The sequence below is a fragment of the Sminthopsis crassicaudata genome, chromosome 3 (genome assembly GCF_048593235.1).
Source record: "Sminthopsis crassicaudata isolate SCR6 chromosome 3, ASM4859323v1, whole genome shotgun sequence".
NCBI classification, from domain to species: Eukaryota; Metazoa; Chordata; class Mammalia; order Dasyuromorphia; family Dasyuridae; genus Sminthopsis; species Sminthopsis crassicaudata.
Genome location: NC_133619.1, coordinates 162,118,588 through 162,262,766, shown reverse-complemented (window position 1 = coordinate 162,262,766; position 144,179 = coordinate 162,118,588). Strand labels below are relative to the sequence as shown.

General features: G+C 34.7%; 1 protein-coding gene and 1 pseudogene across 1 annotated transcript; one reads left to right on the top strand and one right to left on the bottom strand.

Annotated features, from left to right (window-relative positions):
- Window positions 1–22,961: 22,961 nt before the first annotated feature.
- Window positions 22,962–108,455, bottom strand: LOC141561942 (biogenesis of lysosome-related organelles complex 1 subunit 2-like; annotated as a pseudogene).
- ARGLU1 (arginine and glutamate rich 1) lies at window positions 108,410–137,381 on the top strand. The gene is made up of 4 exons (XM_074299500.1): window positions 108,410–109,044; window positions 120,633–120,858; window positions 123,149–123,232; window positions 136,413–137,381. Exons 1-4 carry the CDS (start codon window positions 108,698–108,700, stop codon window positions 136,578–136,580), a joined length of 825 nt encoding a protein of 274 aa, XP_074155601.1. The 5' UTR covers window positions 108,410–108,697; the 3' UTR covers window positions 136,581–137,381.
- The last annotated feature ends 6,798 nt before the right edge of the window (window positions 137,382–144,179 follow it).

Genomic DNA, 144,179 nt, shown 5'->3' with positions numbered 1-144,179 from the left:
TAAACATGAAACAAAATGAAATATGCAAAAAAAAAAAGTTTTTTAAGCTCCTCCCAAAGAAAATAAGCTTCTTGAGGACAGGTTCTGTTTTTTTTTTTTTTTTTCTTTTCTTTCCTTTTTTTTTTTTTTCTTTCTTTCCTTTTTTTGACACTATATCTTTAGTACAAAGGCACACATAGTATGCAAGAGTGTAGAACAAGTTTGCTGGCACGTGTGAGAGAAATATTTCCCAGTATGTGCCAGCACAATTCCTTAAGCAGAAAGAGAAGAACTATTAGTAATATTCTCCCCAACTATGACAGCATATAAAACCACAGCCTCAACAGGGCTGCCCTCCTCTCCTCCCAGGCACACCATTATCTCAAACATAGTAAGTGCTCCCAACCTCCCTCTCTGTCTATGTCTCTGTCTCTGTCTCTCACCCCCCCCACCCCCCCACCCCCTCACCCCCCGCACACACACACTCATAGACCCTTATCATTTGGAATAATGTCACAGATGACAACTTAGCCATATGGGGAGGCTATTTTCTTCCATATATGTACATGCAAGTATAGTATTAGAAAGAAAATTGGACTCAATATATTTATTTTCAAGTTCATCAAATTGCAGAGAGAGATAAAGAGAAAGAGAATCTTTTTGTTCAAAAGCATATCTACATTTTTTCAATGTCTAAATACTTGTGTTTTTTAAAGAATTTCTAAGCAATGACTTTTGAGCAAAATGACTTTTCTTCCATCTTAAGGCATTTCTTTGATCAATAACTAATGATTAAAAAAAAGAAAAAGGTTTTACTTAAATTCTAGCATTAACTCTTGCTCTTGGCACAGAATCAGTATAAGTGCGTCCCCCTCCCCCAATAAAATAAAATTAGCACCTTTTCTTCTCTCTCTCCCTTCCCCCCCCCCACATCTCTGTCTCTCATATACAGAGGAATATGCAAGAGATTGATGGAAAGTTCAAACCTTTTTAGTGCATACATTATCATTAAGATGAAATATTCAGGAGAACTGTATTCTGATCAAATTTTGACAATAAGCTTCACATCTCAAAGGAGACAAGTGTTGGAGATTTTCTGTTAAGAATTAAATAAAAATTTTACAGTTTCAGACATAGAATACAGAACTTATTAATTTTTATTAGAATGGCCTTGATTAAATCAAATCCTCTATTTTATTTAAGGTTCTGAACAAATTTCATGAGGTTTTGAAATGTAATTCCTTTGATATTTTTACAATAGCTACACAAAACTTGAAGACTATTTAATAGTACTCACCTCACTCCCTATGAATCAATTTTAACTAATTGTCTTGAGGATAATAGCAATTTTGAACTTATGCATAATGTCCTTCAGAAATAGGTTGGCTATTAATTATTGGTAGTACTTGCACTCTATAGAGTACAAGAGGAACTCCTATTTACAAAAGAATTTAAAAGTGGCCTATTTTTATCCAAATCTCAGCAGTCCTGAATATCTGTTTATTATTATTTAAAGAAAAAGAGAAACAAATTTAAAACATTTCTGACTCTCAGTCTTCCCTGCCCCTTTCCATCAGATGATAGCAATTTTTATGAATATTGTCAGCAACCAAAGAAATTATTTTTTAAAAAGATTTAAAAGATTTAATAGTGGCTAGAAGCTGGAAGATGAATGGATGTCCATCAATTGGAGAATGGTTGGGTAAACTATGGTATATGAATGTTATGGAATATTACTGTTCTATAAGAAATGACCAACAGGAGAAATACAGAGAGGCTTGGAGAGACTTACATCAACTGATGCTGAGTGAAACGAGCAGAACCAGAAGATCATTATACACTTCAACAATGATACTGTACGAGGATGTATGCTGATGGAAGTGGATTTCTTCAACATAGAGAAGAGCTAATCCAATTCCAATTGATTAATGATGGACAGAACCAGCTACATCCAGAAAAGGAACACTGGGAAATGAATGTAAACTGTTATTTTTACCTTCTGAATCCAATTCTTCCTGTGCAACAAAAAATTCGGTTCTACACACATATATTGTATCTAAATTATACTGTAATATATTCAACATATATAAGACTGCTTGCCATCAGGGGGAGGGGGTTGGGGGAGGAAGGGAAAAAATCTGAATAGAAGTAAGTGCAAGGGATAATGTTGTAAAAAATTACCCATGCATATGTACTGTCAAAAAATGTTATAATTATAAAATAAAATAAAAAATTAAAAAAAAAAAAAAAAAAAAAAAAAAAGATTTAAAAGATTTAAAAAAAAATGGTAATGATGAGATATGACAAAGTTTCTGGGGTGCATTTTTCTAAAACATACATTAACATAATCTTTTTAAAAAACTGAATTTCCATTTTTAAAAATTGAACGCCAACAATTAAGGAAACCTAAAATAAGCACAGAATAGATGATATTTAAAATGAGAGGAGAAATAGAAAAACTGGAAACCAAAAAAGTTCATAGAAATATTAACAAAACTGATAATCTGACCTGATTAAAACACACACACACACACACACACACAGAAAACCAAATTACCAAAAGAAAAAAAGGAACAAGATGAAATCACAACCAAAAAAACTGTAGAAATTAAGTGAATTACCAGACTCTATCCTGTCTAACTATTTGTCAACAAAACTGAGAGTATTAAAAACAAACAAACAAACAAACAACAAACAGGAAAATCTCCAAAAAGGTAAAATATTCAAACTAACATTATACAAAACACTGATCAAGAATAATCCAATTCTGGCACAAAAGAAATGGAACTGGGTTAAAGGAACTAACAACAACAATAAAAATTAAAAAATAAAAAAAACCCTCCTAACCTAGATGGATTTATAAACTTTTGAAGGATAATTATTATTATTTAAAGAAATTTAAAAAAGAAAGAATTCAATCAAATAATTTTATAAGACAATTGTAACTCTAATACCTAAACCAGGAAAAGATAAAGCATGAGGAGAAAATATATAAATTCAAAAAATTTTAATTAAATACTTGTCAAGCAATAATTTATCCAACAGATCATTCAATATGATTAAGGTATATTTATATAAGGGATGGAAAGATCATTCAACAATAAGAAAACAATCAATATAATTAATCATATTAAAAATAAAAATATCAAAAACCACATAATTATGGGAGAAAAAAAAAGAGTTTTTTGGACAATCTAATAGTGCTCATTTATTTAAAAAGAAAAAACAAAAAACCTCTGATTAAAATATAGGCTTTCTATTTTGATATTAAAAAAATCCATCTAAAACCAAAAGTAAATGTCATATGCAATGGGAACATATAAAAAACTTTAACAATAAATGTAGGAATAAAACAAGGATGTGCCCTTTCTTTGCTATTATTTGATATAGTTCTAGAAAGAAGAATAAGATGAGGAAATTCAAGGCATAATAATAACAGCTAACATTTATATAATACTTGAAGGTTTTCAAAGCCCTGCATGTGTTATCACATTATCCTCACAAAAACCCAATGAGATTATTATTATCCTCATTTTAGTGATAAGAAAACTAAGGTACATAGAATTTAAGTGACTTGCCCAAAATCACACAACTGGTAAGTGTTTGAGGCAAGATCTGAACTCAAGGGGCAGCTAGGTGGATAGAGTACCAACCTTGAATTCAGGAGGACCCGAGTTCAAATCTGGTCTCAGACACTTAACACTTCTTAGCTGTGTGACCCTGGGCAAGTCACTTAACTCCAGCCTCAGGGGGAGAAAAAAAAAAAAAGATCTGAACTCAAGTCTAATCTGATTCCACATCTAATACTCTTACTTAAGTGGCTGCCTCTATAAAATAGGTTAACAAGAGATAAGAACTATCAACATTTGCTAATGACAAAAAGGATTGACTTTTAAAATTATAACATTAAAAATTATAACAATATAAATATAAAATATTAATATTAATACTAAAATATAAATATAAAATTATAGCATTAAAAATTATAACAACAAAATGAAATAACTAGTCAATACAGTAAAGTTTCAGTCTACAAAAAAAGAAATTCAATAGCATTTCTGTGGCAAAAACAAACCCAGGAGGAAATAGTAAAAAGGGAACTTTCATTCAAAATAACCACAAAATACATAAAATATTTGAGAATCCATCATACAATACTTGTAAAGATTGATTTAAAAAATGCTCCTCAGAGAAATGAATGACAGTCTAAATCCCTGGAAAAAATATTTAGTGTTCATGGATGGACCTTGCCAATATCATAAAAATAGCAACACTATCAAAGTAAATCCACAGACTTATGAGTATACCAAACAAACTACCAAAAAGTTTCTTTATAGAGCTAGACAAAAAACATTCCCCATTACTTAACTGATCAAAGGATATGAATGCTCAATTCTTAAAAGAAAGATTGCAAAGTATTAGCTATTATGTGAAAGCTTTTTCATCTACTCATTCAAAATTCTATACTAAGATTACGACTACAAAGATGAAAAACCAAACAATTCTTGTTCTCCCGGAAGTTACAGTCTGACAGGGGACTAGGCACTAACATGTATAACTGTAATACATGAAAGAATGAAACATAAGGGCAAACCAGAGGTCCAGTAAAATGTTATGAGAATCTTGAAAAGGAAAAGATTATTGTCACTTGGAATGGGGGAGGAGAAGGATGAAAGCAGTGAGGAAGCAAAGGATTCTTAGAGGTGGTAGCACTTAAGCTGAGCTTTGAGAGAAGAAAAATATTTAAAAAGAAATGGTGAGACAGAAAGGGATCCCATTTGAGCATTGCCTTAGTTAGGTCCAAGAACAGGAGAAGAAAACATTTTCAGAGCCAGTCCCAACTTTCAATGGTGGAAGAATCTAAATGAACTCAATTCACAATTTAGAAATTTGCTATAAAAATACTTATAACTCTCGAGGAAAATTACAAGATTAAGAGAGTTCAATTTTAAGTAAAAGAAAAAAAAAAGAAAAGAAAATTAGAAGGGTGATACTATAACAATAAGTTATAAAAGAAGGCCACTCTCTGATTTATTTTAAAAACTTTCTGATAAAAAAGATCAAAATTCTCAATTATAATTCCCATTTCTTAAAGAAAAAACAATTTATGAACAACAAACACAATTTTACTTTTAACAGGGAAAATCCAACATCCAAGTCATACTGTTCTTGGTGGAGGGGGGGGGGGCAATTTTGAATATGATCAAAAAATAAAAAACAAATCATCAAAACATGATTATTCTTGAATTACTCTTGATTTTTTTAAATTTGAGAATCTTTAAGATTCTCTTGTAGGTCACTTTTTTACCTTCAACTCTTAGTCTAACGTCTTCTCCTACTGCTTTCTTTTTCCAATTTTAATGTTCTTTTAATTTATTCAATAAGAACCAAAATGGTTTGTAATTATTTCTTATATTAAATTCTAACCTCATTATCTATCCATCATTAAACCTCTCCACCTCCACCAAATAGCCCTCCTCTCCCATTCTAGTCTTGACATTATTCTCTATGCTTTAAAAAACAACAACAACAATAACAAACCTGCTGATCATCCTCTAAACTCCCTTGCTTTTGATTGAATCTTTGCCATTTCCCTGGTTGGTAACCTTTGACCTTTTCTTTGCCAAACAAAATGCCTTCATTCTAATCCATTCTAATCTGCTCCAAATTCACCTTTTTCAGAAAGTCTTCAATTTATCACATGCAAGCTGCTGAAGCACCCCTGCCACATATAAACAGATACAACCATCACAGGCTTTCATATATATTATGTCATGTTTCTATATGTTTATTTTTCTCAGTCTTCAGTACCTAGCACAGTTCTGGGTATCTAATGGGTACCTAATAAGAGCCTGTCATTCAGTGTGTCCTTATTCCTGTTTGATAGGGCAGAAATTATTTGAGGCTGGATTTCAGTCCAATACCTAATAAGTGACAGGACCAGAATTCAAATCTATGCTTTATGACTCTTATCCCTTTGTTCTTTCTATTATATCTTGGTTCCTAGATGTGCTGGTCAAGTTCTTGTTTATTTATTAAAGATTAACATTATGTATTTCCCTCTCCATTTCTATTTATACATTCCATCTTTTTTCCATGTGGCACTAAGAATCTCAATCACAAGGAACCATTTAAGCATTTGTTCTTGCATCATGTATAGTAATTAGACCAGAGAGCTAAATAGTAGATACTTAATAAATGTTAACCAACTAATAATGAAATCCAAAAACTCAAAATTCCTTGCCTGGATTCTACTAATAAATGACAGTAATTGTTTTTGACCATTCACTTCTAACAAAGCAAAAACTCAAATGGAATTTTAAAATTTTATCGTCTTTTCTAATGTTCTTTTCTATTACTCACATAAGGGTTAAGATACTATATAAAAGGGTGAGCAGACAACCTTGATTTGGTATGATTTGGAACATTTTTTAACTTAGTTCATATGGACTTCATTACCATAAGAGCTCAGTTTCATGAACATTAAAACCAGGAAATGGCTGCTATAGTTTACATACTATGTTATATTTCCAAAGATCAGCCCCTGTTAGGCCTTCCACTTTCGGGTAGTATGATCACTGCTTTTCTGGTCCATATGTCGGTCTTTACCCAGGAAGAGTTCCTGTTGTCCTGCACCCACTAGAACTAATGTTGTTCTTGGCTCTGTAATGTGACCAGTGACCCTGCAATCTTGTCACTGATCACAAGAGTTCCTCTCCATCCTAGAAATGCAATCCAGAATGGCTGGTTTATAGGCAATAGAGTTGCGAAACAGCACCAGCTATTTCTTTCTAATCACTTGTCTGACCCTTTTAATATTTCTGGAGTCAAAAGCTCCCAAAGCTACTGCTTCTACTATTTATGGCTGTCACCTAAGACCCGCAGCTGGTACTACTCCCTGGTGTTACAGATCTTTTCAGTAGACTTCCTAAATTGTCCTATGTCTCTTTTTGATCTCTTGTCTGCTCTGCCATTTCAAAATTTGATTTAAGGAGTTATTTTAAAGGTGTTTGTAAGTGAATGTTGGGAGAGTACAGCTGGGTCCCAGACTGTATTCTATCATCCTGGTTCTACAAGCTAATTCCATTTAGAAACAACTCTAATTGTTAAAAAAAAAAAAAAAAAAAAAAAAGTTTATTTGGATCGATCTAAAACCTTCTTCAGTGTGTAACTTCCCTAGTGAAGATCCAGAAAAGAAAAATTTTACTATCACAATTTTTGGTAGTTTCAGATGATATGTCATCAAAAATGGATATGGTTTCCATGAGGGTTGGGAAATGAGAAAGGAAGTCTTAAAGGAACCTCAACCCCCATCAGTTTTATCAGTAGAAATAACATTAAAGAAAATACATTTTCTGCCTTAGGTTGTACTCTAAGAATGATAGGACTTCCCATCTAATTTGCAAATAAAACATCATATATGTGCTATTTCCCTCATTAAAATGTGAACTCCTTAAAAAACTGTCTTGTTTTCTATTTATATCCCCAGTGTTTAAATGCTTTGAATCCCTTTCTTGTTTCTAGGCACTCCCCTGTGGGATTAAACAGGACAAGTAAGTGGTTTGGATGTGCCCGCACAGCCAACACAGGGAGTAGTTATCAGTGGTCCTTGTATTCAAGGGAAGGAGAAATTCAAAGGTAACATTCTGGCAGGATAGGACAGTCCACCTGTCCTTCCAGATAGTGTTGATGATGATGATGAAGAAGACAACAGACACAGACTGACAATAGATAGATTAGAGAGAGAAAATAGAAAGCTAAGATAGGTAGATAAACTTAGATAAATATGGAAGTATTTTTTCTTCAAATTTCTTTGCTTTCAGCAGTTCTGTGAACTTCAGGAAGCAGAATCAGAGGGCCTCTGCTTTGATCACAGATCATAGATCTGAAGCTGAAAGGATCTTAGAGACCAGTTAGTCTAATTCTCTCATTTTATAGATGAAGAAATTAAAGCCCAGAGAACTAAAGTCACTTGCCATGGAGCTTCAATAAGAGGTTTAACAAGGTTGCTATTATTGATAATAATAAAAGATTTGAACCTAAATCCCCAGATTCTAGATCCAATATACTTTCCACAATGAAAGAAAATATCTGGAAGTGAAAATGATGGGGATATTGAACAGGGCAAGATTGGGGAAAAAAAAAAAAAAAAAAAAAAAAAAGAACTATTGGATAGAGCTGTAACCATGTCTGTTCACAATATAGTATATCAAGTGGGGAAGTGGGGTGGGATTGCTAGGTAGAGGTCTCTTTGCCTGGTAGAAGGGAAGGAAACAAGCCTGTATGCTAGGCACTGTGCTAAATGCTCTACAAATATAATTTTATTTAATCCTTATGACAACCCTTGGAGGTAGGTGCTACTATTATCTCCATTTTTAGGGTTGAGAAAACTGATGCAAACAGATGTTAAATAACTTGTCCAGAGTCACATAGCAAGGAATTGTTTGAAGATGGACTTGAACATTTGAATTTGGGTCTTTTTTTCTACAGGCTTGGCAATTTATCTGTTATATCTCCTTTCCCCCACCCCATATTTCTCTCTCCCTCCTTTCCTCTTTTCCTCCCTCTCCTCCTTTTTTCTCTCCCCTTTCTCTCTTTCTGTCCCTTTCTCTTTCTTTGCCTTTTCCCCTTCTCCCCTTTTCTTAGATGTCATGGATGCTAAGAGACACCTGGTCTAGACCACTAAGACTATAATCCATAATTAAAATACAGTTACTATATGAAAGGACAAACATCTCCAAGGATGCAGCTGATGTTGGTTTTGCTCCCTTTAAGAAAGTAGTCCTTTCAAATTGATTTATTCCTTTCTGATTCCCAGCCCCTCCTAGCTGATACATTACCAATTCAAGAAGCTAAGACCTTTGATTCACAAATCCTGGTCAAAAGCACCCTTTTGAATTCCAATAAAAGATCCAGCCTGTCCCAGCCCCCCACCGGATCTGAGCCAACTTGGGCAGTCTCAGCCCCCATTCTAATGATCTGCTCAGATTTCCCAACCCCCACCAAGCAAATTCTAGCCCTCACTGAAACCCAGTGAAAAGCTAAGTTGGGACAACACCCACGGGTCCCTTTAGCTAAATCTCTCATTATAAAAGAGCGAAGCTGGAGCTCTCTCTTTGAAGAGGTTCCTAACATGGCAGCCTTACGCCTGGCATGTCAAGGATCTCTGCCCACTGGAATACTGTTTCCGGTGCCCTCATCTCTTTACTTAATACCCTTTACTAAGTAGACTTTAACTTTACTTCCAACCCCATAATAAACCTTTTTTTATCAATCTAGGTTTTCGGGTCTGTAAATTCCTTTATAGGGGACTCTTGCGCCGCCTCTAGACCTCATTTAATTCTGTATCTTTGAACTGAATCCAAAGGTGTTTAACTCCCTGTGCCCCGAACCTGCCATTAGACCTCAATTAAATCCTAATTTCATTTAGGCACCCCAATTCTAGACTTCATCACAGCTATTCCTGAGAAAGAGCTCAAATCACAGAATTACTCTTTCCAAGGGAACAAAAGCTCTCAAAAGCACTTGGCCAAATGTAACTATTCCTTCCTCCAATAGCAATCAAAAATAATGGAATAGGAATGGTTTCATCCTATAGGTTAAGTGGCTATACCACTTCGACTTTCGTAAATGCAGCCATTGATTCCTGAATCAGATGAGCTCTGGAGCTCAAAGAGTACCAGCATGTTCCCTTTGGTCAAACTCAACATCTTCTGGTACTGTTACCATAGAGGTCAGCTATAGCTATAGTCAGTCTCTCTTGTATCTCTGGAATCTCAAGTAACCAAAATTTCTGACTTATATGCACCTGAAAAAAAAGAAAGAGGGGTAGGGAATTCTCCACTAGGTAAAGTGACCATGAGTGATCTCTATCTTCTGGTTTGCTAGTGGTGATCCAGTTCTAAATGAACCCTGCCAAGTAGTTCAGGCTTAAGAATCCTATTTATGTGATAATTCACAACATTCCATCATTTTCAATTCTTGGCACTTTCAACTTTCTGTCTCTACTTCTCAGAGTGTACAATTCTGGAGAGAAAATGGATAAGTGAGGAAGATCCATCCTAGGATATATTTGTAAATGTTTGACACTTGGCTTTTTTTTTGGGGGGGGGAACAGGAGGGGAGGGAATATACATACAACATATATTTAAGTTTAATCTGTATTGTAAATGTTTTCTCCATCACTTTCTTATCTAGCCAGTTAACTAAACAATAAACCCAATTCTGATTTATAGGTTTGACAATTTCTGTTGTATAAATGATGACACTAAAAATTTAAGACCTGGCTCTTGCCAGCCAATATAAGTTAACTCTGGATCCACCCCTATAAGCAGATGTTACAGATAGATACAACTATGTGATATCAAAAGAGTGTTGATCTGAATAAATATGTGTCCATAATGCATAAGGTGATATCTTTAATAACACCATATTCATCATGTAACAAGGGTGAGTAATAATATATGGACAGTCAGAGTGATCCATCAGTACCCTAAAAAATGTCCTCTAACCAATCAGGTGGTTGGTTCTCAACCTCTGAATTGAATTTATGGGAAAGTATGTCCAAGAGTGACATAGGTTTAAAAAACCCAGATGGGTCCAAATCAGATGATTAGAGAAAATTCCCAAATTGTGATGTGATAAGTTTATTTCATTATTGAGCAGTGACTATGTTCTGGTCTTTAAGGGAGACCTCTTAAATTTGCTACTTCCTACTTGTGTTTGTGAACAGATATGATAGAAGGGATAAAAGCTAGCCTCCTCCGATTAGCTATTCTACTTGAATTCCTTTCTTCTCCTGTCCTTGACCTTTTTAATCACTCCTGACCTTCTAACATGCAGGACCATAGAAGATTAATTAATTAGTGATTATGTTCCTGAGATTTCTTATTTATCTATAAAACAAAATGGAATTATTGAACATCATTTGGGAGAAATGAGCAAATAATTCCAACAAAAACAACCTGAAATGAAAAATTATATAATTATACATCGTTTTATTATTTTAGAAAGCCAATTTGTATGATTCAAGCGGTGTTCCCCTTTCTTTTTCCTTAATGTTGTGTCCTTTTTTTCCTAGAATTATCTTCATATCACTTTGATAAAATAGAAACAGAACAATTGTAAGAAGGTGTTAAATTCTCTCTGGATAAACATCAACATTTGTTCCCCTAGCATAGATCCAGCTGTTACTTTAGGATATAATAACAAAAAAACAAAAAACATAAAAAGACTTTGATACTTAATGTGTGACTTTGGGCAAGTTACTTAGCCTGTTTACTTAACTATAAAATTGAGGTAATAATAGTATCTACCTTGATCAGTTGTTGTAAGGATCAAATAAGATAACATTTATAAAGGTCCTTGCAGTGTCTAGCACATGATAAGCCTATATAATGTTCCAGAATGATACCTTGACTCTCCTTACCCACCCCACTTAATATCTTTCCCCAGGCAATCACCTTGGGGCAATCCCTTCTTTCTTCCACCATTGCTTAGTGTTTGTCCCTTCTTTTCCCCCTCACTCCTTGTCCCTCACTTGAAATGTCATAGTCTGGAAATGACAATAAAATGAAATTTACAATTCTCTCATGCCTATGGACTCATTCCACACACTTCTTCTCTTGATCTTTAATGCCCAAGCATCTTATAAATATCCTTTTATTAATAACACAGTTTAATTCCTTTGCAAGGAAAAAAAAAAAAAAAAGTAACCATGATCCAGCTCCTTCTCAATCTATAAAATAGCTCCTTCTCATGTCTTATTTTTCCTTTTGTTCCCCTTTTATCACAGCTCTTCTATCATGTTATTTCAATAATACATGTTCATGATAAGACCTTGTTCACATGATACAATGTTTTATTGTCCAAGAGCTACCTACTTACATCACACTCACCAGAAAAAAAAAAAAAAGAAAAATAGGAGGAAAAGGGAAAAGAAAAGAAGGATGAAAAAGAGAAGGAGGAAGAAAAGGAAGAGAAGAACAAGAAACAAAAAGAAGAACAAGAACAAGAACAAAGAAAAACAAGAACGAGAACTAGAGAGATTGCACACTTGGTCACACAAAAAATAAATCTGTTCACTGATTGCCCACTTTAATCACTTAGTTAAGTAGTGTGCAATGAGTGACAATACGTTTTTTTTTTTTTTTTTTTTTTTTTTTACCCTCACTAGGGACAGAGCTGTGTTTAATTAGGCATTTAAAAGTGACTGTTAACTTATACAGATCTCATCACAAACAGTTTTTCAACCAACTCAGTGATCTGAAACACCAATTAGTTTCAATTCACACTTATTATCTGTCCCTCATTAAAGTATTTAGTCCAAATCCCTTGCTGTTCAAGAAAGTGTTAATGTTTTCCTTTGGCTTGGAAAAGGTTCTGCCATACTTGTGTTATTTTTTTGCACTTAGAATCACTCAGAACTATTTCTCCTGAAAATGCTCTTAGTTGGAGTCCATATTCTCTTTCTGGAATTCTTTTTGTTTTCTTCCTCATTTTTTCCTTTTTTGGTCTAATTTTTCTTGTGCAGCATAATTGTGAAATGTGTATAGAAGAATTGCACATATTTAACCTATATTGGATTACTTGCTGTCTTGGAAAGAAGGGATGAGGAGAGAGGGAGAAAAATTTGGAGCACAAGGTTTTGCAAGGGTGAATGTTGCATATATTTTGAAAATAAAAAGCTATTATTTAGAAAGTAAGAAAATAGACTCCATGTATATAAAATATAGTTCACTCTTCTAGCAGTATCAGAATAACTAGTTGTAAGCTTGTATATAGTTGTCACTGTTATTCTGGTCATTTAAAAAAGTAAATAACGAGGAAAGAAAAAAGAGAAAGAAAGACTTGCATGAGCTGATGCAGAGTGAAGTGAGGGGAGAACATTATACTATATTTCATGATGATCCACTGTGAAAGATTTAACTATTCTCAGCAATATAATGATCCAAGACAATTCCAAAGGACTCAGAATGAAAAATGCTATTCACCTCCAGAGAAAAAATTGGAGTCTGAATGAAATCAAAACATACTGGTTTTCACTTTTTTGTTGTCTTTCATGTTTTTCTTTTGTCTTTTTTTTTAATAATATGACTAATATGGAAATATGCTTTGCATGATTACACATGTATAATTTTTATTAAATTGCTTAATGTTCTAGGGAAGGAAGAGGGGAGATGGAGAAAAAAGTATTTGGAACTCAAAAATTTGAAAAGCAAATGTTAAAATTATTTTTACATGCAATTGAGAAAAAATAAAATACTATTAAAAAAAAAAAACTACTGTTTTTACAATCTTATATTCCTTAAAGTAAGGTTCTCCTTTTAAGGATTAAGGGTCTAATTTAATCACACTCTTTTGACTGTCTCAAAGTGTTCAATCTTGTATAATTCTGGTAACTTTCTATCTAGTATGGGGAATATGAGAAAGCAGAATTTAAAAGACATATCTACAAGCGCCACTAAAATCCTATTCCAAAGATCTTGTCCAAGTTAGGAAGTGACCTAGGGCTCTCATAAACTATGCCAGCAAAGCATTTTGAAGGAAATAATCTATATGAACCAAATGACAAATCCTTAAAGTATGATATGTAATCCTGTGGAAAGAGTACTGAATTTTTAGTCAGAAGACCTGTATTCAGAACAACCCTAGTACTTACTACTACTGTTTGAGTCTCAGTTTTTTTTATCAGCAAAATCTGGATGTTGAACTAGATAAACTTTAAAGACCTTTCCATCACTAAATCTCTGATCCTAACAAGTCTATAGCCACAAATTTTAAGTAGGAAACACACACACACACACACACACACACACACACACACACACACACACACACACACGGAAAAATGAGAAAATAACCACTGGGGGTTGCAAAAATATAACATTAAAAAGGGAAAAAAAGGCAACTGGTAAATGCTTGTTGATACTGAATATTAATGAGTACATAAAATTTTTGTCAGAAGGAATTACAAGTGGAGGGAGGGAAGGAGAAGGAAGGAAGGGAGGGAGAGAGGGAGGAAAGAAGGAAGAGAGAAAAGGAAGGAGGGAGGAAGGAAGACAAGAACAAAGGAACAAAGGAAGGAAATGAGAGGAAGGAAAGGAGGGCAGGGGGAGAGAGGGGAAAAGGAAAGAAGATAATGGAAGAGGAGGGGGAAGAAGAAAAGGGGAGGGAAAGAGAGATGGAAGGGAGAAGGAAAGGACCTCTCCTTGAAACAAGGAAGGGAGGAAGGAAGGGAAGAAGAGGTAAAGAAGGGTGGGAGTGAGAGAGAAAGGGAGAAAAAGAAGGGAAAGGGAGGAAAGAAGAGAGGGAGGAAGGGTCAGAAAGAATATTCCTAAAATATGAATTGCACCATAAAATCCATTTATCAAAAACCTTCAATTACTTTTCTCTAGCAACTCAGCCATGCATTTAAAATCTTCCACAATCTGGTTCTCACTTACCTTTCCATTCTCATTTCATATTGCACTCCTACACAAACTCTGTATTCCTAACTGGCCTCAGAGCTATTCCCTCTACCAAAATAATAATAATTATAATACATCTCCAGCTTCTGCACAAATGGTCCCTCTTATCTGGAATGCCCTCCCTGCTTACTTTCACCCTATAGAACTCCTAGTTTCTTTGAAAGGGAAGCTTAGGTGGCACTTTATAAAATGAGGCTGGACTTTGCTTACAGCAAAGGGAAACGAGAAGAAGTGAGTTATTTTCTATGGGAAATGACTCTGCAAAAGAGAGAAGGGCATGTGAGAGAGATGTGAGGGTAAAATGAATTCAAGGATGAAACAGCAAAATGCTGCTCAAATAAAGACTTAGAAGTTTCTTCCATTGACAGGATACTTGAGACCTGGGAAAAGCACTAACCTTCAGAAATTCTAATTTTCACCACAAAGTTTTATACCTCAAGATGTAAGTCACCTGAATTCAGTATTCCTAAATGTTTCACCTAGTGCATGACTAATGAATACATGTGTAAAACAGCTACAAACTATGCTGCATTGTCTATTCTCTTTTGAGAAGAGATATCTTAGGGGACCAAGGTAGAATTCAATATGCAGATTGCATACTATCTGGAAATTGTCAGGGTCTATTGGAGGCTTAAAAGGCTCAGCCTACCATATATTTCATTATGCATTGTTTTATTGTTTTTTATTGATTTTATGCCAAAAGTACTGCATAGTTTCTAAACATTACTGTCCATCACTATAGATAGAGAACTCCATTATGTCAAGGTCACATGTTTAAAATATATAGGTCACTATAATTAAAAGATAACAAAGGTAAAGGTAGAGTTTACCAGAAATAATTTCTCAAGAGCTGACTCTAGTTGGATAAATCTATAATAATCCAAACTTTTGTTGTACAATAGAAAGATCCCTGACTTTGGAACTAGAGGTCCTGGGTTCAAAATTCTGCCTCTGAAGAAATTATTTTAAGAACGAATTCAAACTGAAAAGGAGACTAAATATTATGATCCCCAGGAATATATGGATTGAAACCAGTTTATCAACACAATTCACTTGTAATCTTGAGGTGAGTTTTCACAATCAAAATAGAGTCCTGGTTTATGGGGGGAAGGAGAGAGTCATCAGGGGCAAAAGGAAATGGATAAGTAGTGAAACGTTTGCTGATTCCCATTAACTCCTTTATTTAATATTATCTTGTTCTGATTTATTTTGCTTATTTCTTCTCTTTGGCTATTATTCCTTCTTCAAAATTGGACATCTTTCTTCCTGTTTTTTAGGATAAAATGGAAAAGTTGGGCTTCAGATTTTTGCTTTGCCACCAGGCCTAGAAATGCTCATCTCACTTTTTTTTTTTTTCATTTCCCTCTCCTATTTCTAGAATCTCCCCCTTCCATATTTCTACTTGGAATTCAACCAATTCTTCAAGGCCCATGTCAGCTGCTATTTTCTCTTAATGTTTGGGTCACTAGTCTTCTCTTCTTCTGAAATCTGTCACAGCATTTTGTTCACTCTACAATTCTATTTTAGATGATAGTTACATCTCTCCAACTAGACAATAAATGTCTCAAAGGAAAACATGCCATCATATTAGCAAATTAGCTAATTAGAGAATATGCCAATGGACAAAGACTTAGACCTATAGTCAGGAAGACAAGTTCAAATATGACCTTGGATACTTAACGAGCTGTGTGACCTTAAGCAAATCATCTAACCTGTCTGCCTCAGTTTCCTCATCTGGAAAATGGGATTAATAGCAGGATTATTGCAGATAAAAATGTGATGATATTTGTAAAGAGCCAAAGATTGCTTATTGTTAGTGAGTCATTTTTTTACTCTCCCTGACCCTATTTGGGGTTTCCTTGGCAAAGACACTGAAGGGATTTGTCATTTCTTTTTCCAGCCCATTTTACAGATGAGGAAACTGAGGCAAACAGAATTAAATGACTTGTCCAGGGTCATATAGCTATTAAGTATCTGAGACTGTATTTAAACTCATATATCCTCCTGACTTGAGGACTAATGCTTTCTCCACTGTACTACCTAGCTGCCCATATAAAAAATAATTATCATTTTTAAAATGCCTTTGAAAGGCAAGGCAATTTATTGGAGAAAGTGCTGATAGAAAATCATTTAACTTCTCTTGACCTCAGTTTCCTCATCTATAAAACAGGGATAATATTATTTCATGGGGTTGTTGTCAAGAAAATGCTTTGTAAACTTAAAGTACTATATAATTATGAGCTAATATTATTTGTTTTACTCAGAAACTAGCATAGTGAAAATGTCATTGCTTAATAAACATTTGTTGAGTTAAATTGGATTAATAGGCTCCAGTAAATCACTTTGTGGGGTCATTGTTGAAAGTGGTCCCTTCAGATTTGTTCTAGGGACCTTACAGGACTACTTGCCAGAGCAGATCCCTAGAGTGACTTCTCTGGTTAAATAGTTATTGATGTTCAAGCAAAGGCTAAATGATCATCTGCAGGGGGTAGTGGTAATGGGGCTTAATCTTGCTAGTTACATACTAGTCCAGCAGGAGTTGATTTGTTTCCCAAAATATTAAGATCAAACAATTTTACAGTACCGTCTATGAAGGCAGGAAACTACTAGCACATAGACAGTTCTATCAGCAACATTATTCACTGGCCTTTGAAAATATTACTCTTTCCCCGACTGTTCCCAAACTATCTTCTTTTTGGGTACTCTGCATGATGGTACCAAAATACACTATTTTTGAGCAAAATATTTGGTTCAAAGACTTCACATAAATAATTTTAAAAAGACAGAATCTGAACCAAGTCGATTTTAAAACTAGTTTGCAACTCATATCAAAACATTAGTGTAGAAAAACCTGAAATTCCTGGCTAAGATTATTGCTGTTGTTGAGTAATTTCAATTATGTCTGACTCTTCATGACCTGAAATGGGATTTTCTTGGCAAAGATTCCGCAGTGGTTTATAATTTCCTTCTGCAGCTCATGTTAAAGATGAGGAAACTGAGGCAAACAATGTGAAGTGACTTGCCCAGGTCAGATTTGAATTAACATTCTTTTGACTTTAGAGTGAGTGCTCTATACACTATACCACCTAACAGATCTGGCTAGAATTAGGATTGAGAATTACCTTTTCTTTTCTTAATGCCATTTTAATCAGCAACTGCCATGGGTAATCAAGAGTTTGTTATCATGCTTCTATTGGGCAACTAAACCAAAATTACTACTTATTTGCATTAAGATATGTCATTGTACCACTATTGCTTCCTACTAGTTTCTCCTATATAGACATTCATTTTATAAATGTTTATATATAAAATTCAATAGTTAAATACTTCTAATACTAGTGCTCATATTACTGACATTGTAAATTATAATAATTCTTTTGTTTTGCTTTTTAACTTTAGAGGTAGCAAAGTAAAATAGTGGATAGGGTACTGGACTTGAAATTAAGAGAATTTGAGTTCACATTCTGCCCCAGACATTTCAAATTGTGCAAGTCGCTTAATCTCTCTTCACCTCAGTTTTCTTGTCCACAAAACAGGTATTATAATAATAGTACTGAATTAATAGAGTTGTTGTGAGGAGCAAATGAAATTATACATATATATATATATATATATACATAGAGAGAGAGAGAGAGACAAAGAGAGAAAGAGAAAGAGAGAGAGAGAGAGAGAAAGAGAGTAAGAGAGAGTGCTCTGCAAACTTTAAAGAATGCTAACATATTAGCCATTATTGGTAATAGTTTGCTTTTATGCAAAAGTAGTTGTATTATTGTGTGTTTTTCAGAATCAATAAATAACAAACTTTCTTCCACTTTTAACTAAATGGAAATTCAAGATAATCTTTTATAGTGCAAAAAGAAATGTTTTTTTTTAAAAAAAAAAAAAAAAAGGGACCAACACATAAAGTTATCTCAAGTGAGAAGTCAAAAGCATATAAGCTACTTTTCAACAATGAGGTGTTTCAAGGCAATTCCAATAAACTTGTGATGGAAAGTACCATCCACATTTAGAAAGAGAGCTATGGAGAGTGAATTTCAATCAAAGCAGAGTATTTTCACCCTTTTTATTGCTGCTTGTTGCTTGTTTTTTTTTTCTTTCTTTTGTTTTTTTCTCTTTTGATCTGATTTTTCTTGGATAGCACGATGAATATAAAAATATGTTTAGTAGAAAAATTGCACATATTTAACCTATATCCGATTGCTTTTTGACTTGGAAAAGAGGAAGGAGAGAAATTTGAAACACAAGGTTTTGAAAAGGTGAATGTTAAAATGCATGCATTTGGGAAAATAAAGCACTATTAAAAAAACAAAAATTATATATGAGCTAGTAGAAAGAATTGAACAGTGTCAGGATTACCGGATAATAGTAACACCATTCATTGCATTGCAAAGGAGCAGAGTGATCATGCCTGGTTTTCCTTAAGTATAAAAGTTGGGAATTATCTGTGATTTTCTGTGACTTTATAACTTCTGGAACATTGTCTGTTGATGATTGAAAACTAAAGTTGTTCTTTGGTTCTTTTTGGACACCAGATATGTTGATACACATGTATTTATGTGATAAATATATTATTCATGAATACAAGTATTATATATGAATGCATGTAATCTATAGCATATTATGGTCTTTTTCTGACACTAAAATGTGAAATAATTATTTCTCCATAACCAGGAATGGTAAAGACACTCTGTACTCTCTTCACTCAAACTAGGTTCGTAAGAATTAATCAGTTCAACTCAATTAATATATATATATATAATATATTAATATATTATTAGTTAATATATATGTAATATAATTATAATTATAATATAAATATAATTAGAGCCTAGAAAGAAGGAAAAGTAGTTGAACAGGTAGGAAGATAAAGGGGAAAAAAAGAAAAGAAAAGAAAGATTTCAGAGAAAAGATAAGTTTTGTTTTAGACATATGAAATTCATAATTACAAAACTGAGGTGTCAGCAGAATAACCTGTTGAAGATCTGCAAATAACTTCTGTATGATAATTTCTCTACTGACATTAAGGAATAATTTGGGGAAGTCTTAACTTCTTTTGCTCATCTTCACCTAGATGGTTTGGGAATTTTAATATCTGGCATTTCCCTACAATAGTCATCGGTTACATCTTTATCAGAACACAGGCTCACAAAATTCAAAACTGAAAGTCCTATCTACAATTTAATGAAAATAAATTAAATTTGCGTCTTAGCACATGAAAATATAATATTTCTCTCCCCTTCAGTTAATACTTCTCATTCCCTAACCTGTCCCCCCAACAGATCTGTACAATCCCTGTGACATGTAAAAGAAAACAAAAGAAAAGAGACAAGAAAAGAGACAAACTCTAGTTAAAGGGAAATCAAAATATGCTTGACTGAATTGGTGAGCCACACCATAAAGTATCTCTAGCAGTACTCTTGTTATTTGCCACTTTCAGCAGACATTGTTGACTGCTTCTCTTCTGCAATACTTCCAATTACTGTCCTCCATTACTATTTCACTGCTCTTTCCCTCCACTTCAATCAGATAGGATAATGGGATAGTGAGAAGGAAAGTACAGTATCTCTCTTTCTTACACTACTCAGTCAAATTCTATCTCCAATCCTTAAAAGACTTATGGTAAATCAATGTCATTTGTTTTATATTCTCTCTCCCTCAGTGCCAGGAAGGTATGTCAAATTAGCCTCCCCAACTCAGTTTCAGAGATAGGAGGAACATCCTTGCTGTTTGCCCAATTGTTCCCTTTTAATCCATTTTCCCCAAAGGCAACTGAGCATCATTATCCATATTACCCAGTATACTACTAGAAATTGCTCTGAGGGAATGTTAAAATAATTCATCAGCTGAAAAGAAAGAGGAATTTAGATTATAAGTCGTTCTTAATAAAGATCTATAATTTAAGTGGAATTTAGTGGAAAAAGCTAGAGGTATAAATTGAAGACTCAAGAGCGAAAATGATTGATTGACTGAGGGTTGATTGATTAATTCAATAAATATGTATTTATTAAGTACCTGCTGTGTGCAGAACATCAAAGGAAATGTAAAATGGGATAAGACCTCAGAGTCTGGAAGGCCTATGTTCAAGTCCTGCCTCTGACACATACTGGCTATTCAACCCTGTACAAGCCACTGAATTAGCTCTGTGACACAAGCAACTTTCTTAAGACTATCAGTTGCAGAGAAATTGCTTACCTACATTGTTTTTTTGTTTGTTTGTTTTGTTAAGGCAATTGGGGTTAAGTGACTTGCCCAGGGTAACACAGTTAGGAAATGTTAAGTATCTAAGGTCAGATTTGAACTCAAGTCCTCCTTAATTCAGGACCAGCACTCTATCCACCGTGCCATCAACTGCCCCTTACCTACATTGTTAAAAGGGGTTTCCTCACTGAGAGTTATTTACACCAACGAAACCATAAGGCTGTTATAGACATAATTTCTGCCCTAATGGAGGTAATATTTTAATAGAAGGATAGCACAAATAGAGATAATTATAATAAAATAAAGTAGTGAATGCATTAAACAGTTACAAACCAAAGCATTAGGTGATCTTGATGGGTAGAGAGTCATAACTAAGGAAGGCTTCATAGAGAATATAATATTTAGGCTGGATTTTAAAGGACTAACTTTATTTTAGCAGTGAGAAGGGAATCAATAAAGTGATTCAAGTATGTGGAACAGTACAAACAAAAGCAAGGAAATAGGAAAGCATGGGATCACATGTAAGAGATCATGAGTCCATTTTGATATAGCAAGGAATATGTGAAAGACTATTGTAAAACTGGCAAAGATAAGTTGGCACTGGATTAAGGATAACTCTAAATGTCAAGTTGGAACTTTATTCACTGGGCAATAGGGACTCATTAAAGGGATTTGGTTAGAGAAGCAGCAATTCACATTAAGGAAAGTCAATAAGCATTTATTAATCACTTACTATGTGCCAGACACTGTGCTAAGTGGTAGGGATACCAAGGAAAAATGGTCTAGAGATGAAATTGAGATGGTCTAGGAACAGAAAGAAGCCCTGCATTGCTGGTTTGTAGAATAAGCAAATGAAAGTAAAGTTTAAGAAGACTAGAAAGATAGGAAGAAGCCCAGGTTGTAAAGAGTTTTCAAAACAACCAGAGGGTTTTATATTTGATCCTAGAAGTTACAGGAGATCATTGGAGCTTATTGAAAAGGGGTAGCTTGGTCAAGCTTTAGAGAGACTGATTTGACAGACAACTGAGTGGAGGATTGAAGTGGAGAAAGACTTGTGGCAGGTAGAACAGCCTGGAGCCTGCTGACTAGTCTGGAAATGTGGTGATAAGGCACTGCATTAGGGGAGCAGCTTGTCAGAGGAGACACACATAAGAAAAGTTACAAAGGATTTGACAATAGATTGAGAATGTCAGTAGGAGAAAGTGAGGAATGGAGGATAACAATTAGTTTGTGAGCTTTGGTGCCAGGTGAGGTGCTCTATATATAATAATAGGGGTCAGTAAGGTAGGCACTATAGTCAGGAGGATCTGAGTTCAAATACTTCCTCAGACATTTATTAAGTATGTAACCCTAGGCAAGTCACTTAATCCTTTTTCCTCAGTTCCTTGTCTATTAGATGACCCAGAGAAGAAAATAGCAAACAGCTCCAGAGTCCTTGCCACAAAACCTCAAATGGAGAGGTGGGCATAACTAAAATGACTAAGCAACAACAAATGACGATAATAGGGAAACTTGGAAGAAGGGAAGATTTAGGAAGAAATATGAGTTCAGTTTTGTACTTGATGAATTTCAGATGAGACATCCAGATCAAAAGGTCTCCAATTTGAGATGCAGTTGATTTTGGGAGACTGGAGGTCAGATCAATAAAACTGAGAATCATCTGTAATAGAGATGATAATGAAGCTATGAGCTGATGAGTTCATTAAGTAATTTAATGTACAGGGAAAATAAAAGAAAGTCCATGATAGACCCTTGTGGAACATTCACATTTAGCAGGCAATTAGATGAAGATCTAAGAAGAAAAATGAAGAAAAAATGGTCAGATAGGAAGTAGAGGCAGGAGAACAGGAGAGAGTAGTAGTGTGATGAAAACCTGGAGTATATAGAAGTGGCTGATCAACATTGACAAAGTCTGTGAAAAAAAAAAAAAGGATGAAAATTGAGAAAAGTCATTAGATTTAGCAATTAAGAAGTGATTGATAACTTTGGAGAGGGCAATTTCTATTCACATGACCAAATCTAGTAATAAATAAGTTTAATTTGACAGGAAAGTCACTTAGTTCCAGTCTACCACAGATCCATAAAACAGATTTGAACTAGAAAGCTAGTTCTAACTGGAGAACTTCCAATATACTCTCATTGTAATTGGTTGTCTCTTCATTTAGCTATGGGTAGAGCTATGATTCTCCTTGGATTTTTCTGCAACACTGCCTTTTATGGAACAGAAACATAGGCTTTGATAAGTTCCATCTCACTCATTTCCGCTCTTATGAAACATTCTTGGAGTTAAAATCTCTATGCTAAAGAATACTTTCATCACCTCTCTAACTTCTTGTACTTTGCTTTGAGTTTCTTTGAATAGGAATCCAACTTACAGGCTGCCAACTCAAGAACTGCTATTTGCTCCTTAATTAAAGTGATCTGATCCAGATAAGGCTGAAATGCTGCCTTTAAGTTTCTATTTATGTTTACCTCTATATCTTTCTTTTCTAGTTACTTCAAGCTGGTCAGTTTGTTCATGTTTTCCAGAAGTTTAAAGTCTTCACTGGTGGCTGGCAGCTCTATAGTCAATCATGTGGAGAACACATCCTGGCGTAGCCCACAATGTCCGCCTCAGCTGACTCCATGTCTCTACCACTTCATTATCTAGCTGAGGAAGGGAAGGAGAGTGGATGGAGGGAATGATGGAGATGGGAAAGAGGAGAGAAAGTGGGAAGTGAGGGGAAAAGGAAGGGAAGGGGAGGGAAAAAGCAAAGGGAGAAGACAGAGCAGAAGGAAAGTAGACCTTGGCTTTTTCAACCTAAGATTTTTAACAGATCTCAGTTTGACTGAGGTCCACACACATTCAGTGATTATGGCTAGGAAGCAATTGCAATGATGACCAAAAATGGTTCCCCTTGTCCTTTTAGATCTCAATTTTCCTCCTGTAAAAATAACTTGAGAATATGACATTTTAACTTAGGAATCTAGCATTTCTACTAACTGTTTTGGCTCAGCTAGTTTTTATTGCCTAATGCCATTTTGAGTTTTCTGAGTAACCAACTCCTGATGCATAAAAGGCAGCATCATTGTTAGAGACTTCATTCCCATGAAGTAACCAGGACCCAGGGTGTTATTATTGGCAAAAGGTGGTGTCTATCAAGACCAGGACATCCTGAAGGAAGAAAGAGGGAACATGTTATGTGGAAGATAAGAAAGACAGAACTTCAGAGAGGCATGGGATTTAGAGCCAGAAAAAACCTGAGAATCTAAGTCATTTTATAGATGTAAGGGAATACATACAAAGGAATTGTATATGTTTTGTTCCTGCCACCCTCCATCAACTTCAAAAAATCATGAACTCCATGAGAGCAGGGACCATGTTTTATTTTTGTATCTCCTTTAATGATCCCAAGTTTCCCATAGAAACAAAGACCCATCTTTTTTTTTTAATATCAACATGTTAATAATGTTGCTATATAGCAATAAAATATGAATTAGTCATCATTTTTATAATATGCATGCAAATAGCATTATAATACACTAATTACTATGCACAAAACTTTTACATTTAAATTTAATACACCTAAAAATTCTTATTTCTTTTGTTTTCTTTCCCTTTTATAATCAAAACAAGACGGTACTTGTTATATAATGAAACAATGTAAATTCTAATAAGTGTTTATCGAGTATGTTGAAGTGGGAATTTTTTTTCAGGAAATAATTGGACTAAATGGTCATTGAGATCATTTAAAAAACTAAATTCTCTGATGGTACACTGAAGACTATTACCAATTATTGAATAGAGATTTCTAATGAATATGCTTTCTTAAAAAAAAAATGAAAATTTAGAAATCTTAACACTACATATCTTTGTTAGAAACAAATTGAATTAACACCTTGTAAAGTATGTATATTAAACTAAGAGCCATGGACTAAACCCAAAGCAGTGAATGATTTACGTTTCTTCAGTAACAAGACATCTGTAATTGTTCTCAACTGTAAGATTTTTTTTTTTTTTTTTTTTTTTTTTGGCATTCAAAATTTCAAGTAAGGCTCCAAAAGGAGCATTACACAATGCTGAGATTATAACTGCTTAATGACTCTCATATCCCCTGTGAAACTTTAGAACAAGAGAAATTATTATTCTTTCCAGTTTGTACTCATTTGGAAACATTCATTTAGTGACCTTAAAACACTTCAAAAACATTCATTAAAGCCCATGATCCTTTTGTGATATGGGCTAATGTCGTCATTTTTATTCATTCCTCGAGAACATAAGGGACACTGAGGTGAATGACTTGTTTACAGCATGGCATCTAGTTCATCTTTGGCAGACTGAGAAATAGAATGAATTACGGAAGTCTTGCCTTCCTGTCACTTTTTCAACTGATACCATCTACTCTCTATTATATGTGTTAATGAGTAAACAAGATAGCATAAATAATTTAAATCCACAGACAATTTTAAAATGTCCTTTTAGATGACAGTGTCAACCTCCTTTCTCCACCAAATCTTTTTTACTAGAATTACTGATAAGTAGCAAAATTAACAATTGGAGCCCTATTTGTTTTTCTTTCCCTTAGCTTTTTGACAGAAGAAAATCGTGAAATAGGAAGAGCCACCAAGCTCTTTTCTGTGCTCCCCTAACCCTTCCTTGAAACTCTATTTTAGGCACTCAGTGCCAACTCTACCTCTTTCCTCCAAATTAAAGTGACTCTGATATCAGGCAAATATTTATTTTTATATCTACACATGTTATCTCTCCTAGTAAGTAACCTCTCCCTGAAGGTATTTGTATTTTAATTTTTCTCTCTAAGAATAGAATGAAAGACTTTGTCCTTCATGATACCATTGATATTATATTATCTAGATAGATGCGTACTTCACCTATAGGGAAGAGTGACCTCTGTATGGGCTTGCTAGTGAACAATACGATAATCAAGCTAGCAAATTGAGGAGGGTAAGAAGAAAAGAATATTAATAATAAACACATCAATCTTTTGAACTTACTTATTTTTGTTTAATACCACTCATATTCTCCCAAATTTCAGGAATCTTTTTCACTTCCATCTTTTGACCCCTATATCCAGTGCAAATCCACTGTCAACAAAATATGTTTCACATTTGTCTCCTCCCATCTGTCCCCTCTGTCATCATTATAAATTTAGATCTATATTACCTGTCATCAAGATTATTTTTAAATTTTATTTTATTTTTAATTTATGGAATAAAACAAGCATTTCTATCACATAGTATATATATATATATATATATATATATATATATATATATATATAAATGATTGCACATGAAACTGCAAATCTATTATGTACAACTTGCTGTTCCTTTTTTAAGATATTACAGAGTTTTGTTATTGTCCAAGATTCCTTATCTAGTCATCTTGCTTTCAGGCTCAACCCTACACTACTCTAGACTATTTGTTCATATGGACTATTTGTGTTCGGCATGTAAGCCAAATCAGACACACTATATTTTGGCCACAATATAGTGATATCATTTTGTCCTCTTTGAACATGAAGATGAAAAACCAATCAATCACCTACTGCCATATTACTTTCCCTAAGCACAATTCTTAGAAAAATATTTCTATTTAAAAATATCTATATTTTGGAATCACAAGACCTGCATTTGAATTACAGTTCTCCTAGTTATTAACATCAACATGATTTTGGTTGTCACTTTAAGGACCCCAGGTTGCTCATCTGTAAAATGACAAAATATATCCCTTTTGGTTTTCAATTTAATCATCAAAGGCTCTCTGTTGCCTTCTCAAAAAAAAAAAAAAAAAATCAGCTTCCATAACCTGGTATTAAAAATCCTCCTGAAAATATAGTTTGGAATCAGTTCTGTGTTCCAGCCAAATTCAGTTCTTACCATTCACTGAATGTATCCTGTTTTCCTACATCCATGCTTATTCCTCCCCCCTCTCCCTCCTTGATCCCAAATCTGGAATGCATTTTCCTTAGCACAAACATCTCTGCTGCTGAAAAATCTTTCCCCTCCTTCAAGACCAGCATAAATATTAGCTGCTCCATGAAATTTTTTCCTATTCCCTCACCAGATAAAAGTAAGCTATTCTTCTTCAAAGCCTTAATCATTTTATACCTTTATTATGACACTTACCTCTTTCTATCTTGTGTTATAGCCATTTGTAATACCTGTCTTATTTCTTCTCCTAGATTATAAACTCTGAAACGAAGGTCTATATTTTATTCATCTTTATAGCTCCAACACATAGTTAAATACTGGCACATTGTAAGTTATAATTGCTTGCAGAATTATAAGGATAATTCATAAAGAAGAAGATGAGCTTGTCAACAATAGATTTAGTCATTGTCTTTACTACAAAAAGACAACTGATTATTCAATTGTCTGCTCTATTCAACACATCTCCTCCCACTACTACACACGCATGGAAAACAAGAAAACAAATTGGATATCACAGGACAAAACGTTAAGTTTGGAATCAGAGAGCCTGAGTTTGAATCCCAATCACTCCACCTTTCTGGGTCCCCGTTAAATGTAGAAATTGGCTTAGATGATCTTAAAAATTCCTCCAACCTCAAATCAGAGGTATCGAACAGCAACCCATAGGCCCAATGCACCCAACAACACTCTCCAAGTGTAGCCCAAATCAGATTAAAATGTAATTGGGAAATTACATTTACAAATTGGGAAATATTTAACAAAATATTTATGGATGTAGGAAAATGTTTTTATTTAAAAATACAATAGAACTCAGATAATATATAGTTTTCTAAGTCAACAGGTGGCCTTATACAAATCCTTATATAGAGTTTAGCTTCCCAGTTTTTATTTGAGTTTGACATCACTGCTCTAAGTATATGATCCTATATATGAAGTGGTTTGTATAGTTTGCCTAGTCATCATGGGCCAAATTCTTCACTTAGGCAGTGAAGTCCTGCCTTAAGTACCACACTTCCACAATAATAGGCTATTTTGTTACTTTCTTATTAGAAATTTTTAGACTTTAGTTTTAGAAAGATTAGACATATACACTTAATATATAACCACTAACCCACCTCCAGACTCCAAATCTCCTGTAGTGTCATTCCTCAAATGATATTAAACTCTCCTTCAGTTTTCTCTTTGAATTTTGCCTAGACCTTTAATTGCTTCTTTTAAATTTTCCCCTTTATCTCAGAAATACTGAATTTGAGAGTTGGGATGAAAGGAAAAAAGAAAGAAAGGAAGGAAGGAAGAAAAAAAAGAAGGAAGGAAAGGAAATAAAGTTATTCTGTGGCATGATCTGTTTTTGATGAAGCCATGCTAGAGATTTGCAACCCTGTTCTTTAATGATTGATTCTCTAGTTTTCTCAGTAATGGAAGTCAAGCTTACTGGTCTGTAGTTTGCAGATGCTTTTCTTTTTTAAGTTTGGAACAGTATTTGCCCTTCTCCAATCTTATGGAACCTGTCAGGTTTTTCATGATATTACTGAAATATCTGCAATTACAACTCATCATTGGGCTTCTTCAGGGCTAAAAGATCTATTTCATCAAGGACAATTAAGTGATCTTTTATTATCACTTTAATTGTCTTGGATATTATTTTCTGTTGAATATTTTTGTTCTCTCGTTTCCAATAAAGGAATAATTCCCTTTGCTAGAGGACAATGAAACATAACAGTATACATTTTGATTGTTTTTGTATTAGTTCCCAGCCACCAAATAAGATTTATGGCAAACCTCTTTGTAAACCTAGTGCCTAAACCAGTGTCTTATATAGAGCTGGTGCTTAATAATTGTTTGCTGAAAAACAATGGAAACTGAATGCTTGTGAATTGTAATGACCAAATTTGGACCAAAGGAGCATATGAATATATATCTTCTTTTTATTTCTTTGTAGAAGCAGGATACTATGAGTATGGAGATCTGTATGTAAGTCACACTTTTAATTACATGGTTTAATTTTGCTGAACTATTTTTTTATTCCCTCTTTGTTACTCTTTAGGAATTGATAGAAAGAAAAATAGATGTGGGAAATATAAGTGATTAAGTGATTATCAACAAAAATAATAATTATTTTTAAAAGTTAAATCTTTAATTCCTTGCTGTAAAATTGAACTCTGTTGATTCCCTATGTTTGAAAAGAGATGATGCAAGAGATAAAGCACCAGCCCTGTAGTCAGGAGGACCTGAATTCAAATCCTGCCTCAGATACTTAGTATATATATGACCCTGGGCAAGTCACTTAACAGCAATTGCCTCTCAAAAAAAAGAAGAATAAAAACAGAAAAGAGATACCATGGTATAGCAGAAAGAATATTAGGCAAAGAGTTAGGAAAGCACTGAATTTGAATACTGGTTTTGACAATCCTTGGGTCACTTTAGCATCTCTAAACTTCAGTTTCCTCATCTTCAGAATAGAGGACCTACTTCTTGCAGTTTTAGGGAAATTATTCTACCGATTTTAAAAAGCTATATAATGAGTTATTATTATTAATCTAAGAAGTGGAAAGGTCTGCAGAGCTGTATCTGACCCAGAATCTTTACAACATCACCCCATTCCCACTTACCTTTGTATTACCAGCACATGCCACAATACTTTGGATGAAGAAGATAACTAAAATATTTCCTGATTCATTTGTGATTGAATTTGACTCTACTCTCATGGCTATCTGTTCAGTATCCATTGTATCCCCCAATAGGTTTTCCACACTCACACATAGGACATCTATTCCCACTCTCCTCTGAATAGCAATACTTTCCTCCACATTCCTTTGCACTGGTCATATGACTTCATTCTTTTCCAAGATTGATTGGATCAGGTTAATTTTTCCCATTATTATAAATTTTATGTTCATCTTCATCCTCAGAAATTACTCTTCCCTCCTTCATAACTTGACTGGAAATAAATTGTCTGGAAATAAACAGGTGGACTTCACCCTTTAGAACAAATGAGTTTATCAGATCCGTTAAGTAATACCAGGGACTCTAAAGAATTAGATACTGGATAGATGTGTTTCATTGTTGGAGAAGATCATGGCAACAAAAAGGCCAGGTAAATTGGCTGTAGGCTGTAAAAGGGAGATCTAGAAGATGCTGAAAAGGAGGTGAATTTCTGGAAAAGGGAAGGTGAGATGAGGAGAATTTCATATATGATTCACTTATTTCTGAATTTTCTCTAAGGCCAATCCACTGACTCATGAATTGTGAAATAGATATATTAATATCTTAGAATCCCTAGTTTCCTTCAAAACTTAGTTCAACTATTACTACATAAGCTTTTTTTTTCCTTTTAAGTCCCACTTTCTGCTCTCAAAAAATTTTTTTTAATTTAAATATCTATTTTGTTTATTTTTTTGCATTTTGTTGTTATCAAATTATTTTCAGCTATGTCTGACTCTTTGAGACACCATATAGAATTTTCTTGGCAAAGATACTGAAATAATTTGCCATTTCCTTTTCTAGTTCGTTTTACATACAAGGAAAGTAAGGCAAACAGCTCTAAGTGATTTTCCTAGGGTCACATAGTTAGTAAATACCTGATGTCAGATTTGAACTCAAGAAGATGAGTCTTCCTGAATTCTGGTCCAAAACTCTATCTACTGCTCTACCTAGATGCCTTATTTTACATTTACTTATAAATATGCATAGTTATCCCTTCTACATGAAGTTTTTCTCCATCATATATCACCAGTCAGCATAAGAAATTAAATGGGAATTTTTTTGGGGGGATATTTTGAAGAAGAAAAAGATGAGTCATGGAAGACCAGCAGACAACACAGAAAAAGTTTATTTACAGAACATATGTATAGTATTTATATAATATCAACATATTTTATCTTTTAATACAAGAGTCATTCATATTTCTTCTCTATATAAAGGGAGATACAAAAAATTTTATTTAGATTTTCCAAATACATATGAAGGGATAATTGTATGTTATCTTCCTCTATATAGTATAAAATCCTAAAAAGTTGGTACTGTTTCATTTTTTGTCTTTGCAATAAAACATCTAGCAAAATGCCTGGAACATAATGCTTAATATCTGATTAATTGATCATGACTCCCTGAAATCTTAATCTCTTCCTATTCTTCCAGTCTAGCATTCCTCTTTCAGCTTCATAAGTTCATAGAATTTAAAACTGGATAAGATTTAAAGATCATCTAGTACAAATCCCTCAAATGCAGACAAAGAAATTGAGATGAAGCAATTTGCTTAAGATCATACCACCAGTAAATGACAAAAATAAGATTCAAACCCAGCTCTTCTAACTTCAAATCATGTTCTCAACCTACAACTCTTTTGACCCAGAATGATCAACCATTTAAACAATGAACTTTCCTCTTACAAAATCTCTTGTTCCCTTACATTTGATTCATCCTACCATGCTAATCCCCATATCTAAGTACCCCCACCTTCAACCTTTCTGTTGTTTTTGCCCAAGATTTGTAGAACAGAGCATGAAATCATATCGACTATGTCCACTACAAATTCATTTCACCTCAATTTCTAGTAGATCTCTATTGTTTCATGGTAATTATATTTTCATCCTTTATTGATTATCAGTAACACTCCCCCCAGCACCAGTTTTATACTTACTCTTTTCCTCAAGTCTCCAAATCCCATTTACCTTCTGTCAGCAGATAACCTCAGCTTATATTTCCCTGAGAAAATTGATAGTCATTATTATGAGTTACTTTCATCAGTCAGAGAGGTTAGAAGAGACACAGAAAGATGTAATGTCACAGAAACCAAGGAAATCAATATATCCAGAAGTTCCAACTGTGTCAAATGTTACAAGAAAGTCAAGAAGGATGAACACTGAAAAAAGAACATCACTTTTGGCATTTGGGATGTTACACATGACCTTTGATTAAATAGTTTCAGTAAGGTGGTGAGGATAGAAGCTAGTTTGCAATAAATTGAGCAGTCAGTGCATGTTGAAGAAGTAGAGAGGAACAGGGAAAAGAGGTTATGTTTTGTAGAAGTTTGGCAGTGAATAGAAAGGAAAGAGATGAAATGATAGATTTGGGAAATATTAGAGCTTAAAGAGGATTTTTCAGATTATAAAAAATCTGAACATATTTCTCAAAAAAGAAAAAAAGGCAATTGAGGACATATTAAAGATATTAAAAATGTGAAAGGATAATTGATGGGGGAAAATGGAAAAGGATAGGGTGGAACAGGGTTCATCTTGAAGACAAGTAAAGATACCTATTTCTCTGAAGCAGGAAGAAATAAAAAAAGAAATAAGGAAATAAGAGAGAGGTTAAAGTGGGCTGTCATCAAGATTATGTAAACTCAAGGGGAATGCCATTGCATAAGGTATAGTGGAAAGAATGCTGTATTTTGGAATGGATGAACTGGATTTGAATTCCACTCATCACAGACACAATCTTTAGGTCTCGGTTTCATATCTTTACAATAAGAAAGTTGAACTAGATTTCTAATGTCCCTTCTAAATCTAAATCCTATGAAATCATAGAGGGATCATAGACTCAGAGATAAGGAAAATTTTAAAGCCCTGGGGGTCATATGAATGTGGAAATGTCAAGTGCTTTCAATGGGTAAAACTCTAAATCCATGAACTGATGGTCTTCCTAAAGTAATAGAGGAGATCATTTGCCAAGATTTAAAGTCCAAAGCAGATCTAAGAATTTGAGTTTTGAGAAATATGACAGGAAGTCAGCAAGAGAATAGTTCTGTATTTTTTTCTCTCCAACTCTTTCAACATGATTTGGTGCCAATGGCAATGCAATCTATGCCAATCTTAGTCTGGCCAGAATTTTCATGGGAAAGGAATTTTAAATACACACACACACATACACACACTCCCTGCACTAGAACTGTTTATGAGATAAACAAGCCATTTGCTACTTCCCACATATTAGGGAAACAGTTGGATTACACATCAGTGTCTAGATGCTTCAAACAATACTACCAGGAAGTTAATGGAACTGGAACAAGGAAATTACTGACTCTGAACTCCATAAAAAAGACCAATTTTTCATTGGAAAAACAATGGGAGCTCTGCTGGTAAATTAACAAAAGAAGATTTAAAAGCTATGTGGCTGTAATAAGGGTAGAGCAGTTTTGCATGTAAGATTAATAGTGTTCATAAGCATGTAGCCAATCTAAAATTAGTGAGGAGACATGTAATTTTGTAGCACATTTTTTTACTGTATCACAATCAATAAGTGTAGGTGTTAGAATTGAGAATTAAAGAAGCATATGTTGTCACTTTTAGAAAAACCATATTAAGAATTTCCAGGTAGCTATCTTGAGTATAAATGAATGCAATCTAAAGAAGTTAAATTTAATAGACCTTACCTATAAATTTAGTTTTCAATTTTGAAATTGTGTAAAATAAGCTCTATTCCTAACAAATGACCAAGAATTCAGAAACTCCAATTTCTCACTTCAAGGTGACTCACTCATATCAATATGGAACCATGAGTATCTTTCTGTACCAAAAACATAGTTTTACACAAGAGTTGAAAGACTAACTCCCAGGGAGAAAAACCAGAAGAAACTTTTTGGATTCCCTTTTTGTTCCCTTTTGTATACTTCTAATGTCTTTTCACCCTTCAAATACCTCATTCCCCAGTACCATTATATTCTTCCTTACTGCCTCACCCTCACTACCAAAACATGTTTTTGATCCTTAAATCATACTAATATGTAAAAAGTGTCATTATAAAATAATTATATTGGATTTTAAACAGAAAGATTTTTATCAATTCAAATGCATGTCATTTCCTCCAGAAGATTTAATTTAAGTCCTTTTATTCAACTTATTTCAGGATTGCTCTATTGAGCTACATGTGTTAGAAGTTGCCTTCAGAAAATATCACATCTCCTTTTATATCCACAAAGATATTATAGCTTCATAATTGGGGATAGATTCGATTTTCAGAAACAACCAAAAGTCATTCACAGCTAAATCAAGTTAAGATGAATGATCCAACTGCATAATTTTTCTTTTTATTTAAAAAAACTTTGCGGATAAAATGTGTTTTACTGAGCAATACCACTACCAGAGAACATCTAAACTCACTCATGCCTTATAAATTCTGTGTAGTTCTTATTGGAGTCTTCCGACAAACCCTCTACATAGACTATAATCAATGTGCAAAGCACAATTTCTTATATTTTATTTGCCTCCATTAAAATGTGAGCTCTATAAGAACAAGGACTGTTTATTTTTCTATTTTTATCTTCACTGTTTAGCACAGTGCTTTGAATACAGTAAATACTAAATAAATATTTTGTTCATGCATTCATTCATTCACTGGATGCCTTCCTCTAATATTTTGTGAAAATTAGGACATCACAGAATACATACATCATTCACTGTAACTATTCAAGCTTTAGTCCTCTTCAGTTCTTTACTGCCTTATCCTTGCCTCGCCAAGCCTCAGTATTGGATTATACTCATCATCCACTGCTCTTGGTCCTACATACACAAGTGAAGCTGAAGAAAATTATGAAAATGTTCTGACTGGGACTACTACAAATTAATGTTACACAATTTCAATTGGAAAGGCAATCCTTTTATAACTAACTAGTTGATTCACTGTCATACTGCAATGACTTTTCCAAACTGTTATCCTTTCTCAAACTTCCTGTCACTCCCCCTTTTTTCACTCCCTTAGCTGTGAAATATGTTTCCTATGTCATTAAGAAACTGAGACCATTCACCAAGAGCTCCTTCTACCCCTGTCTTTATTTGCTCGAACTCTGATGCATTCTTCTACTATCTCCTACTTAATCTCCTACTTCTAGGAAAAAGGAAAAAATGTTCCTTCCTTTTGCCAAGTAAAAACTGCTCTATATATCGAATGATCCCATTCTGCTCTCTCTTCCCCCTCTATTGTATCTACTCTCACAATAATCTTTCATCTCCCCTGGTTAGTTGGCTGTGTCCTCACCAATACAAATTTTTTGGTCATTATAACATTTTAAAAGCACAGAAGAGACTAAGAAATCTAGAAGGAGACAGATAAGCCAACCAACTTTAAAATGTAGAATTATATTATTTAAAAATGCATACACACATATATTGTATCTAGGTTATACTGTAACGCATTTAATATGTATGGAATTACCTGAGATCTAGGGGAGGGAGTAGAGGAAGGGAGGGGAAAATTTGGAAAAATGAATACAAGGGATAATGTCATAAAAAAAAAATTACTCATGCATATGTACTGTCAAAAAAATTATAATTATAAAATTAATTTAAAATGCAAGCTAAATGGAGTAGCAATTCATACTTCATGTATGATCCTCTTATTCTGTGTTTTTTTTTTTTGGAGGGGGGGTTTGCAGTTCTTTCATGGTTGTTGATCTTCAAGTTCAGAATAACAAAAAAATTATTAATTAAAATTGGAAAGGGTATGTACATTTACTTAGCGATCATCCCAGGTGACATTTGAAATGCTAATGTATCAATAGATACAACAAAAAAATTATTTTATTTAATCCTCCCCCCACATACAGAGAGGAGTGATAGGCAGACCGACAGAAAGAGAGATAGACAGACAGACAGAGACAGAGACAGAGAAAGACAATTATACTCTTTTGCCACTATGATTGACTCTAAAGAATTGGGAGGGGGGCAGAACAAAGAAAAACCTCAATAATCTCCCAGCCCAATCTCACTAACTGCTTAGATTTCAAAGCAGCTCCATCTGATCTCTTCTAGAAAAATGGTCTCACATGAAGTGATGGTCTGTCTGGGGGACACAATGTTTCATCTATTCTCCACTCAAGATCCCCACCTTAGTGAATACGGTTCTCCAGATCATGTTCCAAGTTCTACCTTGGTTCTGTGGTAGTATCAGGAGCCAAAAGTAGCAAGCAGTTGTGAGTAGCCCACCTTACCTAGAACCACAGGATCCTCTCTGTCCCCAACCATGTTGAAGGAATATCTTGGAGCATTAGACAGAAAGAAATCTCTTGAAGGACAAGTGGAAAAGCAAGCCTAGGAATTTTCAGTCTACATTTCTGTGTGCCTTTATATAATTTATCTTTTAGTCCCTAGTGTCTCACTTTTTTCCAAATGAGAACTTTCTGAGGGAAAGAACCACCTGTTATACATCTTTTAAGGAAGCTTATATGATTTTAACATGTGAATAGGAGACACTTAATTGAAACTGAAATTGAAATTAAAAATGCCTTCAAGATGGCATTTTCCAAAAATCACATAATATTTACATAAAGGAATTTTGTATTTTCTACATCTTCCATTCAATTCTTCAATTGTAAAAATGTGGTTATAGAATATCATTTGTAAAAGTATGACTAATCTCTTCTCACACTGTCATTAAGGATGTCCTTACCTGATATTTTAGATTATTCTCATAAAAATTTTGTAGTAATAGCTAAGGAGACATGGGTATTGTTTATTTGCTGAGATTTTCTCAGTTGTGGTTTTTTTTCAATGTTAATAAGGTCCATGAATTGTTCCAAGTTTTTATTATGAATTCTCTTCCACATAACTTTAGAATCAGTATCTCAAGCCCTCAGAATTATCATGCTTTGAGGAAAGAGGTCTCCCCACAGGCCTCATGAGCTGGCAGTTTCACTACTCCAGAAAAATAATTGCAGAACCAGAGTAGTCTGACTCAATCTCAGTGGCCAATTTATCTTGGTTTTTTTCCCCTTGTTTTTCCTTATGGGAAAATAAAAATACTTAACTACTTTAATTCATTTTCATGATGGCTACTCTTTGATTCTTTTTAAAAAGTCAAACCCATGTCAACTTTCTACTCTTCTGGCTTTCCAGGTGGGACTCACTGGAGATGCAAGACTGACATTTCTCTCCCTTCTCTTTACCCCAATTGGAGTAGAGTATGGAAGACAAATTATTGTTTTATGAAATGAAATTGCTTATAATTTTTCATTCTCATCCTCCTCTGCAAGATTTTTTTTTTAAATTTGTATTTTGAATCCATTTTGCCATTGGCTTCCAAAGCTGACAAGGCTATTGTTCATTTAAATAACTAGCAAGCAATAAAAAATGAAAGATGCTGCATTTTCTTACCTGTCAGCTAATTTTATATGTGTAAAGATATGATCTGTTTAGAAAAAGTAACAAAAAAATGTGAATGCTGTACAGTTGTAATAGAATAGTTTTATATGTAAAAATAATACTATTCACAACTACTATATAGGTCATCTAAAATTAGTGAGGAAAATATAGCATAAAAGGACAAAAGCCTGCAAAATTCCATATTGCAGAAGGCACACTTTGAGACTAGGGTTTTGTCATTTCAAAAAATCTAAATGGAGGGCTATATTGCATTGTTTCAGATGCTTTAAAATGATTAGTCTGACGGACTGCGTAATCACACAGGATGAATTTTATGGGAACAATGACATTGATATCAAAGACTCAAATCAACCTTCTTTGCCTGTGATTTTGACTTGTGATTTCTGCTTATGCTATCTAAGGTTTGGGAAATGTGGAAGTTTTCCACTGCATATTTTAGTATTTTGTTTCTAAGTCATATTGGAAACACCGCATTTTATCACGTTACCATTTTCATCAAGAGCACATTGTTTTGTTCAACTTCTCTTGAAAAAGCAGAACAAATATTTGCTGTTTCTGTTCATCACAAAAGATTTAAGTCACAACCTTCAAAGAAACTTCTATCAAGGTTTGCTTTTTTCTTTTCCTGCTCAGAATCAGTCTTTCTTTACACTTTTAACTCCTCAGTTGGGATTCACTCAGTTGGGATAGTGAATCATCTATTTGAAGAAAGCAAAGCTGTGACCTTATCAGATGACTAATATTAGCTTTCAAGGAATCACAATTTAAGGTGCTGAATAAATAGTTATTGAATTCAATTTAATTGAAATAAACTAATACCATTCCCAGTGGTATCTGCATTTAACAAGCAACAAAGCTTTAAATTAAAGAAATGAAATGCTGAGAGTAAAAATTTGAGTTGTAGTTATCTAGTGAGGTAAGATTTGGAAGACAGAATGACTTCCCTGTTACCCCTAAAATTATACCAGAGCCTGTGTTTTTGCTTAGGCATCTGGGAAGGTTCAAATGAAATAATGGATGAAAATCACTTTGTAGACTTTAAAGTGCTATATTGTAATATTCTTTCTAAAATGTACTGTTCTCTGTTGAGGTTTTCTTGGGGTCTCTGGGAGCAGCCTTTGTTTCAGTTCAGTAATCACCACAGGAGTAGCCAGGGGTTAAAGTCCAAATCCTTTATTAACTTCTTCAGTCTTGTCTCCTTTCCTGCGCCCGGTTAGCTTTCTTAGAGACCTATCTTTCTCCTTGGTTCTGAGAGCTCATGCCTCCTTTTCTGCCCTCTGAATCTCTCAGAATTGAATCCTGGCTGAGGTTCCCAGTTTATATCCTCTACATTAAGTATACACCAATCATTATATCACTAGGAAACCATTATTTGTTGCAGGATTAAATCAATACTAAACTAGATTTAACCATTGTTTCCTCAATTCCACTTAGTACCTTGTTTCAAGTTCTGTCCCATAATACTATATAAATGCCAGTTATTATGATTTTTATTATACTAATAATGTGTTACATTATGATATTATAGAATAAAAATTGTTATTGTTATTATTAGCCCACAGTTACAAGATCTAATCTGGTGATGATTTTTCACATTACATTAATCTGAGTTCAGACAATGTTTATAGAGCAGTACAGAGGTGTGCTAGTAAATGTTTAACAACTAGGCTATCTAGGAAAACAAAAAATGTATTCATATTCACTTCAAAATTTAAGCTGCACTGTTAACATTTTCATAAGGCAATCAATGAAACAATAAATCAAGCCCTGATTTGTAGCAACTGCATTTTTGAGGCATAAATGTTCACACTGAAAATTAAAATATCAATTTGTAATAGAAGCTGGCTCCAAATTACCCTAGTTTTTGCCAGAGAAGGGGACAGGCCCCATAGAAGTGGAACTCTGTACTCCAAATTCCACCTGTTGCTGCTGCTGCTATAATATGCTATATTCAAAGTTCCTGAGTTAGAAGACCAGAGTTCTAATCCTACTTTTGCCACTTACTACCTGAGTCACTTTAGGCAAATCCTTTAATTTCTCCATCCTTAAATTTACTCAGAGACAAAATAAAAGGATGAGATTAGATGACTTCCAAGGTCCCTTCCAACTATAAATCTATGGTCCTTTGATCTTATGATCCTTAGTGATTTAAGGAAGCTAAGTGAATAGCATCAGGAAATGAATTATCTCCTTGTGATAGCTACAGGTATGACCTAAGAAGAATAAGGAGGCTTAGCAGGAAGGTAGGGATGGAGCTGAGTTCCCCCCCCCCCCTAGAAAACTGGTGCCTTGTGTTCTTGAATGTAAATAGCTTCCAAGAGCTCAGGGTAAAGGAAAATACAATATGTATTTTAAAGTTATGATAATATGAAAACTTCAATACAAACTACTAACTGCAATGAAATGCTACTTTAGAGACATTTTACTTCTTAAAATGCTGAATTCAGATCAAAAACCAATTCCTTAAACTCATCTGACCTACTGTATATAGAATAAAGAAAAAGGGACCAAGGAGAGGAGTTACATACTCTACTGAACCTATATGAAAAATAATATCATAATAACAAAATTAACAATAAATTAACCTATATTAAAACAAAGCTCAGATTCTTTAAAATGTCCAATAACATCATGGTCACAAAATGTCTGTCATTTAAGATGTAGAGCTGAAAGCATAACTGGGTTTCAATCCTTCCATTATAAGAGAATGCACAAAATGTTTTTTGAAACCTGCCTCCTGTTCACTTATAGCAAATATTGATTATAATTTTTCATTGTTGAAAACAAATAGTAGCTAAAATACTATAGAAACCATGATAATCTGGTGATAAGGATATGCAGAAAATTCTCCTACCTATGAAAAATGTGATAAAATTCTATTTCATTTCATACTTCATAGAATTTATATGTTGATTGAATAGTGAATAAAATCACATATTATAGGACTCTTAAGAGATCTTCAAACTATGGCATTTTACTATAAAAGGTTTGTGACTTGAAAGGTTAGTATAATCAAATCAGTCATGAAGGAAATAGTTGAGTTATGTAAGCATTGGTCTTACAAAAGTATATTCCTCAGAGTCAAAGATTCTCAACCCTTAATTCTTCTTCAATGCATAATTGGATAGTTTGTAGTTAACTGAAAAGGAATTTTGAAGGAAACAAAAACTGAGGTTCTGTTAGATCTCCACAAACAGCAAAAGCCAAGCTTTCAAAATCTAGCCACACACTATTATAAACTCATTACTATGAGTTTTTGGTATATTGTTTAGTTGCAAATACTATATCCTTGATATTGCATGTGGTCCTAGAAATTCAAAATTATAACCTGAGACTCTAGCTTTGGTAAAACTGGAGGCAGACTGTGACTAACACATAGCATGTGAAAAACTTGTGTTATATAATTTTTCTAATAATAAGGTAGAGCTATGTGGGACTTGATCAAAGCCTATACACTGGAAAGTTCATGAAAGTTGGCATGGGTCCCAGAGTAGTATGTCCCACCAAGTGGATGGAATAAGAAGTCTAAGAGAATATGGTAATTATCCAATTACTAGAGTCAAAATATATATGCAGTTAAGATTGCTACCCTTTTGTGGAATTATGGAACCCTAGAACAACTTCTGCCCTATAAACTATACTATACATTGAGAATATATTCTATTCCATATCACTATTAGTCAGTGCTGAAATTATTCTCAGATCTAGTAACATTATCCTTCAATAGTGTATACAACAACTTTTTTTTAAAGTAAAAACCTTAATTGTACAAATCTCTAGCCTCTATACTTTCTCTTGTGATGAGTTCTCTCCCTATACCACCAACTCATCCTTTCTATATCTACCATCTATATCAATTGTTAGATGTAGTTAATCAATACTTTCTTGTCTTCTGTCCTCATTTTATCACTCTTCCTTTTAACCTTTTTTATTTCTTTTTCCCATTTGTTTTCCATCATCTCTGCTTCCTTCAAGTACCAACTACAAACCTTTACAGGTAACCTTTTCAGAACCCTTTTAATTACAGTGCCTTTCCTCTGTTGGTTACAACCCATTTATCTTGTGTAAGGAGTCCTGAACATATTGTCTTCTCCATTAGATTGAAAGCTCCTGTAGATCAGGCCTGCTTTTGATTTTTCTTTGTATTCTCAGGGCTCAGAACCGTACTTACCTGGTAATTAAGTACCTAATAAATGCTAGATTAACCCACCACCTCCTCACTACAACACTTCCCCACCAAGCCTTTTCTTGAATTAATATCCATGATGGCCTTTCAGGAAAGAGTTAGAATACTTAGTTAACTCCAGGGAAGAGAAAGGAAGTAAAGAAAGAAGGATTGCTTTAGGTTGAAGTGGTAAGGCAAGGTGGGTCAAGAAAAAGCAAGTTAAGGTACAGTGAAGTGAGATAAAGTAACAAATGTAGTATGAAAGAAAATTAACCAAAAATCTTCAGTGAAAAAAAAAATTCTGTGAATTCCTCAGAAATCATTAAAACATTAAATTAGTATGAAAGAAAATTAACCAAAAATCTTCAGTGAAACAGAAAATTATGTGAATTCCTCAGAAATCATTAAACAACTTCAAAATGGTTCAAAAGAGAAATAAAGTTTTTATAGGAAGATATGAGGATAGAAATCAAGTTGTAAATCCAAGCCCTCAAAACAGAATTAATGTAGATGCACAGAATATATGTAATGCACAGATTAGATAAGACCAAAAAAAAAGTGGAGAATCTCTCTCAATTTCAGTACTAGTATTAGTTCTGAAAAAGAGTGAGAAATGTTGAACTCAAATACAAGTGTAAGAAAAATTGGCAGAAGAAAAAACAAATCTTTAAGTTTGGAAAAAGGCATGAATTCTACAAAAGTCAAAATGGCCTGATAGATTGAGTGATAAATTTGGAGTTAGAAAGAGCTGTAGTCAAGGGTATCATTTGACATCACTAGTTCTGTGGATGACTATGGGCAATTAAATCTCTGTGAACTTTAATTTCTTTTATGTGTAAAATAAAGCACTTGATCATTCTAGATAATCTTAGCAGTTCTTAGGATTCAAAATCTATAATGCTATGCTTTAAGAATGTGATTATGAGACTTATTGACATAATTGAAACAAGATAGGTTTCTCAGGAAAAAAAAAATTATAAAATTTAAAAAAACCCTAAATACCATAATGTTTCTATAGTTGCTCAGCTATTTCAGAAATGTTCAACTCTTCCTGATCCCAATTTGGATTTTTAAAAAATAAGACTTGTTTATTTTTAAAACTAGAATGGTGTTTTACTGTTAATATTATGCTAATTCTTTATTGTTATTATTCCATTTTTCAACATGCAATTTTTAAATTTTTTTTTAGTTACATGTAAAACAATTTTTTATATTTGTTTTTAAAACTTTGAGTTCCAGATTCTCTCCCTTCCTTCCCACCCAGCCTCCCCCTCTTAAGAAGGTATAGGTAAAGTTATGCAAAACATTTCCATAAAAGTCATATTATGGGGCAGGTAGCATATAAAGTACCAGCCCTGAAGTCAGGAGGACCTGAGTTCAAATTTTACTTCAGACACTTAATACTTCCTAGCTTCATGACCCTGGGCAAATCACTTAATCCCAATTGCCTCGGGGAAAAAAAGTTATGCTGTGAAAGAAAATATATAGCCCATCCCACCCACCCCAAAAAAATGTGCTTCAATTTGTATTCAGACACAATTCAGACACAATTTAGACACAATTTTTCTGGGTATGGATAGGCATTTTCATCATTATTATTTCATATATTTCTGAGAGTAGCAAAGTCATTCACAGCTGATCATCTCACAACATTGTTGCTATTTTGTACATAACATATTTCATTTTGCTTGAGCTCATGGAGGACTTTCCAGATTTGGACTTTTTTTTTTTTTTTTTTTTCAGATCTGGAATGATTTGCCATTTCCTTCTCTAACTCATTTTACAGATGAGGAAACTGAGGTAAAAAGGTTCAGTGACTTGCCCAAGGTCGGACATTAGGTAGTAAACAAGAAAAAAGGCCCATAATTTGTGAATGCAGACAACAAAGTAATGATTGTTGTTTTTTTAGATCATCCACTAAAAAAATGGCTTCCATCTTCCTAAAAATTCAAACCCATTAACTGGTATTTCCTTCCACTATTTTAAAACACAAAATTAATGTGTTTGGTATTCTTCTTCAAATTAAATTAACTGCTTTTAAACTTTGCATCAAGATTTTCTCTGAACTAGGCTGCTACCATTTTTCATTTTGCTTATTGGTCAGCCCATTTATAATTGAACTATCCTCTCTAAGCAGGCTTTAACTTAAATACACATGTTAAACAGAAATCGAAAGTCAAAATAATGAGAGCTGTTTTGCTGAGCTGAATTTTACTATCTACTCAAGAAATCCTCTTTTTCTCATTTTAGGAATCAAGTTGACAGCAAAGACAGAATGTAATAGCTTTTTTTTTCATTTATTTTTATTAAAAAAAAGAATGGAGAAAATTAAAGATGGTAACTCTTGCTATTAATGTTGAAAGACTACAAGAAGGTATCATTCTGTTTATTATTATTTATCTATATGCAGTCTTTTTTTTTTTTTTTTTTTTTTTTTTTTTTTGCTTGTTCTATACTTTTAAAGTTCCTTTTTAAAAGTAGTCTTACTGCTATAGCTTTTTTTACCCCTGGCTAAACAGCAGGCTTTTTTCCTCATCAAAGTTTGAAGCTTTTGATCTCCTTAATCTCCTGCTTGTTCATAGTCTATGCATACACAAGTAAGTGATGTCCTCTTCACTGTCTATCAAATCACTTTAGAACTCAAAGAAATGTGCCTTTTTATTTCACTTTTAGTCCCTGAAGACAACTGATAGTGATTGAATTCTGAAGAGATGTGGTTGATATAGGCAATTCATGCCCATTTTTATTACTGTTTAAATTTTGAATTAAAGATTCAGTGTCACAGAAAAACAATCTAATATATTAGTATCCAACCTGAATTCTTAATATCCACACTGTACATGCTTTATACTGATCCAATTCTATACTCTCTTTTAAGCCCAGGAGAAGCACTGGCAATACCGGCATTTCAAAGCACTGGCAATACTGGTATCTCAAAATAGCTTCTTTCAGCCTTTTGCTATGATCCTTTAGTAATCTAACTGAAAGAATCCAATCTGGCTGCTGCCAGAGAACTTCATGATGCAGGGACAAACTCTTGCTAGTAAGCAAGCCAATTTTATTATACACATGGCACAACTTTCCCTAAATCACAGGCCACCAGAACTGAAAGAATCTTGCCCAGAGTCACACAGACAGGAAGTGTTAAGTATCTGAGGTCATATTTGAACTCAGGTCCTCCTGACTTTAAGACTGATGGAATGCACTTTTGTAAAAGATGTATGGGCCATCCTTTTGACAGTTTTCAGTGTGGGAAACGGTATATATAGAGCTTGTGAGTAACCATTTAAAATTTCTCTCATAATTCTGCTTCCAACACCTTTCCCATGCCTTCACCCACTCCCCCATAAAATGACAGAAGAATCTGTAGAAATGACTCTGAGGTTTTCAAACAGCTAACTCCCTACTTCTTAGAGATGATGGTCAGATTAACTCTAGGTCAAAAGTTAACATTTGACCTGGTCAGTCTGAGAATGAAAGATCACAGAAAAAGAGCCAGTGACCATAAGAAATGTCGCTACCAAAGCAACAATCAATAATGGATCAGCTGCAAGGTGATAACTGTCAAAGCTTGTATGCTGCCTTTTGCCCTCTGATAGTCTCCTTGAATTTTCAATTAGCTATGATCTTCTTCATAATTTTAGTTTCTAACCTCTTTTTCAGAGTGATTTTTACCTTGTTATATAGCCATAAAGTTCTAGTCAGAAAAGGATTAACAGACCATAGAAAATGTCAGACCTACATACAGCCTTGCAATACTTCAAAGCACACACCCACAATGTAACTTTAATGTAAAGGGATTATTTATGATAATATTAACTTTAGTTGCTGTTTTTATGTTGCAGAGCCATGATATAAGTGAAAAAGGATTATAGAACCTCATGGCCAGACAACTTTATTTACACTTAATAGCCAGGTTCTTTTTATTTTTATAGCCTTTTTATTTACAAGATATATGCATGGGTAATTTTTCAGCATTGACCCTTGTAAAATCTTCTGTTCCAACTTTTCCCCTCTTTCCTCCCACCCCCTCCCCTGATGGCAGGTAGACCAATACATGTTAGATATGTTAAAATATATGTTAAATACAAATTATATATATATATATATATATATATATATATATATATATACATATTCATACAGTTATTTTGCTAATAGCCAAGTTCTTAATTAACTCGGCTATGACACAGCAGAGGCCATGTTCCATGTGCTAAAGGAAACAGCAGGAAAGAAAGAAAATTCATGCTTATATAGTAAACTACATTTTCAAGCTTACCTATTTCTTATACAACAAAGGAGACAGAAAGGCTCTTGGCTTGCAAATTTTTTTAAGGAAAAATGGAACTTTTTCAGCAAGAAAGAAAAAAACTCTAAATGACTTCATACTAAAGATTATAAAATTCTGCAAATTGTAATTTCCAGGCAACTTAGATGTGCCACAACAACAACAACAAAAAAAAGTTTTAATTCGCTTGAGGGGATATGTAGAAGGTGGGGGAAGTGGGAAGAAACAAGAGAACAGACATTTAGTTCTCTGTTTAGTAAACAGATATGGGAATCAAAATACCAGGATTAAGGCAGAAAAAAAAAATCTATGGAAAATAACAACTTCTTTGTGTAGTGAGGAATAAACTACATAGAACACTTGAAGTTAATTTAAATCTTGTGTGAAAATAAACTCAGTCCAGTTCTCCATTCTTTGGGTCAGAGAGCTGCTAGCTTCAAATACCATGAATTTTGTCTTCCCCATTGAATTTACTTCAATCATTCTGTTGTCTCAGAGTTGTGGGTCCTCCCTCTCTTAATACAAATCACAACTCATTCATGCCTTTCCATAAATCTTCCACAGATGAGTCCAATGTCCTAGAGGCTTTTTTCTGGGTCTTTTTGGATTTTGTAAGTTTTAAAAGAACATTTGTTGTTCTATCAAACTCACTCTTATCATCGAGACCTGTTATAATCAGACATTACTGGGAGCTGCTTGTCTGGATTCCAGAAATCATGAATGGCCCAACCTAACTCTAAGGATGAAGTTCCCAGTTACTTCTGGCTCTCTGACAGCACTGAAGAATCTTATTACTCTAGGATGATGAAGCAGTCTATTGGCCATAGAGCCAATGACCCAGTAGATCTTTCTTTTTTTCTTTTTTTTTTTTTTTAATTATAGCTTTTTATTTACAAGATATGTGCATGGGTAATTTTTTAGCATTGACAATTGCAGAACCTTTTGTTCCCAGTAGACTTTTCAAAGGAGAGACCTATTCTCAGTTGTCTTTCTTCTCCTTCCAAGTTTGGAGTATTTCTATTTTCATGTTTCTGGGATCATGGAGGTCTGATTATATGCATGATTCTAATGAGAAAGTGTTCTAGAAGTATGGAAGTGGAGAAGAGCAGACCTGTTTTTATTCTATCTGTGACTTTCTCAGTTTTATTCCATCCTCCCAGAAGTAGGGAAGCAGTATAACATAGTTGAAAGGCATTGATTCGAAAGTCAGAAGACTTGAATTCAAGTACTCTTCTACTTGGACAAGTCTTTTAACTTTCATAAGTCTAACGTTTCTTCTTTTGTAAAACAAGAAGATTCCAGACTAAGAGATATTTAAAGTCTCTTCCAACTCTAGAATAATAATTTTTGGCATGTCAAAAATCTATTCACTCATTTAAAAAAAATGCAGAAAATGAGACAAGATAGTTTTCAACCTTCTACAAGTCCCTACATATGAATGTCATAATAACATAATGAAATATGAATTCTGGATGCTTTCAGCTCATCCTTTTGTTAGATGGGCTTCATGCTGGCACAGTGTTCATGTTCAATGCTGAGATGAAATGATATTCACAAGTCATTGAACAATTAACAAAAGGAGTCTTACTTTACCTTAATACTGCAAGGATAGATAAAAAGGACCCAGCAGCCCTTAGTTTCCATGTGCTTAGTATCCCTCATCTATCAACATAAACATCTCTTGAGCTCAGCAGTATATGGTACCTAGAGGGGTCTGCAAAAATTGATTTCTAATCAGAGAGGTCCTACCTCTTTGTGGTGGGACTTTTTGTGCCCTTTGGTGACTGAGATGCTACCTCAAGGGAGGCAGAGGCCAATCAAGCCTAGAAACAGCTTTGTTGTCTAAAAAAAGCACAAAAAACCCCCCTATTTCTTATTGAGGGGAAAACAATATTGAGAACCACACAAGGAGGCATCCTCACTAATTTAGACCTCAGGAATATCATGCAAAATTGTGGAGGAAAAGTCTTCATTCAGTTTTTTCTATTTAGGTGCTTGTTATGGATGTGATTATGCTATGGTCTACAGGGAATTCTATAGAATCAATTCTCCCACCCAGATACCACATCTCCACGAACCTCTATAACAGCAGAAAAAGCTTTCTGGAAATTGGGTAATTGTCAATGATACATTCACATAGACATAAATTAGAGCAGGAACTATCAGCACATATAGGGGCAAAGAAAATTTGAATGCATGTGTGTGGATGGAGGAAAAGAGAAATTAGTCTAGCAATCAATAAACATCTATTAAGTGACCATTATGCACCAAGCAATATGCTAAATGCTGGGAATACAATAAGAGACAAAAAAGCTCACAAATTTAATGGGGCACAATCTAATCATGTGGCTAAAAAGGATTCTCAACAACTAGCGACTCCCTCTTCTGTGACAAGAAATCATAGGTTCTAATGAACTACAAGTTACTGAATCCACAGTATGAAGAAATAGCCAAAAGAGCTAATGCAGCTCAGGCTATTTCAATAGAACAGAGATCTGAGCAAGGAAAATAAGATTCCTTCTATATTCTGTCCAAGATAGAAATTTCATTCCTTTGTGGTCTGACCAAGACCACATTAGTATCACTTCTAGTTCTAGTTATCATATTTGAGAAGAAATATTGACAAGTTAGAATGTGTCTTCATAAGAGTGAAGTGATGACATAAGACCATAGCATATGAGGACTGTTAAAAGAATAGAAAAGAAGAAAAGAGTTAGTGATTTGCAAAATACGAATGTTCAATTATTTGAAATATTATCATAAAGAATTCAATTCAATAAACATTTATTAATTACCTACTGAGTGCTCTGAATTACCTGGAATGCAATTATAAAATAATAGTAGTGAGTAGAAGTTTTAAAAAAAGCAAATCTCTACTCAAAGAAAGAGGAAAACTCCCTAAATTAGGGCTTTCCAAAGTGCCCTAGAATCAAAAGGTGGTAAAATTTTCATCATAGAAGCCTTTAAGCTAGAATTGGCTGACTATTGGAGACGTTCTAGACATGATTCATGACTTGTTAAGTGGTTGGACTAAATGACTTCTGAGGTCCCTTCTAACACTAAGTTTCTAAGATTCAATAAACAGTGTGATAGGATCATTATCTCCCTCTCTTTCTCCTTAATAAATTAGGTTAAATTTTCCCCTAAAAGAGTAGCAAAGCTAAACTGAATTGCCCAGACGGGTGGACAAGGCTTAAGCTATGCCTTCCTTAATATAGTTTCTTAGTAATCTGGTTATATCTGTGAGATTTTCTGGTCACCTATAACCACAAACATAAAAAGATCAATCTGGATGAGGTCAGAGACATTGTACTTCATATAAGTCACTCCCTGCCCTGCTTACCAAACATGCTTCTGTACAGAGTAGCTTACTTACCAAAATTAACCAGTCAATGATCTCTGAGTGCCTCAATTCACCCCAACACCAAACTTAAAGAGAGTACTCACATGCGGCTTATCCCTAATACTTGCTGTATTCTAAAATTTATTGCATGACCTAACAGCCTGTTTCTATTAATGAAGAAGGTGTTGGTAACTGAGAAACACAGGGACGCATGAAGAGCAGTCATGGGGGTCCATCATGGGGGTCCTCCATGTCTACAGCTTTGAAAGGACTTTTACCACTTGCTCATGTGAATTAATGTGACTCTCCCAGAATTCCCCTATTCTGGCCATGGCCCATGGGGATTTTGGAGATCCCAGGTCAACCTGTTTGTTTTGTTTGGATACTGGGGAAAAAATGAAGAGCAAACCATAGCCAGACTAGGGCTTTTCCGGATGAGAATCAACCCAAGGACAGAGCGGTTTTCCTCTTGTCTGTTGAGTGTAATTATGAAATACCTTTTATTTCTCCTTTGTCGGAACAGTACCTAAGGAAGAAAGTACTTTCATCTCAGTCAGCTTGGAGGTCATCACCAATTGACATGCATTCATGGAACTGTGTCTAAAAGAAATATACTGAATGGGGGGAAGCAGGAAACAGGATTGTAGATATAGAGCTAAAAAGGACCTTAGAGATCATCTAATACAATTTTTTCAATTTATATTTGAAAAAAACAGGTTAGAAGGATTAAGTTGATGAAATTCTGACTATTTCTCCCAGCCAAAACCTGCTCCAAATCCCACAGAAATAATTAATCATGGGTCTTACTAGAACAGTGAGCAGTCCAGCATATTCTGTAACCACATCACAAAGTTACCATATGATGTTACTGCAAAACATAACACAGAAATTAGCCAATAAGAAAGTAGCGCAAACAGAATACAGAACAGGACATTGGATTGCAAACCTCAATAATTCTTGCCCTCAATATGGGGCCTGTGCAGTCCCCCCCCTTTTTTTTTTTTACTGTCCTTGGGTGAACTGATGCTAGTTATAACATATTACCATAAATTAATACCCCCATAAGCTTTTCTGTAGGCATTTTGGGTAACTGCATGACAGTTCCACAGAGGCATGTAGACCTCTTATAATTTCAAATTTTACATATCTTGTGATAAAATCAGCGCCATTTACTCTATAAAAATCCTTGTCTTGCTTTGTTGAGCTGCTAACTCCGGGGAACTTGTCTTACCCACAGAGGGAGTAAATCTCATTAAAATGCCTTTTGGCAATAATTGGAGACTGAACCTGAATACTTTCAGAGACCACACCATTACTCATACCTGATATCTCAAAAAAATTATCTGCTCCAGAGTCACATGCCTAATAAGTATATAAGGCAGATTTGAACCTGTGACTTCCTCTCTTAAAGTCTAGTTCTCTACATTTCTGCCTAACTCCTATTTATCTAGGAGAGTGTTTCTGTGTGAAACAATTTCAAGTTTTAATTGGTACCAGACTGCTTGTCTTCTCCAATTGGAGGAGGAGCTAAAGGAGAGAAAGAATTTGGAACTCAAAATAAATAAAATGTTTGAAATTAAAAAAAAAAAATCAGTGAATTTGAAAAAAAAAATTACAATTATCCTCTTAGAGCCCATGATGCAGATTATAAATGTAGACACAAGAGAAAGAAGTTTCCACCATCATGTAATACTTTAGTAACTCTAGTTACTAGTGTCCTTGCAAGGGGCTGGAAGCAATTCTACGTTTCCAGCTTTACCCTCCACTTATCCAGATGTAAGCAAAATATCCCAAGTTATGTTGCTTTGCCTTCTACCAGGAGAAGGAGTTGTACTAAATCAATTTACTCTCAGAATGTGTGCAAGATTTTTATAAAATTAAGAGGTGAAATGAGATGACTGAATACTCTGAGAAACAGACAAATGGACTTTACTATTCTTTCTACCCAGCTTTCACCAAATTTGTCCTTCAATGAAATAAGATACTTAGCAATTTAACTTTGCTAGACTTTATATACAAACTTCTTCCCTCATATCAATTTGCAGTATTGCAAAACTATAAGAATGCCAAAATAGACAATTTAGAAGGCAAAGAGGGAATAAAAAGGGATGACTTTTCAAATAGAATAGAAACCAGTGGGCAGAATTACAAAGCTTTTTCCAGAATGGGTAATTGCTGAGGGAAAGCTTCTTCACCAGTAATGGAAGATGAGTAAAGGTCAGTGAAAAAACTAGAACAATGTACAAAAAGTAATCATTAATCTTCAAGCCAATAAGCATTTTTAAAACACATACTATATGCTAATTGATTGACCAAGAAGTATTTATTAGATACCTATTATAGTCCAGACACTGTGTTAGATATACATGTATAAAGAATGAATATAAACTCACTATCCTTAATAAGTTTATATTCTCTAGGGGGAGAAGGGCAGAGATGGGTGGAGGAGAGGGAATAAGAGTATATATACATATAAATATGTAAGTAGATGCACACTGATGCATGTTTGTATGTCTATGTATACACATAGGTATGAATTTGTGTATGAATGTGTAAATACATAGGAATCTGAGTAAATCATTCAAATTGTTTCCACATCACCTAAAGCAAATGATAAAATGTTATGTCCTGATCCCATAATCGGGTGGAATTAGCTGAGGACACTTAGTCAACCCTAGGAGTCATCTATCAAGCCAGTTCAAGCCAGACAGTCTGACAGTGATTTTCTGACAATCTCCTATGAGAAGGAAACACTTGGTTGGAGGGATGAGGGGGAAGCAGAGAGGGAGACAAAAGAAGATTTCCTGAATGTCCTATTTTCCCATATGTTCCTAACAGCACCCTAGAACATCTTTTTCCCATCAGGAATGAAGGACAAACTGGATGAAGATTCATAGCTCTATAAAGAACTCAGCAGAAAACCACACAATATTTAGGAGAAATATTTCAAAGAATCCAGCAAAGAGACTTCCAGGGGCAGAGAAATGCCTCTTTGTCACATGGGGCTTAGCAAGAGCTACATTTTTCATGACTTCTGTGGAAGAATGTCAGAGATTTGAGGAGATATGTTTTTTTTTAGTCTTACTATGCCATATTAGAAAAATCTCATTTTCTAAAAGCTACTTAAGTCAGACTAATATCAACTAATAATCACTAATCAACTATTTTATACATATATATATGCATATATATATATATATATATATATATATATATATATATATATATATATATATATATATATATATATATATATATATATATATATATATATATATAAACAATCAACTAATAATAATTGTGTGAGCTCCAGCCCTGAACAAAAAACACTCCAACCTCTTAACCTGGTCTGAAATTAAAGTTGTCCGTTTGAGTAGGATTTGGAACAGTCATCTCAGAATATGTTACACATACAAATTTAGTACAAGTAATTTCATAGAAAATACTGAAGAAACATTAACAAACTGAAGTGGTCAGAAAAACCATGGAGGGTCTTAAAAGAATGTAGAGATTCCAAGAGGCCAGGGTGAAAAGACATAGTCTTCCTATCAGGGCAGACATCAGAGAAGAAATGACATTATGCAGAAAATCTAGGAGAATAGTCTGACTAGAATGTAAAAGGAGGGGACATAATAAGAAATACATTTCAAAGGAAGCTTAGAGCTATCTTATAAAGAGATCAAAATGCCAGAGAAAGTTGTATTTTATCCTAGGGCTAAGGAGGAGCCACTGAAGCTTCTTGAGCAAGACAGCTGTGTGAAGGCTGAATAAGAGAGGGACTAGATGGCTCAGGAAACTATATTAGAAGTTATTTGCCTTATATTAGCATTTTTTGGTGACAGAAAAAAAAAACTGAAAAAAAGTAAATGTCCATCAATTGGGGAATAACTAAGCAAAAAAATGAATGTAACAAAGTATTACTATCCCTTAAAAAAATGATGTATATGATAAATACAGAGAAGGGAAGAAAGATGCAAATGAATTTACTTAGAGTGAAGTTAAATAGAGCTAAGAAAACAATAATAATTATAATAGCTAACATTTACTATGTGCTAAGCACTTTCCTAAGTGCTTTATAATGATCTCATTTGATCTTCACAACAACCCTTGGAAACAGATACTACTATTATTCCTATTTTACAGATAAGGAAACTGAGGTAGATAGAAATTAAATGACTTACCCACTGTCACATAGCTAGTAATTGCGGAGACTAGATTTGAACTCAGGTCTTCAGGACTCCAGATCTGGCACTCTATCCACTATACTATATAACTGCACCCCAATATACACAATTATTTTAATAATGGAAATGGAAAGAACAACTACACACCAAAAACTCAAAAGTAAATGTAATTTATAAAGAACAAGCTGGACTGATTGAAGAGATATGAGGACAGTCTTAACCTAATCTTTCATAGAAGTGGGAGGTCCACAGGTGTTACATTTTGCACACTTTTTCTTTTTTCTTTTTTTTGCTGAGGCAATTGGGGATAAGTGACTTTCCCAGGGTCACATAGCTAGGAAGGGTTAAGTGACTGAGGTCAGATTTGAACCCAGGTCTGCTACTCTATCCACTGAACCATCTAGCTGCCCCACACTCTTTTAATATATCAATCAGTTTTGTTGATTTTTTTTTTTTTTTTGCCACTTAAAAATTCAATTTATTATATGGAATGGCTCTCTGGGAGGGGGAGAGACACTTGAGATAACTATGGTATATAAACAAAACAAAACAAAACAAAAAAACAGAAGACTTCAACAAAAACTAGTTTTAAAAATTAAAAAGAGAATACTATAAAAGTCCAGGCTATAGAAGCCAGAAAAATCCTAGCAAATGGTGATGAGGACCTAAAATAAGAAAAGCAAATTCCTGATATATTTCTACTTGGGGACTCTATAAGTCAGATGAAACATAAGAGAGTTAAGCTGATCTTAGAAGCAAATTCCAGTGTTTACATTCAGAAAATGGAATTGGGGAGAAGGAAGGAAACTTCACTTAGAAAAACCTGAAATTTGTGTTAAACAACTTTTTTCTAGAGTGATTATACAAGTAGAAAGGAATTAGGCAGCAACATAAGGAGAATTTTAAGAGAAAAATTACAAATTATTTGCCTTCCTTTGAAAGTTGGATCTTTGGTACCAACATGAATTTTCCAACCAGTTTGTAAGTTAAATATTACAAGGACTATTCCCTTGGTGAATAAAAATCCAAGTGCAAAACATAAAGCTGTCAGTTTCAAACAGCTTCTATTCCACATAGATTAGGCTCCTTGTGGAGAACATTAACAACAAAAACCCAACAAAGACTTGCTTCTTCCCTTCATTTTGAGGAATGTGTGGTCCATATAAAGGAAGGAGAAAAAGAGCCTCCATTCTGTTCCAGAGTCTCCTTTTACCTGTCTTTAGTCCTAGTTTGAAAAAGAATTGTTTTTCCCCTGAGAAACTATCAGCTCCAGGGCCTGGCACTATTGAGATACCTTATGTGAGTGTTATTACCACTTTCCATTTCTATTGCACTTTCCCTTTTCAAAGTGGTTTCACCTCTGTATTCTCAGAAGATGCTCATAATATCCCTATTAATTCAGGGAAGCAGGCATTTTTACACATATTTTATAGAGATGTTAAGTGAATTGCCAAAAAGGTCCATAAGCTATTCAGTGACAGCATACCTATCATGGTCAGGTAGCCAGAGTGAACCATGTGGAGAATCTGGGGGTACTGAAGACTTTAAGTTTCATAAGGGCGGGAACTTTTTTTAAAAAATTCTTTGTCGACCTAGCACATGCCAGGTACATGACAGGTCTTTAATAAATATTTGTTGAATCACAAGATTTAGAGCTAAAAACGGGTGTCAGCTAAAGCAGAGGTGAGCAGATTACTTAATTTTTAGTGTGAACATTTACACCTTGGAAATCAGCAAACTTAGAAATCAGGGCTTGTTTTATTGTTTTGTTAAGAAAGTGACAGAGAAAAAGTTAGTAATGTAGATTAAACTTAAAATTGTGTCATGCATACTTTATGCTTTTTTTTTTTTTTTTTTAACACAACCAACATAAACCTGGCTAGAAGGAATAATGAACCTTTATGTGTCATGGAGCCCTTTGCCAATGTGAATGTATATATATTATATACACATGTATTTACATGTATGTACACGTATGAATGTGTATGTATCAAAATACATAAGGTTACAAAAGAAAATATGTTGAAATAGGTTATCAAAATTCTTACAAAACAAATAAAAACACCAAGTTCAGGAAGCTGAAGCTAAGAATTCCTGATCTGCCCCAGTTCCTTTATTGTATCTGTACCATGATACCACCACCATTATCACTGACACACACACACACACACACACACACAACCTCCTGGAACAACTTTGTGACAATAGTGCCCCATAAGTGGAAGGAGATATGACTTTCCCAAAGTCATACAAGTACTAAGTATTAGAGTTCAGGACAAGAACTAATGGCAAAAATGGAAAAGCATAAAAATAAATGGAATTTTCTTTAATATGGTAAATAATACCTATCTAAAAATAAAAACTAGCCTTATATGTAATTGAAATATATAAGATGCTTTACCACTAAGATAAAGGGTTTAAAAAAAAAAGACATTCATTATTAAGATAAATAAAATTCCAAAGATAAAATAGGTCACAAATGAGAGATGGAAGGCCAGGATTCTGGAAGAGAGCCAGTAGGACAAGAACACCTTAAAAAAAAAAAATTTACTGAAGGGGCATATCACTATGGTTATAATGAAAAAGAGGGGTAAATAAGTAGAAAAAATATTAGAGGCAAATGAAGGAAAACATTAATCTAATTCACATAACTTTACATGTGAATGGATTAAATGGTATAATAAAAAGAAATATAATAAAAAAAAAGTTCTAGGTTGCATAAAATTTAAAAACTCACAATCTGTTGCTTACAAGAAACATACACATAGGAATACACAAAGAGACATACATACATACACATATAAAACATGTATATACATATACATACATATCTCTCCCCAAAAAACAAGAGTTGAGATCATGCTATGTAACAAAACAAAAACAACATTCAGAAAGTAAAAAGGAATAAACAAGGAAACCTCATAATGCTGAAAGAAACCATAGACAACAAAGCACTGTCAATATTATACTTATTTACTCCAAATGCCTTAGCATCCAAATTCATAAAGGAAACACTAACTGAGCTATATGAACAACTAACTTTTCCCAATAGATTAAGGATTAAAGAATATGACCAGGAAGTTCTAGAAATAAGAAACCTAAACTATCAACAATCCTATAAAATTATATAAGTAAATAATAATAAGAGAAATTAAGACAATAATAATAATAAGACAACAAATAAGTTTTTTATTTTTTTTTTTAGTAGGCCAGGAGAGACAAACTCTCTTTAATTTGTTTATTTTTTTTAATTTTATAATTATAAATTTTTTTTGACAGTACATATTCATGAGTAATTTTTTTTTACAACATTATCCCTTATATCCATTTTTCCAAATTTTCCCTTCCCTCCCTCTCTCTACTCCCTTCCCTAGATGACAGACAATCCCATACATTTTACATGTGTTACAGTATAACCTAGATACAATATATGTGTGTAAATCCCATTTTCTTATTGCACATTAAGTATTAGATTCTAAAGGTGTAAGTAACCTGGGTAGATAGACAGTAGTGCTAACAATTTACATTCACTTCCCAGTGTTCCTTCTCTGGGTGTAGTTGTTTCTGTCCATCATTGATCAACTGGAAGTGAGGACAACAAATAAGTGGTTTTACTATTCTTCAGATGGGCAAAATTTGTAACAGAAGGGAAAAAGACAATTTCTAGAGGGGCTGTGGGCTAAAACATTAATACACAGTTGGTAGAGCTATGAATTGGATTAGCCATTCTGGAAGTAATATGGAATCATGCTCAAAAAAAAAAAAAAAAAAAAAAAATTAATCACTTAACTAAAAAAATAATAATAATAATAATAATCACTAGTCAATACGACTAGTGGTCCTATTTCTCAAAAAGATCAAAGACAAAAAGGACCTATGTATTAAATATGTGTATGTTCTTTTTGTGATAGCAAAAAAACTAGAAACTAAGTCTTCCTACTAAATGAGGAACATCTGAACAAATTATAAAATATAAATAGAATAGAATTGCATTACAAGAAATGATGATAGGGCTGATTTCGGAAAAACTTGGGAAGACTTAAGAAAGTATATAAAGTGAGTTTTAGAACAATTTGTACCAACAATATTTTAAATAAAAATTAACTTTGAAAGACTTAAAAATGCTGATCAATGCAATTATCAACCATGATTCACAGAAATTAGTAATGAAATACATAGTACCAAACAGAGGTGTTTGCCACTTCTCAGGGTCACTTCAGTAGTATAAAAATGGTTCATTCGTTCCTATTTCTTGAATGCCTCATAAACTCCCCACTTTCTAAAAGAAGAACAAAACAAAAATATCTTATTATCACTCTGTGAAAAGATGATGAACACAAAGTGCAGACAGTGACATTGTCAGAAATGAACAGTGTGAGAGCATTATGTCATAGAAGAAAGGTGGACAGATTCAGATATATGGTAGAAATCTGAAAATGGGATATCCCAAATAGAAAAAAAAAAAAAAAAAAAAGAAAAGATATTCATTCAAACATTTTAAAATGCAGAGAAGCGTACTTAAAAAGATCAGTAGGAAATATAACAATTAAATAATAAACAATTAAAAAGAAAAACAAGCTGTTCATAATACAGATTCACAGCTTCATATAAAATTTTTTTTCTCCTGTTTTACTTTGTATATGGAAATGTTCATCTTATTTGATGTTGGTTAAGTTCTGAATAAAAAATAAAAAGAATCATCAAAATCCTTGAACCCATAATCAAAAACAAAACAAAACAGAACCTGGACACCATATTTCAAAAAAGTCATAAAATGAAAATTGGCTAGATCTATTGGAACCAGAGGGCAAGTAGAATACATCAGTCACCTCCTAAAAGAAACTTCAAAATAAAAACTCCCATAAATGTCCTAGCCAAAGCCAAAGCTTCTAGATCAATGAAGAAAAAAAAAAAAAAATCAGGGAACAACCAGCTGGATATGGGAAGGAGGAAAAAGGAAGAGACAAGTATAACACTTTGTCAAAGTTTAGTTGTCATTGTTCAGTTGTGTCTGATTCTTTATGACCTCATTTGGGGTTTTCTTGGCAAAGATACTAGAGTGATTGCCATTTTCTTCTCCAGATTATATTATAGATGAGAGAATTAAAGCAAACAGGATTAGGTGACTTGTCCAAGTTCAAACAGCTAATAAGTCAGGCCAGATTTGAAATCAGGAAGATGAGCCTTGCTAACTTCAGGCCTGACATTATCCATTGCAGTGTCATCAGCTGCCCTTTTGTGAAGAGAGATGACAAAATGATGATAGTGTTATTGACAAAACCAAGAATATTTGTAGGATGAAAGGAGAGATATGCATTAAGTTTTGTTTTGAATATATTGAACTTAAGAGGATTATATGGCAGCCACATAAATAGCCAGCAGGCAACTCAAACCTATTATAAATTTTCTTTCTTGATCCAACCTTTCTGGAGAGCAATTTGGAACTATGCCCAAAGGGCTATAAAACTGTATATACCCTTTGATCCAGCAGTGTCTCTACTGGGTTTATATCCCAAAGAGATCATTAAAAAAGGGGGAAAGGCCCCACATGTGCAAAAATGTTTGTAGCAGCTCTTTTTGTAGTGGCAAGGAATTGAAAATTGAGTGGATGCCCATCAATTGGAGAATGATTGGGTAAATTATGGTATATGAATATAATGGAATATTATTGTTCTGTAGGAAATGATGAGCAGCTTGATTTCAGAAAAGTCTGCAAAGACTTACATGAACTAATGCTAAGAGAAGTGAGCAGAATCAGGAGAATGTTGTACACAATAACAAGAAAATTTTGTGATTATCAGCTGTGATGGACTTGGCTCTTTTCAGCAATGTGGTGATTCAAGACAATTCCAATAGACTTGTGATAGACAGTGCCATCCACATCCAGAGAAAGAATTATGGAGACTGAATGTGGATTGAAGCATGGTATTTTCACTTTTTGTTCACTTTTTCTTTCTCACATTTTTTTTTTCTTTTTGGTAATATTTTTCTCGTACAAGATGACAATTATGGAAATATGTTTAAAAGGATTGTATATATTTAACCTATATTATATTGCTTGCTATCTTGGGAAAGGAGAAAATAGGGAGGGGAGAAAAATTTGGAACACAAAATCTTACAAAAATGAATGTCGGAAATATAAATAAACAAATACATGAATAAATTAATAAATAAATAGAATAAAATGAAGTGGTACTGTATACTTAAATAAATAAGTTTTTTTTTTTGCTGTCCTTCTCTCCTCCCTCCCCTTCCCATAATATCACAGATGTAGATTTGGAAGGGACTAAGCTCAGAGGTCATGCATTCTAACTCCCTCAGTTTATAAATAAAGATGAAAAGCATCATGGATGGTATTTGAACCTATGTTCTCTGAATCAGGAGACCTCATTGCTCTTAACATGCTATCTCCTCTAATTATAGAATCTTCAGAAAATTGTAGAATGATTTAGTTGAAAGGGATCATAGAGCTTGTGTAGACTAAATGAAAAAAAGTGGAGCCCTGAGAAATTAATTTTGACTTGCCTATGGTCACACAACTAGCAAGTGGTAGACTGGCTAAAACCAAAGTTTTTAGCTCCAAGTTTCATCCTCTCTCCATTTCACTGTCCCTAGTGTGCTTTGACATTCATTCAGTTGATACATTAAAGTAACTCACAAAAATATAGAGTTTAATTATTTTTTAAAAAGTGCTAAACTGATAAACATCTTAAAACATCATTTCCCAATAAATTTTCAGTGTCTTTAATGAGTGCTTTCTGTATCCATCCCATTATATTAGCAGTTCAGCTAAGTCAACTACTTTAAGTACCACAATAGAAAATATATCACATTTCATATAATCATTACTAGTTCTGGCCTTTGTGAGCTAAGTTTTTCTGAATCCTGTGGTAAACAAATTTGAGGTCACAGCAAACACCATTTTTCACATACTGATTCTGACAACAGTTTTAATTTGATTCATTTCTCCACATTGCTACTTTGATTACACAAGTGTTTTTATTTATTTTGGGGAAAATTAAAGAAAAAAAATAGCTAGCCAATAAACTTCTAAACCCATATGATTTTTATCCCATTACCCTGCCCTTTGAATGAAGTGGTGAGTCCTGTTTGACATCTGTAATTCAGTGCTGAAATTTTAAGGTTGATTTTGGTAGTGGGGGGGAGAAAAGGGGATGGAATTAAGAGGATGATTTATATCTTATGAATAAGAAAGACCACATCTCATGCTCTAAATACAAGCAGTGAGATAAATTAGCAAGCTAGGATTAATCAATTCAGAGCTGAAATGGACTTGAGGTGTTTAGTCCTGGGGCCCATTAATATATTTAAATACAATGTGGATTTTAAAACACAAAAACTATTCTTAGCTCAAAGACTGTTCAAAAACAGACGGTGGCCAGATTTTCCCCAAGGGTCATAGTTTGCCCAGTCCAGATCTAAATCCAATCCTTTCATTTTATAAGAATTGAGACCTTTTGAGATTTAGTGACTTTGCCAAGATCACACAGCACTAGGTTTACTGCAGTTGACCAGAATGACAATCCTTTATAGATGAAAGTTACTAGCCTATAGCTTTTTGGTATCCTTTAATATTTTCCTAGCTCACTTGTTCACAAAGAGGTGCAACATCAAAAAATGGCTCTGAATTTAAAGGATTGTAGTGTGGAAGAAGGATTCTGCTTGTTCTACTTGGACCCAAGTGAGCAATGACTCCCCTTCACTGCCACCAAAGTCTGTCAATAAAAGCTATATGACCATTTGTTGAATATTTTTAGAAAGGATCTTTTTTCAGGTATGGATTAGACTGGGTGGTTTCTGAAGTCCTTTTTATGACTCTATGTGATTCTCATATCAAAAGATGCTAATCTCCATTGCAAAACATGTAAAAATGCTACTAAGCCTTTTTTTTTTTTAAGTGTTTAATGGTCTATCTTCTCATTTCATTACAGAACATATGAAATTCAAATATGCAAGCAATGAATGATATAAATAAATATTCCTTAGATTAGAAACATAGCCTATTCAGACAGACCTTATAAAGCTTAAGGGCCCCAAACTAAAAGAATCCCAAGACACCAACACAGAAATTACAACATGTTAATATATTCTAAGAAAAAAAATCTAAAATTTCATATGCCACTATTATTCTCTTTTAGGCCTTTGATAAAACTTTGATACAATATAACTCCCTCTGACTTGAGGCTAATTTTTAAAAGAGATATCTGGTACTGTGGTAGATATAGAGCTGGGACTAAGGTCAGGAAAACATGAGTTTGGATATGGCCTCAGACAGTTACTAGCTAATTTGTCCAACTTCTTAATTTTACAGATGGGGAAACTGAATAATAAAGGAGAGAAGCAACTTGCCAAATGTCAAATTGTAGGTAAATTACAAGTTGTTAAGTAGAGGAAAGTCCGGCACTTAGAGCTCATTCATGTCCCCTGCACTGATGAAATGACAGATTTTTTTTTTTTCATATTCAACTAAATTAGTGCAAGCTGCTTATTATGACAGCTAGACTGTACAGTGAATAGAGAGCAAAGCCAAAGACAGGAATACCAGAGTTCAAATCCAGCTTCAAATATTCACTATATGACCCTGTCACTTAGCCTCTAATTGTCTTAATTCACTGGAAAAGAAAATGGCAAACCATGTCAGTATCTTTGTCAAAAAAAAAATTCATACAAGATCATGAAGACTCATCCACAGCTAAACAAAAATTAATTGTAGCAAACAAAGTGTTTCATCAAATCAAGAAGAACTATCTCTTTTTTTTTGCAGATGATATGATATACTCAAGACTCAATTAAAAAGTTAATTGAAATAACCAATAATTTCTACAAAGGATATAAAGTTAAACCTACACAATTCCAAATTTCTCTCCAAAAATGATTGGATCAGCTCACATATCTACCAACAATTCTTATATATTACCAACATGATCTTGCAGGAAGAAATAGCAAGGTTACCCCAATTAAAAATAACTCTAGTCAGTATAAATTTTCTGGAAATGCATCTACCAAAACAAACACAAACCCAGATTCTATTTAAACAAAACAATAAAAAAAATTTGTACACAAATAAAATCAGATTTAAATCTACAGAGAAATATTGGCAGGGCCAATATAATAAGAATAATAATTTTACCAAAAGAAATATATATATATATATATATATATATATATATCCAATGTCATCTCAGGTAAATTACCCAAAAATTATTTCACAGAGCTAAAAAAAAAATTATAAAATTCATTTGAAAGAACAAAAAATCAAGAATATCAAAGGAATCAATAGAGGGAAAACAATAAAGAGTAAAATAAACAGAAGTAAGAAGACACTGCATATGTAGCAGCATTAAGAACAACTCTGAGCAACCAAGTCATTCTATTATAAATACCCAAATTAACCTCAGCCCATTGAGCTACTATTTGGTAAATAAAACCTAAACCAAGCACTGGAAAAGGACAATGAATTGGGTTCAGAGGAGAACTGGAATCTTAGAACTGGCTGGATTTCAAGTGGAAAGTTATTCAACATTTTTAGTAATTCTAATCTAGTCTCTATTACCAAAACATCAATATTTTTTCTGTGATATAATATGGCTTCAAATCAAAAAAATCCTACAATCTCAGCTGGATAAAAATTGTAGGTGACCAAAGAAGGTCACAGCCCATTGCTAATAACAATGTGCAAACAAGCAGTGATTCAAAAGACATTGTCAAGGACTTCTATCGCTGGAAAAGAAGATGATCTACATAAGAGAACAAAACCTGTACTGACAACAATGAAATAAACAATGATAAAGGGATTTAATAGTTTTTTTGGTGTTATGGATTCCCCTTTTGCAGTCTGACAAAGTCTATGCACCTCTTCTCAGAATAATATTGTTTGTTTTTTAAAATCATAATTGAAGGAAATATTCATTTTCAGTTAGAATTTACTGAAAATATAGAAATTTCCCCCCTACTAGACTCCCCACCCAAATCTTTCCATGGACCAGGACAAGATCATTTGAGCTAGAGTAAAACCTATAGCATATTAGATAGAGATTCATAACTTCTCTATGAACAATCACTTTATATGAATAGGCAAGGATGGATGGAAATTAGAAAAACTAATAAAATCATAACTTGAAAATATTATCTTTTAAGTATCATATATCCCAAAAGATTATAAGTTCCTGGAGAGGAAGGACAGTGTCATATAAACTTTTAATCTCCCCTAGCATCTAGCACAGAACTCTCTGTTCATCAGGATTATAGAATCAAAGATCTAAAGTAGAAAGAGACTTTAGAGGTCATCAGATACAAAAACTTCATTACAGATGAAGAAATGAGGTACAGAGAGGGTAAGTGACTTATTCAGAATCACACAGCTAGTAAGAGTCTAAATCTGGATTCCTGACTCCAAGTTCACAACTCTATCAATTATGCCACTGAATTAACATAATTTTGCTCATTAATTAGTTAATTGATCCCTATTTTACAGAGGAAAAAATTGATGCTTAGAAAATTAGTGGCACCCTGGAAGAAAAGATTTTCTTTTTAAGGATAGCATGTCAAAAAGCAGATGAAAAGGAACCAGTGGTAAAGGAGAGATTGAAGATAAAAATTAGAATGTGGATTACTAAAGGAGAAAGATCCCAGAGGAACCTTGCAAAGATGCAATCAAGGATGCAGTTAAGGAGATTAGCTTTGGCAATAAGAAGGGCTATTCCTTCCTCTGAGAATGAAGATGAAAAGAGAATGAAGATGAAAATACTTTAATACTTCATTAAAGTATTACCAAGTGCAAATTGCCAAAAGAACATTTTGATAGTATAGAAAAAGAAACCTGGGGTATCAGATTAGAAAGCTTCTATTTTTTTCATTAAAGTATTACTAAGAGCTTCTGCTAAGAGGTGAGGTTGGGGTGGAATTGATAGAAGGCAACTAATATTTAAATATTTTGCCACTCACTCCCACCCCCAACACTTCATCAGGAACCATTAAATACAAACTAGGGTAAAATGTATTAGCATTTCTATATAGAGATATATATCAATATATGTATACATATTAGTATATCTCTCCATACATACATATGCATATTTATTATATACACAAACATGCATATATGTTATATATATGTAGAATGCATGCATGTATTAAATATATAATATGCATATATAAAATGCATATGTATGTGTAATACCTGACCATTTGGATAAGTTCCATTTATATTTATTATTTGCCACTTAAAGAGCAACATTAAAGGGAAACAGGGCATAGAGGAATGGGAAAAAGTATCTGAGAGATGGGAATTCAAAATTTCCCACAAAACATTTTGTGCCTTGGGAAGTTGCATGTGGTGTTGTAAGAATATCCCAGGGTATAAGCCATCAGATTCAAGGCAATGTGGAACAGTGTGGAACAATGCGGAGGAATCTAGGCTGCCACAAATATGGTTAGTTGATTAGAAGCCACAGATCCCAGGCTAAATGACTTTTATCATCATGAAGTATGCTTATGGGAACACAGAAGCAAAGAAATAGAAAGAAATATATGTGGGAGGGACACTGAAAATCCTCTCCCCTCTTTAGTTTCTTTTTATGTATTGTGTTCCTCCTTTAGACTGTAAGCTCTTTGAAGACAAAGACTAACATTCTTTTTTTTCTTATTTGTATCCTCTGCACTAAGTTTAATATGTGGCACATTGTAGGTGGTTAATAAATGTTTATCTTATCATATCCAACAAATAAGAATGATGGTCAATGTCTTAAAGCAACATAAGTAGAGGCTGATCATTGATCAGCACTGACTGGATTAAGCCATGAAAATTTCATTTATAATTATGCAGACAGATTTGGTGGATCCTAGAGCAGATGAGTTTAAACAACTTGGGTTAAATGTAAATATGATTTGGATATTTCTTATTTTTATAAAAAAAAGTTTACCCCTGTATTCTCATATCCAGAGAGGGTAGTAGCAATATGTATTCTTAGAATAAAAGAGAAAAGAAAAAAAAAAGCCCTTCCTTTATGCTTTCCACTTTAAATTCACAAGTACAAAATTGTGAGCCACCTTCAATGAACTCTTAAAGACTGATGTGGGGATCAGAGGATTTTCATTTAGTAGAAAACTATCTTTTTTCTCTTGGATGGTCTCCTAGTTACTTTTTACCAACTTTTTCCTTGAGTAGGTCCCTAGGACATGACTATCTTAGTCAACATCTTCAGGGTTCTTTGGAGCTTGGGAAAGAACAATTTAGTGAACAAACTCTATGTGAAGTATTTATTCACTTATTTTCCTTCCTTGACTTAAAGGAGTCAGGCATTGTTTTGGGTAAATTATTTAGATTTATTTGTTTTATTAAACTACTTGAAATAAAATATAATAATAATATCAATAAGATTTTTCCTTCTTTGGATCAAGTCCACAGCCAAGATGGATATAGACCTCTGACCACCAACCTACAGGGGCTGTTCTGAGACTAACTTCTCTGGTGTGGGTGCTTGCCAAGCCCTGCTCCTCCATCTTTGATGTCTACCTGTTACTCCATTGCACCTCCAAGAAGCTGTGACATACCTAGCAGCCACATATGGTAAAATCATCTCAACAGACAGGCTAAATCAGGTTGAAAGTGACTTATAGGCCTCCATTCAGATCCTACACCCAGTAATAGAGTCTGTATTATGTGTACAAAGATCATTAGTAAACATTTCTTACTAATAGGTTGCATTTGTTTTTAAAGTATAAATGAAGGGGCAGCTAGATGGTGTAATGGATAGAGCACTGGTTCTAGATTCAGGAGAAACCTGAGTTAAAATTTAGACTCAAAAATCTAATGTTTATTAGCTGTGTGCCTCTGGGCAAGTGACAACCCATTTTAAAAAAAAAAAAAAAAAGTATAGTTGAGTTTTTTTATTCATGAAACTATTCAGGAATGAATATGTGAGTGCATATGGGTGTGTAGATTCACTTTACACAAAGATATGTAGTATTTTAAGAACTAGCTTCAGTTAGGAAGACTTAGGTTCAAATCCCAACTCTGAAGTGTGTACTATGTGACCCTGGACAATTCACTTAGCCTCTCAGTACCCAGCTTATTACTGCCTTATCTCTGTTATCTCCCCATTAGAATGGAAGTTTCTTGGAAACAGGGATTGTCTTATTTTTATATTTATACCTCTAATATTTTTCACGGTGCCTGTATTATTTCTTAAGGCTTTTTTTATTTTCAAAACATATGCATAGATAATTTTCAACATTCACCCTTGCAAAACTTTGTGTTCCAAATTTTTTCTTCCTCCTTCTTTCCTCCCACCTCCCCTAGATAGCAAGTAATCCAATATATGTTAAACATGGACAATTCTTCTATACATATTTCCACATTTATTATGCTGCACAAGAAAAACCAAATCAAAAAGGATAAAAATGAGAAAGAAAACAAACTGCAAGCAAACAACAACTACAATTTTTTAAAAAAGTGAAAATACTATGCTGTGATCCATACTCAGTCCCCACAGTGCTCTTTCGGGGTGCAGATGGCTTTCTCTATCACAAAACATTGGAACTGGCCTGAATCACCTCATTGTTGAATAAGGAAAGGCAGTAGGGGTTAAAAAAAACACTTGCTTACAGTCACACGGCTACTGTATCTTTGTCAGATTTGACATATATATATATATATATGGACAGATTTGATGTCAAGGTCAATGATCTACCTATTGCACTAACTATACATCTCTCATTCATTAAGTTACAGAATAAATGTCTATCTGTACTGGCAGAACAGATTTCTTTATCCAGAGTTCTCTAAACTAATGAAATTGTGGCAGGTAGGTGGCACAGTGGATAGAGCACCAGCCCTGAATTCAGGAGGATGGGAGTTCAAATCTGGTTTCAGACTCTTAACACTTCCTAGCTGTGTGACCCTGGACAAGTCACTTAACCCCAGCCTCAGGGGGGAAAAAAAAAAAAGAAACTAATGAAATCACAGGAATTATCTAGAATCACAATGTTAAGTTACTAAAGACATATTAACATTGTACTATCAAGTTCATTATTTGCATATTTTTCTAAAGTTATTATTCTAGGGATTATTCAATCAACAAGAATTTCATTCAAAAGGTTATTTTAAAATAATTTTAGTTTATAATTATGTAATATTTTTTTCAGATCACAGGATAAAGATAGCTACAAAATTACTTAGATATTACCTAATCTAATTCTCTCTCATTTTTAAAGTAAACTGAGGCTCAAAAAGACTAAGTACTTGCCAAAAATGAAAAAATTAGAACTCAGGTCTTCTGACTCCAAATTTTTCTTTCCAATATACTGCTTCTCTACTTAGAAGAAAGTTTATAGACATCTTATTCAGTTTTTGTGACATACCTGTAAGACAATGCAAAAATTATTTTACAGATTAAGAATTCTACTGTAAGAGGTTAAATTGGCTTGGCTAAGATCCCAGAGCTAGTAAGTGGGTTGTCTTTAGCTAAATGTTCCTCTTTTTTCATGAAATAATCATTTTGAAAGAGACTTAAAGAACCTTGATTGCCCACTTCCCTACATCTTCCTCTGAAGATTTGTCATTGCCCCTGTTGAACATGATCTTTCTTAGCACTGAAAATTACCTGCTATACCACATCTATATTAAGGGTACTCAGATTATCCTGTTTTTGGCAGAGACAAGTGCTTGCCATTCCTATTTCCTCCTAAGAATGACCCTTTTGGACTCTGAACCAATGAATTCTAAAGTATCCTGGAGGAGGGAGGGAGGGACAGAGAGAAAGACAGACAGACAGACAGGAGAGAGAGAGAGAGAGAAAGAGAGAGAGAGAGAGAGAGAGAGAGAGAGAGAGAGAGAGAGAGAGAGAGAGAGAGAGAGAGAGAAGAAAAAAGAGACAGAAATGAGACAGAGAATAAGAGAGAAACAGAGAAGAAAAGAAAAAAGAAGAGGAAGAAAAAGAAGAAAGAGGAAGAGGAGAAGGAGGAAGAAGAAGAAGAGGAGGAAGAAGCAGAGGAGGAGGAGAGATAGGGAAAGCAAGCATCATAGCACCTCTATGCATCTTGTGGGATTTGATTTTTTTTCCTTTGCATGCAAAAGAGTAGAACTCAATGTGTCATTGTAACTTCAATATGTCCTTAATCCTTAGAATCATACCTCTGGGAATGGTAACTTGATATACTACAAAAATACTAATAATAATTAGTTTTCTTGTACACACAGTAGCTGATTTTCTTGGTTTAAAAAAGACAGCCAGTAAAAATGGTTTAAGTAACTCACAAAATTCACATTGTGTTGAAAAATTATTTTTAATGAAGCTGTTATCATGTAACAGGAATGTAATAAAACATTCCAAAACTGAAATTTTTCTATTTTTATGACCTCCTATAAAATTTCCAAAAAGGCTAAACATCTTTTTCAATGAGTACAAAAATTATTGGATTGAAAATGTCCGTGCCAAGTTTTCATTTGGAATGAATTTTCAAGACCATTACTCCATAAACCACTGAAAATGAAATTTTATCATGGAAATGCTGACAGATTACTAACTATCACATTGCTAACTACATAGCATGAAAGCAAGGATCTTCAACTTCCTTCTCACCTACTGTTTCAGGGTGTCACAATTCAATATAGATGCTTCCTTTTCAAAGCATTACATAAATGAGTTTGCATTTTTTTTTCTCCTAGCTATAGAGAAGAGAGATGATAGAAAGTGAGGTGGATGATGAGCTATGAAAAGTGAAAATGCAGAATTCAATCCGTTAATGAGGCAACCATTATTTTTCAAGCACCTCACTTGTCCTTTTGACTCCTTTCTGAAGAAAACATACTGGCTACATTTATTTTCTCTTTTCAGCACAAAACTAAGATCACCTTCTAGTACAAGCACAGACAAGAATCAAATCTTTGTCTGCTAAACAAACAAGACCGAGAAATCAAATAACACACATGGACTCCATTATGGATTATGGTTTAGCATAACTATTTTCTGCAATGACCTAGAAATTAATCAAAGATTCAGCTATGTAAGTAAGTATACAGTAGGCTGCTACTTAAAACAAAGAGGAAATTCAGGATTTGGAATATATTTTTTCAATTCACATTATTTGTGAGCCCCTTCCACTACATTAGTCACTTAAGAAATCAATGAGGTCTCCTCAATTCTAAATCAAGTTTCTTTTCCATGGGAGTGGTTCTCAAAGCATTAATCTCTGTCAGTGTATCCAGTGCACGTTCCTTTTTATGAACAGCTTCCAGCATTAAGTAGAGCAATTCTGTCTACCATCTGGCTTTGTAAGGGAAAAGCTTCTTCTACGTGAAAATACAAAACTGACCTGCCTCAAGTCTAGACGCATAATCTTTTCAAGGATACAGACCATCTCCTTATCCATTCCAACTGAATGGAGTTTTAGATGAACCAGAGATAAGAGATGAAAGGTTTCAAACCTTATTTTCTATGTTTGCTTTGAAAAAAGAAAAGGAAAGAAAAGAAAAGAAAAAGGGCACTGGAGTCACCTTTATGAGTACCACTTCCTGAGGGAACCAACAGGACGTTTACTGTTTACTGTGTGACAATCAAAGGCAAAGAAGTACATTTTTCAATAACTCAGCAGGAAACCCTGGATTCCTCCTGGGGTGTTGCTGACCTCTTCTCACCTGCTTTCAACTGATCTTGGTCAAAACTTTTATCAGTTTCATTGCTCAAGTGGGAGTAGTGCTTCCTTTGGTAACAATTCTAAGTGCACTGGTTTGAGAATTATACACAGGATGGAATCATAGTAATCAAACACAATAATAGAAACTATAACAATAGGAAATTCAAGAGTAAAAAAAAAATAATAATGATATCTTGAAGTCAGCTACATGCCCAGGATATGATCCTATTTAACTTAGAAACTTTTTGTCTCCACCATTTTCTCTTCAGCCCTGACAGGAAGGAGTCTGGTATACTTCATCTAATAATATTTTTTTAAATAGGTGTGAAATTGCTAAGGAACAACATAAGGTCTGAAAACTTGCTCTTTCTCTTCTTCTGTGGTAAGTTTTTAATAAAGTTAGATGTCATATGCAGGAGAGTAAGCATTCTATCATGAGAAACTATAAGCTCCTTGAGAACAGGGACTGTTTTGTTCATTTTGTTTGTAGCTCTCAACACCTAACAACATACCTGAAGCACTTAATAAAGACTGGGTGATTGATTGATTTTATAGCAGAGAATAATAGAAGGTGACCCTACTCAGACCCACTGGTAGAGAATCTTGCAATATGGCAGATAATTTTGCACGCTAAAGTAATCTCACGTACACAATTCCTTACAATGAATGATCCTAACACTTATTGGCTAGTTTCTTCATCTGTAAATTGAAGGTAATACTGCCTATCTCACAAGTTTGTTGCAAGGAATGTGCATTAAAACCTTATATCTTTGGATTGAGATTGTGATGTGAAATGCCCTAGAAGAGCCTAGATCTCCCACATATAATCCAGCAAAAATCTAAAAAGTTGCCCAGATCAAATCAAGAAAGCCAAAGAAAAGTATCAGTACTTACATGGTCGGAAGGATATCATGTGTTGGCTGGGAAGGCTCCTGCAAAGAGGGCGTTCCGGCTTACCTCTTTTATACCCAAAAGATGATGGGCAGTACCTCTAAGTTCTTGGCAGGCTTTTCAGTTAGCTCAGATCAGATGAGGGCTGGGGGAAGCTGAGCTGAGGGTGGGGGCTGGGCCCAGATAAAGGGACTTCAACCTCCATCAGTTCCCCCCTTAAACAGTTGAGACTTAAATTCATTTAAGAAAAATAAGAAAATATGGGTCCTTCATTTAGGAAAGGTTGAAGATTTTCTCCAAAGATCTTCAGAGTAGCATGGTCCCCTCGTCTTGTTCCCCCCTCAAACCATTGCCTCCAAATGACTGTGGGAAAAGGGGCGTTGATCTCTTTAACTGCTTCGAGCTGACAAGGGTTGTAGAGATTTGGGGTTTCATGCCAGGAGGTGAGGCATGAGGTGTGGGATATGGCAGTAGGGAATCGAGGGGGTGTCTTGGTCAGTTGTCCCCAGTCAGTTGTCCCCAGTCAATATTCTCCAGGCTGAAATGCCAGCTGAGAATCCAAAGTGTGAAGCCTAGAGAAAACAGATCTCGGGAACAGATTAGAAGTGGGGTGTCATCCAGGGTAGAGATAGTGACATTCAGGAGAATGGGGCCTTTAGCAAGAAATGCATCAGGTCCCTTCTGTGGGCTGCTTGTCTGATGGCTCATCTAATTATCAAAGAGAAATAGGAGAAAATGCTGAGCGAAAAAGATCATTTGTAGCCTAGCTCTTTCACCCTTAATTTCCAGGAAAGCTAATTTCTCCTGGGTTTTGGATAAACAGGTGTGGACAAGAAGCCAGGGGAGGCAAGAGGCCTTGATATCTAGTATATTTAATGAACCACTGCTCTTTTGTGAAGCAGGGATGGGTATGTATCCCCAGTTATCAGAGCTGCAGATCAAGATAAGAATGAGGTTTAAGCTCTTGGAAATGTTGGAAAAACTGCTTTCTTGAAGAGAGTTAGTTATTCAATAAGCAAAGATCCTGAATCTTTTCCTTCCTAGTTTCCCCACTCTTTATGGAGGAGGGGTGAAAAGTATCAGCATGGCCTACCCAGCTTACCGGTCCCTGGGGTGTTTGGGCTGTCCTGAGATAAAAGGGAAACAGGGCCAGACCTCAAATTCCTATCAGGGAGCAGGACACTGGGGGGCCAGGGTCAACCCTTGTGGTGTTCTGTGATGGTAAGAAGGCAACTCCTCCTGCTCGAATTCAGGGCAGAGACTGGGGTCTTCTAAGGCTTAAGTCTAAAAGAGATTTGCATTAAAAGGACATCTCTGCTTCTGAGTGTCTGGAGGCAGGAGTTGCCCTGAGGAGAGAACTGAGAGTCTCAGGTAAACGAGATAAAGGGAAACCAACAGGTGTTAGAAATCAGTTTTGGTCTTACAGATCTATTAGTTGTCAGTTGTTCAGTAGCAGACAGATGACCAGGCTAAATCCTTATTGGCCCAAGCATTTAGGATACAATGATTACATATAATCAGGCTTGAAACAGCAATGTATGACATAATTGAATTGCATTAACAATTTCTATTGACTATTGCTCTGATGTTAAAACCAGTTACATGAGGAAAAAATGCAAGAATATAAACAAATATTTATCATAACCTTATGTTGATAACAATAAGGAATTTGTCCCAATGAGTTCATATCCAAGTAGAGGATACTCATACAAATCAGTTTGTTTTAAAATACCCAATGCAAATACAATCATATACAGAATGTCTAATTCCGCATAAGAGAATTCAAGAAATTAGCAGTTCTTTTAGAAATAAATCCTACCGAAGTATGGATGGCATTCACAGAAACCCAGGCTGAATATTGCTCTTTTTCCCAACCTTTTCGATTCAAAGGGGCTAGCTTCCTAACAGCAGGGAAGTCCTGTTAAGATGGGTGGAGAGAGATTAGTTCAGTTGAGTTTATTGAGAGGCAGTAACCAGACCAATTCTATAGCTTTCATTACCTTTAGGCGTCCCTAAGAGAGAGAGAAATACAACAAAAAAACTTTTATTTCTCCAGAGCTGTGCCATGACATCTCAATGAGCAATGTTTGGCTTGAGTGTAGAGCTCCAGACAGTGTCAATTAAGTCCCGGGAAATTGAGCTGTCCCACCTCGCTGATAGAGTGTGGGGGGTTTGTGTTACCTAATAGAGGCGAGAGCAATATTGGAGTAGGTTTCTAGAGAGATGACATAGTCAGTGGAGACAGCATCTTGATAAGGCATTCCCATAGCTTGGGATGGGAGAGACATTCTATTCTGAAAAATAAGATCTTATCAAGTATTCTGATAAAGAGGCAAAGGTATTTTGCAGAACTAAGAGGCAGGGAAAACTGAGGCAGGACTGAGTCAGGATAATTAGGGAAACTGATTCAGGACAATAATAAACAAACCAGACTAAAACTCAAAAACGCAAGGACTTGTAGCAAGGACCAGTTTCTCCCTGCTAACCCCAGAATTATTAGTATAGAACAGCACTCCTTATTCAGAGAGACACACGCCTCCCTGTTTGAATCTCTGCAGTTGGGGGGCATCTCAGCCAGAGATGGACAGTCTTTAGGTCTGTGGTCATTTGTGCATTTAACTCAGTGTCTGCTGTGTAGCAGTGCTCAAGCAGTCCTGCTGCCCTGAGAAGGCACCCCAAGTCAGGGGCTCCGAGAGAGAGAGAGAGAGAGAGAGAGAGAGAGAGAGAGAGAGAGAGAGAGAGAAAATGGAGTTTGAGAGCTTCATTCTCTCTCTCTCTCTCTCTCTCTCTCTCTCTCTCTCTGGAGGACAGATTTCTGAGTAAATTATGCAATTAGACCAAGAGACAGGCTGCCCCAAACCACTAGAGTTCTGATCTCGAAATGCTGAAATAATAATTAAGAAAATGGTGTAACAGGGGTGGAGAAACAGATCAGAGAGACTGCCAGTCCTAGGATAGGTGTCTGATTTTGGTTGTTTCTAAAGGATAATCCCAAAGACTGGATAAGGGATTTCAAAGTTAAAACATAAGCCAGCTAATCATAGTCTAGCAAATTTAAACAAAGAGTAAAATAGTTTCCAATTCGGCCTGAACTGAAATAAGACATCAGTTTTTCCCAATTGACTGACCAGTTGAAATCTGTTTCCTTCCCCCCTGTTTACAGAAATTATCAGATTATACATAACAGACTAGTAAATTTCCTGAAACAGCAATAGTCAAAGAGTTTTATGCAGCAATATTTAAAAAGGTTTATACAGCAATAGTTAAAAGTTTTTCTCATACAGAACAATAGTCAAACAGTTTTATGTAAGTCCCCCAGTTTTAACCAGTCTTAAAAAAACAGATCAATTAATTTGAAAGCCGGATTATCTCACTCAAGAGCCCTTTAGGTGGAAGGTGGGTTGGAGAAATCCCGAGTGGCCCCTCCCTACTCTATTAGAAGAGGCAGAGGGAGGGGAAGGCAGCTAGCATTTATGCAAAGAATAGTGAGTCGAAGACAAAAGACCCTACCCCCCACCCATCTTCTAGTGATGAGGATGGGGGGCGTTTGGGGCATTTAGAAAGGTCAGACCCTAATTGGAGATAAGCGACTCCTGAAGCATGTTGGGAGTTGGGCAAGTAGAGATTGGAACTCTTTCAGGTGTTAATGTAGCCATTCTCTAAAAGGCAGCTTGAGGGAGAATCTATTCTTATTCTATATCTCTGACTTCCTGGACTGAAGCCAGAGAAGTTCAGTCAAAAAAGAAACAGTTTAAGGAAACTGAGGCAGTAAAAAAAAAAAAGAATTGTTGCACACCAGAACAGAGAAAGATTCTAGCGAGGCGCCAAATTAAAGTAGTTAAGGAGTGTTTTTTTAAAAATAGTTTCAGTCTCTTAATTCTCCTCCCACTGCAGTCAGGATGAGGGAAAGATAAAAGAAACTATTTTCACTCTCTTAACAATTAATTTGCCTGGATTCGGAATTTAGTTCCCCAGACAAAAATCACAAAGATGTCCTTTCTGAAATGACAGCGTGGCCAAAGCTGCATTTCAGAAAAGAAGCCCTTAATTATTGACATAGGGGGCATAGGATGCCAATGCTTGAGAAATAGAGAGTGCCCTAGGAGCTAAAAGTCCTGGACCAAGAAAAAAGTCAGGAGTTCCCACCTGCAAGGTTACTGAGACAAAGAGGAAAGATAGCAGGTAAGTATGCCCTGAGGCTTAGAAAGAAAATGGGCAATTTTAAAATCCTGTCTAGAGAGCATGGTCTAATGCAGAAAACCGAGTCCCATTTTAAAAGGTATGGGACAAGCTAGTTCTCTGAGAGCACTGGAGTCTTGGCTCCTTTAAGAGCCAGGTAAAAGCTATGGGAGTATGTTTCTAGAGATCTTGAAAAGAGTCCCCAAATCTCCCCACTGTACCCCAAGAAGGGGACAGGATGAGAGCCTTTAAATGGCAGGTTAAGCCACATGGGAGAGGTTGGAAAAGAGAGAGGATGGGGGAAGGGAGAGATGTTATCTTACCCAGTGCTTCTTGGGTGACGAAGGTGAAGGCTCACAAAGTTGGGTAGAGACACATCTCCAAGTCCCCCCCCTCCCCCATCCATTGATCGTCTCCTCTTGGCTACAGCCTGGCCACTACAGTGGAGTACAAGAGGGCTCAAACACAGATATCTCCCCCAGAAGAGATCAAGGAGACTGCTGGCCTGGGACCTGAGAGGGTTGGCCATGTGGTGGGGGAGGCATAGTAAAAGCCTGTACAGCTTGCCTTCCTTTCCATGATCCTACACTCCCTCCAGGGAAGAACCCTTGTGGTTTGAGACCTAATGAAATTTGGCAAATGGATGTGACCCATTATAAATCTTTTGGTCATCTATCTTTTATCCATGTTGTGGTAGACACCTTTTCAGGATTCACATTTGCAATGCCAGCAGCAAAAGAGACAGCCCGAGTGGTCACTGAATTCCTTATACAAGCATTTGCAATTATGGGTGTGCCACAAGCAATAAAAACAGACAATGGACCTGCATATACATCTAAACATTTTACACACTTTTGTGCACAGTATAAGATTTTACATACCACGGGTATACCCTTTAATCCTCAAGGGCAGGCAATAGTAGAGAGAAGAAACAGAGATATTAACACTCCTCCAAAAACAAAAGAAAGGGGGAGCCATGGGTAACCCTAGAGAACTTCTAAATTTAGTTCTCTATACCATTAATTTTTAAATTTTTGACAAAGATGCACTGGCTCCAGCAGACAGGTTTTATAATCCACCAGAAGGGCAGTGTCCAGTGCGAGCAGCTCCACTGTCTTTAGATAATCGCCAGGTGATGTGGAGAGACCCAGAAAGAGGTGAATGGAAGGGACCAGATAGGTTAACTGCTTGGGGGAGAGGATTTGCTTGTATCTCCACAGATGGAGAAGGAATCAGATGGGTGCCAACGAGCCGTATTCGCCTTGTCCATCGGAGAGAGACAGAGCAGACCCTTGAAAAGGAGAAGACCCAAGAAACATCGGGTGGTTCCGTTGCTGACTGTGCCCACCACTGAAAGAACCTGGCAGTTATGGCGTTTGACCCATGGACATCAAAAACTGTTGGACTTGAAAATCCTCAGGAATCATTGGATTCTCTGAGACATCTTAAGACTATTGTAGGACTTGAAAGCCCTCAGGAATCATTGGATTCTCTGAGACATCATAAGACTATTGTAGGATTTGAAAGCCCTCAGGAATCATTGGATTCTCTGAGACATCTTAAGACTATTGTAGGACTTGAAAATCTCAGGAATCGTTGGATTCTCTGAGGCATCATAAGACTGTTGCTGGACTCCAAAAACTTGTTGGGATCATTGGATTCCCTAACATATAAAAAGACTTGTGGGGATCATTGGATTCCCTAACAGTGAAGCAATGGACAATAGATTGGTTTTGGACTATCTCTTGGTTGCTGCTTGGTTGTTGTATGTGTGATTGATGTTTACGTACCCTCCTTCTAGGACTTCTGGAAATCTCTTACAATACCATGTTGATTTATATTGTTTGTTATATCACTCCTTGCATGTACAATTCCTGTTTGTTACACCACATCGAGTCTGCACTAACTGTGGGGAGAGTCACCACTAATAGCCTCTGCGTTATTGCTATGTGCTTGTGTAATAACTCCCATGTTGATGGTTTGTGCATACTTGTCTCTAATAAGGCCCTTCAACCCAGAAACCTACTAGCAAATCCCCACTTCTCTTTGGTGCTTTTCATCTCCCTTCCTGAGATGTCAGGGAGGGTGTGATTATCTCCTTTTTAGTGCTTTCATCTCCCCTCTTGAGAAGTCAGGGGGGGGGGCGTGATCACCTCCTCTTTGGGGTTCTCATCTCCCTGAAAAGTCAGGGATGCAACGACCACCTGTGGTCTAAAACAAAAGAAAGTGGGAGATGTAAAGGGCTAGAACTGAGCAATGCACTTGGATAATGAAGCATGTGAGACTGCCAATTGGACGGTTCCCTATTAACTTGTTTGAAGGTTGACCCTCCTCAGCTGTTCTGTGCTGACTTGATTGGTGGGACAAAGAGGGGGAAGTGATGTGTGTGGGAGGAGTAGGAGAAACTTGGGTGGTGGAACTCATGCTCACTCGCACTCGTGACCTGGCGTTGGAGGCGACGGTAAAGATCTAGAATAAAGACGTTTAGTGATCCTGACTCCTGCTGATTTCTGGGAAGATAGAGTTCCAGCAGAATAACATTTAAAAAATTAAGGAACGAGAAAGAGGAGTATCCTGGGTGCAGAAGGAAAGACGAGGTAGAATGGTATAAATTATTTCACATGAAGAGGCATAAAAGGCCTATTGCAGTGGAAGGAAAGATGAGAGGAGGAAAATGAGCATCACTTGAACCTTACTCTCATCAGTCTTAACTCAAAAAGGAAATAATATACAAAACCAATTGAATATGGAACTCTGTCTTACCTGACAGGGAGGGGAGGAAATCAACTAAAAGAACAGGGGAACTGACAGAAGGGACTGCAAATTAGACAAAAGCAAAACACTGATACGGAGGGAAAGAGTAAAAGGAGAGAGACAATAAAAAGGAGGAAGAATTAGGCATAGGAAAATACAAAGGTAATAATCATAATTGTGAATATGAATGGGATGAATTCTCCCATAAAACAAACAGCAGAATGGATCAAAAAACAGATTTCTACAAAATGTTGTTTACAAGAAACACACCTGAAGCAGAGAAATACACAGAATAAAAGTAAGGACCTGGAACAGAATCTATAATGCTTCAGTTGAAATTTTAAAAAAAAGAAAAGAAAAAAAAAAAGCAGGGGTAACAATCCTGATCTCAAAGTAAAAACAAAAATAGGCCTAATTAAAAAAGAGAAGGAAGGAAATTACATCTTGCTAAAAAGGAACCATAGACAAAGTAGGAACAGCAATGTTAAAAATATATACACCAAGTGGTAGAGCATCCAAATCTTTAAAGAAGTTAACTAAGTTGCAGGAAGAAATAGGCAGCAAAACTAAATTAGACTCTCAGAACTTAATAAATCCAACCAAAAAATAAGCAAGAAAGAAACCAAGAAGGTAAGTAGAATATTAGACACTACAGGAAAATTAGAATAGCAAGAAATAGTCTACTATTCAATAAGATCTATAGGAAGGGGGAAAATTCATGACCAAACAAGAGAGAGAGAGCATTACATGCAAAATAGATATTGTGATTATGTTAAATTAAAAATCTTTTGCACAAACAAAACCAATGCAACCAGTAAGACTAGAAGGAAAGCTGCAAAATAATCTTAACAAGTGCTTCTGATAAAGGCCTCATTTCTTAAATATATAAAGAACTGAGTCAAATTTATAATACTACAAACCATTCCCCAATTGAATAATGGTCAAAGAATATGAACAGGCAGTTTTCAGATGAAGAAATAAAAATCTCTAGGCATATGAAAAAGTGCTCTAAATCACTTTTGATTAGAGAAATGCAAATTAAAACAACTTCACACCTATCAGATTGGCCAACAGAACAAAGAAACTAAATGATAAATGTTGGAGAGGATGTGGAAAAATTGGGACACTAATGCACTGTTGCTAGAGTTGTGAACTTATTAAACCCTTTGACACAGAAATACCACTACAAGATCTAATATATCCCAAAGAGATCATAAAAAAGGAAAAAGGATCCACATATGCAAAAATATTTATAGCTGCTCTTTTTGTGGTAGCAACATATTGGAAATTGAGAGGATGCTCATCCATTGGGGAATGGCTGAACAAATTTTGGTATATGAAAGTAATAGCATATTATTGTGTAATAAGAAATGGTGAACGGGCAGATTTCAAAACTAATGCAAAGTGAAACAAACAGAATCAGGAAAATATAGTACACAGTACCAGTAATATATATGATGATCAACTATGATTGACTCATCTCCTCTCAGAAACACAATGATCCAAGACAAGTACAAAAGACTCATGAAAGAAAATACTATCCATAACTAGATAAGGAACTGATGTAATGCTATGTTCTCCACACTCAGTTCCCACATTCCTCTCTCTGGGTGTAGAAGACTCTCTTCATCACAAGCTCATTGGAACTGGCCTTAATCATCTCATTGTTAGAGAGAGCCACCATCCATCAGAATTACTCATTGTATAATCTTCTTGTTGCTGTGTATAATGATCTTATGGTTCTGCTCATTTCACTTTGTGTCAGTTCATGTAAGTCTCTCCAGGCCTTTCTGAAATCATCCTGCTTATAGTTTCTTATAAAATAATAATATTCCATAACATTCATATTTCACAACTTATTTAGCCATTCTCCAACTGATGGGCATGCATTCAGTTTCTGGAACTGATAAACTCTGAATGCAGATTGAAGCAAATTTTTTCACTTACCTTATTTTTTCTCATTTTCTTCCCTTTTGATTTGGTTCTTCCATTGCAATTGTAATTGATATGGAAATGTTTTACATGATAGCATATTTTAAAATTATATCAAAATATCTACCATCTTTGGAAAAGGGGAGGGAAAATCTGGAGGGAGAAAACTTTGGGGACTCAAAACCTTGTAAAAATGAGTGCTAAAAACTTTCTTGATGTGTAACTGTGGGGGGAAATAAAATAATATTGAACAAAAAAAAGAGAAAAATTTAGTCAATCAAAGACAATTTCATCAAAGAAAATGACAACAATGAGATATACTAAAACTCTTAGAGAGTAGTCAAAGTAGCCCCTAAGGAAAAATGTGTATCTCCAAACACTTTCATCAACAAAAGAAAAAAAAAAAAAAACAGATCAGTACTTTGAACATACTTTTTGTGATGTCAAAGAAATGATGCACACCAGTTGGGAATGCCAGTTGTAGTATATGATTATAATATTGTGTTGTAAGAAATGACAAGCAGGATGGTTTCAGAAAAACCTAGAAATTTAGAGTCACTAATTCAAAATGAAGTGAGCAGAACCAGAAGAAGAATGTACAATAACACAATATTACAGTGATGATTAATTGTACTCTGATGAAGAAAATGATGCAAGACAATTCCAGAGGATAATGAAAATGCTATACACGTCTAGGAGGAAATCTGATGAACTCTGAGTATAGATTGAAGCATGTTTTTTTTCACTTTCTTTATGTTCTTGCTTTTCATTGTTTTTGTAACAACTAATAGGGAAATCTCAAAAGATAATTGGAGCATGCAACTTTTAAAAATTGGAAAAGCAGCAAATAATAAATCTAACAAAACAAACATAGCAATCCTGAAAGTTAGGGAATAAATTAACAAAATTAAAAGCAACACAAAATGAATTGATTAAAAAAAAAACCCAGTAATTGTTTATTGGATGAAAACAAATAAAATAGAAAAACAATTAGCTCATCTGATATTTTAAAGAAAAGAAAATCAAAATATCAAAAAAGGCAGTTTCACAACAGAGCTTTGAAGAGATTAAAGGAAACTATTATAAACTACTTTCACCAATTCAGATCATAAAACTTATGATAAATTGTCAACATTTAAAATAAGTAAAATACTAAGATTAATAAAATAAGAAATAAAGAATTGAAATAACTCATTATAGAGGGGTTTTACATGAGGTAGAGGGAAAGAAACTGAACACTTTAAAATGAACTCTGAAAGGTGAGGGGCCGAAGAGACCAGGACCAGATATATTTACAAGTGATTTCCATCAAACATTCAAAAAATAATTAATTCCAATAATATATAAAATCCTTAGAAAAATATAGTTAAAAGCAATTCTATCAATTTCCTTTTATAATAAAATCTTTTTATACCTAAACCAAGAGACAAAACAAAAGAAACTATAGATATCACAAGAAATATTGAACAAAATATTTTAAAAAGAGGCTGCAGCTACATAGTAACAGGATTATATACTATGACTAGTTGTCTTTATTAAAGAAATGCAGAATTTGTTCAATATTAGAAAAACTACATACACACTAGATCACATTAGTAATATAATAACTATTCTTTTATTTTTTATTAAAGATTTTTTTATTTTCCAGATATATGCACAGGTTATTTCCAACAATCACCCTTGCAAAACCTTGTGTTCCAAATTTTTTTCCTCCTCTTCTCTCCACCCCCTTCCCTAGATGGCAAGTAATCCAATACATATCAAACATGTGCAATTCTTCTCTATATATTTCCACAATTATTATGTTGCACAAGAAAAATCATATCAAAAAGGGAAAAAATGAGAAAGAAAACAAAATGCAAGAAAACTACAACAAAAAAAGTTAAAATACTATGTTGTGGTCCACACTCAGTTCCCACAGATGGTTCTCTTCATCACAAGACTATTGTATCTGGCCTAAATGACTTCAAAGCTGAAAAGAGCCACATCCATCAGAATTGATCATAGTAGAATCTTGTGCTGTGTACTATGCTCTCCTGATTCTACTCACTTCACTTAGCATCAGTTCATGGAAGTCTTTCCAGGCCTCTCTGAAATCATCTTGCTGATTGTTTCTTATAGAACAATAATATTCCATAGCATTCATATACCATATTTTATTCAGCCATTCTCCAACTGATGGTCATCCATTCAGTTTCCAGTTTCTTGCCATTTAAAAAAGGGCTGCCACAAACTTTTTTGCACATGTGGGTCCTTTTCCCTTTTTCTATGATATCTTAGGGATACAGGCCCCAGTAGTAACACTGCTGGATCAAAGGGTATGCATAGTTTGATGGTCTTTTGGGCATAGTTCCAAATTGCTCTCCAGAATGGTTAGATAAGTCCACAACTCCACCAATAATGTATTAGTGTCCCAATTTTCCCACATTCATCATTATTTTTTCCTGTCATCTTAGCTAATCTGAGAGGTGTATAGTGGTACCTCAGAGTTATCTTAATTTGCACTTCTCTGATCAATAGTGGCTTAAAACATTTTTTAATATGGCTATAAATATAACCATATGGTTTCATGAAATATGTAAAATCCCATTAATAAGATCAGAATTAAAAGATGAACATTTTCAATCAATTTTGGAAGACAGAGAATACTAACTTTGAACATCACTTAAGCCAATTATTATCCCTTAAAAAAAATTCCATTCTTCTCCTCAATAGATCTGTATTACCAAAAACAATATAGATGCTGATTGTTACATTTAGAATTTTATCAATAAAAATTTTGTGGAAATTTACTTTCTCACCTATTATGTGTTTCTATATGATATTCTCAATTTTATCTCTGTCCACAAAGCCTAAAATATTTACTATATAGGTTTTCATAGAAAAATTTTATGGTCCCTTATCTGGTTGGTCCTCAGCATTGTGTGTTACACACAGCTCCAGAGAGGAATATTATTTTAGCCAATCTCCCACAGAGTCATCTATATTCATCTAATTATTCAAGACTTCTATGATGCTTTTAAATTGGTTAAAAGGGGCAGCTAGGTGGCGCAATGGATTGAGCATCAGCCTTGAATTCAGGAGGACCAGAGTTCAAATCTGGTCTCAGATACTTAACACTTCCTAGCTGTGTGACCCTGGGCAAGTCACTTCACCCCAGCCTCAGAAATAAATAAATAAATAAATTGATTAAGGACTTTTGTACACTAATTCTTTTGATTTTCTGATCAATTCAAAAATGTTGTATAGCTTTTCAAGATTACTTTTACTAGGGTGAAAGTGGAAAACAACACCATTACACTCCTTTTTTCCCATCTGTAAAATGGAAGTAATAATAGTACCTCACATGCTTACTGTGAGGATCAAATAAAAACTTAACTAAAACACACTGAAAATCTTAAAAGTATTAAGTAAATGTTAGATTTTTTTTAAAAAATGTCTGACAATTTTTATATAATAGGAAAATATTTGAAAAACTAGAGACAAAAACAAAAGGCATAAAACTTTATTTGTGCATAATTAAATTATAAGGGATTGGTATTTTCCTTTTAAAAACTATTTGGGAGATATTAAAGAAGGGAAAGGGATTTGTATGTGCCAAAATGTTTGTGGCAGCCCTCTTTGTAGTGGCCAGAAACTGGAAAATGAATGGATGCCCATCAATTGGAGAATGGCTGAATAAACTGTGGTATACGAATGTTATGGAATATTATTGTTCTGTAAGAAATGACCAACAGGATGAATACAGAGAGGCTTGGAGAGACTTACATCAACTGATACTGAGTGAAATGAATAGAACCAGGAGATGATTATACACTTCAACAAGGATACTGTATGAAGATGTATTCTGATGGAAGTGGATATCTTTGACAAAGAGAAGATCTACTTCAGTTCCAATTGATCAGTGATGGACAGAATCAGCCACACCCAGAGAAGGAACACTGGGAAATGAGTGTAAACTATTTGCATTTTTGTTTTTCTTCCTAGGTTATTTTTACCTTCTGAATCCAATTCTTCCTCTGCAACAAGAAATTCGGTTCTGCACACATATATTATATCTAGGATATACTATAACATATTTAACATGTATAAGATTGCCTGCTATCTAAGGGAGGGGGTGGAGGGAGGGAAGGGAAAAGTTGGAATAGAAGTGAGTGCAAGAGATAATGTTGTAAAAAATTACCCACGCATATGTTCTGTCAATAAAGTGTTATAATAATAAACTTTTTAAAAAACTATTTGGTTTGGCTTATTTTTAAAATCCTATATTTACTTTAATCTGATACTTTAATGGATCTTTGGTTTCATATATCCCTATCGTCAAACTGATGTCAACTTTTGTAAGTCTTCCTATTTTATGCAATTCTTATCTGTGTCTTTCAGCAAATTCTCCAGTGAGAATTTGTGCAACACTTGAATACCTCCTTAGAGTTTCTAAGGATAAAGAATTCCCTATTATGTAATATAGGACTTCTTAAAATTTTTCCACTTGTGACTTCTTTTTGCTGAAAAATGTTTATGTGACCCCATGTATATAGATATATAAAAACAACTAAAGCATATGCTGATAATAAATCATGTCTTTGTACTCCCTACATTCAGGAACAAGACCAAGAACCACCATTTAAAAAGCTGGGAAAAAGGCTTCATTCTGCTTTTTCTATCTCTTGGTGCAACACTAGGTGGAGCTAAGTAAAGAAAAAGACGGCATTTAAAGTGAAACCAGAAAAGAAAGTGATGAATGGAAAGTAGCAGGAGAGTAAGCGAGAGTCCTCAGAGGAAACAAATGGAAGGAGAATCAGGGCGCCCCAACAAGCATCCCAGGATAATAAGAAGAAAATGGCACTTTTTTGTTAACAACAAATCCATTCCTAGTATCAATTACTTCCCCAATCAATTATTTCTGCTTTTGATAGACTTGGAGAATAACAGCAAAAGCTACAGGTCCTTTATTCAGTATGTTTTAACACATGCTCAGGCTTATGACTTAACTTGAGATAGTAGCAAAAGGAGGGAAACAAAGAAAGAGTATATCTAGGTAATAGTCACCAGAGAGACAAGAATTTAAAAGAGTGAATTTACAGAAAGAAAATGTGTATCTTTTGCTCAGATATACAAATATATAAACCATTTATCAAGCACTTACTATGGGCCAAGCACTAGTCTAAGTTTCTAAAAAAAATTTCTACCTGTATATTTTAATATGAGAAGACAGTAGAGGAACTGGAAGAATGTAAGGAACCAAGGGGACTGGAGGCAATGCTAGACAGTCTGTCAGGTAAGAAGAAAGGGGAAAAGAAGTCAAGGGACAGAGACAGAGAGGCAAAGAGAGAGACAGAGAGGCAGAGAAAGCAACAGAGAGGAAGACACAGAAAGAGAGAGGCAGATAGAGACAGAGAGAGGGGCAGAAAGAGAGAGAGAGAGAGAGAGAGAGAGAGAGAGAGAGAGAGAGAGAGAGAGAGAGAGAGACAGAGAGAGAGACAGAGAGAGACAGAGAGACAGACAGAGAGAAACACATAGAAAGAGACAGAGATAGGGAGAAAGATAGACAAGAGGACAAAAGCAGAGACAGAGAGGGGAAGAGGGAGTGAAAGGGGAGGGGGAGAGGGGCAGGGGGGAGAGAGGGACGGGTAGGGGGGGAGTGAGGAGGGGAGGAGAGAGAGAACACACCCAGCTATGACAGAGATAAAATACGGCTGGAGAACTTCCTAAAATGATGGCTTTAGAGAGAGTCTCTCATTAGGAGTCTTAGCTGGAAGGTTTCCCCACTCTGGTCAATCCTGAGTAAGCAAGGAAAAGGAAGAGGGGTTAGGGGCTGGGGACTGGAGAGAATGGGGAAACAGATAGTGTACTGCTTCTAATGGTGAAAGAAGTCTGAGGAGTCCAAGTCTGAGTGAGGGAGCAGAGGGGTCACACTCAGACCCCTCTAGTTGGTTTCCTAAACGTGATAATCTTGCTGAGTTAGCAAGGCTGGAAGCTTCTGGGTATGTACAATTCCAGAGATGAAAGGTTCTCAAAAAGCCACAGGGCAGGGATGACAAAAAGGAAGAAGCAGGGATTACCCATTACAGGATAGGGTAGGCCCAGATAAACAGAGGTCTACTTGTGGACAGCATGTCATCTTCCTTTGAATCTTGGATTATTTGTCATTTTAATCACTTCAAGATCAAAGTGTCCCATGATTTATAACCACATAATATCTTATGATTAGTATAATATTGGTATTAAATAAATGGCCTTTTATGACATTAAGCAGTTAAAGATCTTTGAAACCACTATGCAATTTCTGAAATAAAATTCAACCTGATTTCTTCCCATTTAATTCTACTTCCATTGATCTAGAATTCACAAAATAAAGATTATATATTCTTCCAATTTTCATAGGACATTGAATCAACATATTTCTATGTAAATCTTGAATGATCATTCTTGAATGTAAAAATGATTTCTTATCATAACATGCATATCTTAACAAAAACAGATTTGAACATCATTACTGAAAAAATAATGAATTTTATATTTTTTTATTCACTAGTACCAATAGGGCTCTACAGAAAGAAATTGTGAGTTGTTAAATGTTGGTTTTTGATTTTTTATTCAATAGAAAGGGAAAAATGACAAGGGAATAAAAAAGTATGAACTTATAGGAAACTCGCTTTCATTTTATTCTAGTACTGACTTATTAAGTCTTTTGGAATGCTTTGTTTAGACATAATAATATCTGGCATTTACATAAATGTGCTATGTAGCAACTAAGATGATAGATTTAGATTTAATAGGGACCTTAAAGGGGATTGTAAAGGTTGTCTCATTTGTACTTTTAAATATGAGGTAATTGGGACTCAGAAAGTTACCCAAGTGAATTACCCAAGGTTCATCAGAAGATCTTGAATTGCAAAGGGTCTTTGAGGCCTTCTTGTCCCATCCCCTCATTTTACAGATAAAGAGACCTACTAGATTCTATGGTTAGCTTCATTTTACAGGTGAAAAAACAGGTTCAGAAATGTTAAGTGACTTGCCTGACATCACATAGAAAGCAAGCATCTAAAATAAGATTTAAACATGTATCTTCCTGGTTTCCAAGTTCAGGGCTATATCTATATACTGTGCTAACTGTCAAAATAAAGTGGCTAGTCTTTTTGTAGTAACAAGGAACTGGAAACTGAGTAGATGTCCATCAGTTGTGGAATGGATGAATAAGTTAGGGTATATGAATATAATGGATTATTACAGGATGAGTTCAGAAAGACCTAGAGAGACTTACATGAACTGATACAAAGTGAACTGAGTAGAACCAAAAGAACATTGTACACAGTAACAAGATTATATGATCCTTTACTGTAATGGACTTGACTCTTTTCAACAAAGTGATTCAGGTCATTTCCAATAGATTTGTGATGGAGAGAACCATCTGCATCCAGAGAGAAGATTGTGGAGACTAAATGTAGATCATAACATAGTATTTTCACCTTTTTTTTGGTTTTGTTGTTTGTTTGCTTGTTGTTTTTTTCTTTCTCATTCCCCCCCCTTTTTTTGATCTGAGTCTTCTTTTGAGGCATGATGAATATGGAAATATATTTAGAACTGCACATGTTTAACCTATGGCACATTGCTTGCTGTTTTGGGGAGGGGGAAGAAGGGAGAAAGGGAGAAAAATTTGGAAGACTAAGTTTTGCAAAGGTGAATGTTGAAAACTATCTTTACGTGTATTTTTAAAAATAGGCCAAAAAAATAATAAAGTGGCTACATAGTGGTATCAGCTTAAAAGAAGCAGCAGAAGTAGGTAGATAGATTTAAATATCAATATCTCAATAGAGGTATATAGACATCTATCTCAGATAACTAGATAGATATCAATATTTACCTATGAAATAGATATCTATCTAGTTATATCTAGATGGATACTTACATACCTATTTATCAATTGGTGAATGGCTTGATTTCTTATAAATTAGAGTCTGTTCTCTATATATTTTGGAAATGAGGCCTTTATCGGAACCTTTGACTGTAAAAATCAAACACTATCTTTTGTCTTAAAAAGTTAGCACAGTGAATTTCAAATAGAATTATTTAATACTTTTTTTTATTCATGCATGCATTCAAAGTAAAAGGACATGGGAATGAAAGACAAATTAAAAACAAATAAAAAGAATAATGATAGCATCTTATGAGCAGCATCATAATACAGTCAGTTGTTGGAAAATGAACTGGATTTGGAGTGAGAAAAATAATGGGTTCAAATGCTAGTTCTGCCACTTGCTACTTTAAGGAAACTATTTAATTGCCCTGGGCTTCAGATCCTTTATCTATCTATCTATCTATCTATCTATCTATCTATCTATCTATCTATCTATCTATCTATCTATCTATTTATCTATCTATCTATCTATACACACACACACACACACACACACACATATATATATATATAGGTATGTATGTACTAAACCTGGTAAGGAGGTCTGTATATGAAGTGTTAAGAGTATCATCATGGTAAATGGAAGGAAGTTTGAAAGTGTCTGACCAAGGAGATAAAAACATCCTCAGCTGAAGAATTTCATATTTTTAGGTCAGGGTCTCAAAAACCAATTTGAATATACTTCCCTTTCCTCCTTTCTATAGGATATGTTAAGAAAGACTAAGACCTTGTCCTAGAACAGAGGAAAACAGGAAGAAAGTCTAAGGAAAATCTAAGTATATAATTAGAAAAAGGCATATGATCATCCTTAGTAAAGGCTCCAGAGACCCTGCAGTTCACAGTGAGAATGAGGAAAGGAAGATAGGGAGGAGACTCAGAGTTAAAATCCTGATGACACAATCGTGTCATTCCACTGAGGAAGAAAAGAACTGTATATCTAGAAAAATAGAGGAATAACAAAAAATGAAGATTTCATGGAATCATGGGCAGACCTATTAAATGACATAAGGTGAAGAAAACTGAACCAGAAGTTCAATCTGCACAGTGACAACATTCTGTTTAAGTGTAAGACAATGCTTATACTAAAAGATCAAAGCTAAAGCATAATGATACTTTCAGGCAACACATATTTAACTACAGAAGTAGAAAATAATTTTTGATCAGTTATAGTAAAACTATTCAGGATTATTTGGGTTTTTGTTGGATTTTGACTGTTGTGGTAAAACAAAATATATTGATATTTCAAATAAAGAAACTCATGTGATTACAGATTAAAATAGTTAATAGCTTTAAGATGTGTAAAGCATTTTATCAATATCTCATTTTTTCCTTACAACAATCCTGGAATGTAGGTACTGTTATTACTCAAATTTTACATTTAAGGAAACTGAGGTAGAGAGCAATTAAGTGACTTTCCCAGAATCACACAATTACTTAAAATGATGGATTTGAACTCGGCATTTTAAATTCATTGTAGCAGCTTACTGCATGCACAAAAGCTTTGATTCCCCACACCAAAATTCCTTTCTCCAGACACTACTGCCCAGCAGTTGTCTACTCCTCTCCTTTCCCCACCCCTATAAGAATAAAAAAATCTGGGATGACAAAACACTATCTTTTTTAAAAAATTATTATTTTTTAAAATAGTTTTTATTTACCAGATATATGCATGGGTAATTTCACAACATTGACAGTTGCCAAACCCTTGTTCTAATTTTTCCCTTCCTTCCCCCCCCCCCCCCCCCCGATGGCAGGTTGACCAATACATGTTAAATATGTTAAAGTATAAATTAAATACAATATATATGTATACATGACCAAACAGTTGTTTTGCTGTACAAAAAGAATCAGACTTTGAAATAGTGTACAATTAGCCTGTGAGGGATGTAGGCGGACAAAAATAGAGGGACTGGGAATTCTATGTTGTGATTCATAGTCATTTCCCAGAGTTCTTTCGCTGGGTGTAGCTGGTTCAGTTCATTACTGCTCTATTAGAACTCATTTGATTCATCTCATTATTGAAGAGGGCCACATCCATCAGAATTGATCATCATATAGTATTGTTGTTGAAGTTTACAACGATCTCCTGGTCCTGCTCATTTCACTCAGCATCAGTTCATGTAAGTCTCTCCAGGCCTTTCTGAAATCATCCTGTTAGTCATTTCTTACAGAACAATAATATTCTATAATATTCATATACCACAATTTATTCAACCATTCTCCAATTGATGGGCCTCCACTTAGTTTCCAGTTTCTGGACAGTACAAAGAGGGCTCCCACAAACATTCTTGCACATACAAGTCCCTTTCCCTTCTTTAAGATCTCTTTGAGATACAAGCCCAGTAGCAACACTGCTGGATCAAAGGGTATGCACAGTTTGAGAACTTTTTGAGCATAGTTCCAAATTGCTCTCCAGAATGGCTGGAGGTATTCACAATTCCACCAACAATGTATGTGTCCCTGTTTTCTCACATCCCCTCCAACATTGCACATTATCTTTCCCAGTCATTATAGCCATTCTAACAGGTGTGTAGTGGTATCTCAGAGTTGTCTTAATTTGCATTTCTCTGATTAATAATGACTTGGAGCATCTTTTCATATGGCTAGAAATAGTTTCAATTTCTTCATCTGAGAATTGTCCGTTCATATCCTTTGACCATTTATCAATTGGTGAATGGCTTGATTTCTTATAAATTAGAGTCTGTTCTCTATATATTTTGGAAATGAGGCCTTTATCGGAACCTTTGACTGTAAAAATCAAACACTATCTTTTGTCTTAAAAAGTTAGCACAATGTCTATCAAATAGAATTATTTAATACTTTTTTATTCATGCATGCATTCAAAGTAAAAGGACATGGGAATGAAAGACAAATTAAAAAACAAATAAAAAGAATAATGATAGCATCTTATGAGCAGCATCATAATACAGTCAGTTGTTGGAAAATGAACTGGATTTGGAGTGAGAAAAATCATGGGTTCAAATGCTAGTTCTGTCACTTGCTACTTTAAGGAAACTATTTAATTGCTCTGGGCTTCAGATCCTTTATCTGTAAAATAAGGAACTTGGACCTTTAAGAGTCCTTTTAGCTCTGAATCTGTGAGCTTAAGAATATAGGTATGTTATACTTTAACATATTTAACATGTATTGGTCAAACTGCCATCTGGGGGAAGAGGTGGGGGGAAGGAGGGGAAGAATTGGAACAAAAGGTTTTGCAATTATTAAAGCTGAAAAATTACCTATGCATATATCTTGTAAATAAAAAGCTATAATAATTAAAAAAAATAGTTATGCACACAGAGTAAAGGCAAAATTATTCAACTCCTATATCCCTATCTTCCTCTGCAAAGAAGAAAACTTCAGAGCAAGAAGGATAGAATGTTGTTGATTAACAGGAAACCAAAATCCAAATTAAATAAGGAAATAGTAAGGATCCTATTGGCCTCAATAACTTTAAGTTGTCAGGCCTAAGCTCCAGGATATACTGAGGTCAACTCAAATCTAGAAAGCAGATTGAATTTTCAAGTGTGAACATTTATACTTTGGAGATTTGTAAACACTAAAATAGGTTGTTTTGCTGATTGCCTGGATTGAAGAAAGTAATAGAGAAAAATGTTAATGATGAAGACTTAAAATAGGACATAAATATTTTTTTCTTGAGAGTCAGTTGTTAAACATTTACCAGCATACCAATACTTACAAGCCCTAAAACAACTTGCAAATAAATTTGTTGCAATATTATTGACTTTTGGAAAATCTTAGAAACTAGGTAAAGAGACTTCAGAATGGGAGAGAGCTAACTCAATTTAAAAAAAAAAAAAGGAAAAAAGAAAAAAGGGATGAATTCTTCAAATTATTGTCTGGTAAATTTGATGTCAAGTTCTAGGAAAATGATAGAATGGATTATTAAATGGAGAGTATTTGAGCATATAAAAAGTGAGAGTTGATTATTACAAGTCATCACTAAGAACAAATCATACTAGATTAATATTTTCTTTTTTGACAGAGCTATTAGACTGACACATCAAGGGGAATCATGCAAACATACTAGTATATTTGTATTTCTGCAAAATATTTGACAAGATTTATTTTCTCATAATATCCTTTTAGAGAGACATTGGAAATAGAGGGTAGTATGCTTGATAATAGTAAAGGTAGTTACAGTATATTCATTAGTGGTTGAATGACTGAAAACAAAGAATATTGATTAATGGATCTGTCAACATAAATAGAGGTCTCCAGTAAGGTGCCCCTTAGCCTAGTTCTGTTTGATAGTTTTATCAATAACTTGAATGAAAGAATAAATTAAATGCATATCAAATCTGTGGATGACATGAAGTTCAGATGGTTTTCTCATATATTAGCTAACAATCTCAAAATCTCCCCTTTGCCCCCCAAAATTGACAGGCTTGAAAACAAAATTAAAGCTAATATGATGAAATTTAATATGGATTTAAAAATTAACTGCACAAGTACCAGATGTATAAGTGGATAGAAGAGGGCATATGAAAAGGATATAGAGTTTTGTGGACTGAAGGTATAATATTGATGAGGCAGTCAAACAAAGCTTCCCCAACTGATCACCTCCCTGGAGTTACCAATACCCTTAGTTGACTCCGTGAGTCAGAACCCTTCAAATTTGTGTCAGTGATTAACAAAATCCCACCCAGTCATAATGACCCTGAATTTCCAGTTGCCATTTTTCAAAGCCCATTCTCCATCCCTGGCTGCCATTCCATTATCTCCATCCTCCTCAAATGAACCTTCCCATATCTCATATCACATTTTAAAGTTACCTACCCCTTCCACTGTGGAATAGTTGCTTCATGAATTACAAACTTGCTTTCTTCTTTTAAAATTTTAGTTATATTTTGTTACATTTTAAACTTCAAACTGTCTCCATCTCTTCCTCCCCACCCCACACTAAAGAAAGTAGGAATATTCTTATTCTCTAATGTTATTTCCGGGTTCTTTCCTTTTCATCATTTTTTTTTTTTTTACTAACTTCTCTTCCTTTCAGATCCATTTAACTCACATCTACAACTTAATCAAAATCCTGGAAGCTGTTGCCACTAAACTCCATACTCCCAATTCCTTCCTCAATGAGTTCAGTATCCAGTTCACAATCTTTCTCTTCTAAATTCCTGCCCTCAGGTAACTGTAGCATACATATTGTTATTCTCTCAAATATGTTCCTCCTAGTTCCTTAAGCTTGTTTATATCCTAGGACCTACTCCTCCACTGCACCTCAATATACATTGAGATTTTATCTTGCTATAACCAAATAAGTTCTTCATACATGTTTTTGAACTCAAATTTCTTTACTTGATAATGATTTTACTTGTCCCTCTACCTTGCAAACCTAAACTCTGTGGTTTGACTTCTCCATGACCTCCAACCCTAAGCCCCTTAATTCTTTCTTAGGCTATCATCCCTATACGTCAAAGTATATTGGGAATGCCTCAACTTGAGTTCAGCCTGCCTATTACCACAGGTAGAGAGTTGTAAGAGCTTCCTTTTCCATCCCATATCCAGGCCAATTAATCCTCACAATCCATCTGTTATTGATCTTCAGTTGCAATTACATAGCTCTCAGGTAGTGTGGGTCTCAACAATGATAGGTATAGATACTTTTGTGAATTTTATGGATTGGTTCTAGCTCAGTTAGAATAAGTACCCTAGAAATTCTAGGTTGCACCACAGGATTTGAACCAATCAATAGGCACCTACTTTGGTTTGGATCAGTGACTCAAGAGAAGTAGAAATTTATTTTGGAGTACTCAGCCAAAATAAAGCTCACTCTCCCCTTTCCCAAAGACAATGTTGTTGTTGTCTGTCCTTTGTACCGGAAGAAGACCATGATATGCAAGTGAATTGGATTTAAGGGAGGGAGAACTATGCAAGGTCACCTACCTCACTTTTCTCTCCAGAATCATGAGTCCAATGGCCAGATATAAATCAGGACAACAGGAGATGAACCTGGATGAGATGGGAGACCTTGGGCTTTTTAAACTAAGGTCTAAATTTCAGCAAATAGATCTCACTTTGATTGAGGCAAGGCTTAATGAGTGATTATTGTTAGGTACGAAATAAAGCAGAGAATGACCTCTTTTACCTAGTCAAAAAAAAAAAAATCTAACTAAATAAATCTGGGAGAGGAAGACCCTCAGAGTTCCTCAGAATTTCTGGCCAAAACAGAAATAATTGCTATTTACATTTACTATGAGTCAACCAGGACCTAAACAATGTTCAATTGGGGGTTGGCCTGGAATATATTATTGGCCAATCAAATAAAGTGCTTTTGGTTTTGTTTTCCAGACTGGTCCTTAAGAAAGAAATCTAGCCAGTAGGAAGACCCCAAAAGGTTCAGAGATCCAAAAGAAAAGAAAAAAAAAATTAAGAGTAACGGCAGGGAAAAGTATGATACCCTTTGGATCTACTTGGACAAAGGGAGGAAAAAAAGGAGAGGAGGGAAAGGAGGGAAAGAAAGAGGGAGAAAGGAAAGGAAAAAGGGAGGAAGGGAAGGAAGAGAGAAAGGAAGAAGGAAGGAGGAAGGAATGAAGATGGGAATAGGGAAGGAAAGAAGGAAGGAAGGAAAAGATCATTTAGGAATAAGTAAAAATTTTATTTAGCTATACAGGAGAAGTATATTCAATAAGCATATCCTTTGACAGCCCAAGTTGATTGGCTTAGTGAAGTTCCCCTACCTGAGCTGTCTAGTGTGGTATGCCAACCAAGCATTAGAAAACACTCTTATGAGTAGAGCTCCTTCCTTCCTTCTCTCTAAATGATAGGGGTTAGTTAGTTGCCCTTTTTTTTTTTTTTTTTAAATAATATGGCCATGACCTTCTACTTAGAAAAGATGGCCTTTTCACAGAACTGCTAATTACATATTCTAGAACATGCATATGCCATATTTAAGGATAATTCAGCCAAATTCCAAAACAGAATTTGTCTCAGTTGATTGCTTTGGCCTCTTGAGCAACTCTCAGTTCAGACTCAGTCTTCTTTTTAGTTTAAGTTTAGACTCATTAATACTCATTTGGACTCTTAATATGTTTTAGCACAGAAGAGATTTTAACCCCATTTAGGATATACTTCATACACTCAAGCTAGCTCTGGGATTTCCAGTCCTGTCCATTTAGATCTGCTCATTTGACCAGGAAATGACCACACAGGATTATTCAGGAGTTCTTGCAAGAAAATTGAACATCTTCCCTCACCAGAACACCTTGCTTAACAGAACTACTTGCTTAAAAACTATTAACAACAATGATAACAAACAAAAGCAGGAAATTATGACTTTGCCACAGCTATAGATTCCTGAATGGCATCACAACTAGAACCAATACTTCTTAGCCTTAATCAGCCATTTGGCAGAATCATCCTCTAAGTCCCTAAATTGGATCTCCCAAAGGCACAAATGACATTCAGATATCAAAGGGTGACAAATGAATTATAACCTCATAACTCTGTTATAGGAGGTAGGAACACCTCAGTTATGCTACTCATTTTATACTGTATTTTCCATAATTTTTCAAATACTCATAAATTTTGTACTCCAAGACCTCTTACCTCAGAAAGTGATGGTTTCTCTCAGTAATAGACTCACATAATCCTGGAGCCTTGCCTAGTATACTTAATTATCCAAACTGTCTTTTAGTACTGATGGCAACATTGTCTGTTACTAAAACAGAGAATTTGTCCATTTAAAAAGGAAGAGATGGACTTTCTGAAACAAATGAAATCAGAGTCAACAAGAATAGAATCCAGAACAGAGTCAACACTGTAATGCTCTTCAACTGTGCACAAAATTTGCAACATAGTTTATGCTCCAATATGAAAATGACTGATTTTTGTCAGCATAATGATCAACAAATTTGGCTTTTGTCATGGGCTTCAACCAGTCTATGGATTAGTAGATAAGTCACAGATAGTTGCCTTAGTTATATAACAGGTAGAGGACTTGCCCATGATCATCTATAGCTGATACCAGAAGTGGGATTAGAATCTAGCGCTTCCTGGGTATTCATTTTCCAAAGCTGCCTGTTTCATGGAGTATAATCATTAATTTGTTCCTAGGTTTTCCACCCTAATTAATCTCTTGCCAATCTTCTGAAGCACCTCAAGGGGAATTTAGTGAAAAAAGAACTGGATTTGTAATCAGAGGTCCTGGGTTCAAATACTGCTCTTACTATCTAAGAGATTTTGAAGAAGTCACTAGGCCCCTGTAAGGGCTCATTTTTCTTACCTGCAAACTGAGAGCACTAGATTCAATGATCTCTAAGGTCCCTTCTGGCTCTATAATTGTAAGTAATTACTTTACTGCAGACCCTAACTTAATATACTTAGACCCACAGAACCAGGTCATCATAGAAATTAATAAATTCCATATTGCTATGAGGCCATTCCTCCACATGTCCATTAGCAATAAATAACTAAATTCACTGTGGATCTTCCTGATGTTCTATTAGCCTTCCTATAATATATATGGTATAAGGGAAGGAGAACTACCATTGGAGTTTACTACCTGTGTGACTTATACATAGCTTGTGAGCCAGACCAGAGAACATTAATCATGATGACAGCCCTACTAGTCATCAAAGAAATTTGTTAAAATTTAATCCACTTGTCCATCCACAACTACAAGAACTATAGCTTTTATCCTCAATTATTTTTCATGGTCTTTACTCTGTACACTACAATTTCTATAATTAATGCTGACTTAGGGATGTGTGGCCTGCAAGGAACCATGTTAGTATACAAAGACCAGCCACCTTTTCACTCTTGGGCAGCACTTAAGTGTAGGGATCCTGGACTGGCTAGCCTACTACAATTATTACACTAACACACCTTCTTAAAATGCAAATAAGATGATAACATTTCTCATTCTCACTCAGATGATGATCTCTAGGCTCATTAACAGTGACTATATATTCCTTCCACGTGATCTTCTCAATGCTCTACTTGCTTTGCTTTGATATGCATAATATGATGCTTTTAGAATCTAGAAAATCTAAATTTAAGTCCTTCCCAGACATTATCTCTGTATTTAAAAACAAAACAAAACAAAACAAACAACCCTAAACCTTCTCAGTAGTTAAATGAAGCAGTAGGACTAAATGGCCTCAGAAGTTTTGTTTCAGATATACGTTGATTTATGGCTCCAGATAAATGATCTTGTGATCAGTTTTTAACTAAACATCTCAAAGCCCTGTCCAAGGCCCACGACAATGAAAGGACCAGAAAATTACCTCACATGGGAAATAACCTCAAAAACACAACTGGAGTTTCCTCTAAAATAGGGGAATTTTTATTTTAACCTTGTGTTATGATCTCCTTTGGCAGGCTCCTGAAAGCCATGGATCCCTTTTCAGAATGATGTTTTTAAATATGTAACATAAAATATATTGAAATATAAAGAAAACCAATGGGGGCAGCTAGGTGGCACAGTGGATAGAGCACTAGCCCTGAATTCAGGAGGACCCAAGTTCAAATCTGGCCTCAGACACTTAGCACTTCCTAGCTGTGTGACCCTGGGCAAGTCACTTAACCCCAGCCTCAGAGGAAAAAAAAAAAAAAAAGAAAAAAAAAAAGAAAACCAATTATATTGAAATAGAATTATCTTTTTTCCCCCTGAGGCAATTGAGGCTAAGTGACTTGCCCAGGGTCACACAGCTAGGAAGTGTTAAGTGTCTAAGACCAAATTTGAACTCAGGTTCTCCTGACTTCAGGGCTGGTTCTCTATCCTGTCACCATCTAGCTGCCCCAGAATTACCATTTTTTAAAACCAAATTGCTAAATGCCTGTTATTGTTCTAGACCCAGTGTCAGCTGCTAGAGATACAAAAAGGTGCAAATGACAGTCCTTGACTTTAAGGATCTTACATTATAATGGGGTAAATAACATGCAAACAAATATATACAAAGCAAACTATATACAGGACAAGTAGGAAATAATTGAAGGAGAGAATTAAAGAGGATTTGAGGAAGCCTTCTTGTAGGAGATGAAATTTTAGTTGGAACTTAAAGGAAGCCAGGGAGGTCTGCAGTCAGAGCAGGTGAGGGAGAGCATTCCAGACATAGGGGACAGCCAGAGAAAAATGATGTTGGATATGCTAGTGATGTCTTGGGGAGCTAGCTGGGTATTGACCAAGAGCCTGAATTACTTACTGATTGGTTGTTGTCCTTTGTTCTCAAAAAGGATCAAAATGACATCACTATGTTAGAATCAAATTAACAATGTGTCTGACTGTGGCTGGTCAGACCAATATGAGCTCAGAGTGCTCTGCCATAAGTCAGACACAAATAATCCACATGAACATTTGGGTAGATTCTCTAATTTTATACATCTTGTGTTTCTTTTGGTCTAATTCAATTCTGCTTTGCTCATGGAGCACAGCACCTTCTCTGTTGAGGACACTCCATGCTGGGAGGTCCTTTGTCAGTGTCTCCCATTTTATATAATTGATTCTAAAGTTTTTAAGAGAATTACTACATATTATCTGGAAACCTAGCTACTCCCTGAGGCAAGCAGAGAGGAGTACTGATAGGATTATTAGTGGATCATTTTGATTTTGATTACGCCTTTTATTTAAATGGTTTCCATCCCAAGTGGAAGTCTCCCATAGAATTCTTAGATGAATTCTTTGCATTGACAAAACCATCATAACTCCACAGATACTGTATCCAATCAGAACCAAGTCATGATGTCAAACATCTTCCTCTGCTCCTACTCCCAAATTATATTTCCACGTAAAAAAGACCTACTGTAATTTCCTTGCTAAGTCTTTTTAGATGCTAAATCCCTTTTAGGGTTAGCCTTGCCAGTCAATGAGGTAATCTCCCCCAAACCCCTTTTTAGAGTTAGTTTGCTAACTTCTATTAGAATTTAGCTGGCCTTGTTTCAAAAAAATAAAAAGTTTTTTAAAAAAATAAATAAAAATTAAAAAAAAAAAAAAGAAAGAATTTAGCTGCCCAGTCAATGGCACAATCCCACCTCATTTCCCCCCATAGTGGTGTCTTCTTCCTGGTCACTGCTAGGGAACTTGTCTTTCCCCTTATTAATGGCTAAAACCCTTTTTTCCTTGCTAGAGACCCTTATAGATTTAGCCTATTCTTAGCAGAGTAATAAAATATTTGTCTCTTGATTTGGAGAAGATCTAAGCCTATAAATTCTTTTGAGACAACCTGCAATACCAGATAGTAACCTCATTACAACTTTGGGATATCACCCCATATTTCATTATTTTAGAGGGTGATCTCAACATTTTGATGGCCCTGTATAGGGAGAGCCTGTCTCTATTCTGTAACCTCCACACTGGGGTACAACTTGTCCTTGTGGAAAGGAAGTTATAAGCAGGTTTACATTTCCTGCTATAGTATAACTGCCAAACTCCTCAGATGAGAGGACCTCAAATCAAGGGTACATTTGTGCCTTCCATCTTCTACTGGATCATGATCTCTGAGGAAAGACTGCTAGGGGTCAAGTTAGGCATCTTCCATTTGTCCCAAAGCAACCATTTCTATCTATACCAGGACAAAGCATTTTCTATCTCCTACTGCCAACCCAATCTCTCAAATGTGATATGGAGAATTTAGAATGTTAAGAAGACAAAACTTAACTTCCACTTTAGGCTTTCCACCTCCTGATGTGCCTGTCCTTTGACAGTAAAAAAAAAAAAAATGATATCTTCTATTCAATATTGAACATTCTCATACCTGTTGTACCCTTCACATCCCAAGAACTCTAAATTCCTGTAAATTATAATCCAAATGTATTCCACACCCTTTACCACCTGATTCTTCATTCCTATCTATCTCCCTCAATACTTCCACCCCAAAGTTTTATTTTAAATCCATCTAAGCCTTATAAGCAACAAAGTTCTCTTCATTTAAAAGTTGCTACTCTTCCATTTTTTATACCTATTAGCTGTTACTTGAATTTGGCTTTCCCACACATCCTCCCTGGCCACCCTTCCCAGTACTGATTACACTTTTATTCATTCTAACCAATTCACTGGTCAGGACAGGGGAATTCAATACTTCTTTCTGTATATTACCAATTCCAGATTGTCTCTTTTCTGCCATCAGTGAGCCTGGAAGGAAAAGCTTTTGAGGTTCTTGCTATTCATAAAATCCTGGTATCTCTGGGTTACTCCTTTTCCTTCCTCAATGAATTTGAAACCTGATTCATAATTTTTCTCTCCTCAACTCCTGCTCTCTTACTAGGGGACTTCAACATATATATCGATTCTCTCTCAAATACCCTAATCACACCATTCCTCAATCAACTTATCTCCCATGAGCCACTCCTTCACTCTACTTCAGCCACACACAAAGAGAGCCATACTCTCCAACTTGCCATCAAGTACAAATGTACCACCTCTATGGTCAAGAATTCTGAAAAATCCCTAACCTTTTCACAATTTGTTGCCTTTGCACTTACATATGTGCTGCTGAACAAAGGGGAAAAGTATGTAACCCTTCTAACTGGTCCCACTACGAATTTATGTTGCTTAACTTCAACTGGTCTCTCACTGCTAATAGGCAATCTTATAAGACCTCCCTTATCAGCTCAACACCCCACTCTCCAATGTAGTTTTTCCAAATCTTTTCATTCCTCTTCAAACCTCCCATGGCTCTCCTATCCCCATTTTCTCAGCTGAGAACCTTGCCTCATAGTTTTACAAAAAAAAAAAAAAAAAAAAAAAAAAAGTAAATAGATAAAAGAGACCATTTTCTATGAACTCCTTTTTTCCCCCTCTTCCTCATCTCCTACCACTCATATGCCTTTTGCCACTTTCTCCTGCTTCATTTCTATTTCACATGATAAAGAGGCCTTGTTCCTTGCCAAGGCTAAGCCCTCTACTTGGTCAGATGATCCTATTGCATCCCAACTCTTCTAACAGATTGCTTTTTCTGTCATCTTTATTCTTTCACTTATTTTCAATCTCTCTCTCTCTCTACTGGCTTATTTCCTACTTCCTACAAAGAGTCCCATGTCTCCCCTATCCTGAAAAACAAACAACCAACCAAAAAAAAAACCCCTCTATTTACTTGATCCTTCCATCCTTAATTATATATCCTCTATCTCTTATGTTCATTATAGCAAAATTTTTTGAAAAGCACTCTACAATAAGTGCTTCTCCTTTCTCTCCTCTCACTTTCTTATTAACCCCTTACAATCTGACTTTCAACCATATCATTTCATCTCTCTAAAGTTATTAATGTTCTCTTAATTGCCAAATTCAATGGCCTTTTCTCAGTCCTCATTCTTCTTGACCTCTCTACAGTCTTTGATATTGTTAATCACTCACTCCTCCTTGACACTCTCTTGTTTCTAGATTTTGGGAATCTCACTATCTCCTCATTTTCTCTTTACCTATCTGATCTTCTGTCTCCTCTCCTGGTCTTCCTCCAATTATGTCTTCTAACTGTAGATGTCCCTTAGGGTTCTGGTGGGGCCCTCTTCTCTTCTCCCTCTCTACTACTTTATTTAAGGATTTCATCAGCTCCCAAGGGTTAATTACCATTTCTTTGCTGAGTATTCTATATCCCTGCCCTCATCTCTCTCTGCTGACCTACAATCTCTAACTTCCTTCTAGACAACTCAAACTGGATATCTATTAGATAGCTTAAATTCAATACGGCCAAAACAGAACTCATCTTTCTGCCAAAACCCTTCTACTAACTACCTTCCCTATCATTATAGACAGCAATACTACCCTTCTAGGCCCTCAGGCTCACAATTTAGGAGTCATCCTGGATTCCTCATTATCTCTTACCCTATCTCCCCCACCCCATATACAAACTGCTGCCCAAACCTAATGATTTCACCTTTGCAACACTTTTCAAATTATATTTTCTCCTTTCCTTTCGCAATGTCATCACTCTGGTACAGGTCTTCATTATCTTCCCCCTTGATTAGTGCAATAACCTGATGAGTCTTTCTTCTTCAAGTTTCTCCCTCCTTTCCAATCCATCCTCCATTCAGCCATTAAAGTGACTCCCCTCCCCGCCACACACACATACATATAACTCAAATGACTTTCTATTGCCTCCAAGAGCAAATAATGTTATGGCTTGATTAGAAAAGTGCAAAGAGAAAACTATCCTTAGAAGCCACATGTTTGGGTAACAAAATGAAGCACCAGAAATGTTTGAAATTCCAGGATTATTTAGAGAGAAATGAGAATCTCAGAATGAATGATACAAAGTTTGGCTTTCAGTGTTCTTGTTATGCTTGTAATATTTGACAAGGATTAAAATGGTCAAGGGCGATTATGCTAGGATGTAGTTAGTTTTAGGAGTGAAAAAACTGTCTCTGCTTCAAGAAAATTACATGACATTGGGCAAGGCCTGTGTACAGAAGCTAAGATTTTTCTAGACTCTCTGAATTCAATAATAATTTTAAGACATAGTATTTTCTGAAGGTTATGTGAAGCTAATGGGAAAGAAACTCTATCTCCTTATGAATCCCTAAATGAAAGGAAAGATCAATTGATTTACAAATTGTGCTGACTACTCAGCTTACTAAGAGGTTAATTGACTCTTAGTGCTATTAGAAAAAAAAAAAAAATTCAGAGCCAAAATGACAATGGAGCCCAACTTTTTCATCACTGGGGAGGCAAGGGAATACGGAGAAAAACTGAGGGAGACATTTAGAATCCCAGAGTGTCAGTTTAGAAAGCTGCCTTAGAAACAAAAGGGAAAAAAAAAAAAAAAAAAAAAAAAAAAGATCTTCATGGGTTCTATTTTCATTTTCCAACTAATTTGCTCATGGCAGTAATTGATAAAAAAATAGTATAGTCTTTGATCTTAAGAAGCTCATAGTCTAATAAACAATATCAACACTGCTTATGACTGACTGCGGATACCAGAATATTTACAGAAATAAGGCATTTTTCACAAATAACTAGAATACAAGCTAAAATGTGATAAAGACATATTTACTATGTTAGAGCATTTGACAATATTATGCAGGAGATATGATACAAGGTTCAAGTTGAAAAAAATTCCCTGTGGCTGGTGCTCCAAGTGTTTCTCTTTGGGAATACATTTTGCTATTTTTATCAAGCTTGGAATACTACAGAGACATCTAGAAAAGGTCTAGAACCATTCACTTTGGCCTTAAGAATATGCACAGGAAATACCAAGTGGATGAACAATGTCTAATTGTATAGATTATGACATGCAGTTAGATAGACAATCTATAGAACTCATATATCAGAATGTATATCTCATATAGATAATACAAATGAACAATGAGTAGGATCTAGAATTAAGCAAGAGGATTGACTGGGATTTTTTTCAACTTGAAGCATCCCAAACTTCTTCTAGAAATAAAGGCCCATCTTTTTAATGCCAATGTGCTACCATTATTTTTGTATGATTGAGAATCATGAAATACTACAATGACTAAGGGAATTAAAATGACTATTATTCAGATGGCATGGAGAGGTTCAAGGTAGATGTCAACAGATTGCCACCCACAACAAATAAGGAGAAATTATAATCAAAAAAAGAAGAGCTGGTCATGTGTTAAAACAAACAAACAAACAAACAAAACCCTTTCCATAGTGGGGAAGGGAAGAGACAAGACTTTTTTGTGTCTCTGCAGAAGTCAATCTGACATGTACTGTTTCTATTATGGCTATATTGCCATAGCAACATAACCAGGCTAGAAAATCAGGCCTGACATCACTCAGGTATATTATATTAAGTACCCTAAAAAGACAGAAGCATGGTGGAAAACATGTGGATAACAATAAATGGAAAGAGAAACAAAAGCAAATTTGTCATTGAAGAACATGGCAGATCACTTAGGCAGAAAGATGAAGTAGATAAGGAGATAGAGATTACAAGCCTGACACAGATATGATACCATAGTGGAGGGAGTGATGGAGGCTTCAGTTTTCCAGACCAAAAGCATAGTAGCTATATAACTTTTTGACATTCCTTGATGATTATTTAGCCTTCAAAAAACTGAAGAATCAACAGAAAATTTCAATTTAGATCTAATTTTTGCCAAGGAGAAATTGATTGCTAAGGTAGAAATAATGAGAACTTTGAGATGTGTTTGTGATGAAAAAGAACACTGTACATAGTCTGATTTACTTCCTATGTTTTGGGAGTGCAGACTTTAAAATTTTCAGAGGAACAAGAAGTATCTCATAGACTAAAATTAGATAGAAAAGGGATAAGAAATTCTCAAGAATGAAATTCTAAAGGGAAATAATTCTGTTGAATGGGAGGAAAAATGACAGTTGTCTAAAGAGACTGATAGAAATACATAAAGAAATCAACAACTAAATTAGATTTTTAAAAGGAATGTGCTTTTACATACTGAAGTAAGGGTTGATAAAATAGGATGAAAATAAGCATTGCCCAATCCTATAAAGAAAGTCAGGAAGGATAATGCTTAGGATGATCTGAAGCTGGTGAAGAAAACTAAAAATGAGGAATTTCCTCTCCTCTTTCTCCCCTCCCCTCCTCCCCCCCCCAACTATGTCAAAAAGATCTGAAAAGGAAAAAGAGGAACACTTCTTGGACTAATGGGACAATCATAACTGGCAACAGAGGAAAGGAAAGCTACTCAATTGTTATTTTGCTTTTATTTTTCTGTGATAAGGGTGATGACCTTTGTGATGAAATGATAAAAGAAAAAAATACCAGTAGAGAGCTGATTCAAAAAGTAAGGAGATAGTAAGACACTGTCCAGTTTCCCATAATGAATTCAAGTCACTTGACCCAAAGGAACTACATCCTAGAGGTCAGCAAAGAAGTTAGAGCCAGATAGAGAGAAAAGAGAGCTGATGAAGTCACCAAGTGAAACAATGTAGAAGGAAAAGAAAAAAAGGCCCAGATCACAGGAATACCCAAAGTTAAACCTAATGATGATCGAGTATGAAGAAGAGAATAATCAATTGTGTCAAAAACTACAGAGAAATCAAGGAGAATGAGAATTGAGAAAAGGCCTTTGGATTGGACAATTAACAACTTTTTTTTTTTTCTTCTCCATAGTATTTTATTTTTCCAAATAAATGTAAAGATAGTCTTCATCACTCTTTTTTTATAAGACTTGTGTTCAAATTTTTCTCCCTCCTTCCCTTACACACTCCCTTACCATGACAGTAAGCAATCTAATATTGATTAAATATGTACAATCTGATTATTAGTAACTATAGAGAGATTCTGAATGAATGTGTTGAGTGACAGGAGAGGAAGTAGATATACCTGTTGTAGCCTTCTCAAGAAGTAAAATATGAAGCAAGATTTTCATGTGAAAGAGTGAGAGAAGAGGGAATCATGGGAGTTTTGAAAAGGAATGAAAAGATTTGGAACAATGGCTGTGGTTGGTGGGACAGTGAGTTGATGAGGAAGGGGTAGGAGAATTGGCTTGTACTAGTGATGGTTCAGTTGAAGTTATATAACATACATTTGTAGTAGATTCAGATGAGTCTACTCTTATCTTTCTCCACTTTTGTTAAGGAATGGTAAAGGGGGGGGGTCTCCTTTTTGAGTTGTCATATTTTCTAGAAATACTGAACCAGAATATGCAGGAGGCCCTGAATGGATCAGGAACACCTGCCTTCCTCTCTCTCTCCAGCTGACATAATATGTTGTTTGTTTACATCCCAAACAGGTAGTCAAGATTGGCACCAGTCTGCATTAGGTTGGGAAACTGTACAGTTGGAATGCTTTTTGATAAGCAGACCATCATAACTTCTTGTTCTAGCAATTCCCAAGGGAAAAGAATGCTACTTTTGCCTTGGCCTTACCCCTACCCTCCAGAATGGCTTTTATCCTTTTCTCACCTTTATCAAACTTTTCCTCTCTCATGTCATGCCCCTTAAAGCAGAGATTTGTGTTTCCACCTCTTTCCTTGTTCTATTGTTTTAAGTATGCTAACTTTTGTGTGACTTGTAAACCTTTTGGGTTCCACATTCATGTTCATTCCTCTTATAATAAATGGAGTTTTCACCTTTATAATAAACAGAGTTTTCACCTTTATAATAGAGTTTTCACCTAAGTTTTGTGAAATTGTGATTGCCTATTGACACCTTCCACTGAAATTGAACTACTGACCTTGGAACACTAGTTCTCTGAAGGATGCATTTTAGAGTTCAAGTTCTAATGATCAACATGGAGATTTGTTCTAAGGACCATTATCCCAAATCAGCCATAGGTCCTGGAACAAGGGCATATTTCCCTACAAGGCTCCAAGAATATACCTGAGGAGCTATGGGTGATTCTTTAATGACAATGACAATGGCTTAAGCCCCCCACAAGTATGTTTCTTCCCCTCCCCTTCCCCAGGTTACCAATTGGGAAACATTTTAGACAACCTTACATAGTTTTTAGAGTTGAATTTTCAAAACATGGAAAAAAATTTTACATCCAAGGGTTCTGATAAAGGCCTCATTTCTAAAATATATAATTAACTTAAATTCAGAAGAATTCAAGCCATTCTCCAATTGATAAATGGTTAAGAGACAATTTTCAAATGAAGAAATTAAAACCATTTATAGTCATATGAAAAAGTACTCTAAATCATTGATCATTGAGCTCTGAGATACAACTACATACCTTTCAGATTGGCTAAGATGATAGGAAAAGATAATGATGAATGTGGAAGAGGATGTGGGAAAACTGGGACACTAATACATCCTTGGTGGAGTTGTGGACTGATCCAACCATTCTGGAGAACAATTTGGAAAATGTGCATACCTTTTTATCCAGCAGTGTCTCTACTGGACCAATATCCCAAAGAGATCATAAAAAAGGGAAAAGGATGCACATGTGCAAAAATGTTTGTGGCAGCCCTTTATGTAGTGACAAAGAACTAGAAACTAAGTGGATTCTTATCATTTGGAGAACAGTTGAATAAGTTATGGTATATAAATGTTATGGAATATTATTGTTCTATAAGAAACCAGCAGGATGATTTCAGAAAGGCCTGGAGAGACTTACATGAACTGATGCTGTGAAGTAAGTAGAACCGGGAGATCATTATACACGGCAATAAACAAGATTATATGATGATCAAATCTGATGGACATGACTCTTTCCAAAATGAGATAATTTAGGCCAGAGAGAGGACTGTGGAACTGAGTATGGATCAGAACATAGTATTTCCACTTTTTTTTTGTTGTTTGCTTGCATTTTGTCTTCTTTCCTTTTGAATTTTTTTTTGTGCAGCATAATTGTGGAAATATGTATAGAAGAATTGCACATGTTCAACATATTTTGGATTACTTGTCTAAGGAAGCAGGTGGGGGAAGGGAGGGGAAAAATGTTGGAACACAAGGTTTCACAAGGGTAAATGTTGAAAATTATCAATGCACATGTTTTAAAAAAAAGTTTTAATTTTAAAAAAGAAATTAATTTTCACTAGGGTTGTATAGTTAAGAAGGTTTTGTATGAAAGCATCCCAGCCAAAAGTCTATGATATAATCTCCCAAAGATGAATGCAAAGTCCAAAAGAAAGGGAACTCAAACTTTGAAGGTAAATAGCAACTCATAGTTCAATGTTAATAACAGCAACTGGCATTTATATAGTGTTTATTATGTACTAAATGCTTTATGAATATCTCATTTGATCCTCACAACCACCCTGGGAGAGAGATACTATAATTATCCCCATTTTACAGTTGAGGAAACTGAAGTGGATAGAGGATAAGTGGCTTGCCCAGCTAGTCAAGTTTCCCTTAGTGAGGCTTCCTGACTTCAAGACCAGCACTCTATCCACTAAACTGCCATCATACTATGATTGTTGGAAGTCTTCTTGTTCTAAGTGGGATATTCAAGATGTCCCTCCCCCCCTTTTTTTTTTTTTTTTTTACTTTCCTCATTGTGGGACTATGAATCCATGCCTACTCTATACCCGGCTTTTGAAACAGATTTGGCTGTCAGAGGATCTGACAATGCCACTAGGACCCCAATGGGAAGGTGAGAAATCCATTTCCTCCGAGACCTTTTGAAGCTCAAAAGATCATTTTCTGCCCAAAAATGGGATGGGGAGGAGACCTGGCCAAAGTCCCAGGTAAGACTTCTGCTTCCTTTTCTCTATCCCTCCCCAGGCTTGAAAATTTCGGTGATCCGTGATAGGGCACTTCCATCACTGGTTTAAATGTATCCTTTCTTATTGGGTTATGTTTCATTGGTCCCAAAGAAACCCACAATCTGCTGGGAAATCCTAAAAACACAAATAAGAATCTTCTGAGTTTGCAAGAGAAATACCTATGTAATCACATGACAAGGATTGATTACCCTTTGGCTACCTCTCCTCTCACATAGACTCATGGATCTTTTAGATTGTAAGATCTTTTCAGTTTAATCCAACCCTCTTATTTTACAGACCAGGAAACCTGAGGCCATAGGAAACTATAAATGCCTAGAACCCAAGTCCCTGGCACCTAGAGCAGTGCTCCTTCTGCGATACCTCTATCTCCTTGCTCTTAGAACTTTGGCTTAGGCCATTCAACATAGGTCAATTGGGCGTTTGTGTTATGGATACTGGAGGGGTTTGCCATTTCCTTCAACTGGAACTGAGGCAAACTGGCTTAAGTGTAGCCCTGAGCTACAGCTGTATCTGGGACTAGATTTGAACTTAGAAATCTGAGTCTTTCAGACGCCAGCCCTCTATCACTGCACTAGTCTCCCCCAGCTCAACATTAGGTTTCTACCAATGACGAACAGGACCTTTAGGTGCCGGGAATGCAAAACCAAGGCTCTCTCTGCAAGGTTTAACACTCTACACGGCATTAAAGCATGTTAGATTGTTTAAAGGTGCTTTCTTTTTTCATTCAGACCTGATTTCTCCATCTTTACCTCAGGCTTTTTACTTCTTTGAGACAGACGGGATTTTTTCCTCTCCTTGCCTCCTTTTTCTAACTCCCTTTCCCATGCTTATATCTGGAAGCTTCAAAGATGGAAGCAGTTCAATATCTGAATGGACTTAAAAGGAGTATTAGTGACTGACTTTTTAAATCAAAGCACTTGGTTCTGCCGTCCCCCTGTGACTGTAGTTCACCCATACGACAACTTCGGTAAGTGAAACTCTAATCAGATTTTAAGTGTTCATCACCAGATTGAGGCACGGCGAACACCAAACTTAGCTGTTCATATAGGTAATAAACTATGATATGGACATTTGCATATGCAGTCCTCCGGTTCTCTTTTCTCTCCTTCGGTATCTAAACTGTATCTGCTAAGGATTTAAGGAATTAATCTTTTTAATTTTAGAATTCTAGAGACTGTACCAAAACCCCACTAAGCTTCAACACTAAGAAATATGCAACCTTAGGGTTCGTTACCCTTTTAGTTACTTCCGCTCGAGAGCCCGGAAATATCCGAAAGCATTCGTTACGCTCGCAGCTACTTCCGCAATAATCGGAAGGGGGCGGGACAAAGCTGACGGCTGGTTCGACGCATTGCATTGTGGGAAGGGCAGCCGGTGCCGTCGCTGCCATTTTAGGGAAGTCCTGTAGCTGCGGCCTTCGCGTCTGAGGGGGGGGGAAGCCCTTCGTGGCCGTTGTGAACACGGAAGATCGGTCTAAGGCCTACCGGGCCCGCTCCCGGACTTCCGATCTCGGCGGAGCTTTCAGCCAGAGTCCAGAGATAGCGGGAAGAGAGAAATAAGGGAGAGCGAGGCGAGGAGAGAGGGGCCCATAGGCGAAGGCGGCTGAGCCAACAGCGTAGTCGGCCCGCAGAAATGGGCCGGTCCCGGAGTCGGAGCTCGTCCCGCTCCAAGCACACCAAGAGCAGTAAGCACAACAAAAAGCGGAGCCGGTCGAGGTCGCGGTCCCGGGATAAGGAACGGGTTCGGAAACGCTCCAAGTCCCGGGAGAGCAAGAGGAACCGGCGCCGGGAGTCGCGCTCTCGCTCGCGCTCCACCAACGCAGCTGTGTCCCGCCGTGAGCGGGAGCGCGAGCGCGCCTCGTCCCCCCCGGACCGCATCGACATCTTCGGGCGCACGGTGAGCAAGCGGAGCAGCCTGGACGAGAAGCAGAAACGCGAGGAGGAGGAGAAGAAGGCAGAGTTCGAGCGGCAGCGAAAAATGTGAGCCACGGCAGGGATTGGGGGTTGGGGAGAGGGCGGAAGGGATTAAATCAAGGGGGGCAGGAGAAGGAAGGCGGGGATGGTGCGTTCCATACCCCTCCACACAACACCGAAACCCCTCCAAGGAGGTTAGAAGGGGATCCCTCCGGCACGGAGGATTGGACTGAGAGGGAAGCATGTGGTGCGGGCCAGCAAAGGCCTGGAAAGGAGAAAGCTTTTTTGGCGCGAGGAGGGGCGGGAGCTGGGAGGCCCAAGTTCAGGGGGAGGGCAGGGGAAGAGGGGGAGGGGGTAACCATTTTGAGGCGGGCAAATTAGGTTGTCCGGGATGTGGAAAAGGCCCAGTTGGACACTGAATTTTACTTTGGAAATACTGTCCACACAGGGACATTTGGGGAAGAATTTTGTTCTATTCAGGATGGCCCTGAGTGCCTAAGAATGGGGAAGAGAGGTACTGATGCAGTGTAAAACCCAGCAAATTAAAAAAGTTTTTTCTCTCTACTGGTGTGATTACTTATTCTGTTGAGGGGAGATAAAACCTTTCATTGCTCAACTGGGTGTTTTGAATCTTAGATTATTTATTATACTTTTGGATGGAAAATTACAAATAGTAAGGAACTGTAGAAGTCATCTTGTCTACCCTTTTTATTATGCAGGTGAAGAAGTATATACTGTCTACATTTTTAAAAGAGTTTTTTCCTTTTTTCCCTTTTTATTCGTATTTACGTTTATTTCAGACATGCAGTTAACATGCACATTACTGAGCAAAATTGGATTGCAAACAAATGTGCAAATATAACAAGCATTATCAGATAACATAACTGGCCCTGCTGTTAGCTAATAAGCATATTACTGGAACTGGTAAGGAAGAATCATGGAAGAGGACTGCAACCCGTGGCATTTTTCTTTTTAAGCAAGCCAAAACTTTTAGTATCACCGTAATAGCAATACTCTCAAAAGCTCTTCTAAAAGTTTTCTAAGAGCTTTCTTGTCCTCCTTTCTCATCCACATGCAATCATCTGAACTTCCAAAAATAAGATTTTGTAATACTTTTTTTTTTCTAAGAGCTTTCTTTTGTGTTCTTTTAGGAGAAAAAAAATCAAAACTATTTATACTTTTAGTATATGAACTAAATCCCCATATCTATGAAGGGAAAAAGAAAGTAAGTTAATCTTCCTTTAGAATATAACAATTTGATCTGAGTTATACTTTCATTTGTATTGTGTTCAGGTAACAGTGCCTTCTAAAAACTCTATAAAATAATTTGTAGCAAAAATTATCCCTATTTTTAAAGACTCGACTGTGTGCATAGTACTTTTGCCAAGTTAATTGGTGAGATGAGGTTCCAGCCTTTGTGAGGCTTAAGATAATGTAAAAACACAAAATAACATAACCACATATTAAAGGTACAAATAATGCTATGTGAGGTATGGAGAGAGGATGAAGGTTATTATGGATGTAAAGAAGGTAAGGAAAATAAGCAAAGTTTTTTTAATGTGTAAAAAGCTTGGAACCTGAGAATCTCCATGTGAGTTCTGACTTTAAACATGTATTAGCCATATAATAACCTTGAATATAGTCACTTCTTTGAACCTCAGTTCCATTATCTATAAAATGGTGTTAATAAGGATATGTGGTAAATACAAAATAGCTCAAACATTAATATATAAGTATATATGTGTAAATATATATATAAAAAATAAAGTACTTAAGTATATGAAAAGTACAAGTGATGCTTTGGGAGGTAGAGGGAAACCAGATTGTTATGCACTTCCTAGTGGTAACAGAGGACTCCATATGTTGCACTTTAAAAAGCTTTGGAATCTGAATTTGTTTTCTATGTGATCTGAAATCCGGTCACTTCTCTGAACCTCATTCCCCTTTATTGAAATGTTTTGTAAATAAACAGTTAAATTAAATAATCCTGTTATTGGGTAGTCTTTCTGGGGGAGGTGGCATTTGAGTTTGGCTACTTGTGCATGAAACAAACTACTTTCTATTGAATGTGTGAGCTAGTAACTCACATTAATGCTTAATGATTTAAGAAACTATTTTCCTAGAGCAATGCTATAATGGTGTGAATATTGTTTTACCACTTATGAAGAAACTGAAGTTCACATAGCTGAAAATGGTCCCAATCATAAGGCTAGTGTATGTCAAAAATATTTCATTTTTATATATATGAGAAACCTGAAGCCCAAAAGAGGTTGTGACTTGCCTTAAGTTTGACAAGAAATGGCAGAGCCCTCACTGCAATACAAGTGACAACTAACTCCATATCCAGGATTGTTTCAATTGCCCCATGCTGCCTTTTAAACTTGTTGACATAAAATTAATTAATTCAGGAATTCTTAATAGGAGATCATTCAAATATTGAGGATGATCTAAACCATTTTTAAATGCTACTTTTGTTTTTGGAATATGGAGTTTTTGTTTGAATATCTCTCATCCCTGGAGATTTCAATTCAAACTAGAGGCCAGAGAACTATCCACTTTACCCATTTCTACCCTTGTTTGACTTTTTTCTTAATACTGCTGAGTATTAGAAATTAGAAATTCCAGTATGTGTCTATCCAGAGGAACATAAATACTTTTTACAAATATAAAACTTTATTTGGAATGAAGCTAAAGTATTTATACATGTCAGCTCTACTTAAGAAAAAAAAAAGGTAAATTTAAATATCTTCTGTGTACTATGAATACAAAAAAAAATTTGAACACACCCACAAGATCTGAAATAGTGGCAAAAGTAATTCAAGAAGAAAATCATTAAAATTATTTATGGTTAAAAAAAGTGACTAGCTCTGCATTCCCCATTTAAAAAAAAAAAAAATTTCTTTAGACAGAAACCTTGAAGTTACATTTGGTGGTAGGTTTGGGAGAATGAATACAAAAGTTGTTGAAATTTTTTGGACTTGCCATGTGCTGAATGAAGTTTTGGAATATTCATTTGCATATATACATTTTCCTGTTTTCCTGCGAGCTTATCCTTGGTGATTTGCAATAGATAATAGTAATAATTAACATGAATATCATTTTAAAGTTTACTTAGTGCTTTACAAATATTTTCTTATTTTTGACCTACATGAAATTTTACAGTAGTGATACCAATGAACCCAGGAAGCCATTATTAGTATCTCCTTCCAAATCCTATATGAATTACCATATATACATACATATACACACATGATACTTTATTTTCCTATAGATGCGTTATTTATAGATTGCATCCTATAGATGTTCTTTCCTCTATACATTTGTTGGCTCCAAAAAGAGCAAGGACTGCTTTACTTTTTTGTCTTTGTTATCCCTATTTTCTAAAAATGCCTTGTCTGTAGTAGCCATTTAATAGAATATTTGCTGATTACTTGATTTTTGTAGAGATACAATTGTCATTGTCTACCATAGCTCTACTTTTTTATCTTATTTACTTTTTTTCCTCTTCTCTTATCTCCTGCCACTGATATCTACATTTCTTCCCTCTTACAGCCTTGCATTTGCCCATTTCTGTCACAGTAATGGTAGACCCTTTAAGTCTAGGCTTTGTTGAAGCCTTAATACCAATATGTACTTCTGGACTGTTAGTATTATAAGAATGTAATAAGCCCTTTATTTTATAAATTATGAGGTTGTCTTCAGTATTTCCTTATCTACTGACATAATCATATGTGTTTCTGGCTCTAGCCCAGGAAAGATTTTTGTGAGTTGTATCTAGTAAAGATGGGGATTTTAACTAAGAAAGGAAAAACCAGTTACTCCTTTAAGTATCTAGCAGTAGTAAATATAGCAGAGAAGAAAAATCAGCCTGATATGCTTTGATTGTTGCTAGGCAGGGACAAATAACTTTGACTGTTCTTAATAGTAAAGAGCAGCTTTTTCATGTAAAAAATCAAGAAATAACACAAAAATGGTGAGATAAAATGGAAGAGAACAACATTAAAAGGAAAACAGACACTGATAACATGTCCAAGGTAAAACAGTAATTATTCATTATTGGAAGGGAAAGATAGCCTCATTTATTATGCATAAGTAAAACTTGAAGGTATCTGTGTGCCATGTTGAAAACATACCATTTGGTACTGTCCAGCATTGTTTGGTACTATATAAATGGGACAAAGAATAGAATTTGTGCTATACTCCAATTTTCTTCCAGTGAGAGGGAAAGAGCAGAATTATATAATTTTTTTTTTTGAAAATCATAAGATTTGTACATAACCTAAAAAAGAGGACAGGAAAATGTTGAGTTTTCCATTCATAAGTCCTTTATAACATTAGAATTTAAGAATGGCCTTGTCTTTTTCCTAAGCATAGGTGAGTGATCCCTGAACAGGACATGTCTAACCGTTGGGTAGCATTGCAGCCTATTTTTAGCATGTAGCCTGTTATCTAAAACTGTGGAACAGCATGATATGATCCAGTTAAATTAGAGCACCTAAACTCCCCAATCTACATTTATTAATCATCTATGTGCCTAGGGGCTGTACTAAGGACTGAAATATAAGGACAAAAGGGAGAGCTGCCCTTAAGGAGCTTACATTATCCAATGAATTGTTTTCCAAAAGAAGCCAAAGATGACCATTGAAAAGATATCTTTTTATGAACAAGTGCAACGTTGTTATGGAGAATGGCCTTGAGATTTCAGGCTCAGTTAAAGTATTAAAAGCTTAGATAGACTAGTTGACACAGGGCAAATTAGGACATTGTAGAATTGGGGCTTTGTCTACAGAATTCATTTTGTAGCAGGTTGGCCTCTGAGCCATTTACAACACAATATTTTGGCTGTGCTTGGATTTTTTTTGGGGGGGATCTTTGCGAAATATGTGCTTTAAAGTTTAATCAGAATAAGAAAGTTTACTTATCTTTATTCATGCAGACATTTATGAACAAAAATTTGTAATTTTTAAAAATTTGATGAGTTTTCAAAGGAGTTCAGTTATATCTATTAAGTTAGTTAACATCTATTAAGTGCTGCCAGCATACTTTCCGTTTATTTAAAGAGCATAGTAGGTTAATACATGTTTGGACATTTTTTTTCCTCTGACTGGTACTGAGATCTTTTTATAACTTCCCCAAAAGATAACTTCAAAGTCAGAGACTACATAAGAAAATTATTTTCATAGTTTAACCTGGAGGGAAGGTTTAGGTTTTGGGGAAATTTTTACCGTTGCAGTCCTCACCTGCCAAGTGGTAAAGCTCCTTTTGAGCCTTGGTAGCAAAACGTTTTTTTTTTTTTGTAATTACATGATTTTTTTCCCCTTATATTGTTGTGCTGGGCTACACCTGACTCAGCCTTGTCCTCTGGTACTTTTGGTTCCATATTGGATCAAAATGTTATTCATAGGTTTTTCCACAGTTAGCTATAGGAGGAGTATATTCAAAATAGGCATTAAGTACACTTTGGATTGACTAGCTGAGAGAAGCCCCCATCATGGTCTACTGGCTAAATATCTTGTGATGGTACTTCAGTTGATGATTCAGGTCAGAGCTCTTAATTACTTGAACCAGCTAAATGAAGTGACTAGCCCAGGGTCATACAGCTAGTTGGTGACAAAGTAGAACTTGAGTTTTTTGACACTTAAGTGAAGTGAAAATTTTCATAGCTCCTTTCTGAGCAGTAGTAATTGTATTTAGAAAAATTGATGAAGATGATATGGTAAAATAGTTTACAGCTAGAAAGGATTTTCAAAATTGAGTCTAGTCCATTCATTTTACATATTAGAAAAATGAAGCTTTGAAAGGTTAACTTGAATTCTTCTTGCCTCCAAATCTACTGCACTCTGTGTTTTCAAGAAAATTTCATTTATTTTAATATTGTTATTAAAGTTCATGAATCACGTAAATAGTTCAAATCAAATAAAAAGAAATACCTGGAATTAGTAAACATTTAAATGCCTTTTGTATGCTAGCATATAAAGCTAAACTTCCATTTTGAAGAATTGCCCAAGTTAGCCTACAACTAGCCTTCTGCTATCTTTTCATCTTCAAAGACCCTTCTGTCCCGAGGCTTTTTCACCCTGTTCCAATTCCCTTTCTCCTACTGATACCTAGGTACCTAAATCAGGCAGTTAGATGACAAGAGTGGACAAGGTACTATCATCAAAAGGGGTGAATTCAAATCCAATCTCAGATACTCAGGAGTGACCTCTAAAAAAATCATTTTCAATATTCTTGGACTATAAAATGTGGGTCATAATATTGACCACTTCTGTTTGTAAAATACTTGCACTTAATAGAGGCTTATTCTCTTTATTACTTTCCAAGCTCACTTCCTTTCTACGAGATTTCCCATTAGAACAAGAGCTCCTTAAGATGAGGGATTATTTTTTTCCTTGCTTGTATTTATATCCCCAAAACTTAGGACAGTGTTTGGCATGTAGTATTTGCTTAATAGATGCTTGTACATTGTAGCTCACAATTTTTCTTTCCTCCCTAGCTCTTGCCCCTATCCTAGAGGACTTAAGCAAACATAATGATTCTTTATTCAAATATCCTAACTCCTCAATTCCTCAACTAACTCATTTTTTATGACCTCCTATTCCACTTCATGCACAAAAGTGATTATACCTTTTATATTGCCATCACCCACAAATGTGCCACCTCTCTGTTCAAGAATTCTGAAGAATTCAGTTTTCTCCTTGACTGTCTCTTCAGCCCTAATCAAACTTTTCTTTTCCCCATGTTGACCTCCTTCTTCCTCCCTTGAATCTTTATTCCCGAAGTCATGACAATGATTATACCCAGACAACCCCTCAATCTTGGATCACTCCCACCATTCATTACTTTTGCTTTTATACTGTCAAATGGAGAGATGCAGTCAATTCTGAATGGGCTCACTACAGATTTATGTTACACAGCTTTAATTGGGTCCTCATTGCTACTAAACAATCCAATTGTGCCTCCTATCTTGCAATTCCGAAGTCCATAATGATTCTTCTAAACCTTTTTATCCTTCAAAGCTTCCATGGTTTCTCTTCCCTCACTTTCTCAGCTAGGAACTTTGCCTCATACAGGAAAAGATTGAGGCATTCTCCATCTACTCCCTTTTCCCTCTGCTTTCCGTTATTACTCAAGCTTTTTGCCACTTTCTCTTCATTCACCCTAATTCACATGATGAAGTGGTCTTATTCCTTGCCGAGATAAACCCCTCTACTTGTTCAAATGATCCCATTTCCTTCTCTGTTTTCCCCATTCTTTGACTTATTTTCAATTTCTTCTTATACTCTCTACAAATATACCCATGTCTCTTCAGATACCCTCATTTGAATCTTCCAAGCTTTCCACCTCAATCCTTTGTTTTTTTGTTTTTTTTTTTTTTCAGGAAAATTCCTTGAAAAGATTGTCTGTGATAGATTGATTCCACAGTCTGGCTTCCAACTTTACCATTCCACTGAAGTTAACTCTATTCTCCAGTTATTAATCTCTTTGAAGCCAAATCCAGGCTTTTTCTCCTTGACTTCACTTTGTCTTTCAAAGACATTCACAGTGTCTTTAATACTGTTGATTATTCTATCTTGGTTTTCTTTCCTCTTAAGTTTTCAGGACACCACTCTCTACTGGTTCTCTTCTTGTCTTAATGTTTCTTTTCTGTCTTCTTTGCTGGATCTTCCAACGTATTTCCTCTAACCATAAATGTCCCTCGGGATTCTGTCCTGGTTTCTCTTCTGTATTGTTTCCACTAGCAATCTTATCAGCTTCTCCATGTATTTAATAACTTAATATTAACTTTTAATCTCTGCTGATTTTCATTTTTACCTTTCCTCTCTCACCCTATCTGTTGAACTCCAGTCTTATATCTTCAACTACCATTTAGATCTCTTGAACTGGATGTCCATTAGACATCTTTAACTCAATATGTCCAAAATGGAACTCATTATCTAATTTCTTCTTAAATTCTCCCACAACTTCAACCCTATCTTTCCTGTTACTGTAGAAGGCAGTACCATCCTCCCTGTGGGTCCTCTAGGCTCACAAGCTAGGAGTCATCCTCTATTCTCCACTGTCAAACCCCTCATATCTGAACTGTTGCCAAGGCCTGCCAATTTCATTTCATTTTTGGCAACATTTCTCAAATATACTTATTTTCTCTGATGGTGCTATCGCTCTTATGCATCACTTCAAGCCTTGATTATTGTAGTATACTGTTGATTCTTCCTATCTCAAGTCTTTTCCCCACTCCAGTCCATCCTCCATTCATCCTAAAATGATTTTCCTAAAATTTGGGTTTTATGACTCCCTCTTAATTGCTTTTAGGGACAAATCCAAAATGCTGTATTTGGCACTCAAAAACCTTTATAACCTAGCCCCCTACTTTCCAAACTTAAATCTCACCCCTTGACAAGTACTTTTTGATCTAGTGACCCTGGCCTCCTTGATATATACTCTTTATCTTCACCCATTTTCTTTCACCCCATGTTCCCCTTCCTCCCCCCCAATCCTGGTACCTTTTCTTCCTCTTCTCCACCTACTGACCCTCCCTAGCTTTGAGTCCCAACTAAAATTGTATTTTTTTACTAGAAGGCTTCCTCAGCTTGCATATTGTCCCTCTATCCCCCCCATTATATTTAAGCTCCTAGAGGTCAGGGACTGGTTTTTGTGGGGTTTTTTGTATCCCTATTGCTTAGCACTGGTCCTAGAATTGGTAGACACTTAAATGACTATGTCGTTGGTCAATCAAAAATTTTTTTTTCTTATAATAATCTTGTTCCCCCAAAACCAGCAAAACTATGATAGCACAACTTATTTGACAAGTGATATGAACAAATTTATTATTTATTCAAAAACTTCCTTGTAACTAGTAATTCTACTAACCTGTCCCATTAAGCCCTCCTCTTTTTCCCCCCCAGTGGGAGCCTCTAAAATAGAAATTTTGACTCTTATTTTCCTCTTTCTCCTATACTTGTAAAAATCTGTTAAGGAAAACAGTAAAAAGTCTTTAAAAGATTTGAAGGAGCATGTAAGGAGGAAAAATAATACTGTGTTTAAACTTGATTTTTTAATTTGTAGTTCTACTGCATTATATAAACTCACCATAACTAAACCCAGTGGGTTCTGTCCAATACTGCTTGTTTTAAACAGTTCTTACTCTAGCAGATGTCCCATTTAGGAGTGAAACTAGCCCTGAAAATAAGTATTACAATTTTATCAGCTTCCATTATCTTTTGTCTGTTTGCTACCTTACCAAATTTCCCTCCCTCCCTTCATACTTCTTAGCATGTCTTAAATACATTGTTGTAGTTTCCATGTTTACTTTTCAAGGCAAGCAATTTATTCTCCCTTGGCCTCATTTTTTTATCTGTAAAGTCATGTGAGGATTAGAATAGATAGTTTTAGAAATAATTTTCAGTTCTAGATTTATTTTCCTAGTGACTATCTCCAAAAATCCACCTAATTGTAAACCACCACCATCCCTCCCTGTATTTTCCTAATAATGACCTTGTGACCTAGGTTATATTGAGCACAATACTTGATTTCTTAGTGTAGAGTGCTTTTTAAGAAGAAAGATAGAAAAGTGGGGGGGACAAAAATAGAATATTCCATAATTTAACACTTGCTTTTGAGAGATAGAAGTCAAAGGAACAAAGTAGATAGAGTGGCTCTTCTTAAAAGACATTCAGTATTTTGTAAATGAGAATCATCAATGAGCACTTACTAAGAACCTGCGCTGCAGGATTATAGATAACATTCAGAACTGTCCAAATGACGACAAATAAGTTCCACATTATTACACTAGATCCATTGAAGAAAGTCTTTAGGGGCATTGGCATTTTCATAAATTACAAAAGGAGTACTAGCTCACAACTTTTGCTGTCCTGAGTTCTATTGAAGTTGTAAGGAATTTTTCCTTTACCTTTTTTTTTTTTTTAAGGGAACCAGGTTAAGTGTCTTGTCTAGGATCACACAGTTACTAAAAGTCAAATATCCAAGAATGGATTTGAACTCAGGTACTCCTGACTCCTGGGTTGGTATTCTATCCACCCTGCTACCTAGCTGCCTATAGGAATTTTCAAAACAAAAATATCTTTCTGATATCACAATTCTAATATCACAATTAGAGAATTGACTAGATTATTTGCTATGTGATATGGACTTAAAATTTGTTAATTCAGAGAAGTGTTGTATGAGACAAATTTTTCTGAAAACTTGATTCTTTCCCTCCCCACCCCCCCATTTTAATCCCACTGATTTTTAGTATATGCTATTTATCTTAGGGTAAAAATGTTGTGGACATAAAAGAATGTCCATGCTTCCCTCCTTGTTCTCTGCTTACTCACTCTGTGGGTCTCTTTGTACTTCATAGATGTAACTCTTGAGATTTCACAGAGACAAAAACCTTTTAATTTTGTCAAAAACTATTTAACATAAAATAGCTCTGCCAAGTATTTCTGCTTTTTTTCTGTTTTATAAGGGATAAGAAAAAATTATTTGGAAGTCAGAGGATCTCTTTATTGAACTAGTAACAAATGACTTAATAGGATCATTAATTTAGAGTTGGAATGGACTTTAGAGAGCTCATCCAACCCTCTTATTTTACAAATAAGGAAATTGAAACCCAGAAAGGCCAAATGGCCCTGTTCAAAAGTTCCATAGATTGTCAGAGATCCTTCATATCCAAATACATTACTTTTTCTACTATTCTATAGCAGCCATCTAATCAGAACTATAACCAGTAAGCACAGATGGATCTTGATTCTACATCCTCCTTTCTGGTTTTTCTGAGTTTATTAATTTTTAATTTCTGTATGATATCTTCATATCTATATGAAATCTCAATGTTGCTAGCACATTGTGGGGAAGAATTCTTTTGTGAGGTTTTTAAAATAAAAATGCTTCAGGGGCAGCTAGGTGGTGCAGTGGATAGAACACTAGCCCTGAAGTTAGGAAGACCTGAGTTCAAATCTGGTCTCAGACACTTAACACTTCCTAGCTGTGTGAGTCCAATTGCCTCAGCAAAAGAAAATAAAAATGCTTCAGAATTTCTTTGGATTTGATTCCCACCTTGTAGCTTATGTGTGACCCAGAAAAGTGGCTGAGTTTTCGCTCTCTTGTTTCTTTGTAAAATGAGTGGGTTGGACTAAATCTTTTTTAATGTCCCTTTTAGTTTTATAACCTATAAAATACTCTTTTGATCTCAATGCTTAAGCAAAAAAAGCCTGGATTTGGAAATAGGATGTGAATCATAATTCTGACACTTAGCTATATTGTGACCTTTTGGAGTCTCATTTCCCTTAACTGTAATAGTTGTATCTATTGCATATCTGTTGTAAGGCACTGTTGTTGCAAGTGAAATATTATAACTCCTGTAGTGCTGTGAGGTTATAAATTGCCTTGTTTTGTTGAATTAACAGCAAATTTAGCAACTGTATCTTTAAGTTACATATTTTATGATTGTACATATATGACATGAGATTGATTGCTGTTATGGGAAGAAGAGAAGTTGAGGGGGAAGGAGGGGAGAGGAAGAAAAAAATTTGGAACTCAATTTTATAAAAAATGAATGTTGGAAAAAAGCTTTACATGTAACTGAAAAATACTATTGAGAAATTTTTTAAAATTATGTGTTTTATTGTGTTTTTCCCCCTTTGATTTGCTAGTCGACAACAGGAAATAGAAGAGAAGCTTATTGAGGAAGAAACAGCAAGAAGAGTGGAAGAACTTGTGGCAAAACGAGTAGAGGAAGAATTGGAGAAAAGGAAGGATGAAATTGAGCGAGAAGTTCTCCGAAGGGTGGAAGAAGCTAAGCGCATCATGGAAAAGCAGTTGCTCGAAGAACTCGAGCGACAGAGACAAGCTGAGCTTGCAGCACAAAAAGCTAGAGAGGTAACGCTCGGTCGTTTGGAAAGTAGAGACAGTCCATGGCAAAACTTTCAGTGTTGGGTTGTGCCTCCTGCTCAGTTCAGAAAGAGATGGAATACAGACTATCTAATTCCTTTCTCATATAAACTTGCATTGCTGCGGAAGTTAATTTTTAGCCTATTCAGAAGAGCTGACTGATGCTTTAAACAGTTATTCTCCTAAAACCTATTCAAGGATACTTGATTTTAATGGAACTGGCCTACATATTTGAGAAGTGTTTGAAACTTTTGCCATGGCTGCAGGACCTACAACCAATCCTTTCTTTTTTTTTTCGGGGCGGGGGGAGAGGAGGGTTGGAAACTGGTGAAGGGAAAAGGTTAAACTCCACCTGTGGTTATGTATTCTTCTTTTCTGTTTTATCATTCTATTTACCTAGACTGTGAGAGGCTTCTTGCCTTCAGTCAGATTAAAAAGAGCAGGGCCCAGCTTTGAGCGACAGCACCTGCTTTTGACAAATAGGTTTTCTTATTCTTCTTTTTTCCCTTTTAAAAAAACAAAACTTCAAATCCTGCCTCAACACAATGGATTAATTCTTGGCATTCTGATCCTTAAGGCCCTCCACTGTCCTAATGTGTTTCAAAGAATCTTTTTAGGAAAAATGTCCAGATCATTATCCATTTTTTTAGTATCTACTAACAACTCCTTTTTTCTCTAGAGAGTTATGAAGGAACAGGTTGTCCTTGTCTGGAGTCAAGCTAAACACATGATTTGTTTTATCAGCAGCTGGAGCAGAAGTTGAAAATGTCTTTCTGTGAGACAGTAATTTGCTACTGAAGTCTCTATGGCTTGTCTGCACCAATTACTCCAGATTTCTAAAACTTCTAAATAAAGTCATTGAGGCTTTCAAGGCAAACTACAGCACTGAATGATACTCCACTTATGTTGGCAGAAAAAAAATGATTGTTTACTCCAGGAAACCTTATAAGTAGCTTGTTTTTAAATTTGTGTGACTAATAGTCACTCATAATCTTTATGTTTTCTGGTTATAGACAAATTAACAGTATACCAAATCTCATTTGCTTTTAACTCAAAAGCTATTTTGTTTTCTCATGTCAGTTTTGTCAAAATAAACACATAATTTGTGCTTGCAATGTATTTCAATTAATTCCATAGGGTTTACGTGCATAAATTTTGTTAAATGTGGCATATATCAGTGCTATTAATAAGATATTTTTGGAGTAATAGTGCTGTCTTGTAGCGAGTTACTAATCATAGTAAGATTTTTTTTCTCTTCATGTGCTTGCTTTGTTTCATATTAACAATTTTTTTTTTCACACGGACACAATCCTCTTGACAGTCTTTCCAAATACTAAAATTATGTATGCTGTAAACTGAACACTGCCCAAACCATCATGCAGTATTCATATAGTTTGCATAACAAAATTTCATTAAATTCTCCAAGAAAAATAAATTACAGAACTTTATTTCCTGACCATGCCTCCCCTGGATTCCTGAATTCCAGTTCAAACTGTAGATGACAATTTAAGCTGCCTTAAGAAATTGTCAACATACTGAATGTTAAGTCCATTTTCCCCATGGAAGAAGCCCTTAGTTCCATGAAGTATGGATTACCATTTGTATTTTTCACTAACAGTAAATGTATTTTTCTTATTAATTGTTTGCCTTAGGAATGATGAATTACATTTTTTGTTCCTTCTTACCATAAACATCTGCATTCCTCAGCTCAGCCTTCCTTGTATGTTGTTTCTTTATAAATGGTTGAGCTGCTGATGCAGGTATTGCCAAGCTAACAGTACAAATCATTTTAAAGAGGAAGCTGGCGCGTATGGCAGCCGAGGAGCACACTCTGCAGGACACTGGACAAGACAGTAAATATTCAACTTTTAATGCTGATTAAAGGAGTATAGGTAAAGAATACGTAGGTATACATAATTGGTGAGACAAATATTCACTTTATTTATATTTTATATATTATTTTTTTTAATTTGGTAAATACTATCCAGTTTTGTAGTTGTCCTTGTTGATTTGTGTGATTAAAGTATTAGTAATAACTATCAGGAATCTATGATTAGGGAGGGTTTAGTTGGTTGCTGTTTGGACTGGGAGGGATGAATTAAATTTAGTACTAGAACCAATTTTAGTGGCTGCACAGTTTACCATTTGTCAGAAAAAAGGTGGCTATAAAGCTGCCCTGTAAGTCAGTTCACAAAAAAAGTTCAGAGGAAGATTAGTAAAGATGCACAAATAAAAAATACTTTACTTTTCTAACATCTTACCATGTCCTCCCCTTTAGGAGGAAGAGCGTGCAAAACGTGAGGAATTAGAACGAATACTGGAAGAGAATAATCGAAAAATTGCAGACGCACAAGCCAAACTGGTATGTACTTTTAAAATCCTCAGAAACTCATTAATGAAAAGATTGCTTATGGGATGTAAGTAACTCTGGGGCTTTTGTTTTGGTGAGTTTGCTCCCTATGAGTTGACACATTTGAACAAGTTAGCTTTAGGGACTTGGAGTAAATTCAGATAATAACGATAATAGCTAACATTTATATGGAAATTACTATGTGCCACACATTGTGCTGAGCATTTTATAATACAGTAACCCAGGAAGGTGAGTGCATTATGCCCATTTTAGAGATGAAGGAATTGAAGCATACCAAGATGAAGTGACTTGCCCAGAGTCACACAGGTAGTAAATGTATAGTGTTATATTTGAACTCAGGTCTTCTTGCTTTCAGACCTCAAACTTTATCACAGTGCTGCCAGATGCCTCTTTAAAAGTTCCTTAAGTGGGGCATGGTCATTAAAGTTTTAGCTAGTTCCTGGTCCAAGAATCTTAAAGCTCTTCTCCCTCCCAAAAGTAATGTGTAATTCAAGATCAAACATAGAACAAAACTAACTTATTCATTATAGGGTACTAAGAGTTTCAATTTTTTGTTTGTTTTGTAATTTGATCATTTGAGTCTTAACAAACTTTTTAATAGAAGTTTCCATAATCCTTAAGGAGAAATAATTTTTTCTATCCTTTGGATATTGATATTTTAGAACTTGATATTCAGAATGTTTGTGAGAACAATAGGATTATAAATATAATCCATTCATTTTTAGTCATAGAAAAACTATATTTTCCGTAGAAAATATCTAATTGTGATGAAATGAGAAGGCAGTCTCAGGCTCAAGTAGAAATCCTGTCCCTGGACAGAAAGGGGAATTTAGAATATTCAACTCTTGTCACATGAAAGATGAAGAAATCAGGGCCCTGAGAATTACTGTTCTTGTCTGTGGGTACACACATAGTCTACCATTAAATGGCAGAGTTGAAATTTGAACCCAAAGCAGCCCGGAAAAGGCACATTTATTTACATTGTTGTTGGCCATAAAAGGAACTAAGTTCTGCTGCTTTTTGGGGTATGTGGAGTGTGTAAAGCTGTGATACAAGTTTGAGTTTACAATAAAATAAAAGTGGAAATTTTCTTAAGTTAGAAAAATGTTTGTTATATAAGGCACTTTTAGAGATCATGTAATCCAGTGTTTTCATACATGCAGAAACTCTTTCCTAAAATTGTAGAGCTAGTAATTGACAACACTGAGACTTGAATCTTAATCTTCTGACTTTAGTACTCTTTGTTATTGATAACTAGTCCAGATTATTGTGAATGATAAATGCCTTCATGTGGTTGCATGTATTTGAATTGGTGATTTTTGAACTTAAAATTATGTAAAATATGGTAATTGATTCCAGCCCAATGAAAATATGCAGTGTAAATTCAAATAATGTGACTACAGTACTTCAGGGGATTCATTCTCACTAATCGGAATTTAGCTGTACACCAAATCTGGTTCCCTAGATAATCCTTTGGGTTTGCTATTTTGTCATGGAAATCAGGAAAAAGAAGAGTTTGCTTTAAGAACTTTTTCAGCATTTATTTAAAGTCCTTCATAAATACAATTACTCTTTTTTAAAAAATAAGATACTATTCCTGTTCTTTCTCACTACCCAAATTTTTATGATTATTTGAGTAGAAAGACATAAATTAAAAATTGGACTGTGTGTGTTTTTAAAAACGAGAGAAAAAGCAATTTCATTATGAGAAAGTGGGGAATCACAGTCTGAATTTGGACTTTATGGAAGTTAGCCAAGAATTAGTTTGAATTGGGAGATTATTAAGTGTTTTGAGTTGAAAAAGGAAAAGCCTATTCATAAGGTGAGAAGGATCTAGTCAGATCAGAGACAATTGGAAAATTCCAAGAGAATGTTGGAATTAGTCAGTTGAGAGTCTAAAATGTCAGCTTGAACAATCTGAAACACTCCATTGCCTGTTGAATTGATTGAATTTGGATTTAATGTCATAGATATTAGATGGTCTGTATGCTAGATATCCTATCTATGTCAGAAGACTACTCTTTATCAGTATTAGCATGGTAAATAATAAAAAATTGGAATTTGAAAGTAAGAAGATGAACTTGAACTTGAGAAATTGCTATCCTAGAAGGGTGAAATGACTGGTTGTTTGCTATCACAAAAGATAATTCTAAAGTTAGAGATTGATGGTGCCATTGATGTTAATGTAGAAGTTAATCAACAGTGGACAAGATTAATGCCTACTGTACTAATTTATTAGGTCCTATGCGAGGCACTGGGAATCTAATGATTTTGAGGAAAGCTTAGTTTGATAGTGCATTTAACCTTTTTAGTGGTGGTATCCTTTTTGTCTGCTGGAGAAATGGGTTTAGAGACCATGTGAGCAAGTCAGTCAGTCAAGCTTCTTGTGGTTCATTCATTTTCACTTTGTGACTCCATTTGGGGTTTTCTTATCAGAAATACTGGGAGTGTTTTGCCATTTTTCTTCTCCATCTCATTTTATAGATGAGGAAACTGAGTGACTTTTCCAAGGTCACAAAGCTAGTAAGTATCTGCTGTTAGATTTGAATTCAAGATGACTCTTCCTAACACTAGACCTGACACTCTACCACCTAGCTGCCCAGTGTTACTTGAGTGCTTACTATATATGAGAAATTGAACTGAGTGCTGGATATACAAAGAATGGTGAAAAATAAGAAATAGAGATTTGAAGGATTCAGGCTCACAACAGTCCTGTGAGATAGCTAGTACAAGTATTATATTAGTCATTTTATGGATAATTGAATCACATGATTAAATCAGAAAGGCTTCAGAGCCTGTTTTATAAATTTTATATATTCTGCTATCTCCTATATCTTTTCTTCCTGGTGGTGTTGGTCTTTTGGTTGTGGTTTTGCTTTGTTTTTGCTCTCAGACTACTATACCTTAGCTTTGAATACACCTTTTTTTTTTTTTTTAAATAATTTATTAATTTTATAATTATAATTTTTTTTTTACAGTACATATGCATGGGTAATTTTTTTTTTTTTTAACATTATCCCTTGTATTCACTTTTCCAAATTTTCCCCTCCCTCCCGTAGATAATAGGCAATCCCATATATATTAAATGGAATACACCTATTTTTGGAAGACATTTGGCATGGAATGTTAATTTAAGCTATATACAAGGCACAGATGATAGTTGGAAGTTAAAGAAAGTAAAGGACATTGCTGTATTTATGCTAGCCAGTGATTATTACATCTAGTCTTACCTAGGCAAATTAGTGTCCCTCTTCAATGACATAAACAGCAAAATAGAGATTGGTCTGATAAACTAAAGCCCCCAAAGATCATTTGATAGAAATTATAATGAGGCAGATTTTGGCTCCGTGTAAAGAACTTAGTAACAATCAGAGTAACCTGAAAGGAAAACTACCTTGTTAAATAAGTAGAAGCATTCAAGTATTATAATCACTTGGCATCAAGTAAAAGATTAACTCTGGAATCTTGTGGGGTTCTAAAATTTTTAAGCATGGCAAGACTTTGCTTGGTCAGGTACAGATAATCAACTTAAGAGTGGTTCTGTAATGAAACTGAGCAAAAATATGGAATTAAAATGTCAAATCTAGTGTTTGACAACAGTGTTATTTTTGTAGATAGAAGAAAATAGACTAGTTGTAGGATTCATAAATGCATGTATTTGAAGTAGGACTTAATCCATATCCTTTAATTGCAAAATCAGGGATCTTTAAATGTTTGGAGTCTGAGGCTACTAGTTTTAAAGGAATGATGACAACCTAGAAGTAGACATATTGAGTATTATACTTTGGGTCACTGAAAACTTTTATTCAAATTTATAGGTGAGAGAAAATTAAAGAGGGATGTATGAAAATCATAATAGCAACAATTCTGTATGGATTTAAAAGTTTTCAAAGCACATACTTACATAACTTAAAATCAGTGCAGTTTTTTATAAATGAGGAAATTGAGTGGCTTTAGTGTTGTACAGCTAATAAATATATGGGGCATGATCAAAATCCTGGTCTTCTGAAATCCAAATCCAGTTCTATTCGGCCACTTTAGAGATTTAGTATAGAAATGTCAGTTAAATCTAATTAAGTGAAATTTGATGTGGATAAATGTAAACTTGTACTGTTACAATGCCCAAGTTAGGATGGAGATTTGGTTAAGAAAGATTAACCTGGAGAAGAGAAGATTTAAAGTGGTTGTATTTTGCAGTTGAAAGGAACCTTCCTTTGGAATATTTAGATAACTGCATGTGTTTAAAAAATTAGGAGTTTTTATTGTAGTACAAGGCTAATATGAGTAACAATATGATCTAACTCCCCAAAAATGTATATACAGTATTCAGAAAGAAGATAATGATTCTTCCTCTCTTTAAAAAAGACTTTGACAAGTTGGAGCATTATTTAGAAGAAAGTGTCCAAGGTTGTGAATTAATTGAAATAGGAAAACTTGGTTGGTGAAGGACTGGGGATGTTTAACCTAAATAAAGGTAGATTTCATATTTAAGTACTTTAGAGTTGAAAAAGGACCTTACTTGTCATTTAGTCCTCTTCTTTCCCTCCCCCCCATTTTGCAACACAATTGGACTAAGGGCTAGAGAGGAAATTGACTAGGAACAATCAGAAAATGGGTGGAATTATTAGCCTTTAGGTGCCCAGGAAAACACTTGAGTCTAATCAAATAATAGGAACAGTTTTGTGGCTATTTAGGGGAAAACTGATATGAGGGGATGGGAGTGGGTATGAGATCAAGTCTATTACACCTTGTTAGGTATGTGGTTCTATTATGCCCATAATTAGATACAAATACTAGAAGATGGATTGGGGAGTATAGTTTAGCATGGGATAAACTGATAGCATTAAGTTCTCTCTGAAGTTTCTTTGAGAGTACAAGATTGATTTATTCAGCAAAAATTTTATTAAGCCCTTACTGTGTACAAGTTTTTATATTAAGCAATGAATTCTATGCTTATCCTATTTTTAGAAGTTCTGGTAGAGGTTTTAAGTATCAATGGAACTACTTGTTCAGACACATTATATCCTTTCCATTTATGTAAATGTAGTAGAGTTCCATGAAGGACATAGTCTTTTTGATGTGTGTGGAGTGACAGCTTCTGTAAAAAAGAAAAAAATTGGTTTGCTTAGCAAAACAAAATGTATAGTCATAAATTGGACTTATTATATAATTTACTAGATCTAGAATGAGAACTGTAAGAGACCACTTTTTTTTTTTTCCTGTTTTAAATAGAAGTTAAGGAATTAAGAACTATATTTGCAGAACTTGGTCTAATCAGTAAAAGCATTTTGTTCTAGAATCTTGGGATATTTTTTCAAAATCTTAAATGGGAAAATATTTTGTGAGTATTATATTCAAGATCTCAAGTAGAGGGGAAAAATTCTCTTAAGAACTCTGAAGACATGTCCCATGAAGTATAGTAGTCCAGAGAAAAGATATAAAACTGGCTATAGTAAGAGGAAGCTGAATAAATGTTGAAAAAAACAAAACCCATTTAGTAACTAGCCATATATTAGAGAAGGAAAGGGGATGGTCAGAAATTGTAAGGAGGCATGATTACTTAATGGGCAATGGAAATAGGTAGGCAATAGAACCTTCATGTAGATTTTTAAAAGCTATATTAAAATTGAAATACCTTTCCACCTTGAGATACATTATTACTTATCATACATATGAGTGGCTACTATGTAAAGAGCATTATACTACTTACTGTGTAGGTATTATAAGAAAATAGAATACAAATAATTTTCCCATAATGAATTTCCAATTTAATTGGACTTGGTGTATTTAAAGGAAGAATGAACAATGGAAGATGAGATGGGTATATTGGAAACAATAAACATGAATTTAGACATACTTCAAGAGATGGTAGAGGATAGAAGGGCCTGACTTGTCTTTGGAGTCAAGAGTCAGACATGACTGAATGACAACATTATTTAAATTTGAAATGCTGTAAAAGATTTAAATATTTTTGGTAATGCTGCAGTTGTTTATAGGAAAGAGATTACCAGGCTAGAGTTGTTATTTAAAAAAAAAAAGATTGTAGGATTTATCAGAATCTTGAAAGATGTCTTAATGGACTAAACAGATGGATAAAGAGTCATTTAATGACTTTAAATAGAAAACTAAAAAATAGATGTTAGCCATTATAAGAATCTTTGATTTCTGACCTATATTCAGGTATATTTGGAAACTGCCATGCCTAAAATTAATGCCTAAGTGTTTTATCATAAATTCTGATAAATAGCTAAAACTTTTGAGTTATGTTTTGTTATATTTAAAGATAGGTACAGCAGGGGCAGTTAGGTGGCACAATGTATAGAGCACCAGTCCTGAAGTCAGGAAGACCTGAGTTCAAATTTGACCTCAGATATTTAACACTTCCTAGCTGTGTGACCCTGGGGAAGTCACTTAACCTCAATTGCCCACTCACCTGAAGTTTCTGGCCTGGTGAACTTAGGAGTAAAAAGATAAGACCACAAAGATAAGATACAAATACACATGGAGAAACTGCTCTTATGACTTATTTACCTTTTATTATTTTCATAGATTTAGATTTTCTTAAAATGAGAGATAATCTGGTGTATTATCAAGTCAAAATGATGGCAGTTTTAGGCCAAGCTGGCATTGGGAAAATATAAAAATTTGGATCTGTATGTATTCTCCAATCCTGCAAATTTAAATGACTTACAATTCATAAACATTCAGAAAATGAAATTTTTATTCCTATAATATGTCCTCTTGTTTGTTTATATAGCGTTTACAAAATGTTTTCCTCACTGTATTTCATAAGGTTACATGTAGTACCATGAAAGATAGGAGATAAGGAGATTTCATTCCTCACCTAAATTTTTTTTTTTTTTACCCAACTGTCCACAATACTATTTGTCACTCCCAATTTTATTTTTTTCTCTTAATTTTTAGCCTTTGTCCCACAATTGGTTGGGTCTATATCGTTTTATCCATTGCATAAACTCAATCATAAGTGTTTTTACTAAAAACCTTCTAGTTTAGTAGGAATTTTCAAAACTCTTAAATAGATTTTATTTGATTTTATATTATATTCACGGTAACTCTTATGGGGATAAAAGCCTTGTTTCCATTTTACTTATGAGAAAACAGATGGTGTAGATGTACCATTTAAAAATTTTAGCAAAACATTAATTCATTTTAGTAAAGAGTAAAGCAGCTTGAATTATAGGACATTTTTAGAAAAAATTACTGGGTTGGGTTTTTGTTGTTTTTTTAACAACAGAATTTGTATTAAATCTTATAAATCAGCTAAACTACATTTTGCCAAGTATAAGTTCTAAAGTTGTTTTTAATATATAATCAGAATTAAATATACACAAAACATAAAGTGGAGTGATGTTCTGCATACAGGAAATTTTTGACTTATGTTCAGTTCTTATTGCCACACTTTAGGAGGGATTTATTATCTGTAGCTGCTGGAGAGTGACTAGGATGCGGGGAATACTAAAGATCTAAGAGTAGGATGCTAAGATCATGAGGACTCTGGACAAGAGATTTAAGGAAGACATATATCTTTCTTTAAACATTTGAAAGGCTTTTGTGAGAAAGAGGAGCTTTTGTTTGATCCAACTAGATGAAAGGGAAAACTTTGTAACAGGGTTGTCCAGAAGTATAATACACTATAACAGGAGATATAGTGGGTTTCCCTTCACTTTGGGGTCTAAAGGTTAGATGACTGTGAATTAGATAAGATGGTCTCTGAAGTACCTTCCAACTCTGATAAGTTTGGAGGTGGGGCAAGAGAGAGAAAATAGAATTTTAGGAGAGGAAGAAAGAAAGAATGAATGGTAATGAGAGTAATAAAAAAGGAGAAATCCTGAAATACCCAAGTGATTTTCTCATTTTTCAAGAAAGCATCTGGCATAGTTTACAGTATATCTTTAGAATTGAGGTATGAAGTGGTGGAATTTAGTATTTCATTTTATTGTTGAGCTTTGCTGATGGCTTTTTATCAGTTCCCAATTATTGAAGAGGTAGACATCCCACAAAAGTAATGATTCTCTCATGATTTGAATTTATAAACAGGGGTTGGTGATGGGAATTAACTACCTTTTTGAGTTTGTGTCCAATTGAATATTTTGATGTTGTTTCTTGTCACATGACCCCCAAATAATTTGGTAAAAATCCTTATTTTTCCATTTGTGTCTTAGCTGTTGCATTTGGTAAGCAAGTAGTTTGAGCTAGTTGTAGTTAGGTTCCCTAACCAGTAAAGGAAGATGCAAGTTACTTATTACTTTGATTAACATGATATAAGGCTGTAGTTATTATGATTCAGGGTTCCGTGATGCCAAAATGATAATAACTAGGATGCTTTTATTTCTAATATGGTAAATATAAATTGTTATACTCCACATCAAAATAAAAGTTTAAAAAACTTACTGGGAGATCCTCAAAAGTAACAGGGTTATTAATTAGCCTTAGCCTCTGAGGTTCCTTCCAGCTCTAGATTTGAGTCTTGAGAATATAAAAGTGACTTAGAGGCAAGTCCTTGAAAATTCCCAACTAAACTGTAAAGTCCTACATATTTTTTACATCCAAGAAAAACTAGCAGTATGCTTTTTTCCCCCCTAACTACTGTATGTAGCAAAAGGATTTATCTTAATTAATTTTTAAAAAGTGGGAATAACTAATGTTCTTTGAGTCTAAGTATGGGGCACTTACCTAGAGTCCTTTTAAAATATATAAAACAAAGAAATACTCTATTGGAGGTTCTTATTGGTAAGAAAGGGGAAAGATGATACATAGCTTGCATTTTTTGCAATGCTTTGTACTTTTTAAACTATTTTATTTTCTCAGAACTCTTTAAAATATATATCAAGGAAATAACCATGAGAATTCAATGAGACTCTGTCAGTCACAACTAGAGTACAATTTCTGAAGGGAGCAGGTGACCACAATTATTACTTATTTAAATTATTCACAAATTCTCCATTTTCTTTTTTTTTCTTTTAAAATATAATATACTTAACCTTACTACATGAAGTAATAATTGTGAATAATTTAAATCTTGAAGAGATGCCTGTTGCTAGTATCACAGCCTCTGTGATTTCATCTCAGACCCCAGAAGAGGTAACTGGAAGGAACCAAGAGGTGTTTTGTTGGGGTTGAGCCCAAGAAAAGAACAGGCGTAGGTCAAACCTCACAGGAGAGTAAAGAAACAAATTGAACTCTTTGTGGGCCAGGAATTATTGATATCTTTTTTGTTTATTTTCTTTTTTATCCTTTACATATAGCAACATTCCTTGTAGATGAATATTTAATAAATGTTTATTCAATTGAAAACAGAAGCTGCTACCTCTAAAATCTTGGGATACAAGTCACTATACTTTCTTATCAAGGGGAAGCCACAAACTATTGGAAAGATCAGTTTACTCAGAGCCTTAGCTTTGATAAGTTTGGCAAGTCATCTCCATGGGATGGGGAAGTTGAAATATTCAACCTCCAATCTTGTTGAATTAATTTGTTACACTTAACTTTATTGAGGGAAAAGGTGGAAGGAGAGGTAATTTTGAAGCATGAGTTTATAGATCTAACATTAGAAGGAATCCCAGAGGTCATTGACCTTATAAGAAATTGAGGACAGGAAGTTGGATAACTTAGATATGTTTTAGATAGTAACTATCAGAAGCAAAATTTGAATCTAGAGTATGTCCCCTTCCACTATAAAGAGTGACATTGAATCTCTGGAAGCAGAATATTGGTAAGATGTTTCTTGAAGGTAATTCTCTGAAAGCAGAGGTGTCTCCTAGGTTTTAGGTAGATTCTGAGTCTAGTGGTTTTTCTATACTGTTTCTTAAACTCAGTTAACTAAAATATTAAATGGAGATTCTTTGGTTGTAGACCCTGTTTGAAAATTGATTCATAGAATCATAGACTTTTAGAGTGTTTTCCATAGTTCAGTGGAACTCTTATGCTTAAAGCTACAGAACATAGGAGTTTCATGAGTAAATTTAAATGTTAGTGCTGTTCATTTTCTTTTAAGTCTTTTAAAGAATTTATTAATAAGTTTGGTTTGCAAGATTATTTACAATGCATTGTCTTATTTTGAGTATCACTATTTGCATTTAATTAATTTGGAACCTGAGACTCAAATACTAAAATCTTTACCCTAATTATAATGGAAATGTGTTATGAATCTAGAACATCAGTTCCAGCACTTAAATATATTTCATATGGCAATTATAATATTTTTAAAAGGTCTTAATTTCCTTGTGTTTTAATCCCAAGTTTTATCTACTATCTTTCTTCATTAAAAGCATTATTATTATTTATGCACACCAGGATGTTATTTATATTTCCTTATGACATATTTAGGAGACTAGTTCTATGATCTTAACTGTGTTTTTTTTGTTTGTTTTTGCTGAGGCAATTGGAGTTAAGTGACTTGCCCAGGATCACACAGCTAGAAAGTGTTAAGCATCTGAGGCCAAATATGAACTCAGGTTTTCCTGACTTCAGGGCTAGCTGCCCCAGTCTTAATGTTTTATAGATAGATAATGAAATATAGCACTGAACATATAAACTCTTTACCCAATCACATAGCTAATTTGTAACAAAACTGGGACGTTGTAATTCATACATGTTTCCTGACTTAACCAAATCTATATCATTCAACAGTGTCCTTCAATAACTTATCAAATATTTGAATAACTCTTACATTGCAAATGTCGAGTTTGGAGGAAGGGGGAAATGGAGGAATTATATTCCTTGGGCTTAGGAGATGTCAAAGAAGTAAGAACATTTGACAATTCATCACTGAGACATTAGATTTTGGCTAGACATATATACTAGATTACATGTTCAAATTATAATCGATTTAGGCATAAAGACAAAAAGTCTTTAAGGGTTACTATAGGGTTAGAGAATTAGGGACCAGTAAGGGAATGTCCTTTTTGGTTGTGAGTGCTGTCTCTACTGCTTTTGGTTTTTGGTGGTCTCTTCATTTCAAAAGTGAATGGATTTGGATGGATATGAAGTCTTGCATTGGGTTTTGGTTTAGTTGTTTTTCGGTTAATAATTTGGGCTAACTATGATTTTTATTCCTGCTTTTATCATTCAGATCATTACAAAAGTTTGGTGTGTGTGAAAAGCAAAAAGTGGTCCATTATTTATTTAGGTTCCATTAATTTTAGAGGGCAGACATCTATACAGAGAACTACAGAAACTGAATGCAGATCAGAGCGTACTATTTTCACTGTATTTTTTTTCCTTGTGTTCTTTTCCCTTTTGTTCTGATTTTTCTTTCACAGCATCACAAATAAGAAATTGCTTGTTGTCTTGGGGAAGGAAGAAATAAGGAAGGGAGGGAGAAAAAATTTGAAACTCAAAATCTTGCCAAAATGAAAGATGAAAAGTGTCTTTACATGTAATTGGAAAAATAAAATACTGTTGGAAAAAAAAGATTCCCCCCACCCCCACCCTCCCAGAGGACAATAAATCTAGTACTCTTAACACTGAAATATAAATAAAATAAAGTTTACAGTTTTATTTGGATAAGACATACAAAACTACTTTATGAAGAAAAATGAGCTAAGTATTATTTGAATTGTATAAACAAAGTATAATTATAATTGGATAATCGAGAGTGTCACTACTGCTCTTATCAAAGTGTTCAATGATTGGGAGGTAAAATTTAAAGTATTGCTCTAGTCAAAGAAGCTAGCAAGTACTAAAGGAACACCATGGGGTAGTTAAACCATGATGAATAGAGTACTTTGGGCTAGAGTGTGGATTTGTGTTTGTGAGTACTGCCTATGTAAAATTAAAGTTAGAGATTAAGATTAGGAGAGGCCACATAGATTTTTTGGGATTTTTTTTTTAGGTACATTTTACAATTGATCAGTAGGTGGTTGGTAATATAGCATTATTATTCCAAAACAAAATCTTATAGAAAATTTATCTGGGAGTGTTTGAAGTGTTTGTGTGTATGTGTGTGTATAGGGAGAAGGGGGGGGTTGGTTATTAGTATGAAATACTGCAAAGAATGTCAAGAAGATTAATGGAGAAATGATTTGACATCAGTAACTTTAGAGAAAGCAGCAATGAGAATGAATTGACAGCCTTTCTTATAAACAAAATATAGCTGGACTAGTAAAGTCAAGTGAAGATGTCTCAGATATAGTGATATGTGTGCACATTATTTATTGGTTGATAGTAAGGAATCATTGGAGCAGATTAAAGATCCCATAGGAAAGGGAAACAGTTTAGAAGGATGTAGGAATCAGAAGTAGATTTATCCTAGTAAAGAATAAATAGTGAGATTGGCCTTGAAGATAAGTGGATATTGCTTGTTCAGAGAGAGAAGAGAAAATAGAAAATTAGAATACTTCTTTTTCAAGGGGGTATCAACTCTTCTTATTCCATTGGGGAATTGAAAAAAACAAAATACTGCCAAGACTACAAGAAGTGTGAGATCCTGAGGAGTAAAGGCTTTGAATTTGGTAAAGGAAAATTGAAAGAACTTGACAAATATGGTAATTGTGCTAAGCAGTCAGTAAATGCAATAATAAAATGAAGTTGCAGCATTGTGCCCATTAGAAGTTAGTATGAGTTTATAGGCTAAGGCTTTTCATGATTTTCATGTTCCTTAAACAGGAAATTGGGTGGTGGTGGTTGTTTTTTTTTTTTTTTTTTTTTTAGTAAGTTTACGGGTGAACCAGAAATGGGGCAAAACAAATTTTAAGATTTATTAAGATGTATTTATTTAAGCAGAGTACTTTGAAAGATCAATGATTTCATCATTGTGGATATATAATTTAATCTATTTTTATGTTCTTTTAATGCCTCAATTAAAATTTATGAACCTCTTTGATCTTTAAAAGGCATAGGAGATTGAACAGGATCTTACTGACTGCTGGATAGACATACCCTCAGTCAGCAATTAACAAATATTTTTTAATTACCTTTTCTTAAGAGATAATCTTTTAATGTTTTGCTTTTCAGCTTATTTGTCCCTCATAGATATAGAATGCCAAGAGTAAAAGACAGATATAGATGGATAGATAGGTAGATAATAGATATTTAGATAGCTAGATAGAGCAAACTAATGTTTCAGTTTACTGTATGCATTTTTGGAGTAAAAATTTTTATGTGAAAATGAGTGCAATATAAAATTCTTAATTTGTACTTTAATTTACAGGCTGAAGAACAATTGAGAATTGTTGAAGAACAAAGAAAGATTCATGAGGAAAGGATGAAACTAGAACAAGAGAGACAACGTCAGCAAAAAGAAGAGCAAAAAATTATCCTGGGCAAGGGGAAGTCCAGGCCAAAACTGTCCTTCTCAATAAAAACCACCCAGGATTAAATTGAAAACTCTGAACTTTTTACAAAGAGAAATGGAAAAACTTTGTATGGTAGCTTCATGTTGAAGTGGTTTTTTTTTTTGTTTGTTTGTTTGTTTTGTTTGTTTGTTTGTTTTTTTTTTTTAATTTGGAAAATCTGGAAAGTTAGCTTGTTCTAATAGGGGCTGTGCTCTGCAACTTTTTTTTTCCTTTTTAATTCCATTAAGTCAAATCCTTATCAGATCATTGTTGTCTTCTAAAAAGTGATATTTTCACCCATTTTAATTTTGTATTAGTGGTCTGAAGCAAATCAGGTCACTATATAAATTGTGGATGGTCTGATAAGGTTTTTACTGACCCACTCACCTCAGAGTTATACTCTGTTTATTAGACCATAAATGCTGGTTTTGCTGACTTTTTTTTTTTCCCTTTTTTTTTTTTCTTTTTCTTTTTTTTTTTTTTTTTTTTTAAGAAAAAAAAAAAACACAAAAAAAGGGAAAAGTTGGTAATTGCATTGGTAAATTCCCAGGGTATTACTGGACTTAATGTGGTGTATTGTTAAATCAGTGTCCTATGATACTGTTCCACTGTTGCGCTTGATGTTCCTGATACAGGTAAGGAATCAGTTGGTCAACTCTGCTATAAATATATAAATATATATATACATACACATATATATATATATGTGTGTGTATGTGTGTATATATATATATAGTTCAGTATTGTCTCTGTTCAGTTTGTTTTTCTTACATTGACTAAATCCAACCAGCATTCCCCACTGTGTAAATATATCAATTTGCTGAATAAAATAAGTCTTAAATTCATATGTTTAAGTAATTTTTTTTTTAAGTTGTTTTTAAAAATACTTTTCGTCAGTAAACAGTTTAGTAACACTTCAGGTCACTGATTTTTCTCCTAGTTTTTACCTTTAATATAGAATTTAAAATACGCTTGTGATTTAATATTTAGTGGCTATTTTCATAAATATCTGCTTTATAATGATAGAATGATTATAGCTTTAGTATTCATGTTTTACTGTATCATTTACAGGATCCAAATAGACATTTAAATTCTAATCCTCAGGTTTATGCCTCTAAAACAATTAGGATTTAAGTACTGTCACTACTAAAATTGTTTTTAAAACTAGAGAAAATAGTTTTAGATTAAAGGCAGGGATTTGGGTTGTTTTTTCTTCCAAAATTCAAGTTTTTAAATATTCAAAAAGTGTTTTGTTTTTGTTTTTTTTTTTTAAATACATGGCATATATTTATGTTTAAGAAGTATATATGAGTTTTTTAATTTTCTTAAGTACGTGATGGTCATTTTTTTTTTTAAAACTGGAATTCTGATGCCTTCAACTTCTCTATATGAAGGGTTTTGTTTTTGTTTTTGTTTTTTTCTTTTACTAAAACAACAAAAAAAATGATTTGGGTACAAAAGTGATTACCCAAATTATAGAAACATGGAGTTGGAGTGAGAAAGTACTGATATTGTTTCATGGGGAATTTCAGTACAGGTCAGAGTAACTAAATATTAAGACTCCTTTCCTTGCATGCTTACTACCATTCTTATCTTTCGGAAGAAAATAAGATACAGGCATTAAAGCAAAAATTACATAATTAATTTAAATATCATTCAAAGTAAATTTTAAAATATGGCACATTATTAAAAATAGGCATGAGTCGTAAGAGCTATGCTCTTAAATGTGATGCCAATGGCTTTATTTTGTTTTACTAGATGAAGGATAAGCAATTTAGGATCAGAATGTATTTCATTATTGCTGAACTTGCTTTTTAAAATTTTTTAACTTTGGGGTGTTTTGTTTTCATTTTGTTTTTGCTTTGGGGGGAGGTTTATGGTAATGTTTAAATAATCCTTTAAGCAGATTATTGCTGTAAAGTTCTGTATTCAGGTTTTTGGGAACTGTGTTATCTATTTTGCTTTTAATTACAAATGTATTTTCCCAGCACTATATCTATATATTTAAAGATATGGATTAGGCTTACATTATTATAGAGGTAGCTTTTCATGCCTCTTTTTTTTTTTTTTTTTTGATCCTGTTTTCTTACTCTGCAACAAGTGATATGGTCAAATCACAGTAAGTTGCATATTGACAGATGTCTATTTGTATTACTTCTGCTTGCCATCTGAAAGTATAGTTTTAAAATATTTTCATGTGCTCAATTAAAAAAAAAAAAATACTGTTTCTCTGCCAGGCTGCAGGGAAGAATTTAACAAATGTTAAGTAATATATACTAAATCCTTATTTGTGCTGCAACAATGTAGTAATTCCTTTACAGTTATGTATCCACTGCCTTTGTTTAAAATATTATAAAAGTACAAATTATATCAAATTTTATTTACAATTGAGAATGTACAGTAATGATTGAATCTGGTCTCTTAAATTTAGAATTTGCTTTTTAAAAGTTTCAATGCATCCTAAATTGATTTGATTACAAGTTTTTGTTTACTTTTGTTAATTTGAAATGTCTTAATACAGTAAATGCCATTGCTATTGACCTAATATGAAGTTTGCAGAATAACAGTTGTATAAAGAAAACCTTAAAATTAGCTTTGTGTCAAGACTCTTTAATGTCTGAAAGAGTCTTTTTCCTATGTTAAAACTGCTGTTGCATAAAATTGAAGTTTCTTGTCATTTTTAGTTCCCTGTCTGATGGAGTAAGCTATATGCTGCTTTTAACCTTAGCCAACAGCTCATTATAAGTACTAATGAATATGGTATGTTTTGCTAACATATTCAAGCTTTTGCTGAGTATCAGTATTTTTTAAAATTCAAAAATCTTATAAACAAAGAAAAAAGGACACAGTTTAACATGGGAAAGGGAATCATACACAACTTATCACTTTTACAATAAGAATTTTGAGCTGTTAGCGTAACTAAATTGGCTAATCTTAATTGTGAATACCATATAGAAGCATTCAGGTAACAAACAAAACAAGATCTGTTATGTAGTAAAAAGAACAGGTCTGAGTAATTTTCAAACTGAACTTCTAAACAATTGTACTAATGTAGTCTTCTCAATGAATGGGATTACATCTCACTGTGTCCTGTGAATTCAGCTCTTCCTTTCCTGTTCCTTAAAGCAATTAAATTATATTTGGATAAGATGGAAATGTTCTGTATATTTTACAAGTTTAAAACATTTATTGCATACTCTTGAATTCATTGCTGATAGTGATCAGTATTATAGATAATCCAAAAGATGTTTCCACTTGCCATTGTAATAGAATGTTATTTTATAGCAGTTTTGAATTCCTAATTGTTTTGCTTCAAATATTTAATCTGAGTTTTCTGAACCCACACTTGCTAAATAATTGGAGAACTGGTTCATTTGGGAACACGTAAAAGATTTGGAATTAAATAATTTAGGATAATCCATAAAACATCACTGGTACGGAAATGAGAGTTGACTACCCAACCTTTCTAAACAATAACATCTTTGTGGAGGTTGTGCAAAATTATTTCAGTATCATTACTATTATATAAAGTTTTCATATGGAATGGATGAGAAGAAAGAAGATGAATCTATTCTAAGCATGCCCATTTTTGTGTGTTATCAGTATTAGGGTAGACTAGTTACAGATGTAAATATCTTAACTTTACCTTTTAACACATTTACTGATTTTTGGCATCGCATTCATGCCTCTTACTACTAGATAACACTTTAAACACATGGTAACACTAAGTAATAAGTAGTGTAGGCAACACTAAGCACTACAAATTCTCACATCAAACAAAGCTCATTTTAAAAATTATGGTCCATTAGTTGTGAATTGAGTGAGCTCAACATATATAAGAAATGGTTATTTATGCATTGCCCTAGCATCTTCAAATGAAGGTAATTTTAAGAATGAGCAACCATCGTGTACCTGTGGATGTTTTTGGTTTTGTTTTAAAATTTACTTTGGTGCTTGCAGATGATAAAGAACTTAAAAGACTTGAAGATTTTTTTGGTCACTGAGCTAGAAGACCTTTTGGTATTAAGTCATTAAAAGTGTTTCATTTTCTGACCATGGAATTCAATTCTAAAGATATAAAAAAAAGTTCCTAGCTTCAAAAAACTTACTTTCTGTTGCGTATCTACTTTGTCATTTGAAGAAGATTGGTATATTCTCCTTGAAAATGTAGCTATGGGGGCAGTTATGTGGTGCAGTGGATAGAGCACCTGCCCTGAAGTCAGAACCCGGGGTCAAATCTGGCCTCAGATACTTTAACACTTCCTAGCTGTGTGACCCTGGGCAAGTCACTTAACCTCAATTGCTTTAGTAAAAAAAAAAAAAGTACCTATGTGTAGATCAACTTCTCATAAAATTGACTTAGCTAATTTAGCATTGCTGAACATTTTTGATCACCTGTTGAGCTAGAAGTTGAAGAATTAGTAGATTTGGAATAAAAAAACTAACATGTTAGTATTTCATACAAAAACATGACCTTTATGACCTCTAAGAAAATGAGTAATATCTGCCAGGGTTCTAGGAACAGGTTATATAATGCTTTAAGAAAATCCAGTTTAGAAAAATTAAATTATAGAAATGAAAAAATAGCTAGGTACTTTTAACAATTTGTTTTTTAAAAAGCTTTCACCACAGGATTTCTAATCCATTTAAAGGATGTTTTACCAAAACTTTGATTTAAATAATAGTGAGTAATGAAATTTATATAGCACTTTACAGTTTTCACACCAAACTTCCAAGTAGTACATTTATCTCTCTTACAGGCTTTAATGAGAAATTAACTCAAATATAATAAATGTGGAAGGTTAGATTCAAATCACAAGCTTTAGGTGAATCACCTATAGTCACTTATCTTATGAAGTCTAAAAACAAATCACTTGCTTGTTCTATTATACCACAATGCCTCTTAAATAAATGTATCGAGAATGATGAAAATCCCAGGAGAGTCAAAGGAATATTTTAGATATTTAATTTATTGAAAAAAAGTATTTTTCCAGTATTCTTGGAAGTCCACTAATTGCTTACTAGGAAGAGATGAGTACTGTAATGGACAGATCTGTTGTCTAGGGCTTCAAAAATGTAACAAAAGCCAATTATATAATTCCTTATCTGCTGCAAATTTTGTAAATTATATGTATTTTTAATCATCAAGTAGATAAATCTTGACTTCTATCAATGTTCCTTGAAAGACCTTGGAAACTACTGGGTAGAGGATGTTAAGAATTTTTAAAAAATCTACTGAGGGAAATTGAATAGAGATCTAGTCTTCATGGAAGATTTGAGTTTGTCCTACCTCTGATAATATACTGGCTGTATGACTTTGGTCAAAGTCTCCCTAACCTCAGTGTTTACTGCAATATTAAAGAATTTTTCAAAGTTGTTTATGGCCAGAAAGATGTTAAAATTACAGGTTTGGTTTAAAAAAAAAAATCTTGATTTCACTATATCTTATAAGGATTTTTGTTAAACAGAAATTTTTATTTTCTTACTAATTTATTGGCCCATCTCTACTTTGTCACTTCCATCCCCATCATCCATCCCAAGCATGAACAAAAGTTTTCATGTTTTCTAAAATTTTCAAACTTGGGTTGAATAGATTCCTCAGGAATTGTTCCTTTAGGAAAACCAAGCTGGACTTACCTTTACTCCCCAGAATTTGATTATTTGAAATTGGTGCTGCTAAACTAAGTATTATAGAAAGCAAATAAAAGTCAATCTAGTAGTTAATCTTTGCACTTTGGATTAAAAAAAAAAAAAAAACTAGTAAAATTTGGGAATTTCCTAGTACATCCTTCAGCTCTACTATTTTTGGGTTTGGTTTTTTTTTTGTTGTTTTGTCAGGAGACCTGGAAATATCTCTAGTATATTTTAAAATGATACCTCCTTCCTGGCATAATATATTCAACATTGTAAATACAAGAAATTGTGAAATGACTGTTCCAAGATTATGCTTTTAAGTTTTACATGTACAGTTTTTTGTGTGTTTTTTTCTATAGATGTTAAAATTTTAACACCTTATGTTAATTCTCATCAATTTTTTTCCCAGCTATACTGCAGTTCACAATCTTTCAGTCATCAAGCAATTTTGAGCTCTTCCGTAGTTTTAATAGTTAAAAAATGAGGATGTAAAAAATTTTTTTTGTAAAATGTGCCCACTTAAGTTTTTAAGATGAGGGAGAGGACACCAGAAGACTTAAACTAATTCATCTAAGTAGTGGAATAATTACTGATGGATATTAAAAAAAAAAAAAAACAAAAAAACTTTCTAAAACCATAAGTTTTTTCAGGCAATATTATGTTTCCTTTCCTCTCGATTACTTAAAAAGAGGATGTAGAGAGCCAAGAAGTTATACATCACAACTCTTGGAAAACTTAAGTTTTCCCCCCACATAATTGAATAATTGAATTTACAGTTTAATGGGAAAGTGCAAACATTTTAGTCTATGAATCTCTTCCATCTTTTTTTTTTTAATCAGTCTCACTGTTAATATCAAATTTCAAGTGAATTCCTAAAGCATCTGAAAGTTTATTCACTACTTCATTACCACTGAGAAGTAACTATTTTTGTTAGATGTGCCTTGCCCCGGATGATAGACTAAGATTCCAACGCCAAAACTGCCCGTTAACCCCAAACGATTATCCTGAATGTAAATTCTTTATATTTTAAATGAAAACAAGAGTTTATTTGAAATTAATGGACGGGAGCGTTTCAGTTTTTTACCCTTCGGGAGATACGTTCAAAACACTATTAGATTGAATGTAATGAATCATCGCCAGTATTTAAATTATAGGATTTCTTTTTCTTCCATTCAGTTCTAAATTCCGAATTAAAATTTATGATGACATAATAAAAGCGATGCTGCTTTTAATTTTTAAGCCTTCAAGAAAAAGGAAGTTTTGCTTTATCTCCTGTGTGTAAGAAAAAATTCCCAAACATCTTACCAATACTTTCCTTTTATGAAATGTGACAAATGGGAACACCGAAAGCTTTTATGTATTGAGGATCTCAGTTCTGTGAATAGTATATTAACTAATCAAAAGCTTTTATAAATCTCTAACGTATAGTTTGTTCGATCTTTAAAAAAAAAAATTAAATCTCTGGATTATTCCAAACTCACTTTGTCTTATTTCCATATGCGTGTTGCTGGCAAACTTAAAAAATACTTTTGATTTTCTGCCGAAATTTGGTTCCACCGAGTTTGCTAGCCCGGGTTAGGTCAACAGAAAAGTCTCCCTTACTCTTTAAACTACAAGAAAGTGAGAAATGGCCGCAAGTGGGCGCTGTGGCTCCGTGGAAGCGAGCTTTAGTAGTTTGAGAGAGCATTTTAGACCTTAGGAGTATTTCAAAACTCAGCTTCCTGCAAATACATTTACGAGGAATGAAAGCCATGAAGTATTTCCTGCCACCTCTTCACCTGGGTCCTTTCAATCTCTATTAATAAGTCCCTGCGTTTCGAATGTATTTATCTCACATGCTCTTGGTTAACATTTCCTGGTCACCTTTGGGAAAGTGTTAGTCTCACTCACAGAGAGAGGATAATTAACGCTAACGCAGGTTTTCGTTTGCCGGGAAAAATTACAGTGTTGTTTTCCCGAGAAAAGTGTAGAGTTTGAGAGAGAAAACGCCCACAACAAACGTGTGGAGG

Excerpts from the sequence above, each read along its gene's own strand:
- ARGLU1 (XM_074299500.1), top strand. The coding sequence starts at position 108,698 with ATGGGCCGGTCCCGGAGTCGGAGCTCGTCCCGCTCCAAGCACACCAAG. Across the intron at positions 109,045-120,632 it reads TTCGAGCGGCAGCGAAAAAT|TCGACAACAGGAAATAGAAG; the intron begins GTGAGCCACGGC and ends TTGATTTGCTAG. Across the intron at positions 120,859-123,148 it reads CAGCACAAAAAGCTAGAGAG|GAGGAAGAGCGTGCAAAACG; the intron begins GTAACGCTCGGT and ends CCTCCCCTTTAG.